Raw genomic sequence first — 111067 nt, forward strand, 5'->3', positions numbered from 1 at the left:
ATGTAGTGGATAGTCGGGGATGCTGGTAAACATCTTCCAATGCCATGACATCTTCCAATGTCCTCCACAACAACAAATTGTCTAACTCCAAACATCAATCAGGTCATTCATTCTTAAGACACCACACTATAGAGTTAACACTTTCCAGAAAGATGCCTCTTAACATTCATCACTTTCCTACATTGTTCATGGATTTTTGTATTTCAAATGAGATTGTGCTCTACTATGACATTTTATGGTATTAAATGTAGTCTTAAAAAAGAGCTAATCTTTAATCAGAAGTTTATAGTAAGATGTTATCACTGTTGTGACATAATTCTCCATGGGCTTTGTGTTTCTAGAGATCTTCTGAGCAAAAGGCATTGACAGTTTTGTTCAAAGATGTTTGCATAACAGCCAGTCTTGGAAAAACAAAGAGTGATTCTCTCAAGACACACTAGGGTGAGGAAGCTGGAGGCTTCCCCCTTCCTTCCCTGGAGAGGGTTTGCTCCCAGGCAATCAAACCTGGGAGGACTGCAGGTTTGTTAGTCCTCTTGCAAGATTAGGGGTTTCTGAGGTTCAGTTCCTCAGGCATGACACAGATCCACTATAAACCCAGGGTCCTCCTGGGCCTGCCTCCACATGGCCTCATGGGACTTGGAGGAATCTATGTGAACATGAAGCTCGTGCCACCTGCTGTGCTGTGAGTAATGCTATGTAAATCTGCCTGGGCTTATCATCTCCTTACTGCCCCAATCTACAGAAGTGAGGTACCTCTGGCAGCTGCAGGAACCTCTTGTCCTTAGGGATAACTTGATATTAACCAAGGTCAACCACCAGTGTATGAAGGAGAGGAGACACCACTTCGTGGTGTCTTTCTTTTTTTTGTTTTGTTTTGTTTTGTTTTTCAATTTTTATTTTATTCATATGTGCATACAATGTTTGGGTCATTTCTCCCCCCTTCCCCCCTTCCCCTCCTTTACTCCCTCTTCCCCTTACCCCCCCTTACCCCTCGCTACCCGGCAGAAACTGTTTTGCCCTTATTTCTAATTTTGTTGTAGAGAGAGTATAAGCAATAATAGGAAGGAACAAGGGTTTTTGCTGGTTGAGATAAGGACAGCTATACAGGGAGTTGACTCGCATTGATTTCCTGTGCATGTGTGTTACCTTCTAGGTTAATTCTTTTTGATCTAACCTTTTCTCTAGTTCCTGGTCCCGTTCTCCTATTGGCCTCAGTTGCTTTAAAGTATCTGCTTTAGTTTCTCTGCGTTGAGGGTAACAAATGCTATCTAGTTTTTTAGGTGTCTTACCCAAAATTGTCTTTCCCTTAAGGTTCCCTAAACCATTTAGGTAGATGTTTTGAGAGGCCGGGTCTGAGATTCATAGGTGCCAACAGCCACCATGTCCTCGTTTATATCAAACTTCATGACTCAGCTGCAACCACCAGTAGGCCTCCCTGGGTCTACCCGGATAAAGAAGGAAACAATGGAAGGTGAGGTTCAATCCCATCAGTATTTGAGACTTATTTCCTGGAGGCTGCTTCCTAGTTTATTCTGGGAGTCCTGGGTCACCTGTAATTACTGGGTCTTTGTTAGTCAAGTTCAGTGTGAGTGGTTCCTTTGCATGGTCTTATTCTCAGACCTCTGGTGCACTCTTGCAGCTTGCTACACCTACCAGGACTTGCCTGAACCTAGCAGTGGTCACAGTCATTCCAGCCAAAAGCCCCTCTGCAAAAAATAAATACTAAAAAGATGACTTACACAATTGTTCTCATCCTGGACTGTAGTGATCGCTAACTGAATAGCAGTCACTTCCCACCATCGGCATCCACCTGCAGTATTTGTGAAAACAAATGAGGCCATGCTTGTCCTAGGATCAGACTCATTTTCATAATGACACTTCCACTTGGAGAGGCTCATGTATGAGCTGCAGCACAGCAGTAGGAAAGGGCACCAGCTAGAGGGCTGCTGATCTTAAAAAGCCACCATGGTGCTGAGGATAGTGCTGTGATGGAGCACTTGCCTTGCCTGCCTGAAGCTCTAGGTTCCACCCCAGTAGCCTCAAAACAGTGGAGGAAAAATGCCATCCTTCCGGGATGCTGCTGACATGAAGATGGCAATCTGCAAATTCATTGTTATTTGATTAGGAAGCTATGCTGAATTACTGATGTAATGGAAATGATCAGCCTCTCTGTGGTCAAATAAGTCTTCTCTTTTTGTTGAGCTGTAGCATATCCAAAACAGTTTTTTTTTGGGGGGGGGTTGGCAGGGGGAAGAGAAGGGGAGTAGTTATTGCTCTTTAGAGGCAGGGAAAAGGAAAAAACTGGCAAAAAAGCCAGGCACTGGTGGCTCATGCCTATAGTCCTAGTTACTTGGGAGGCTAAGATTGAGAGGATCAGGTTTAAGGCCAGCCCAGGCAAATAGTTCAAGAGACCCCCATGTCCAAAATAACCAGAACAAAATGGACCAGAGGCATGGCTCAAGTGATAGAGTGCCTGCTTTGCAAGCCTGAAACACTGAGTTCAAAATCCCAGTCCCATCCCCCCTTCCCACACTGCTTATCCTTAGGTGTATCTTCTGGGTTCCATCCCCTCGTCGGTGGGAGGGGCATTGATGATAAGATGCATTTCCTGGAGAATATCATTAGACCACCTAGTGAGCCTCAGGGATTTCTGCTGTTTAGGGATCAGCCCTGAGGAATGGGACTGGGGGCATTGCTCTCTAAGTGTGTCCACCTGGCAAAGATGAAGCTCTGAGATCATGATACACAGAAGTGAGATAAAGTGAGTGCTTAATGGCAGGCAGGTCCTCCATGAGCTACCAGCCTGGGTTTAAGCTACCAAGGACCCATGCCAGTGAAGCAAGTGGGCACTCTATCCATCCATCCATAGAGGAACCAGGATCTGCTGGTTCCGATGTGAGGGGTGCAAAGCAGGGGGGAAGGCAGTAGAAGGGCAAAGTTTTATCCAACACTAAGCCCAGGGAGGGGATGTCCCAAAACAGAGCTGAAATCCCCTGTCTCCTCACAGTTCTTTCACTCAGGCTCAACTTAGCAGATTGGAAACAGAGTCGTTCTCACCCCCATCCATGGGAATGGGAGTGGTTCATTAAATGTTGAATTATCAAATTTATATTTTATTTAACGGTGGCTAGAAAAATAGCCAACACTAATATAGGGCTTAGAATGCACCAAATACTCCTCCAAAAGTCTTGCATATATTAAATCATCTGGTCTTCATAATGCAGTCCCCACTCACAGAGAGAAAACTTAGAGGGCCTCATGCCTGCTAGGCAGACATTCTACCACTTGAGCCTCACCCCAGCCCATTTTTACATTAATTATTTTTCAGACAGGGGCTCATGTATTTGCCTGGAGTTGGTCTCAGACAGGGATCTGAGACCCTGTCTCAACAACCTCCTGAGTAGCAGAGATGACAGGCCCACACCACCACTCCTGGCTTATTGGTGAGATGGGGTCCTGCTAACTTCTTTTGCCCTGGCTAGTCTGGAACTGTGATCCTCCCAGTCTCCACCTCCCAAGTAGCTGAGAACCACACTCTGTTAGTTAAAGGAGTGCTTTGTTTTTGTTTTTCTTTTTGGCAGTACAGGGGTTTGAACTCAGGGCCTCGCACTTGCTAGGCAATTGCCCTTACTACTTAAGTCATACCCCCTGCCCAAGATAAGTGACTTTCTTAAGGTTACCAATTAATAAATGGTGGAACTGGGATTCAAACTCCTATTTTTATTTTGGATCTCCACAGTGCTGGAGATCAAATTCAGGGCCTTACACATGCTAGGCAAGTGCTCCACCCTGAGCTACACCCCCAGCCCTATTTTGGAATTTAAGGAGGCTTTCTTTGTAAATTGTCATTTTTTTCAATGTTCAATAAATGATTCAGTAGAATATGCAGACTTGTCTAATTGATAACTATTCTACCTTATGAATAATACTATTCAGATTAGTCCTATATTTTTTGTCTATTTATCTATGCAAGATAAATAGCAGAGGCTGTTTAAAATTTATACTGCTTCATACATAAAACTCTAAGTTGTTTTTTCTACCTCTTAAATGTTTTATTTCCTATGTTCTAGAAATTTTTACAGCTCTATATTTTTTATGCCTACTCATTCTTGGAAGTTTTGTCCTTGCTTTGCATATGTTCTCAAACAGATGAGATAATTCTTTCTGGCTTCCTGCCTGTCTATGTGGATGTTGCTGGAATCTTCCTCTCATATCTTTGGCTACAGGTTTTGTTACTTTCCAGCCACCTGAGAGGATTATGGAGGGGAGAGGGAGCAGTCTGAAAATGAATGTCATCCCTGCAAGGTTTCTTCTAGCTGCTTTGCAAAGCCATCATCTCGTGGGGCCAAAGGATACCTGGCTTCCAGCTTACCTTCTTCCTGTTCAGTGGCCAGACTGGATGTGGCCCAGCCATTGGCATTGCCATCTCCAGTGTCAGAGACAAGACTTGTCACTTAGGTTAAAAATTCCCTCCCTTTGCATGCCTTGTGCTATTTCACTGACTTAGGAGAGATTCAGAAGTATAGGTTAAAATTCCACTTTTGTGTAGAAGTGTTCTGATTGTCTATTGCTCAAAAAAAAAGTTCCAGGTTTCATGTTGCAAAACTATAGTCATTGATTATTATTATTAATTTATTTGCAGTGCTAGTAATCAATCCCAGGGCCTTACACATGCGAGGCAAATGCCATATTTCTCAGCCAACAATCTCCCCCGGCCATGCACACATACAAAAGCTCTTTATTATGGCTCTTATGAGCCTGGTGTCTGACTGGGGTCAGCAAGGTGGCCCTCACTGGGTGCCTCCCCTGGGTGCAGTGAGACAGGGAGGATGGTGAAGTACTTTTGAAGGTGTCTTCATTCTCATGTCTGGCACTGGGACTGGGAAAATTCAAACAGCTGGGGACAGGGACAGCCTGTGCTCCTCTGAGTCTATCTTCCAGCTGTCCTTATGTCTCTGCAGAACAGTGGTTTCAGGGAAGAGCGGTGGACTACATGCTCCAAAATCTGAGTGGGAGAACTTGATGGACACTATCACTTCTTTTTGTTTATTATCATATGGGGGGTACATTATGACATTTATAAAAGTTCTTACAATATATCTTAGTTAAATTCACTCCCTCCATCATTCTCTTTGTCCCCCTTTCCCCCTTTCCTGGAATAGTTTCAATAGGTCTCACTTTTCCATTTTCATACATGAGTACATAATATTTTCACCATATTCACCTCCTACAGCCTTTCCTTATACCTAATTGCCTCCTCCCTCCTACTGGTGCCAACCCCTAGACAGGATCTGTTTTCCTTCCTGTTCTCCATTTTTGAAAAAAGGCATTTTTTGTTTGTTTGTTTGAGATTGCTATACAGGAAGTTTCACTGTGACTTTTCTATGTGTATATGTTTTCTAACCTGAATTGGTTCATGCCCTCTATTTTTCTCCTTTCTGCCTTAGGACACTGTATCACTTTTTTTTTAAATTTTTATTTTATTCATATGTGCATACAATGTTGGGGTCATTTCTCCCCCCCTCCCCCACCCCCTCCCTCTCCCCCATACCCCGGCCCTCTCCCCTATACCCCCTCCCTCTCGCTACCCGGCAGAAACTATTTTGCCCTTATCTCTAATTTTGTTGAAGAGAGAGTATGAGCAATAATAGGAAGGAACAAGGGTTTTTGCTGGTTGCTATACAGGGAGTTGACTCGCATTGATTTTCTGTGCATGTGTGTTACCTTCTGAGTTAATTCTTCTCGAACTAACCTCTTCTCTAGTTCCTGGTCCCCTTTTCCTATTGGCCTCAGTTGCTTTTAAGGTATCTGCTTTAGTTTCTCTGCGTTGAGGGCAACAAATGCTAGCTAATTTTTTAGGTGTCTTACCTATCCTCACCCCTCCCTTGTGTGCTCTCGCTTTTATCATGTGATCAAAGTCTAATCCCCTTGTTGTGTTTGCCCTTGATTTAATGTCCACATATGAGGGAGAACATATGATTTTTGGTCTTTTGGGCCAGACTAACCTCACTCAGAATGATGTTCTCCAATTCCATTCATTTACCAGCAAATGATAACATTTCGTTCTTCTTCATGGCTGCATAAAATTCCATTGTGTATAGATACCACATTTTCTTAATCCATTCGTCAGTGGTGGGGCATCTTGGCTGTTTCCATAACTTGGCAATTGTGAATAGGGACACTGGGTCACTTCTTAAGCCCCATCTTTGAAAGTCACATTATGTCACATTGGACTTGCAGTCATAGAAGCCCATCTGAGAAGTGTACCCAAGGTCAAGGGGAGAAGACACAAACGCCATCTCTTGATGAAGGTGTTAGGAAGAGATGCAGGACTGAACATATTACAGCACACTTAGAATTGTGACTGGTGCACAGTAAGAACTTACAAAAATGTTAGTTCCACTTGGCTCATACTCTAGCTATGGACTCGAATTTCACTTGGCCACTCTGCTAGTCACTTTTTCTTCTAAATGTTCTTGGTTCATTCCTTGTTGTGGAACACACCGTTAGAAAGCTTCTTAAGGAAAGGTACATAGGAGATAAATAGTTTGAAATTGAGCATGTCTGAAAATATGGTTATTTGACTGCTAGTTTGATGGCTGTGAGAATCTAGGCTGGAGATCATTCCCCTCAGAACGGCGAAGGCTTTCTACCAGTGTCTTCAGTTCTCTGTGTTGCTACTGAGAAGTCTGAAGCCATCTGGTTCTCGACCCTTGACGTGCAACCTCATGTTTCCCTCTGGGTGCTTGGAAGGCCTTCTCTATACCCCAGTCTTCTGAGATTTTATCATGGCGTGCTGGGTGCAGTTCTGCTTTGTCCATGTGCCAAACTCCACATGCACTTCCAATGGGGAAACTTGCACACTTTAGCTCAGAAGAAACACAATGGAATTATGTAATTATTTCTTCCCATTTCCAGATCCCGGTTTTCTAATTTTCTTATCTTTTCTTACCTCTTTCTTCTCTTTGCCTTTGGTCTGTGCACAGAGGCATACAGCCCTCTGTATGTGAGGACTGTATCCAACCAACCACAGATCTGGTGCTATGTAGTTAGGCCTCTGACCATGGCGTGGTCGAGTCTGTACTGAACGTGTGCACACATTTTCCTTGTCATCATTCCCTAAACAATACAGGAGAACAACTGTTGACAGAATTATAAATAATCCAGAGATGCTTCAAAGTGTACGGGAGGAAGTGCACAGATCCTATGCAGATAAGGGGTTTTTCTTTTACAAGGACTTTGAACATCTGCAGACTTTGGGATCCACAGTGGCCCTGAATCAATCCCCTGAAGCCTACCTGAGGGATGACTGTACGTTCTAGAACATTTCCTAACTATCTCCTTATCACTCTAGTGAGGTTTTTGCCTTTGCTGTCATATTTTTAATTAAAGAGATCTGTTTGGCTCTCTGCATATTCCTTTTTAAAATATGTATTCTATTTTTGTTCTAACTTTATTTTTCAAAGGAGACCGATAATACATTTTCAAAGTTTTCTCTCCAGGTAGTCTGTTTCTTCCACATTTCCTTTTTCCTGTTTCTATGTTTGGGCTCTTATCTTTCATGTTAGATCATTCCTGTAAGTTCTGATGACTTTGTGCTATCTGCTCTTAAATGTGCCTAGTTTAGAAAAACAAAATGAAGTATGACACCTAGTGAAATTTGAATTTTACATAAGTAATAATTTAATCTAAGTATGCCCTGTGCAATATTTAGGACACACTTACTTAAATATTTGATTCTTTAGGAAAAAATTATTGTTTGTCTGAAATTCAAATGTAACTAAATGTCCTGTATCTTATCTACCAACCCTAAGACTGTACTGCCAGGAAGCAATGTGTGCACATGAGTGAGGCTGAGTAAGGGTGAATTTACTAACAAGTTGCTCAGGTCTCACCAAGTAACTCATTTCAGTCTCTTTATGTCTTTGTTCTTAAATTTCCCAGAGCAGGGTACTCCAAATTTCCCATCCTAGTGAGTACAGTCCTGGCTGCCAGTGCTCTAGGAGCCAAGCGGAGGAAGAACACTGAAAGCTTATCATCTTAATTACCATCAATTTCAGTACAGTACCCTAGCTTTGAGTTAAGTCGATGCCCTAGGTTAAAGATGGATGCAAGGCCAGGCATGGTGACTCACAGCTATAATCCCAGCTACTCAAGAGGCAGAGGTAGGGGAAGATCTCAGTTTGAGGCCAGCTGAGGCAAAAAGCTAGTGAAAACCCATTTCAACCAATAAAACTGGGTGTGGTGGTGTATGTCTCTCATCTCAGCTATTCGGGAAGCATAAATAGGAGGATAGTGGGGCAGGCTGGCCCTGGGCAAAAATGGGAGAGCCTATCCCAAAAATAACTAAAGCCAAAAAGGGCTGGGGGAGTGGCTCAAGTGGCAGAGCGCCTGCCTAGCAAGCATGAGGCCTGAGTTCAAACCCCAGTACCACAAAATAAAATTATAAAAAAAGAAGATGGTTACAAAGTCTTTGCACACACACACACACACACTCACACACACACACACACACACACACACACACACTCAGGGAGGAGCCTAATTCTCCTTCCTTGAAACTGGGCTGAACTTAAAGGCTTTCATGACCTAGAGAATGTGACAGTGTTCAATAGCTTCCAAGCCTGGATAATAAGAAGTCTGGTAACTTATGCCTGGATCTCTGAGAGGATTCTTTCCGGAAACCCTGTGGTGAGGAGAGGGCATGTGCAGTGCGCTCAGTGAGGCTGAGATCAGCCTTCCACTTATCCTTGTCATAGTGTCAAATATGTGAGGGAATCCTTTAGATGGCTGAACACTGCCAGCCAACTACACAGAATGACCCACATCAACCCAGGCCCCATGGCTCATGTTTGTAATCCAAGCTACCTGGGAGACCGAGATTGGGAGGATCTAGGTTTGAGGCCAGCCCCAGCAAATAGTTCATGAGACTCCATTTCCAAAATAACCAGAGCAAAAATGGATGGGAGGTATGGCTTAACTGGTAGAGTGCCTGCTTTGCAAGCACAAAGCCCTGAGTTCACACCCTGGTCACACACACACACACACACCCCACACACCTTCTCACACACTTACTCTCACACACTCACACACACATACACACTCACACACTCTCACACTCAGATACATACACACTCTCACACACTCACACTCACACTCTCTCACACATACACACATATATGCAGTCTCACACATTCTCTCACACAAACACACTTACTCTCACTCACAGACACAAACACATACACTCACGCACCTTCACACATACTCTCACACACTCACACACATACACACAATCTCTCACACACTCACACACATACCCACATACACACTCACACACATATTCACACTCACACACATTCTCACACTCAATCACAAATACAGTCACGCAATACACACTCGTGCACACACTCACACACATACATGCTCACACTCACACAATACACTCTCACACACTCAAACACTATCACACTCACACACATACACACTTTCACACACATACACACTCTCACACGGACACACTCATACCCACACACACTCACCCACACTCACACACTCTCTCACACACTCACACATACTCACACACATACTCACACACATACACACTCTCACACACATACACACTCACACACTCACACACATACACACACACAATACACATTCTCACTCACACATACACACACTCACACACACACAGGTGACCCTCATTGATGCCTCATGGAACAGAATCACCCAGCTAAGCCCTGTTCCAATTCCCACACAAGCATGAATTGTAATACAATGGTGATACTAGTCATTTTTTTCATTCACCAATTGTTGGGTGGTTCATTAGGCAGCCTTTGATAACCAGAACGCCTTGACCACACCTGGTGCCCATTTCAGAGACCCTCGTCTTCATCCCTTCTGGAGAACACATGGTGGCGGCCATGTAGGAGGGGATGGAGGACACCAGCTGCTGCCTGGATAGGCTTACAAGGAATCCTCCCAGTCTCAGGCTTACCTGAAACCTTTTGCAGCACCTGGCACAGCAAACTCCTTGCTCTCCTGAGAAATCCTACACTCTTGTGGCTTCTTGCCTTTCCCTGCTCCTGGAGAGGAGCAGACTTTCTGAGTCAGTTGTCACCTGTCTCTCTGCTCTCCAGGTTCCAGAATTTTGTTATTACTTTTCTTCTGTTGTTCCCTTGTCCTTGAGATTTTTGACTTGTTTGCTTTTATGTGGCGTTAGTGATAGAACCCAGGCCTTGTGGATGGCTAGACACGCACTTTATCTCCAATCTACATCTTTACTCCATTGTGAGAGTTAAAAGCAAAAAATATTTTTGCTTAATTCGATTTCAAGAGGGATCTGAGGTAAATATATGTATTCACTATAGTGTGTTTTTGGTTTTTCAGTACTGGTGTTTGCACTCAGGGCTTCTCACTTGCATTGTACTTGAGCCATGCCTCCAGCCCTTTTTGCTCTGGTAATTTTGGAGACAGGGTCTTGCTTTTTGCCTAGGTCAGCCTGGATGGAGATCCCCTGATTTTAAGCTTCCTGCCGTCATATCACTAGGATGACAGGCACGCCACGATGCCCAGCTTTTTTCTGTTGAGATGGAGTCTCAAGAACTTTTGTGCACGACTAGCCTGGAACTGCTATCCTCTGGATCTCAGATCTCACTCTCTTGACTTGGGATGACTGGTGCCAATCAGCATGCCCAGCTATTGGTTGATTTGGGGGGTCTCACAAACTCCCCACTTGGGCTAGCCTCTAATTGCTATTGCCCCCACACCCCTCCTCCCTTTTTTGTTTTTTTCTCTGAGTACTGGGGTTTGAACTCAGGGCCTCACGCTTACAAGGCAGGCACTCCACTTGAGCAACTATGCCAGTCCTGACTTGCATTGGGTTTTTTCGAGATACTATCTCCTGAACTATTTGCCCAGGCTGGCCTTCAACCTCCACCCTCCTGATCTCTGCCTCCCAGAAGCTAGGATTACAGGTGTGAGCCACAGGTGCCCAGTTCACTCTGGTGTCCTTAATAAGGATTTTAGGGTCTTTAATTTTAACAATTCTATTAATGTTTAAAATGTCCTGTCTCAGATCAGGTTTTGTAGTCACAGAGGCCTTAATAGGTGTTCTTGTGCAAGTGCCTGAAGCAGGACATTCTCAGGACAGCCTGGTAGGGTCTGAGAGCAGGAAGTAGGAAGGGGCCTGGGAGACGCTGGCAAAGAAGTGTTCTTGCTGCAGTTTAACCTCAATACCACCTCAGAGACAGAGTGCGAGCACTGGCCACATTTAGTCCTGGCCTTTTGAACCCCATAAAAGCCTGTATTTGTGCACCTCTAGCCCTTTGAGAGAAGAGGCAGCAGGGGACTGGGTGCACCTACCTAGCCAAGATTACCTCTACTGGGTGCTAACAGCATCTGTTAGTTGTTCCTACCTTGATTTTTTTCTCTGTACCTAATTGTTGTTTTGTTGTTGTTGTTTTTTAAGAATTCAAGTCCTTCTACTCTTATAGAAGAAGCAAATTATCCTTATTGCATCCTTTTTCTCTTGTTTGCCCTGTTAATTTTGTTTCCTCAAGGTCAATTCCTAAACTGAAATTTAGAACCATTTAGGTTATCAAACATGAAGGGACAGAATCAGGACCAGATCCAACCTGATCTGTTCCTAAAACTCATGCCTGTTAGCCACATCAAACCTCCCCCAGCTACACCTTCACGATACAATCTAACGCTATCTCCTGGCTTTAAAGGTGCTAATAACCACTTGGATTTTGTTCTGCTGTATGGCAAGCATTATCCAAAGCTCCCTAGCCAATGTGTTCTTTGAAATCAAATATTGCCTGTGATGCAACAGCTTCATCCTTTAATCATTCAGGGGCACCTACTATGTGCCAGAAAAGGGCGTGGGTGCAAAGATGACCTAACCTAGTCAGTGGCTTGTGTCCAGCAGGGGAAGCAGATAAGAACACTCGAAAGCGCATTGCAAGGCGCGACCCCCGGGAGCCACCGACAGGCATGGGGCACCGCTCCCCAAGGGCTCCTGCCGGGGCCCCAGGAAGGGACGTGAGGAACCGCGGAGAAGGTTTTGGACTGCGTGTTTTAATGTGAAAGCAGGAAATGAAGGGTGTCGTGCAGATTTCTCTTTCTGCTCTTCCAGCCCTTGGTTGGGCCTGAGCCCGCGGTGACAGACAGTGCAGTTCGCGGGGGAGGAGGCTGGGGTTACTCTGGAGCTGGGCGCAGGGAGGAAGCGGCGAGGTCGCAGGGCCCGGCCCTCCGGGATGTGGGGACACCGAGGTTCCACTGCTTCCACTCTGCGGGGCAGGAGCCGGGCTGGCGGTGCGGGGCGGGTAGTGCGATTCCCGCAGGAGCGCGTAGCAGGGACCCCAGGACCCCGGGACCCCGGGACCGGCGGGCGCCAGGGGCGCGGGCACGTGCGGGACGCAGTCCATCGCTCCTGGAGCCACAGTCGCGGGCGGGGACTCCAGGTGCGCCTCTCCCTGGGAGGGACTTTCCAGTCCTGTGGGCAGAGGGACAACCAGGAACTCGGGCTCAGTCTCCACCCCGCAGTGGGGCGGATCCTCCGGGGATAAGACCCGCTGCCGGGCCTGGACAAGGGTGTGACCGCAGACGACGAGCGCAGCCCGGGCTCTGCACGAGAGGTAGGGGCTGGGGACCGGGGACCCCGGGCTCCGGGAACCGGCGACTGTCGGGGGTGGGGGTGTCGCCCAGTGCCCAGCAAGGGGCGCCCGCCCCTGCCCTGCGCCCGCCGGGAGGCCACTGGGTGGGACGCGGCCCGCGGGCCGGGACTCGCTCCTTGGGCAAGGGAAACACCGCCCATGACGCCCCAAAACGCAGGGTACGATCCAGGACACTCCGGATGCCAGGCAGAAACCTGGCAGTTATTTGAGTGCATGGGCTGGGCTTGGGGATTAGAAAAAGAAAGGATTGAGTTCCTACTCACCCGAGCTAACTCAGCCTCACAGCACTTTAGTTTTACTTTTTCATTCTAAGAAACTTACTTCTTTCTTCTAGTCTCTTATTTCTCTCCTCCTGCATGTGCCTGGCACATAGGAATCTTATTATTGTGAGCTCCATGACTTCTGTCTGCCAGTTGCACAGCCTCACACTTTCTTCCTGACTTTGACAAGCTGAGACTTTGGGGCCAAAGAGGATGACTTTTATTTAACACCCTGTTGGCCTGTGATTCCCCAGTTGGTTTCAAGCACTGTGAGTCCTGAGTAACCCCTTTTATGAAAGGTGGACATCTGTTTCCTCCAGCTGACAGAAGGATGGGTAAGGTGCCTGCCTCCCAATTATCCACCCCCTGCCCATCAACTCCAGGACATCCCACACCCTCTTACACTGCAAGTAACTCTATTAAGCCGTGTTTCTTTAATTGCCAGTGAATTCTCAGAGAATGGAGAAGCAAGCAGGAGGGGACAGGAATGAGAAAATGGTAAATACAGCCACCTAAATGACTGACTTCCCACTGCCCTATCTGGCCCAGGCCAAATCAGAACAGATTTCTGTTGATTTGGGGACACACACACACACACATTCACACACACCCCTATATACACAGACACACAATTGCTGGATCAAAGGCATATATGGCTATTCCCTAGACCTTCTTGCACTTGGGATACTTTTTCTCTGAAAGCAATTTAGAAAGTAGTGCACACAGTCCAGTTGGACCACACCAGCCCTCAGCACTTAAAAGATGAGCCTCAAGTCACCCCAGACCCATGTCCTGTGGTACCTTTCTTTATGTCCACCCACTCTTTCATTTTCCTGATTTCGCTTATCTGCCTATAGACTAAACCTGCTCTTCTATGGGGAAAACCAAGGTGAGTGGTGGGCACTGGGAAAGGTGGACCATGCGCCAAGGATGCTGTAGAATACACGAGGGATTTTCCTTGGGTGTCAATTTTGCTCAACTATTTCAGGATTAAAACACTTTTTATATTAAAATAATCGCAGTTAAATTTTGGAACACAATCCAAATGAATCTAAAACAAGAAACTTCAAAAAAAGATTGCTTGGGCTTTGGGCTGCAATTTTGTGCAAGCCTGTCCCTTAATGTTTTTTTCACTGCAGTTACGGCTACTTGCAGAGGCAATTGCCAGGACACTGCCATGTCCTCCCTGGAGCAACTCTGTGATGATGGTCATCCCAGGCCCTTTGCTTAATCTTCACTTCTGACCAAGATGTGTTATTTACTTTGTTTTACAGATAAGGACTCCAAGGCCCCAGGTCATGGTGCTTGGTCCAGGTTAGACCACTGGGGACTGAGGCTTAAATCTAGCTTTGAATACCAAAGCCTGTTCTCTTATCCTCTCTGCCCTACTATGACTTTGTTAGTGTTTGGTTCTTAAAGATTTGGGTTTGGATTTGTGGATCCTGGCTTATTAACTATGTGTTGATCAAATGTTTTTCTTTTCTTCAAGTTTCAGCTTGTTAAGGTGACATGTGACATGTTGTTGAAAGAACTAGACCTGCTTCCATAGAAAGGGAAGGCTACCATGTGGCTGGGTTGGGGGAGGGGTTGATGGATGTTAGTGGCCCTAACTTCTTGAGGGGCTTGCCATGTGGGCGATGCAATAAACTCACTCTTTGTGGCATTGGGGATTGCAGGGCAGGAGTTTTTGAATGGTGGGCTCTCGCTGAATTTGAAGAAGTGACTTTTGAAACCCATAGGCTGGGTGACCTTGGGGTTGGTTACAGCCCTCTCATGAGAAGTGTCTAGGCAGAGGCTCTGCTGCCTTTTTCTGATGGAGCTATGAAGGGCTCCTAAAACTTTACTTCCCTAACTTCAGGATGCACTCAAATACCCCAGCAAGTGTGTAAAATATGCAGATTCTTGCCACACTCTTTTTTGAGACAGGATCTCAGTATGTAGCCTAGATTGGCCTTGAATTCATGTTCCTCCTACCTCCGCCTTCCAAGTGCTGGGATTACAGATGTGCACCACTGCACACTACAGGTCATGCCCCAAAATTCTGATCCAGTTTACATATTGGGATCCAGGAATCTGTATGCTTACCAGGTTCCCAAGATGGTTGTGATACAGGTGTTAATAGGACCCTACTTCGAGAGGCTATACTTAAGAAACACTTCTATGAATGTGTACATATTTGATAAGTTGAATAAAGTATTAAAAAGTTATATGACCTTTCACTTAGAGCTGGTGTTTTTTGGTTTTTGGTGGTACTGAGGTTTGAATTCAAGGCCTCATGCTTGCTATGAGTTTCTGGCATTCTGCCAGAAACTTCGCCTATCACCCTGCTACAAACTCTAGGCAATTTGTCTATGCAATGACATGAATACTAAAGCCTTCTTGTTCTCAAGGATAGTTCTTTGTTATACTGGTCCATCTTCTTTCTGATATGACTAACAACAGATTTTTTTGTTCACTCTAAACTCAACCCCGTCTTACAGTGCCTAACACCTCTAGACCTTTAGCTGAAATTATAAGCTTGTTGTTGTTGTTTAGCCTAATTAAAACAGAAATGGATTAGTACATTCAGATTATTTTCCTTAGAAATTTAGGATACCTGGCAAAGGCCTGTTTTTTTTTTCTTTTTTAATTTTTATTTTATGAGACTTAGGATGGTATCTTCGTCCAGGATTTATTTATTTATTTATTTATTTATTTATTTATTTATTGTTGTGCTGGGGGTATATTGTGGCATTTACAAAAGTTGTTACAATATAACAAATATATCATAGTTGAATTCACCCCCTCCATCATTCTCCTTTATCACCCCTCCTCCCCATTGTTGGTTTTATGGGGAGAAATTTGTTAATGTTTGACTGTCTTTGAACTGGATTGAAAGATTTTGCTATGAAAACCTAAACCACCACCCTTGAAAAATTCTTCTTAAAGGTTCAAGTTGCTTGAGGTCAGTAAATTGCCATCTGGCTTCTTGGTCCCAACTGCCTGATGTAAAAACTAAAATGTTATATCCACAATCAGCAGGAGGGATGAAGGCAGCTAAAGGCCAGACTATAGATCCATATGTAAAAAATCTTCCATGTCGTACCACATCTAACCTTTTAGACGTAGCTACAACAGAGCATGTCACCCCTCCCTGTACCATACCCCACACTGTGAATCATTCCTCCAGGTCAAGGGATTCGTCCTCCTGGAGAGGTAGATTGCAGATCATTACCAGAAGCTAGCGTGGAGGGGCCCTGTGGTTGCTGGAGTGGGTTCTCCTGATTCATGTGTAATTGAACCCTTTCCCCTGGAGAACGGAGCAGGTCTTTACAGATACCAGCCCCTAGCATCTTCTCTCTGACTCCTCTCCAGGTTGCCAAGGAAAGCATTTTCTAGATTCTGCCTAGTGTCAGCTTCTGCAGTCACTTTGTTTCAATGCGGTACGAGGACCTATTGCCTCAATGGTTTTCATTCTTCTTAGAGCCACAGAACCCTGTAAGAATGAAATTGAAGCCATGGATCCCTCTTGAGAAAAATAAACACATACTTTACATTTTTTTTCATACACTTTTAAGGGGTTTAGAAACACCCTTCTAAACCCAATCAGGGATATCTAGAAAATACCCAGAGATTATGTTAAGAATTGCCCTGAAATTTGTCAAAGTAAAAAAGAAAAAATGCATTTCCTTTGTTCTAGTAGTTTCAATTCAGGGAGTTTATGGGCTGGTGAAGTGTCTCAAGTGGTAGAGCCTGCTTAGCAAACATGAGGCCCTGAGTTCAAACCCTACTACCACCAAAAAACAAAACAAACATGCTTATCAATGAAGGGAGTTTATCCTAAAGCTTTACTTGAATTTATGTGTAAAGACATGTGTATAAGGAGGGATACATTGCAGCCTTATTTTAGTAGCAAAAGATTGGAAAGGATATAAATATCTACCAGCAAAAGAAAGGTTAAATTATGGAACAGCGATGCAGTGCTGTTCTGTGCAGCTGTTAAAAATGGATACAGGTCGATAGGCACTGATAGAGAATGATAGAAGTACATTGCTTTTCCTGTTTTGAAAAGCAGAGTACAGCTTTGCTTACTACCATTTCTGTATACAAAAATGATGGAAGTTGCCTGTATTTTTCTATGCTTGCTAATACATTAAATACTTCTGGGAAGAGTCACAGGAAACTTGTAAAACTGGCTGCCTCAAACGAGTGTGAAAGAGTGACAAACTTATATACTTTTGTGTACTATTTAATTTGGTTAGATTCATGTAGTATCTATTATTATTATTGTTGGCAGTACTGAGGTTTGAACTCAGGGCCTCATGCTTGCTAGGCAGGCCCTCTACCACTCGAGCCACACCTCCAGTCCCTTTTGATTTAGTTATTTTTCAGGTAGGGTCTTGAGTGTTTTGCCCATGTAGCCTGGACTGTGATTCTCTTGCACGGTAACTGGGATTACAAGCCTGCAGCACCATGCCCATGTTGAGATGAAGGTCTGTCGAACTTTTTGGCCTCAAACCATGATCTTTCCTATCTCACTGTCTTGTGTAGCTAGGATTATAGGCTTGAGCACCTGTATCTGTTATTTTTTTTAAGTAGAGAATTACAAATATTATAAAGAGGGAGAATAACATGGATATGAGTAATATATGGAAAATATCAGATTTTCCAACCTCAAGATCTGATCCTATACTTCCTTATTTGTATACAAAGAGTTAACATGAATTACACTTCAGTTTCCAAGAGGCAGAGGCTCCACCCATTCTTCCCATACATCTCACTGGGTCGTTGATTTATTTGGTTGTACTTCAGATGATTCCAAAAAAGGTCAGGTACCTTGAATTGGATGGGGGGAAAGCTCTGTCTTTAAATACTCAGATGGGCTCTAGTGTGCCTTTAGCTACCGAAGCAGAGTGAGGAGGAAGACAGGTTAAGTCAGGGCTTGTAGTCTGGCTAGACCAGCCAAGAAAGAGATCATTCTTGCAGCAACACTTGTTAATGGGTATTGAGGGGCCTGACCTTGGCCTCAGAACCTGGACCTCCCTCTTTAGCCAGCCTGCCTCTGCATGCTGGAACCTTTGTGTTCCAAGTATAGCTAATGTTCACCAACCGTTTCCCATGGTCCTGACCCTGTGCCAAAACCTGCCATGTTATTTTATTACGTTTTCTCCCGTATTAGGTGGGTGTCAGTATTATTGCCAAAGTACTGATGAATAAACTGACACATAAAGGGGCTGAATAAATTGTTCTGGGCTTCATACTATGAAGTGGTAGAGCCAAGATTTGAATTTGGCAATCTGATACTATATTCTATGTTCCATCACTCTGATATACTGTATAATAGGTTCAAAGTGGAGAAATCAGCTGGAAAAGGCCAGACTGGGGGATCAAGCTGACAATGGGGGCGGAATTCTTTCAGAAGGGAAGAAGAAGGGTCCATGTCTAAACCACTTCTCCAAGATGAACTTGATGTTGACCTGGGTCATTCTAAGTATTCAGGGGGTCCCAGGTGATAACTAAGGATGAAGAACAGAGGTTGAACCTAAACAATGTGCTGCACCTTGACTCTTAGTCCGTTCTGTGGGACCAGGAGCTGGGCCTACATGTAAAGGTGGGAGAGGCAGCTCAGCACCTTGGGGAAGGGTCATGGGGAGGTAGGCAGGAAGCAAATGACTCATGCCAAGTGACAAAGGTACTTTTATAATATAATATGGTGGACACTAGGAAGTCAAGGATGAAACACATAGACCCCATCCTTAGGGAGATAAACAAGTATATAAACAATTCAAAACTCACAGGACAGTGCTGGACACAGTGGTGTGAGCCTGTAGTCCCAGCTACTCGGGAGGCTGAGGCTGGAGGATCACTTGAGCTCATTAAAGAGACTATCCTGGGAAACATACATGACCCTAGCTAAAACAAAACTCGCACAACTATATAATAAGTGATTTGATACATTATGTAACAGAGGAGGTGCACCTAACTGCATCCCAGTGGGGAGGTTAGAGGAGGCTTCCTGGAGGGGAAACCTTTTGGTTGAGGGTGGGATGAGGGAAAAAAGGCTATGCACCCATATAAGACAGTAAGGCTCTGGTGCTCCGGAGCTGCAACATGTTGACCAGACAGGCTGAAGCTAAAGTCCTTCTGAAGGCCTGTGGGAGGTGGGAACAGGTGCTAGATGGTCCGAGGTTTTCATAGTAAGAACTTCTGACCGGGATTGTAAATCTTTATTTTCCTTTACATGTGCTCCAATGCCTGACACAATCGTGTAATAAGTGTTTGGGTCAAGTAAAAGTGCTGGCTGGATACCAGGAAAGGTATCAAGGCAAAGACTCCACTTTGGGGAAACATGACTCTGATTCCCTGCCCTAAACCTGGCCAAGTCACCAGCGTTCATCTTGGACATAGTCTCTACCCTGGCTGACCTCATGTCCTTCAAGCTCTCGTCCCTCTCTGAGATTCCCCACCACAAGGGTGTTCACAGCGTTTTGTGTCTCACCACATGCCTGCCCCTTCCACTCAGCACCCAGCAAATCTGGGGGCAGGGACCAGGAAAGCCTACCACCGTGCTGAGCACATAGTGGGTGCTCACTAAAGATGAGCTGAATGAGTGCATGATTTCCCATGGCTTGGAAATTTTAGTCCAGCCCCTAAGCCTGGCCTGTGCAGTCTTTGTCTCCCACTCCTCTCTTCACGGTGTCCTTGAGTCCAGCCCAACTCCAAACTAAGTACTCTTTTTCCAAATAAGTATTACTCATGACCATAGCTCAAGCTCCATTTTTATGGTTCTCTGTTGATACCCTGAATTGTTCAAAACCCAAGTCAAATGAGAGCTCTGTCCTCCTCTACCTTGCAACTGTGATAATAGTTCTCACATGCTTCTTTGTCCTTAAGTTGTCATACACCTGCTTTTCTATTACTAGGTTCCTTGAGAGCAAGAGCATGTCTCCTCCATCCTGTTCTCCTGCAATGCCTAGTGCATGTAGGGGCAAAATAAATATTGGAGGGACTTTGAGCTCCCACACATATAGCGAGTGACCATTCTATGCCTGACATCTGAAGGCCACCTGGGTAAGAACCAGGGCCTGGATCACAGTGTTAGGAGAATAACCAGGGTACTTATTTAAATTGGATTAAAAAAGATCTCTGGGGCCCACCCAAGAACTATTGACAAGCTCTGGTGTTCAGGGTGCCCCCTATAATCTGTATTTCTAAATGCTCACCAGGTGATTTTTGTGCACTTTGACTCTGAGAATTTTCTCCAAATACCTTGCCAGGCACTTTACAGTCTATATTATTTAGAATCCATAGCTCCAGACATCATGTTCTGACATTGAAGGCCATAAGAAAGGGATTATTTGGCAGCCTGATTTTGTCTTTTTAGTTTGGGGAAGTTCTTTCCCAGAACACCGGGGGAAGGTTTGTCCTTACTTCACATTGCTCAGAAGTAGGTCACATGTCCACTCCTAAACCATTCATGGCTGTTGGAACGGCACTCCCTTGGACCAGTCATTATTTTCTTCTGGGATTAGCCCCACCTTCCTAACCAATGCCTAAAAAGAAAGGAGATTTTTCTAAAGAGGAAAGAGGGTGTAATGGACGTTGGCATTATTGCTAAGTCTCAAAGAAGTTCTGCGCAATAGCCTTTCCCATCCGGGCTTATGGCAGAATAAACCAGCTCTCAAAGGGCAAAGCAGGGATTGGAACTCAGTGTGTTCTGGATTTTCTGCCTGCTCCTCCCATAACAGCCTATTCCAGCACCATGGAGTGGGAAAAATAATTTAATTCAGGGTTTCACAGATATTCCAATAACAGATTGGGCTTGGATAATTTTAAGAACTCTACTGTTTAAATAACCTTTGCCAAACAAGTTTTATAGAGTCTTGTTTATATACTCCTGGTTAATGTAACCACTCCTTTATACTTGGTGTAAGATCATGAATGGCAACCCATATAGGACTTTTTAAGCATGAATAGTTGAAGTCTAGAATCATTATCATAGAATCCAGGTTCTCAAACTTGAGAATGCATCAGAATTACCTGGAGGGCCCTTAAAACCCAAACTGCTGAGCCCCACCCCCAGGGTTTTTGGATGCTGTAAGTCTGGGGTTGGACCCAAGAATTTGCACTTTGTAAAAGTTCCACGTAGCCAAGCACAGGTGGCTCATGCCTGTAATTCTAGCTATTTGGGAGGCTGAGATTTGGGAGGATCGTGGTTCAAGGTAAGTGGGAGCCAATAGTTTGCATTTCCAAAATAACCAGAGCAAAACTGGACTGGAGGTGTGGCTCAAGCAGTTGAAAGCCTGCTTTGCTAGTGTAAAGCCCCGAGTTCAACCCAATCCCACCACCAACAACAAAAAAGAGTGACAGAGAGAAAAAGGGTCCCTTGTGATGGCAGTGTGGTTGGTCAGGGATCTGTGCTCTCAGAACAGCTGCTTTATTTCCAGGATTTTGTGTGCTAGTTTTTGCAGTATTGGGGTTTGAACTCAGGGCCTCAGCTTGTTAGGCAGAACAACTGTTCTAGAGCATTCACTGAGTTGGGTGAACTTCTTTTAGATTGAAATACTGATCTGGATTTTTGTTTTGGTTTTGTTTTTGAAACAGGGTCTCAATATGTAGCCTAGGCTGGCTTCAGACTCACAATCCTTCTGCCTAAGCCCCCTGAGTGCTGTGATTACAGGTGTGCACCCAGGCCAGACTCCCAACTTTCTCTAATTAAATTATGGTCATTTCCAAATAGCCCGAACTTTGGGCATTTTTGCTGTGTTTAAAAAGAAGAGGTTGTAGCTAAGTTTAGTTGGTGGGGAAGGGAACAAGATAACTCATATAATAAGCAAGTTACTTTAGCCCTATTGGCAAGAGTTTCCTCAACTGAAAAATGAAAGGGATGGGCCAGGAGCATGGTAATCCTGGTTTATTTAGGAGGCTGAGATTGGGAGGATCTGGGCTTGAAGCCAGCAGGGGTCAAAAGGTTTCCAAACCCCATCTCAACCAGTGACTGAGTGTGGTGGTGTGTGCCTGTCATCCCAGCTACACAGGAAAACACAAACAGGAGGATCATGGTCCAGGCCAGCCTGGACATAAAGTAAGACCCTATCTTCAAAATAACCAGAGCAAAAAGGGCTGGCGGTGAGGTTCAAGTGGTAGGAAGCCTGCCTGGCAAGTATAAGGCCCTGAATTCAATTCTCAGTACTACCAAGCCAAAAAAAAAAAAAGAAAGAAAGAAATGAGAAAAAAATAGAAATAAAATACAATGATTATTCTAGCAATGGGGAAGTTTTTTTAAGGTTTTTATTTTGGACATTTTCCAAAATACACCCAAGTGACAGAATAGCAAAATGAACCCCAGTGTAACCACTCATCATTCAGTTCAGCAATTATCAAGTTCTCACCCAAACAAAAAGAGACTTTTGAAACTATTGAAGTCATAAATGAGAGGGTTACAAAAGAGAAGATGGACAATGACCTAAATTTTTTCTCCAAATCTTGACTGTACAAAGCTAAAAGAATATAAAATTGGAAAAATAATTATAGATATAAAATGTCAAATTTTACAATATATTAATAATTTATATTGATATGTTAATAAAGCACTAACATCCTAAAAATGAGCAACAAATGCAAATTGGTAACTCACAAAGAAGAATACAAGTGGGAAAAAGATTAAATACTACATCTGCTAATTTTAAAGGGCCAATTACTAGTAAGTTTCAATTTTACACCTAAAGATTAAATTATCAATAAATCAAGTAAGGGAGCTAATTTATGGCTGGCTAGGCTTTGTATATTCTCGTAAATTTGTAGGACAACTGGAAATATTCTACTTATACCTCACAAGAAATGGGTCAAAAGAAGAAGAAATGATTTACAAACTAATTATAAAGATGGTAGCGATGATATTAAAAAACCTGACCAACCAATAGCAGGCAGATTTGGGCAAACTGTAATATACCGATATGAGGGAAGGTTATTAACTCTGTAAGATAATAAATATGGTGATTGCTTAGAATATGAAAAGTGAAGTGGAAAGAAAACGTTAATACGCATACTATGATCCCAGCTATAGCAAAAGAATGGAACAGGCAGAAAATAAAAGTGATGGTAAGTTTACATTGTTTTAAAATGTCCTTTTCAGTGTTTAAGGCTGATTTAATAATTTATGAAGTAAAATGAAAGGGAAAGTAGATTAGGAAAGGCCTTCCAGTCTCTAAACTTCTATGAGAGTTCATCTTTTCCATTTCTAGGCACAGGGAAAATCTTCTCTTTTCAGCATTGCTGAAAATTCTGCCTCTATCTACGTTCTGTAGGGTTTGGGAGGCAAGTTTATTAGATCACACAGGAAACTGAAATGCTAAAGCTGAAGGGAAGGAGAGGTTAGTGGTGACAGAATTACAACTAATGGTCCAGGAGCCATTGCCTCGTTAACGACCCCGAAATCCCAAGTTTGCTAAAACAGAAGCCAAATAATTGTTCTACCATGTATGCATATTGTCTTTAAAAACAAGCCAGGCCCTGGTGGCTCATGCCTGTCATCCTAGCTACGCAGGAGGCAGAGATCGGGAGGATCACGGTTTGAAGCCAGCCACAGGCAAATAGTTCGAGAGATCCTATCACAAAAAAAAAAAATCACAAAAAAGGGCTGGTGGAGTGCTCGAGGTGAAGGCCCTGAGTTCAAGCCCCAGAACAACAGAAAAACAAAACAAAAAAAAAAAAAAAGAGAGAGAAAGAAGGAAAACTCAAAACTAATAAAAATAAAAGCTGGCTGGTATTTTCTGTGATTCCTTCACATGACCTCTGCAGAACTCTTCATTTCTTTCAAAAAGATTCAGTTTTTATTTAAGAAAAAGCAGTTTAGTTAATCCAAATTGTAGTGAAAAGGATAATATTTATAAATGATTTGATAAGCCCTTTTAAATATACGTGTATTTTAAAAATCTGAAACTTCTTGTTGCTTGATTAAATCGAAGGGAAAAAAGGATGATCATAGAAAATTAAGCTTGGCCTTGATGTGCTGAGTAGGGGATATTTAAGTCAGAACTCTTAGTCTCAAAGGACTTATTGGTAATGTTATGGTCAGTTTTCATCTCCTGTTTAGACTGGTATGATATTCTTAGATCTAGGGAAACAAGCATGTTCAAATACCTACTGAAGTATTTAAAATACATAATTATACAGCAGGTGCTTTGCTAGTCACTGAAGGAGAGTGGTAAATTGGTAAATAAGATAAATTTGTGAAACCCTTTATCAAGCCGACTTCCCATAAACCAAGAAGAAATCTGAATGCATGTATTTTCATGCATCTTTTTCTTTCCTGTGTGAACTCACCTACTCTGACACTTCAACTACCTGTGCTGATGTCGTTTAGACTTTTAGTTCTGTCTTAGACCTTTCTTTTCAGCTTTATTTTTTATTTTTAAGAGACATCCTTATTTATTTATTTAAAACAGACATTTCTTTCTTTTCTTTTTTTCCTTCCTCCTTTTCTTTCTTTCTTTTTTTTTTTTTTTTTGGCAATACTGGGGTTTAAACCCAGGGCCTCATCCATGCTAGGCCCTTGAAGCATGCTCCAACCCTTATTTATTTTTATTCCTTTTTTAAAATTAATCTTTAACTGATATATAAACACATAAAAAGCACACATATTACTAGAGCTCCATGTGATGTTTTAATGTATGTATGCATTCCATAATGTTTAAAGCAGATTAAACATTTCTTTATGTGAAAACTTTCTAAATCCTTCCAGCTTTTTGAAGTGTACAGAACACTGTTGTTATCTGCTGTCACCCTATGGTGCTCCTGTCCCCTCCCTTCTTCCCACCCCACTCTCCTGGCCTCTGGTAACCACCGTTCTACTCCACGACATCAAGGTTTTTATTGAGATCCTGCAGAACTTGTCTTTCTGTGCCTGCCTTACTTTACTGAACACAACAATCTCCAGTTCCATCCATGTCGCTGCAAATGTCAGGAGTTCATTTGTTGGTATGGGTCACTGGTACTCCACGTGTATGTGTACCACACCATCTTATCTGTCTATCAGTGGATGGACACTTAGGTTTTCCCATTTCTTGGCTATTGTGCATAGTGTCCTCAACATACTGATTTAATTTCCTCCGGATTATACCCAGTAGTGGGATCGCTGGATCATATGGTAGCTCTGTAGCTAGGTTTTGAGGTGCCTTCATACTGTTTTTCTAACGGCTGCACTAACAGCACTCAGTGTTTCTCATTCCTTCACATCCCCAGCACTGGTTAGCTTTAGTCTTTTTGATACTGGCTTTTCTTCTTGGGGTAAGGTAATATCTCATTGTGGTTTTGATTTGCATTTCCCTGATGATTAGTGATTTTCAAACATTTTTTCATATACCTGTTGGTCATTCTTTTGAGAAATGTCTATTTAGATCTATTGCCTTGTTTTATTGAGGGTTTTTATTTTTGTTTTGTTTTGTTGTGGTGCTGGGGATTGAACCCAAGGCCTCTCACATGCTAGGCAAGTGCTCTACCTTCAAACTACATCCCTAACACCAATCTTTCTTATTAAAGTTAATTTTCCTGTCTCTCTTATTGTTTAATGTTACTACCAGAAATTTAAACCTACATTTGTGGCTCACTTTATATTCAGTTGCACAGCATTGTTCTAGAACTAGCTTTCCTTCTTCAATAACTTCAAGCGCTCATCAAACTTAGAAGGTGCAAAGTCCTAGGTTCGATTCCCAGCACCCTCCAAAAAAAGGTTTTACCCAGCCTATCCAAAGTATGACCATTTCAAATATGTAATCAGTATGAAATTTTTCATGTGCTATTTTAGTCTTCTTTTTTATGTTAATGTTAATCTAGTTTACATTTTACACTGATAGCACATCTAAACTTTAATGCCAGTTTATCATCAGAAAGACTCGCTCTGTATTGAGATTTCATAATATTCAGTTTTCACACACATTCACATGTGTGAATTAACTAAATTAAGTACCAAAAACCATTTTTTCTTTTAATAATTGCATCCACATTGAAAACACTGGTTCTCGTTTTAGAAGAATTTGACTTTGAAATGGGGCATGATGGCTCACATCTATATTCCCAGCTGCTTGAGAGGCAGAGATCAGGAGAATCTTGGTTTGAGACCAACCTGGGCAAAAGCTTAGTGAGACCCCATCGCAACCAATAAGCCAGGCGTGGTGGTAAGTGCCTGTCACCTCAACCAACTATGAAGGGACATAAATGGGAGGATCACCATGCAGGCCAGCCCTGGCAAAAAGTGAGACCCAATGTGAAAAACAACTAAAGCAAAAAGCGCTAGGGGTGTGGCTCAAGTGGTAGAGAGCCTACCTGGCAAACTGAGGTCCTTTATTCAAAGCCAGTATTGCCAAATACATATATATATTTAAAAATTTGACTTTGAAGTGAAAATTTTAAAACTGTGCTTTTGTCCAAGTTAAGTGAATCACTAACTCCTTTGTTAGTTAGGTCCCTTTGTGTTTACTGTGCCAATTATAAAACCACTCCACTCATTTCTACATAGGGAACAAGCCTTTGTTTTAAATTTTAAAATTTGTTTTTTAAGCTAGAAAATACTTTTATTATGCTATAATTAAAATAATAAGCAAATTGAATTACAAATTTCATAGTTATCATTGTAACTTGTGCTGTCTGGAAATCATATTCAAATGAACATATGAAAATATTGCACCACATTCAAAGTGGAGAGAGCTGCTGGAACCACGTACATCAGTGGTTGCCTGTAATGCCAGAAAATGTGGTCGCCTCCTGCGCTATCTGCCTAAATTAGCTTCAGTTCCTCCCAGCTTCAGACTTTTGCCTTGAGAATCCTTTTGTTCCCCATGGCTTGAACAGGCTTTGAACAGAAACTGGAGGGGCATCATCAGAAGTAGCGAGTCCTCTTGAGATCAGAAATCCACTGGGAAGAAGCTTAGCAGCTGTTTTTGTGTTTTTTCTGCCATAGTCAGCTTGAATTTTGGGAGATGTGGGAGGGAGTGGCTGAGGCAGGGGTCAGGCTGGAACTGGATGGTCCCAGGGCGGGGCGCCAAGACTGCAGAACAAACGGGACCATGGAGAGAGCAGTGTTACTGTCACCTCGCCTTCTGCTAAATCTGGAGGAAAACCATGCTGCCTTTCTGTTTCCCTGAAAAAGCGTTTTCCTCTCTGTGGGCAAACAAGTGGTGGTGCCTTTGGAGCCAGGACAAAAGGCCTGTCTGGGCTGCCAAGGCCTATCTGCCCACCCATGGGCAGAGGAAACCCAATAGGACCAGAAGTCTAGCAGGATTGACTCACTTACTAGTCCCTCCCTCCTGTACTCGCTCTTTTTTTAGCTTTTTTTTTTTTTTTTTTGTTACAGGGTATTGCTATATATCCCAAGCTGACCTCAAACTCATGATCCTCCCTGCACTCCTGTCAAGTGCTGAGATTATAGGCGTACACCACCACACCCAGCCCTTTTATTTTTAAGATTGTATGTAAATGGGCAAATTATAGTTGTATACATCTACAAGGTACAAAGTACTGGTATGGTTTTCAAATACAATGCAGAATAATCAAATCAAGCCAATTAACATATCCATCTCCTCAAATACTTATATTTGTTTTCTTCTGTGGCAGTACTGGGGCTTGAATTCAGGACATCACACTTGCTAGGCAGGCACTTTACCACATGAGTGAGAACATTTGAAATGTGCTCTCAGTGACTAGAAATGTCCAATGTGCTATTATTTACTTTATTCACCCTGGTATGCTATCTCTCAAAGAAGAAAGAAAACCCTGTTCCTCCAGTCCTTATACCTCTCTCCATTCTCATTCCAGTAACCACCATTCTACTCTGTGGTTCTGAGTTTAATTGTTTTAGATTCCACATATAGATGGGAATATGTGATATTTGTCTTTCTCTGCTTGGTTTATTTCATTTAGCGTAATATTCTCTGCTTTAACCAAAGGTCATTGGTTGCCACAAATGACCAAACTTGACCAGGAGAGGCCACACACACCTGCCATCCCAGCACTCAGAAGGCTGAGGCAGAAGAATCTCAAGTTGAGGCCAGGACCTCAGTCCCTTTGTCAGGGAAGGCGGATGGTGTGTGCAGGAAAGGAGACATTTCCTCATGTCTGAATGGCCATAATTTGAAGTTATCAAATAAGCAGGGAAGTTGACCAAACCATCCTTACATCTGACCCTTCCATTGCTGTTTCCCATCAAAAGGATGACACAGGCTCTCCTGTTCTGGTGCCCCTGCATTGCCCAGGATGCCAGCACCTTCCAGATCTTGGGACAGCAGAGAACACCAAACACGTTATCACCATGCGAATTGCTCAGAGGTGTACCCGTCACTCGTCGCTCACCCGTAGGCAGTGCTGTTTCCTATTTACAAAATGAAGGGGTGGCTGGCTGCTCTACACTTTTCTCTGGGCTGGCAGAAGGGCACTAGCCTCCCGCATTTCTACTCCTGCCTTGGCTACTTCCATCTCAGTCCTGGAAGTGCTTTCAGCTGTGGTTTGCTTGACTGATCTGAGCTAGGGGAAAAGCAGCTCAGAGTGATCAAAGGAAGAGTTGGTGGTTAAATCTGGAGAGGTGCTGTCTCCAACAGCCTAAGCAATGGGGCTTGAAAACACGTCAAGGTCATGCCAACCTCATTTGAGCCTCTGAATGGAAGCCTGTAATGTTTCCAGTTCACAGCAAGAGCCAGAAGAGCTATTTCTAGCGTTCCTTTCTCTCCCTGCTGGTGTATACTGGATAGTCTTCCTATTAGGAAGGATCACCCTTCGTATTAGGGTGATCATAGCCAAGTGAGCTCATTGCATCTAGCCTCTGGCACTGGATTCAGACTAAGTCAAGGGCACAATACAACAGTCAGTCTCTGAAGCAGGTTGCATCTCCTCCCCGATTTTTTAGCTCAGGTCTCACTCTGTCTCCCAGGCTGACCTCAAACTCGTGATCCTAATGCCTCAGCCTCCCAAGTGCTGGAATTACAGGCATGTGCACCATGCCTGGTCAGGCTGCACTTTTAAGTTGTGGTTGGAATAGCCACAACTGATCCCACCTATATTCACAGGATGCTGGGCCTTGGTCCGTTTTAAGGCAGGGCACAGAATGTCCTGGTTGGAATCCTTATTTCCTCTCAGCTGGAGATGACACACCTCCAACCATGTGTCTGCTCAAAGGGACACTGTGGCAGAGCTGTCAGGTCCTCTGTTAGAAAGGCTAGCTGGCTGAAGTCGGGCAGGGGCCTGTGCTCTCTTTAAATGGCCACTAGCTTTCACTTTTAACTGGGAACTGGCACTTGCCTAAAGTATGGTCCAGTTTCATCAGAATAATCTAGAAAAGGAGCATTTTTCTAGTTGTTTTGGTTTTTGCATCTACTACGTTAAAGATACGAAGAAAATGAAAGCATTTAACTCAGCAAGAAATGTGACAAGTTAAAGTATTTATTCCATTATTATTCTGAGAGCTTCTAGAATTCTCATCTGCCCTTATACTTAATTGTACATGTAGCACACACACACGTACTTGGTGTGGTACAATATAAAGGGTACTAGCCTGCATGAAACACATAGTCACCACTTGTATGAGTGACCTGGGACCCCAGTTTAGTGTCTCCAAAATGTATTTCATCACCCCAGATCCATGGTCAAAATGATATAATATTGATAAAACACCTGGTCTTCAGTACAAACTGGTCAATTTTCATTTAACTATAAAGTCTACAGCCAGGTGCTGGTGGCTCACACCTGTAGTCCTAGCTACTCAGAAGACTGAGACTGGGAGGACCGTCATTCAAAGTCAGCCCTGGAAGGGGTGAGGATAGGTAAGACACCTAAAAAACTAGCTAGCATTTGTTGCCCTTAACGCAGAGAAACTAAAGCAGATATCTTAAAGCAACTGAGGCCAATAGGAAAAGGGGAACAGGTACTAGAGAAAAGGTTAGATCAAAAAGAATTAACCTAGAAGGTAACACCCACGCACAGGAAATCAATGTGAGTCAATGCCCTGTATAGCTATCTTTATCTCAACCAGCAAAAACCCTTGTTCCTTCCTATTATAGCTTATACTCTCTCTACAACAAAATTAAAAAATAAGGGCAAAATAGTTTCTGCTGGGTATTGAGGGGGGGGGAGAGGGAGGGGGTGGGGGCAGGGGAGAGAAATGAACCAAGCCTTGTATGCACATATGAATAATAAAAGAAAAATGAAAAAAAAAAAAACAAAGTCAGCCTTGGCAGATAGTTCATGAGACTCCCATCTCCAAAATAACCAGAGCAAAATGGACTAGATGTGTGGCTCAAGTGGCAGAGGGCCTGCTTTGCAAGCACAAAGTCCTGAGTTCAAGCCTCAGTCCCACCTAAAAATTTTAAAAATAAAGCCTCTGTAGCTCCAAAGGACAGAACATGGAAAGTGAGGATAGCTTTTCTGATGCTTGGAGCCACTTAGCAGTGAAAAAGCTACTATGGAAGAGAGCGACCCATAACCAGAGGGACAGACAATGACTAGAAGCTGGGAGGTGATTGTTGAGAAAGGTAATAGGGACAGAGGTGGAAGTGAAAGTGTCCCTTTTAGCACCTAAGGTAGTACAGGGCATGGAGCAGCCATTCTGGTGATGTTGATTAAATGAATGAACATGAACCATCAGTGAAACTATCTTATCTGTCCCATGATGGTGAGCAATACTCAGTGTTGCCAATACACCAACTTCTTGTTTCTATGGTCACTGGCCAGAGAGGAGGGGAATCCACTTTGTCTGCAATTAAAAGGCGGAACAGTTTTGAAAAATATCACCACCAACAAAAAATCCAGCCAAGCAGAATTCCAGAGAGCTCTAGTCCATAGGTGGTGCTAGGAGCTGCTCAGATACCCCCCGCCCCCACCAAAAAAAAAATACTTAGCAAAATCTGAAGCACTATCCAATGCAAACTGAATACAGTGTCCAGAGAAACAAGGTAGATAGCTGTGCATTTATAAAAGCTATTATGACGTGCTTTTATTTAAGTCCTGCTTGAAGCTTGAGCCTAGGGAAACTGAGGCAAGACATTTAACAAAGCAAGACATCTAACAACATAAGGATTGGACATGCTTTCTTGGCAATAATTCAGGCCATATTAGCTCTCTTTTCATTTTGAAAAAATGTAAGTATTTGAGCCTGCCTCTTCATATAGTATAGAACTCATCACAGTTAGTTTTGTTATTATATCATTCAGGTGGCTTTCAAATTGGACAAACTGGGTGTTTTAGCCCACTCTGGCCACATGTGACCTCAGGAAAATTACAACTTTTCTATGACTCCGTTTTTGACTTATAAAATGGAACAATAGCCAGACTCCAAAGGTTATTGGATACGTTAGTTACATAATGTAGAAGAGGTGGGTAAGGTGACTCACACCTATGAGCCTAGCTACTCAGGAGGCAGCAATCAGGAGGATCATGGTTTGAGGCAAAAAGTTAGCCAGACCCCATCTCAACAAACATGGTGAGCATGGTGGTCTGGGCCTGTCATCCCAGCTACATGGGAGGTGAAGGTGGGAGGGTCATGGTGTAGAATAATATTTAATAAATGTCCCTTGCTTCCTCCCCCTGCCTTTTAGCCAAAGGAGTAACTGAAATAGAGTAAAGACCTTCACAGACTTTGACGAGATGTGGGAAGATTGAAGGAGTGGGGATATTTTACACCATATGTAAAATTCATGTTTTTGAACTTAAGTGTTGAAAGTGTTATTGTCTTCCACAACACTGTAAACAAGAGGCTAAATTTTGAACAAAAGCTTGTCAATAAGTTACTCGTGGTGTTGGATTGAAATAGATTCTTATCTAAGATTGCTTAGCAGGCAGGTGTTAAGAACAAAATTTCAACAAATTTAGTTTTAGGGACTGAATTAGTTTTTATGAGTGATTCACAAGTTAGGCTGCATCACAAATTAGAGGCAGATGCAGGGGACAAGGTAGAGGGAGCTCACTGGATCACCTAACAGCTGGCTTTTGTAAGGTAGCCTGAGCAGGCACAAGGAGCATAGGCATAATACCAAAAAAGGAAAAGAAGTTACTGGCCACTGGTGACTTTGTGTTACTTTCCTTGTAAGGGTGAAAGCAGAGGTCTTCCTTGTCATGTGGGCTCAGGTTGAGTGGGCCTTTTCTTGCCCACTCTTGCTGTGCATCTTGTGGGCGGTTTTTTTGTTTTGTTTTTAGACTGGGCTGTTTGGGGATTTTTCTTGTTTTTACAGTTTAAATTTGATTACATGTACTTAACAGATGTGACTCCATTTTGGTCTGTCTGTTGGGACTTAGTGAATAAGCTCAGTCTAAAACAATGTCCTGTCATAAATTTTTTTTAAACACAGCTTTCCAAATTTGCATTTATTTAGCTTACAACTTATGCCTTTGAATAAAGCTTTCAAAATGTCCATGGCCCCTGACTCAAACCCCATCACTACGACAAAACTTCCTTTTATCTTCAGAAGGATCTAAGTTCAAAGAAAAAAAAAAAAGAGGAAAAGTATGTTGTTTTTATTTTCCTATTTCATAGGCAGTTTTGAAAGACTTTAGCACTTGGGTGGGGCTCAATCACATCCTCCACAAATCCACAGACCAGAAGTTGAAATTTGTCATCTTTGTGGGATGTAAAATGAAACCATGTACCAAAGAAAAATAGTGAATGATTAAAGCACATGTGATCTTCCAGGGAAGTGAGGATGCGCCACGGACAGCAAATCCTCTTGTGAAGAAGGCTTGGGTTGTGGGGTGGGAGTCACTGTTAGGGGTCTGAATGGAGGCTGCCGAGTTAAGCTGGGGTGTAAGGTCAGCATCCTTTTCACAGGTGAATTCACTGTAGTGCACCTGGTGGGTGCAGAGAGATTGTATTAGCACACTAAGGAGGGGTTCTACCCTGAAAGACGGGCACACACTCACACACTCACACTGCTGATGCCTTTATTTACATTAGGAAGAAGATTATTACTTACACGAAAATCCTCATGGTCCAGTATTAGTAGATAGGTCCACTTGGGAAGCCAAACTCTAGTCTCAAGGTTGCTTGGCAACCACGGAATCAGAACAAAGAGCATTAAATGGATAAAATCCATCTTCACAGAGGGGACATATCTGGCTCCTTGACACTAGAATATCCTTTCTTTAGGACATGGCTTTGATGACTACTTTAAAAAATGTCACTGTCCTCGTTTCAAGTGGAGCTCGCTTTGCTGGTGGACACAGTTTTTCTTTAAATATGCTAACTAACCTTTCACCAGACTTGCTCAGCCTGGGTGCCATTTTTTTCTCATTGACTTGAGTTTGCATAGTTTTATTTTGTTGGCTGTTTGCTGATTTTACTAGTCTAATGCTCAGGGAAAAATCTACTTCGCCTACTTTTTAAATTCTAAGTAAAAGAGGAGAAAGTACCACACTGCTGTCTCTACACATGGTCTACTAAATAGTACTTGAAATCCAAGTTCCTTATTGCACATAGGTACAATCTGTCCTATGGACATAAGAAACTTTTCCACTTAAGTCAGCGCCTGGCTTGATGCACGGATGGAGTGCGCCCATGGTAACACAATATACAATAGTCTATAATGATCCTTTTAGACAGTCACCTGAATTCATCAGAAGTTATTTTTGTAGTCTTACCTGAAATAAGTTGAACTTATTTGTAACTTGTTTTTCCCTGAGTAGCTGTTATTGGCGTAGATTCCAGGTTTAATTCCCAGCTTTTCTTCAGTTGTTCTAGTATGCGTGCTGTCAAGATTATTCTAAAAAAGAATGTCTTTAAAACTTCCCTGTCCCAAGCCCTGGTTATAGCATTCTGATCCTGTTAAGAAGATGCAGTTCCTCCACCCACGTGTAACATGACCCTTAGGGGTTTTTCAGACCTCATTAAGAAAGTGTCACCTTCAGTCTTCATCCTTCCATCTGAAAGAGTACTGATTTTTAGGGTCATTTGAGTCACTCCTGAAATGTAAGCATGTTTGCATTTTACAGATGGCAACAATCACACTGTGGTTGCTTAGTATTTTCCCCACTCTGTAAGCAGCAAAGCTTGGAAACACCCCCAAAACATCAGTCATTGCAAACGTGGTCGTTCTGTTCATTTTATGAAATTGTAGGAAGGCCTTCTGAGAGAAAGAACACAGAAGTCAAGGAAGCTGAGCTAGTGAAGAGTTTCCTTCAGGGAATCTGCCAGGGCAGGTGGAAAGTGCTGGAGGCTTTTGTAGGCTAAGGGAAGCTTCTGGAAACAGGGCCTTTCATCCCTTGGGGCCCAGCATTGTGCAGCCTATACAATGCCTACAGCAGTTCTGTATTGAGGAATGCAGTTCTTTCCTCTCTCTGCTCCTCTTCCTTCTTGCCAAGAATCGTTTCTACCTTACTAGGAGCCAGACACTGCTAGAAAACAGTTGGGTGGACTAACTTTGAGTGTTATCTGATATCCCATGTAAGAATCGAGGACTGTCACTTTCTGCATTCACTTCTACAGTCTAGCTAGAAACTTGTTTGGCACCAGGAAAACCTAAATATAAACGAGCAACAGCTATCTCTCTGTAAATGGACTTATGCTGTGTGCTGTCTGCGTTTCAAAATGAATCGTCTAAAAGAACCCAGTGTTCAAGTGTGGAACATTTTTTTCCCTTTTGGTAAACTATTTCTAGGTTCTTGAATAATGACTCTCAGTATTTCCAGAAGGCTTTGCTCAAGCAGTCTTTCCACTTTGTGGGAGTAAAAAGGTGTGGAGCTGTTCACATTAAATTAAAGGTTGTCTTTTTGAGAGAGGTTTCCCTTCCCTGCCTCCTCACTTGTCATTTATTGCAAAGCTGCAGGAAAGCAAAGGGAGGCCCTGGCTCAGAAAAGCTGTGTCTGCCAGAGTTGCCAGCCAATCGGCAGGAGCTGAAGTCAACTCACAGAAATTATACTTATGGAGGAGGGGAGGAGGGTGGAACAGGCTTCAAGATGACGGTGTGACTGAAGTTCATGCAAGACCCAAAGATTCTGCTTATGACTTTTTTGTTTTATTCCTATTGGAATTTGTTTCATTCACCTGATTTTTAACAACCATTTTTTAAATGCCCATAAAGATAGTAAAAGTGTCATGTCATTATTTTAATAAGTAAATAAATAAAAATGCCCAACAGGGTGCCTGTGACTCACGCCTGTAATCCTAGCTACTCAGGAGGCAGAGATCAGGAGGATCTCGGTTCAAAGCCAGCCCAGGGCAAACAGTTTGTGAGACCCTATGTAGGAAAAAAAAAAACAACAACAAACAGGGCTGGGGGTATAGCTCAAGTAGTAAGAGTGCCTGCCTAGCAAGCATGAGGCCCTAAGTTCAAACCCCAGTACCACCTAAATAAATAAAATTTAGAAAAATAAATAAAAATGTCCAACCTAAGTGCAGAGTCTCTGTGCCTTTTCCCTTTCTCATGTTAATGAGAATTTACCCATAACCTGGTAATGGGCATATTCAGCAGATGAATATCTTAATTGTTATCAAGCCCGTCCCACACGGCTTCATCAAAGCATAGCAAATGCTTCATCTGTGGGGTTCCACTGGCATTTATATGGAGAGAGGGACAGTCTGCCTTCTCAGGGTAGTCAGACCTTACAGCCATTCTTACCTAGTTCATCAGGCTGGTGTTTCCTCAGGAACATCCTGTGTGTCTGGATCACGGACGTCTGCCTGTGATATTTCCAGTGAGCAGTGGTCTTGCATCCACTCAAACATATTCTTTTACTCTGTAGCATTCAAAACCAAAACTCTGCCCCTAAATTAGTCACTGTTAAAGTCCATTTTAGCGAAGGCTCCTCAGGAAGCTGATGACACTTGTGTACAAAAGAAGACAGTTCCTTCCAACTGTCATCCTTGATTTCAGCAGTCTCTTGGTTTTGCCCTCTTCCCACATGTACTATCTTGTTGGTAGCCAGAGTTCTTCATGGTATTTGCTGTAGTTCCAGAATGATTTTTCCTTTGGGGATGGCTCTGAGGTTAGTGCCCAAAGCCTCGGACTCACTGAAATCTGAGGTTGGTCAACCCAGGGCTCTCTTTTAATTTCATGTCAGCTATTAACAGGTAACAATAACCAAGGGATGTTCTGCTTTTCTCATTAGTTTGCATTTCCTTATGCATCCAGTGAGCTAATTAATCCAACTTCCTCGGATTAGTTCGAGGTTCCAGAGGTAGCTTTACCTCCGGTAACTGATCTCAGCACAGCCGCTCTTCCAGGAACCAAAGGTTCTTCACACCCCACCCCACCCCCCATCCATTCATCCTTTCTCTTCCCATGCCACATGCTTCTATGAGACATGGGCATTTTAGCAAATCTCACTTCTAATGCCAGCTGTATAGGAAAAATAAACTGTTTTTCTCTTTATAGAAGGCCATCCATATTTTCATGCTCTGCATTCATGCAACTAACTGCAGATTGAAACAAAAATCCCGTCTATGTATAGACTTTCTTCTTTGTTATTATTACCTAAACAATATGCTATAACAACATTTCTATAACACTAACATTGTATTAGGAATTATAACTAATCTACAGGTGATTTAAAGTAGAAGAGGATGTGTACACTCTATGCAGATAGCATACTATTGTATATAAGGAAATGCAGCATCCAAGGAATTTATTATCTGAAGGGGTCCTGGAACCAATCCCATTCAGATACTGAAGGACAACTGTCCTCTTAACACTTCACTCCTGGCACCATGTGGGGATGGAAAGATATGACACCTTTCCTCACCCATCATAAATTTCATGGCCAACACTCTTATAAGAAAAAGACAGGTTAACAAGAGTTAACCTGCATTCAATCAGAGTTTTATGTGACCCTGGAGTCTTCATAAATGAAGACATCCCCCCAACAGCCAAGGAAAATCCTATCTTTATGCATAGGTTTGATGAAGAATGAACAGCTGTGTAGAACTGTGATTGGACAAAGGGTTTGATGTAATCTAAGGGAGGAAAGCCAGCCAGACCTGTCCAGATTCTTCTTGGACTCTGAGTAGCATTCCTTTCTCCTGAGTATGGGGCAAGACCCCTCTTGAATAAGTGTCTTATGACCTGCTGTTAGACAAGGTAAGTGAAAGAATTTCTTTCTTTCTTTCTTTCTTTCTTTCTTTCTTTCTTTCTTTCTTTCTTTCTTTCTTTCTTTCTTTCTTTCTTTTTTAACCACCTCTTAAGTCTTGTTGATTCTTTTATTGTTTTCTGGTTTCCATTTCCTTTTTTGTGTGTGCATGTGGTACTGGGGTTTGAACTCAGGGCCTTACACTTGCTAGGAAGGTGCTCTACCACCTGAGCCACTCCACCAGCCTATAAAAGAATTTCTTGATGGCCAGGTCCTACTCAGAAATGTGGACAATAGAGTAATATTTCTGGGCCTTATGGCTGGCTTTGAGGGGTTCCTGCATCTTAGTTTGGAGAAGAGGAATTCTGCTCCTATGACTAACTTTGGGAGAGTCAAAGATAGTGAGAGACAAGAGAACAGGAAAAAGTCCAAGGAGACTTTGGTTCTGAACTGCCTGTAAGACCTCCCATTCTCTTTGGTTCAACACACTCTCAGCACATTAAAGTACTATACTTTGGGATATTTTGATCTTGTGATTTGAGCTCCAGAAACCTGTGGTAGTGGCAGGGTTCCCACACCAAGCAATTCACAGTTCACTGTGAACACCACGTGGGTGTCCTATAATTTAACTATCCACCTGGAGTTAGTGTCCCACCTCACAGGTGCTGGACTCAGTTCTACAAGACTGTCCCTCTTCAGGTGGCAATCTCAAGTCCAGGTGGTGCTTCTGACTGCCAGCTATAAACCAGAGGTTCCCACAAAACCCTGTATTTAATTGCTTGCTAGAATGATTTGCAGAACTGGATTATAAATTTGTTAGGAACAGGAATAGGCAGATGGAAGAGGTGCCTAGGACAAGGTGTGTGGGAGGGGACAAGGAGCTTTCATGCTGTCCCCACTTTGGGGTTTTTATGGTTGCTTTATTATGACTGATTAAATCATTGGCCATTGGTGATTAAGCCAGTCTCCAGCTCTCTTCTCCTCTATGAGGTGGGGAAGTGAAAGTGCCAACCCTCTAATCACATGGTTGGTTCCCCTGGCAACCAGTCCCCATTTTGTAGTTATGCTGGGGCCTCATTGCAAATCCTTCATTAACACAAACTCGCGGTGGTTGAGAGCAGCTTGTTTTGAATAATGGAGCTGTTCAGTTTACTCTTAGTGGGTTAAACATTTTTAAAAAATCCCGGGGTTTTAGGGATTCTGTACCAGCAACAGGATCCGATCATATATTATTTCTTATTTTAAGTCACTACAGCACTCTACTTTCCTCCCTCTTCATCGTGTGCCGCTCTTATCCCTGCTCAGGAGACTCCTTCTTCTCTCAACACAGTAAGCTTTTGCCTGCCTCAGGATCTTTGCACTAACTTCTCCCTCCGCCTGAAAGAGCTGTCTTGCAGAACTTTGAGTTGCCAGTCTTTATTTAGGATTTCACTCAGTCTAGATGCTATCTCCCTGAGATACCTTCCCGATCACCTTATCCAAGAACACCCTGTCCAGGCCAGCTCATTCCTGGTCATACCTGACCATGTCGTCCTCCATATCAAGAGTCAGCAAACGTTTTCTGTAAAGAGCCAGATAGTAAATATTTTCATTTTTGCTGACCCTGTGGTTTCTGTCACAGCTATTCATTTCTGTTCTTATAGCATAAACGCATCCCCAGACAAAGAACAAACAAATGGATGTGTGTGTGCCCCAACAAGTCTCTATGTATGGAAACTGTTAGAAAACAAAAATCATGACAAATCTAGTTTTGCAGATCTTAATTGGCTTTAGTTATGATCCTGGAAACAGGTAGCAACCCAGATAAAAAATGGTTCAGGATATCCCACTCTACATAGTCAGGTTTCATTAATAACGGGAGAAAAAGAAGTCACATACAGAAAACAGAAGTGAGGTACAAAAGACAGCTGATTGGTTATAGCTCTCATCTTCTGTCTTATTTGAAGATGGTTTGAGCAGTTGACTGCCTGTGATTGGCTGAGACTTACCCTTGTTACAAGAGCAGGTTACAGTTCCTCTGCACGTGGAGTCAGGTTACAGTTCGCTGTGTGTGAAGAAACCTTTAAGCCAAACCTAAAATGAATGGAGCCAGCTTTAAAATGAACAACAACACTGAAGTTTGAGTTTCATAGAATTTTCACATATTGTGATATATTCTTTTATTTCTCTTCTTTTGTCAATTTGAGAATGTGAAAGTTGTTCTTAGCTTGTAGACTACAAAGGCAGAAGTTGACCCATGAACTATATGTACTGATCCCTGCTCTGAACCATGCTTACAGTTTCACCTTACCAGTGTCTGAAATTGTACGTTTTTGTTTATCTCTCCTGACTGACTATAAGCTCTTTGAAGGCAGGTTCTTCGTCTTACCTACTATGTTCTATCAACAAGAGCAGTACCTGGAATACAGAGGAGCTTTAGAAATATTTGGCTATTTCTGTAAATAAGCTGTTTCTGTAGCTGTCCCTCAATGTCCTTCATTCAGTCTCACTCACTCCAGTCTATCCTGCAGTATACCTTGCTAAGCATTTCTTTTATTTCAGCATTTCTCTGCAAATAACATCTAGCTTCCTACTATTTCCTTCCTTACTTGGGTGCACAAGGCCCTTGCTAGTCACAATTTCTACTCTTCCAACCTCATCGCTGGGCCTTCTCTGGAATGAGCCCTCTGCTCCTGCTTCCTCTTCTCGCTGTCCCCAAACCCACTGCTCACTCCCACCTCTGACCTTTGCTCAAGCAGTGCCCCAAACCAGTTGGCTAATCCCCTAGAAAGGGTCTGAAGCCCTATATAATTGGAGGTCAGTCTGCAATGAGTGGTGGGAAAGCAGGAAGAATGGAGTTGGGCCTGAGGAAAACTGAAGATGAGCAGTGAGCATGACCAGACATGACGTAGTTATCACTGAAAGGTCGGGTTTGTCTAGACCAGTGTTTTTCAAACTACTGGGCAGACAAATGGTTGGGAAATCTTGTTAAAATGAAGATTCTAGCAGTAGGTCTGGGTGAGACTTGAGATTCTGCTTTGTGGTTGTTGTTATGTTGTTTATTTTGTTTTATATTTTGAGACATGGTCTCACTATGTAGCCTAGGCTGACCTTGAACTCCCAATCCTTCTGCCTTAGCCTCCTGAGTGCTGGGCTTACAGGTAAGCACCACCATGCCTGATATGATTCTTCATTTTTAATAAGATCCCAGGATGCCTAAACCTCTGGTTCTAGGATGAGTCTTTGAGTGTCAAAGAGCCAACTATATGCTTAGAAAAAGTGCCTGTTTGCATGACTTAGATACGGGAATGGGAAGCAACTGTCCTGTCCCTTGGGGCTTACTATATGTCAAGAAAAGAGTCCTAACCTATAATGAAGACTTTTTTTTTTGCATTTTGAACAACTGAAAAAACAAGGAAGGAGGACAGGGTGTTGGAAAGGACAAAGCTGAACACGTGAGGCTGCAATAAAGGGAAGAATCATCTTTGATCCTGAGATGGAGGCAGTGACAATAGCCATCGTAGGATGGACGGATGCTTATGTTGGCTGGGCTGCTGGCCTGTCGTCTCTCTCACACACACTCACACTCGCACATGCACTTTCACACATACACATGCACAGACTGTTGTATGGGATGTTCTTCTTTTTCCTGATATAGATGGGTCATCTCCTCTCTCCAAGGGGACACCTCTCCTGATCCACCACAGCACACAGTTCAAAATCTACATGTGGCTTGAGTACCAGTTATGGTACTTTACCTTAATAAAAGTACAGAAATCGTTCTGTACTGTATATCTCCAAACAGAAGAGCAAGTAGGAAAGTATTTTGTTGGCATAATAAACCTCACAGCTCTGCCAGTTTCTCTTTAATGATTAGCCTGACTCTGGTATCTTTGGCTAAACTATAATGAACTTTTGATGGAGTTGTGTGTTGTTTCCCCTTGGCTTAATTCCATGCAAATAACAAAGTATCCTGACTAATGGCTTTATTCCACTTCCTTTTACTTTTTTTTTTTTTTTAAACAGAGGAGCTTCTGCCAGGGTGACTGAACTCTGATCCTAACCATGGCCATGGTAAGTTGTGAAGTGCCTCACCCACTGGGTACCAGTCACCAGCAGGTACAGGATGTGAACTCAGGGACAGTTGGCTTAAGTAAAGCATTATTTGCTCAGCAGAAGGGAGGGAGGAGGACATGGGAAGGCCATTTTTTCCCCTTTACTTTGAATACCTTTCAGAGATTCTTTAAGGGATGATGAGTAACTTGACCCTGAAAACTAATTCAAAGAAATGTGGGGAATAGAGTAATATTTCCTTTGACTTCTTCTAACAGCCTGAGAATATGGTTTTCTCTCTGCAGAAGCACCACATGTTCATTTTGCAATGCTTAGGCAAATCAAAAGGAAAACATGTTCTACCACCAGGAGATGGCCACTACTGACATTTTGGCATCTCTCCATCATTTCAGGCACACTGGGAGCCATGCTTCTTAGCAGCAAGTGGTTGTCATCTGCCCCCTGCTTTCACCTGGACTTGGTTATTTGATCTTTGAGACAGGCATGGAATCGTATCCCCTTGAGAGTTCTGTAAAGTTAAACACCCAGGTGAAAGCTGAACCTCTTAGCTGCAAACATGGCTCTGCCTAGGGCTGGCCATCTGCTGTCCTCCCACCCAAGGACTGTTCCTGATTGGATGGATGGTTCTGATCCCTGGTTTTCTGGGAACAAATAATAGGATTAGAATCTTACACCTGGAGAGGAACAGGAGACACCACCAGCTCTAGATGCCTTTCTTTAGGAAGATGGATTTGTATATTATCCTGAGCACATATGAATACACTCTTAAACTTTTTTTTACATCAGACATTCTAGAATTTTCTTCATGACCCCTGACAAAGGCTTATTCCTGACTTCTCCAAATCTGTCATGCTTTAACTTGACATTCATTTCTTTTTGTTTGATTTTCTCTGAACATGGAGAACATTAATTCGAAAATGTTTGTGGTGTCCTTTCTGTGTGCTAGATGTGGTACTAGGATTCCATATTAGTTCTGGAAACTCAAAATTAATGACCTTCCATTCCTACCTTCAATGAACTCACGGCTTTCTTGCATGTGAAGACTGTAAGCAAGTGACCTTACAATGGGTGCTAAAGAATTACTTCAGTTCTCTTATCCTTTCTCCTAGAACCTGTTTGTCCATACCATGACTGTCATTTTACTAGAAAAATACAGGTCATTTTTTAAAGAAAACCATGATACAGTCAAGATATTGAAATTCCCTTGGTGGGGGGAAGAGTCACTTAGATTGCTGATAGAGAAACTGAACCACCCTTGCAAATTCCCCTATCAATTCATCTTGTTAGATATTAATTTTAATCCCATAACAGTGTCCCTCCCAATGCAGTTTGCTTTAAACTTGAATGCAATACTTGAGTACCACTCAAAAATTTTTAAGTACCCAAGTTCCAAAAAAACCTGTGAAACACTGTCTCTGGCTGGGGTGTAGCCTAGTGATACAGTGCTGCTTACCTAGCCTGTGTGAGGCCCTGCATTCAATCCCCAACACTCATCTCTCTCTCTCTACACACACACACACAAGCTGTCTCATGGTAGGGTCAAAGGCTAAGTTAGACCCTGTTGGAATTTTAACAGCAAATCCCTAATTTGCTTATTACTGAGGTATGCTAGAAGAAAAGAAGTAAGTATTACTTTCTTAAGGCCACTGTTACCAAGTACACAAACCAGGCAGTTTAAAATAGTAGGAAATCGTTGCCTCATAGTTCTAGAGGCCAAAACCCCAAATCAAGGGGTCAACATGGCCCATGAGGTCTCTGAGCCCAATGGGGGTCCTTCTTGCCCCTTCCTAGCTTACTGTGGTTTGCTGGTCATCTTGGGTGTTCCTTGGCTCTCTGCTGTGCTCCTCCAGTCTTTGCTTTTGTCATTATATGGAATTTGACTTGTGTATCTCTGTCTTTGTGTAGCTGTCTTCTTATAAGGACACCAGTCACAATGATTCCATCCTAAAACAATATGACCTCATCTTAACTAATCATGTTTGTCTCAACCTTATTTCCAACTAAGGTCATATTCTGAGGTCCTGAGGGTTGGAACTTCAGCATGTCTTTTTTAAGGGATATAATTTAACTGGTAAGAGTATCCAAGGATGTCAATGTCATAGATCTCTACTGTCCTCTATCAAGTAAGTAGAAGGTGACGACTAAGCGCTGAGTGCTGACTGTAAACAGAACATGAAAGCCTGGCATTTCAGCAAAGGAGGCCCAGTGTCCTGTGTACCTGAGGACTTGGATGGGCTGGATTTGGCCACAGTGGGTCTAAGGGGTCCGGGCCAAGACAGTTTAGCTATAGAACTCAAGTCTGGTTTGCTAGAGAATTGCCCTAAGTGTAGAAAAACTCTGTGTTCCTTGAATGCACATATTATCCTTGGGTCACATCAAATCATCAGAAAGCGTTAGCTCTGTCTCCACTAGGTTCGCTACCTTGTACAAATGCTCTATCTAGTCCCTTCTGGGTATTATCCCACAGGCTTGCATTGAAGACCATTATAAGAAAGAGATAAAGAGTCTCACTTTTATATTTATTATAGCAATGTGGTTGAAGTCATATTTAAGTAATGATGATGAAGAGGATGATGGTGCCCCACTAGCTGGGGTTTCTGTTTTACTAGTTACTCTTTCCTCAACTCAGTGCTATGTGCTTCTCTGTGTTATCCTGTTTCATTATTACAACTACCCTGTGAACTGGCATAATTATTTCTAGTATACAGGTGAAATTTCTCACTGTAGCCAGTGCTGCCAGCTACCTCCATTCTCAACCTCTGGACAGCACCCTCTCCTGAGTTCCCTTCTCCCTCCGGGACTGCTCCTTCTCGGTCACCCATGATGGGCTGGACTTGTACTGTCCCTGCAGTCCCAAGACAACTGTCCTAGGACCTCTGTCCTTCTCATTCTTCCTTTTCTCCCTGAGTCGTCTCCTCAAATACCATCTAAATGCTAATGCATCCTGAATGTATTACTTTAGACTTAGCCTCTATATAGACTTGGTTATCTTCTATAACCAGTTGTCCTACTGACAAATCCACATGGATGCTTAATGGATAGCCCAAATGACATTTTGAACATAGAAATCACTGCCACCCCAAATGTGGTGGTCCTTCCCCAGTTCTCTGCATCTAGATAAACAATACCCCTCTGCACACAGCTGCTCAGAGAAAGTGACTGAGTTATACTTGACTCTCTTCTTCCCTCACCTCCCACATCAGTCCATCAGCAAGTTCTGTCGCCTTTGCTCAAAAATAGGTGCAGAATCAGTTTATTTCTATCTTAGCTATTCCACCCTAGTCTAGCATCTCTTCCCACGGGAATCTTGATCCAGACTCTCCCTACAGCAAATCAGATCATATGCCCCGCCCCCCCACACACACACTTTGGCTTAAAACTTGTCAGTGGCGTCCTTCTGCAGTTAGAATAAATACAAGTTCCTTACTAGCTTGGAAGGGCTGCCTGCCCAGGCTCCAGTCCACTTCTCTGATATTCTTTCCTTTCTTTTACCTTTAACTTTTATTGACATTTTTGTGGTACTGTGTCTTTCATTCTTATTAGGGAAAAGTTTAAACATATGCAAAAGTGAACAGTATGATAAGGACTCTTGTATTTCTATCAGTAATTATTAACGCATCGTCAATTTTATTTCTTCTTTATCTTTAAAACTTCCTCCCACTTGGGTTATTTTGAAAAAGATCCAAGATATCATTTCACCTGAAAGCTATTTCAATTGCATGAGTAAACCTTTTAAAAAATAAAATGTAATCATAATACTATCACACCTATGAATCTTGAGACTAACTCCTTAATATCATAAAATGTAAGTCAGTGTTCAAATTTCCAGTTGTCTCATGGCTTTTTTTCTTATTGTGTGTTTGAGTCAAGATCTGAATACAATTCAAACATCATGATTGACACGTCTTTTTGTTTGTATGTTTGCTTAACATGCCTTTTTGATCTCTTAAACTGTAGCTCCCTTCCATCTCTCTCTTTTAATTCCCTTTGCAATTTGTTTGTTGAAGAAACAAGATCATTTGTTTTAACATTTCCCTCTCTGTTCTATTTACTATAAAGTGGGTTTTGGAACCAGGTACCAGTGGCTCACGCCTGTAATTCTAGCTACTTGGGAGGCTAAGATCAGAGGATGATGGTGTGAGGCCAGCCCAGGCAAATAGTTCTCCAGATGCCATCTCCAAAATAACAAGAACAAATGGACTGGAGGTGTGAGCGGCAGAGCATCTGCTTTGCAAGTGCAAAGCCCTAAGTTCAAACCCCTGTCCCACCAAAAAAAAAAAAGGTTTTGGCTCCAGAGGCTTGACTAGATTCAGAGTTGATTTTTTTCCTGTTTTTTGGAAGGGACAAGCTTACTTCATAGTTGGCAGTACAACTTATATTACCACTCTCCCCTTCTCAACTTGAGCCACACTGACCTCTGGCTTCTCCTTAGAAGCAAGTTCCAGCCTCAGAGCTACTGCAGTAGCTGTTTCCTCTGCCTGTGACACTTTTCCTCCATCTTTGGCCAGCTGCTGTTACTCAGCTCTCAGCCTAAATGTCATTCCTCTGAGCAGTCCCATCCAGGACCTCTCTTTCTGTGCTGTAGCACTTCTCACCATTAGGCAAATTTTAGAATATTTATTTACTTGTTTACTGTCTGGCTGCCCCTCAACTAGAGCTTCAGCTCCATAGAGGCAAGAGCCTCATCCCTCTAGCTAGGTGCTGTGATTCATGCCTGTAATCCCAGCTACTTGGAAGGAGGATCGAAGGGGAAGTTCAAGACCAGTCCAGGCAAAAAGTTAGCGCTAGTAATCCCATCTACTCTGGAGGATTTAGATAGGTGGATTGCAATCCACTTTTTCCCAGGGGGAAATACAGTAATACTCTCTGGGGAGAGTCCATGCTATGGGAGGTGCCTAGCCAATGTCTGCTGAGTGAGATGCTGCCTCTCAGTCACGCCACTCTCTGCACTCAGGCAACCAAAGGAGGTACCATCAAGGCTGCTTCAGGATTCAGCGCCACCGAGCATGCCCAGAGCCTGAGGAAGGCCATGAAAGGACTTGGTGAGTCTCTGGCTAGAGGTGAACCCTCTCTTGTGCTCTGGCAATAGTGAGTAGGTATTCTTTTAAGAAAAAACAAGAAGAACTAGTTGACTTTTCCAGACAAATTGAAGACTTGGGGCTCAAGGAGTAGAGTACTTGCCTAACATGTGCAAGGCAATGGGTTCAATTCCTAGTACTGAAAAAAAAAAAAAGTTGGGAGAGTGTATTCTTCGATGTTCTGTTACTACAACAAAATGCTTGAGATAATCATCTTTAAAAGAGGAAAGGTTTATTTTGGCTCAATTTTGGAGGTTTCAGTCCAGGGTTGGTTGGTCTGTTCTCAAGAGCTTTCTCAAGCTCTGTTCCTCCTGACCTAACCAGGGGCAACTGGAGATACAGAAAGGACAAAAGATAGAGACAAAGCTGGGGCAAGGTGTGCCGGGCACTCGGATGGAGACGCATAGCATCCTTGTTACTTCTTTTCTCTATTAACTCTTCTTTTACTTAGCTTCTTTTCTCTATTCTTTAAAACTTTACTTCTAAAGTCTTTCTTCTTTTCTGTTCTTTAAAGTCTCTTTCCTTGGACACACTCTGTCCCATGTTTTCTTTAATCTCTCTTAAATTATTGGCCCTCAGACTTGCAGACAAACAGTAGCCGTGTCTAAAAACTGCATTAGCATAACTCTTAAAACCTCGGTGCTTAGACTTGCACTGTCCCATGTTTCCTCTAGTCTCCAGCATAACTCAGCAGGAGCAGCAGCAGCCAGCTGCGTCATTCAGTGGCAGTCCCCTTGCAAGCCGCCCTGGCAATAGCTTCCACTTCTTGCAAGCAGCCAACCAATCAATCCCCTGCCCTTCTTCAGTGAGTCTTTTATATACAGTAGTAAACAAGGAGGTGGAACAACAGTTCTCAGGGAGGGCCATGACTTGGCAGTGCCTGGTCTCCAGTCAGGCCTTGCTACAGGTCTGAGTCCATGTCCCTCTCTGGTTCGGGCTGTGGTGATGGGTAGGTTCGGCTATAGCAGGTCTGGGATGCAGAGGAAGGAATTTTGTGTGAGGAGGCAGGTGGCATCTTCCAGGGCACAACTCTTTAGTTTCTTCCAGAAGATGGGCATAGTCATATGGGGTTCACTTCAGCCTACCCTGGCCTAGTTCCTGCCTCCAAGACTGGGTGGACTTTTGTCCAGAGAAATATCCCCTGGTTCTTAGCTGCCACTTATTCTCTCATTGAGATTTGGGTATATGCACTTGGCCACAATTGCTTATTTCTCAATCTTTCTATTCAAAAAGAGTTCATTTTACTTAGCCTTAATGCTACTGCTAGGAACAACAGTAAACAATAATATCCAGTGTTTATTAAGCTGCACTATGTGTCAGGCATAAAGACAGAATGTAGGAGAATTTGGTTTTACCCTGATAGCAGCTTGCTTTACTGATGAGAAGCTGAGGTATAGAGCTTAGCTAACCTTTCCTTGGGAAACAGCACAAACATGGACCACACAGCATTCAGAATTTGCAAACCAAGAATCATTTGGCACAATTGATCATTTTCCAATGCCTGCTATGTGTGGACCAATATGAGGTAGATTGTTGGAGGAGACAAGGACATATCATTCTATGTGGATATTCATAATAGAAAATGGTAGATCATAGAGAGCCAAAGCCAGACTACAGCCCCACCAGACCATAGGAACCATTGTATATTTCTGGGCAGGAAGGGACATGGTGACAGTTTCTCTGTTTTAGAGAAATGAACCTAGCAAGACCCTGAGAAGACTAACGAGAAGGTAAGAAATAGTAGTAGTTGGCAGACTTTATAGTTGTCTAAGAAGAAACCTGAAACCCTGAATTGGTATGGTAGCACAAAGAGTTAAACATGCATGCAAAAATGATTGGAGAGCAAAATTTTGCATGATTTGGAGGAAATTTGAATGTGGAAGAAAGAAGAGCATAAAAAAAAAAAAAAAAAAGCTATTTTGAGGGTTTCAAACTTGGCCAAGGGAGGGTGGTAGGTGAGCAAAAAAATAATAACCCTTATCCCCCAGTTGAAAGTTCTGAAGGACCAAATGATGCTGATATCTATTATCTTTTTTTTTTAAGAACAGTAAAAGGTCCCTATGCATGGAAACTTAAAGTTCTATAGATTTCTCCCTATACCTCACATTTTTCTGAATCTCTAATCTTCAAAGAATAACTATGTAGAATATTTTTTTCATTTCCTTCTGAGATATTTCAGTAGAACCATTTCCATAACTCTTTATCACTTCCCATCCCACTTAAACAGTGAGGAAACTGAAAACTCACCACCTATGCATGAATGTCCAGCTGTCACAAAGATGAGCAACCAATTTGAAACATCCCGGCATCGAGTCCCCCAACAGGGGACAAGTTTAAATTGTTTCAAAATTCCAAGAAAATGGTAGAGAAAAGGCAAAAAAGCACAAAAGACAGGAGATCCAAAAGACATGAAAAGAATCCAGAGGATAGGAAGGATAATTATCTCAGTTAACCTTCCCTGCATGTTTAGTAGAAGATGACTATTTTGCTAATTAAAGGAGAAACTAAGACTCAAATATACATCTTCTTTTGAGATAGGGTCTTGCTGTTTAGCCTAGGCTGGCCTCTAACTTGAGATCCTCTGGCCTCAGCTTCCCCAGTGCTGAAATTACAAGTGTGTTCCACCATCCAGGACTTCTTTTCTCAGCAAGATCTTAGCATTTGTTTGAATTACTCCAGTGTCCCCAGGGAAACCACTTTCTCATTCCTGTCTCAAATCAGTCCCTTACTGTCTCTACCTCGCCCCCAGGCACTGACGAAGATGCCATTATCAGAGTCTTGGCCTACTGCAACACTGCCCAGCGCCAGGAAATCAGGACGGCCTACAAGAGCAGCATCGGCAGGGTATGCAGTCTCTTCCACTCTGTGTGGAGGACCAGGGACTTATCAGGCAACATGGGCTGGATGCCTGAAGTAGCCCTGTGTTTTAAAAGATAGGTCCTTTGTCTTATTTAGAGCCATTCTTGGAAATAAACGTGGTTACTAGAGCCTGGGAAGAGCTTGGGGGAGGGAGGGAAGCTTCGGAAAAAGGGAAGAAGGAGAGGGGAGGGAGGGAAGAAGGAGAGGGGAGGGAGAAAGCATGGTTAATGGGCACTGGGGAGCAACTGAATAGAAAGAGTGATTTCTGATATTCTGTAGCACAGTAGAGTAACTATGGTTGACAACAATTAATTGTTGTACAAAATAGCTGTAGAGAGGATTTTGCATGGTCCCAACATAAAGAAATGATACATCTTAGGTGATAGATATGTCATCAATTCTCCTGATCTAATCATTGCATATTTTATACGTGTATTGAAATGTTACACTATACCCGCAAATATGCACAATTACTATGAATCAATTAAGAATAAAGAAGTTTTAAATAGAATTTTAAAAAAGATATTCTTTATACTTACTCAGAAGTGACTTGGGGGAGCTCTTGATCCACAACCTCAAGGCCAATTTTGACCCTTTCCTGCTGAAGTCCCCTCAGGGCTGTACTTGCAGGTGCTCAACCACTGCCCTTCTGAGCAATGGGCATGGCTGAACTTGCAGAGCTGCTTCCCTGGTCCTATGGACCAAGACTCCAAACTGACTAAAATGTCTACAGCCAGTTTAAGTAGCTTTCCTAGGATTTAGTGTCTCCACATAAACTTGTGGCATATATTCATTCCCTTGAGGGACAGCCCTTATGTTAGTCAGCTAGTCATCACTGTGACCCACCACCTGAGATACCAATTTAAAGGGAAGGAATTATTTATTTTGACTTATTTCAGAGGTTTCAGTCTGGCATGGCAGAGAGAGCATGGCAGAGCATAGTAGCTCACATCATAGCAGCCAGAAAGCAAAGAGAGAGAGAGAGAGAGAGAGAGAGAGAAAGCCCCTGAGCTAATGGTGCCACCCACATTCAGAGCAGGTCTTCCCTCCTAGTTGAGTATGTAGTGCTTATCACTCTGTGCTTTCCCCTTTGACTTGAATCTCACACTCATCCCAAACTTCTATTTCCAACGACTCATTAACCAGCATCATTCTACTCAGTCTTTCCACATCCCCAAGGAAACTTTATCTGCGTAGTGGTGGTGAGGGAGAACCTTTTTTATTGAGGAAACATTATCAATAAATATCTCTGACCTCAGAGTACAGTGGCTTTGGGACAAGTGTGTCTGTCCTGGAGAGACTTCCCAGCCAGGGAGACTGTTGCTGCATCTCACTGGCAGCACCATGCTGCTGGATAGGGCAAGCTGGCCCAGCTGCTCTGCTGAGTTTCTGCGTGCACACGCCGAGTGTCCTGTAGGGAATGAGATGTCAGCGATCAGTGGTGCTGATGCTCTTCAGAACATTTTAAACTTCTTCATCCCCAAAGAAACTGAATAAGCATTAATAGGCATGACATGTGAACTGGGGACCTAGGTGGTGTTGCCACACATAGTGACTAGAAAATAGCCTCTCGACATAATTGAAGGTCTGTAGGTGTGTCAGGGAACCATAGAAAAATTCCTTTGTTCAATTGTGAGGATGACAGTGAAAAGGTAAATATTGCCTTAGTGTTGTGAGGAGAGTTTTGACCTTGCCTGCTCCCTGAAAGGCCTTGGAGACCCCAGACATCCCCAGATCACCCTTGGTGAGTGGCTGATGTAAACTACTGTAGTAGTTAAGCTTTCTTCTGTTGCAGGACCTGATGGATGACTTGAAGTCAGAACTGAGCGGGAACTTTGAGCAGGTGATCATAGGGATGATGACGCCCACCCTGCTGTATGACGTGCAGGAACTGAGAAAGGCCATGAAGGTTTGTGCTTCTCTCCTCACACTCTTGGTGCTGGTGGTGCAAGCAGTGACACGTTGTCTCGAGAAACTGTGTAAAAGCCCATCTGAGAGTGGGAGGATAAAGTATACAAGGAAAGTTTTCCTTTTTCATGACAACTTGAAAACTGTACAGCAGTTGTAACTAAAAAACTGTTTTCCAAAAGGTTATGGAATCATCTAGTCCTTCCTGTGGCTAAGTGAGCAGCGGTTACAGTTGTCATTTGTGTGGTGCTGGGGATGGAACCCAGGACCTCTGACACATAAAGCACAGCTGTTCTGTCAAGCCACACCCCCAGCAGGAGTGATTAGAGTTGTGATTTCGGTGCAGTTAGACATGTTGGTGTTTAGCTCCTTTCAGTCATGGAACTTTACGGCTCACCCTGAGGCCTCTGCATCTGCTTTGGCTTTGAACTGGCAGAAGAGTCCTTGGCCTCCCTAGCACCAAGCCATCCACTGCCCAGCTGGGGTCTGCTGATTTGCAATGACAAATACAATTGCCCTCCTCTGCCATGTCAATAAATACTTGACCTTTTTTTTCAAATGAAATGATATTTATTTATTTTGCAGTACTGACTTCAATAACTCAGGGCCTCAAGCTTGCTACGCAAGCACTCTACCACTTGAGCCATGCCCCCGGCTCAATGCTTGACCTGAGGAAGATTCTGGGTTAGGCTCTGAGAAAGTAAAGAGATTACAAAATCTTTGCCAGAAGATTCTACCCTTCAAAGAAAGAGAAAAGAGATCAGGAAAAGATTAAACCCTTAGAGGGCAGAAAGTGTACCTAACCTAGTACAGTAAGCAACCCATGGTTTATAATGTAATAATAAGCTTTTAGTATTACTAATAATAGTTGTGGTGAACATGGTAGGCTTCGGGCAGGACAGTTAAAAGTTCACAAGTCCTGTTGCTGATCCCAGTGGGTTGTCTTTAATGTCTGAATTTATGGCTATATTCCTTCCGTGCTGGGACTCAAAATTTTTAAATTTTATTTAATTAAAAACATAAAAATTGTATACTTTATACACTGGCTCATACAATCTTCTCCTTGGGTCTTGTGTTTAGGGAGCTGGCACAGACGAGGGCTGCCTGATTGAGATCCTGGCCTCCCGGACCCCCGAGGAGATCCGACTTATCAACCAGACCTACCAGCAGCGTATGTAGAATCTAGTGGCCCTAGCCGAGGTTTTGCTGTGATTTAAGAATGAGAATAGCACAGTAGTTATCCACCAATTAGACTTTCCTCATAGACACACTGACATCCGTGGGGATCCTTAGTGCTAAGCACTGCTCGAGGCAAAGCCCTGTCTAGACAAGTGACTGTCTGCTGGCTTCTTAAAATTTCCTAGGGGAAGGTACCACTCTGCTCAGCTACCAGGGCAGTGTTTTGTTACACTGAAAGCTGGAAAGTTGTTCCTTAAAACTAAGCAAAGAAGCAAAGTCTTGGCATCCCCGTCATGGTGGTACATGCCTATAACCCTAGTACTTGGAGGCTAAGGTGGGAGGAGTGCAAGTTTGAGGTCAGCCTGGGCTATATTTGGAGACCTTGTCTCAAGAAAAAAAGGCCTGGCACCAACGAGTCTTAGTATTCCAAGCAGTGGCCTGGAGGGGCTGGCTGGCCCAATTTCTGACCTTTAGATTATCACAAAATTTATTCCCCTCTTAGGAACCTCTGAGGATGATATGTATAAAGAGCCTTTTAAAAAAATGGATGCCTTTTTGCTCTGAGTAAAATAAACAAACAAAAAAACAAGCATGAAGTGTTAGCTCCTGCAGTGTGTATTCAGTATTATTTAGATTAGCTAAAAATATCCAGCAGTGGTAGATTGTATGGTCTGCTCACACAAAGGGATATTATACAGTCATCAAAACATATATTAAAATATTATCAAATTACATAGTGTGGTATATAGACAGGTGAAAAAAGACAAGTCGAAAAATAGTATGCTAGTATCCTTTTCCTTTGAGAAAATACATGTTTGTAGAGCAAAATAAGGGAAAGATATTCACCAAAAAGTTATGGGATTATTATTCCTAAGCGATTTGATTATGGCAGAGTTTTATTCCCTTCATTTTACTTATTTTTCTGCCATATTTATTTATCACCCCCCCCCAGGAGCTGGGGATTAAACACACCAAGCTCAAATGTCAGTTTCCCCTAAATTTTCCATAGTCGGCATGTATTCCATTTGTAGAAAGAAAAGAACACAAATCAGAGCAAGAGATTCTAAACGTTGGGAGCTTGGATTATCATCCTGACTGTACACCACCCCATGCAGGTTTCTTCCCTCAGGGCAGTGGAGCTAGAGATTCTCGGTGACACCTCTCAGAACCTCCTCAGGGAAGCACTGCCACGGTCACCTCCCTCGGTGACGCTGTGGTGGTCATTCAACAGCTACCATCCAACTGCTTTCAAAAGAGAGCCCTGAACAATAGGAACAAGAGGGCAGATTTCAGCCCCGCCTTCTTGACCTTCCCACCCCCATCTTAAGGCTCAAGAATATCTCAATTCTACTATAATGACAAGAGAAGACTATTTTATCAGAGTTTAGTTTTTGAAAAACTCTGTGCAGAGAAATGCTTCAGATGAACTGTCTGCATACACAGGTGCTCTTAGAGGACCAGAACTCACTGTCAGGTGACAGCATTTGGGCAGGATTATTTATTCTGATGCACTGAATTCCACTATCTTGCTAGAATACGGACGGAGCCTTGAAGATGACATTCGCTCTGACACATCATTCATGTTCCAGCGGGTGCTGGTGTCTCTGTCAGCTGTGAGTTGCTTCCTCTGTCACTTGCTTCTGGTGGGGGATGGGTTTTATTGAATGCTTCCTCTCCATCTTTTTAGCGGTCATTCTCATCCTTTCAGCCCTCAACTGTGGATATTCTGCAGGTGTTGCTCTTGGGCCTCTCTTGTTTGTTTGTTTTTTGTTTTTCGTTTTATTTCTCCCTCATTGACCCAGGCCCCTCATGTGTGCCCATTTATTGTACTCTAATTGAGTATTCACAAGTATCTAATCACAAGTGCCCTTGTTGCAAAGTGCACTGAGAGCTCTGAAGATGATTACAAGGTAGTTCCTGTGTTTATCAGTTTATATTGTCACAGGGACATATTGTCATCAGGACCACAAATTGCTATAAGGCAAGAAAAGATGAAGTACCAAAGGAGAGGCAGATAGCAAAAGGAAGATTCAAGGAGAGACTGTGGTTGCAGAAGTGAAGATGAGGCTTCATGGCAGATGCTGGTTCAGGGAGGACTGGGGGAACACTAGGATTCCAAGAGGCAGAGATGGGGGTGGGCACATTCCAGAAAGGAAGAACAGCAAGAACAAGGTGAGAAGGGAAGAAGCACTTCCCAGGGAACAACTGGCAGAACAGAAGGGCTGTTTATTCTAGAAGCAAGCTGGAGGAATGGGCTGAGATTCTATGCTGGGAGGAGTTTACATTTTATTTGAAGACTAGTAGGGAACCACCAAGGTTTGGGGACAGTGGGTGATGTGATGATGATGAAGATGACCAGGTGAGAAGTTACAGTAGTGATCCACTTGAGAAATAAAACAGGACGGGACTAGTGGGGCACAGAGCAGCGCTGCCAGAAGAGACACTTAACGATACTTCCATGACCTCCATCTTCATCCCTGACCTCCTTCCTGGGCGTGAGAAGTGTGTTTCTCACTGCTTTTTAGACATTTCCTTATGAATATTCTACCACCACCTCAAATCGCTTTAGTTTCCTAGATCTGAGCTCATTTTCCTCTTCTCCCTGACTTGCCTCTGTCTGTTAGACTGTTGCTATTGCGTGTCCTACACCTGAAGCAGAACCTTGGAGCTCAGCTCTTCCACCTCACCCTAGCTTCTGATGTTACTTAAATAATGCCTGCCTGTTTCTCTTACTTCCTTCTCATTTTCCCCTTTCCTCCCTTATTCACTTCCCTGATGAGCCATGCTTAGACCATAGAATATTAAGGCAGCACAATAATAAAAATGGTCTGACCAGAGGAAAATGGTCTATGTTGTCACTCTTTAGCATTCTCTGAGACATCACCATGGCCCTCCCATGGACTTGGACTGGTATGTTTGAGGGGGTTGCTTTGCATCAGTTCCTCAGTCCCTCCTCAGGTCCTGGATTCTCTTAACTCTCCACTGTTCTCAGCCCTTTCTGGTACAAGTTGATGAACACAGATTGGCTAATTAGGAAGGCTGAGTCAGCTGGAAAGTCAGACACAGCAGTGGGAAGGTGGAGAGAGGGGAAGGGGAGGTGAAGGGAGTATTCTCTTCCCTTCAACTGCAAGAGACCCTTCTGCAATATTGGCAGCCACAGTGGGGCTCACATTTCTGTTGGGAACCTTCTCTGTGCACAGATTAGAGCAACTGTGCAAGAACACTCAGAGTCCCACCCCTTATGGCGTTTTGTCTCGTTGCCGTGTCCTTGGATTCCCAGGTGTTCTGTCTTAACAGTGCCCCTCAATGTTCATGGATGCTCTCATTCTCTCTGGTTTGTTTTTCTCATCCTCAGGGTGGCAGGGATGAAGGGAATTACCTGGATGACGCTCTCATGAGACAGGATGCCCAGGTTGGTAGAACTGCTTGTTCCTTTTCCAACTTTCTTCTCAGAAATAGGCATTTTCTGTTGCAAGGTATACTAGCCAGGTTGAGGTGTGTTATAAATAAAAGACTCTCACAGGTTATCTTTAACACAGAGATCATTGCAGGGGTTCCTAGGATTTGACAATGTGACTGGACATCATTATTTCTGCACTCCTGGGCCCCAGACTTCTTAACACCAGGTCCCTTGTGTGCTGATTCCAAAGAATCACTGACTGACTGCTTTTTGTTTTACAGTGCTGGGGATGGAACCCAGGGCCTGGTCCATGCTATTCAAGTGCTCTGCCACTGGGCTACATCCCCATCCCTTACTTCTGAATCACTTGGAGGTGAAAGAAACTGCCTTTGCTCTGTTCACTTCCATTCAATAGGACCTGCATAAAACAACTTGGCACAGCATATACTCTGGGGTAAAATTAATACCAAACCTTAAGAGGCACTTGCTTCCTTGACACCCAGCCCACTGATGGCTGTCCCGGCACCAAACCCAGTGGCCAGAAGACACTAATAATAATAATAGCTCATAAAAACAGTTCCTTACCAGGCACCAAACATTGTCCTAAGACTTTATATTAAATTCTTACAGTAACCCTAGGATTGTGATCTGCATTTTACAAAGAAATTGAGACTCAATGAAAAGGTCCTTGCCCTAGATCAGGTACAATAAATGGAACAACTGAGATTTGCGCCCAGATCCTACATTCTTAACTAATACCCAACCATAGTGAGGGGCTGGTTCCACTTCCTGTGTGGGTGTGAACCTTTGTGGCTTATGCAGAAAAGAAAGGAAGAAGTGTTATATAGCTTGGGCTTCTCAGCACAAGCCTGCTGGGTTCCAAGAGGGAGCGCCACGAAAGCAAGCATTGCTATAGAACCAGTGGAAGCTGCATGGCTGCTTGAGCTCTGCCTTTGGAAATCAATGCCATCCGTTATTAATTGAAGAAGTGTATTAGTTGTATTAGTCATGGATTTCCAAGAAACAGAATTACCAGGATGTGTATACATGCTCGAGGATGCTCTTCAACTTATAATGATTGGATTATGTCCCAATGAACCCACTGTAAATGGAAAACGTTGTAAACTGAAAATGCTCCTAGTGCACTGAGCTTACTGAACACCCTAGCTTAGCCACACAGCGCACTCAGAGTATCAATTGATAAGCCTTCCGATTTTGTGGCTGACTGTTCTGTCCACATTTTGAAAAAGTAGCATACTGCATATGGCTAGCCTGGGAAAAGACCAGAATTCACTCCTGAATGTGTATCACTTTCTCACCATTAGAAAGTTGAAAATCATAGGCGAACCCTTGTGAGGGACCATCTGTTGTAAGTGTGTGCGTTTTCCTCTCCAACCAACAAAGTAAAACTAATCCAGCTTGGCGCTTTGAAGTTTTGGAAATACTTGCAAATGTCCTGGCACATTCTCTCTGGTATTTTTAACTCATGCTTTCTTTGGCTTCAGGAACTATATGAAGCTGGAGAGAAGAAATGGGGGACAGACGAGGTGAAATTTCTGAGCATACTGTGTTCCCGAAATCGCAATCATCTCTTGCATGGTAGGAACTTCCTCACTTCCCAAAGGAATTATTTAAAACACAGTAAAAACTATATCGCACATAATTAAGTGACCTTTTCCCCTGCAGTTGGTGCAGACATTGACTAGACTGAACTCTCTTAGACTCTTACTTTGGAAACATGTGAGTCCAATAATGTGAATGAGGACCAATTTCTGAAAAATTAATTAGGAATAACTAGCAGGTTTATCATGTACTCACCTGTTTCCAGGAAACCAACCTTCATCGTCAGTCCTTTCTCTAAAGCAGCTCTAAGACTTTCATTTTCCCTTAGTTATGTAAGAAAATAATCTTTAGTACATCAGGAAGCAATAAAAGAGAAATATTGGCTGAAATTTATTCCTAGTTAACATCCAAGCTGTGAAGCTAATAGAAGTGATTTCTTTAGGGGTTATGTTGCATAAGATGAACAGAGGATAATTTCAAATTTTATTTCCTATGTGTGAGACTTCTAATGTGCTTATGATAATTCTAAAGTTTGTAATGTACTTTTAAACTTCTCTGGGGGAAATATACCATAGAATTATGGAATATTTATTGTTAGGCTTATATTCTTCTTGTACACAGCAATAAGGATTTTACAGGGAAATTTCACCTTTTATATAAGCTCGTCAGTAGTTTGTGTCCTTACATCCTTACCACGCACACAGATTTACAAAGCTTGTGGGAAACTTGAGAAGAATGAGTTTACTAAATTGAAAACATAAAGTAATGGAAAAGTACAATATATTTTGAAGTTGTAAGTATTTCCGATATTCCACAGTAACAAACGAAAGAGCCATTACTCCTGTCATCAGGGACTTGGGGCTCAGCTGCTCATTTGTTGCCTTCCCTTGTTGATTACAACAGTACAAATCTCCCCCTGGTGGTAGCTTCTCAGAACTGCAGGTCCTCAGAAGCTAATGGGGTGCATTGAAGAATTTTCACTTCCAGGCACAAGTCCGTAGCTCGGCAGTTATAAAATAATCTGCTTGTAAGCTGCCGAAAGGAAATATATTAAGCACTTTTTGGATAAAGAAAATGTCATAATTTTCTTACCAACTAACAATAATGACCAAAACTGAGGTTTTGTTAGTAATGTTCTATCTTCTGGGTGCAATGCTAAGCAGACAAGCATTGTGCCTTGCAATATGGCGATGTAGTAGTCGTTATTTTCCCCAATTTACTGTGGAGAAAACTAGGCTTAGAGAGCGTGTCAATTACATTCTTTGATTCTAAGCAAACATACAGTGGCCCTAACTTAAGAAAAGAGGAAATACAGTGGAATGGACAAGAGGGAAAATGGAAAATGCTGGGGACTCACACAACTGAAGGGAGAGCTGAACAAGTTCAGGAAGAACAGGGGATCTCCTGAGGAGCTAGCTGTGTATCTTGTAAGGCACTCTTGGCCGATGTTTGCTCTCTGTTCAAAACTCTCATTTTTATTTATTTTTTAAAGCAGTGTGGGACTTTGAACTCAGGGCTTTGCATTTGTTAGGCAGGCATTCCACTGCATGACCCGTGCCTCCAGCCCTAAAAAGGTTCACTTTTTAGCTCATGCTTGAAAATCCCAGCTACTTGGGAGGAAGAGTTTGGGAGGATCATGGTTCAAGGTCAACCTGGGCAACACAGAAGCCGGATGTGGGTAGTGCATGCCTGTTATCCTGACTATGCAGAAGGCACAGGCAAGAGCATCATGGTTTGAGGCTGGCCCTGGGCAAAAACATGTGGCCCTATCCAAAATCTAAGTAAAGCTAAAGTAGGCTGGGGGCTGTGACCTAGCAAGTGTGAGGCCCTGAGTTCAAAACCCAGTATCACCCAAAAAAAAAAAAAGTTATTTTTTGAACCCCTACTTCAGACTGGCTAACTTAGAATCTCTGGAAATGACACCCAGAAGTTCGACAAGTTTCCCAGGGGATTCTTAAGTTCTTTAAGGGTAAAGGTGACCCAGTGCTTTTGGTTGTCTCCATGATCTGCTCAACTTAAAACTTCCCAGGAGGGCAGATCTGGGATCTTGACTGAGTGAACTGATTACTTGTTGGATAGAGGTTATGGTGTATATGGTTGGATTCAGGTGTCCCTTGATCAACAGAATCTATCTCATTGATAGGGGCAAGACAGTTCACCAAAGGAGGTGATTAAGGAGATAAACAAAACAGATATCTTCTGTAAGAAGGCTCCAGAAGAAAAGAAAGGAAAGCAAATATAACACATTCAAAAATACTTGGCGAAAAAGAAAAAAAAATTAATTATGCTAAAAATCTATTAAAAGATGAAACTGGCTGTTATCAAGCGTGACTCAATCTGAATTGCTCTAGTTTTAATGAGCCAAAAGGAAGATGAACACATAGGTGACTGCCAAGGCCAAAATTACAAAAAAAGACACATTCTGTTATGTCTCCAGAAGTTGTCTCCCCTTCATGCGTGGAGAGGAAGGATTGCCGATGTCCAGCACTCCTCTCTCCTTGCCTTGGGTCGTATGGTTCTCATCCACTTTACTAATTAGTTTCTGCTTGAAATATGTCAAAGAATGAATGGTGTATGCTCATTAAAAGATGCCAATTCACTCAATAAATTTCAGTTTCTTCTTTATTATCAATAATGCCATTTCATTATCGTTTGTAGTGTTTGATGAATACAAGAGGATATCGCAGAAGGATATTGAACAGAGCATTAAATCTGAAACATCTGGTAGCTTTGAAGATGCTCTGCTGGCTATAGGTATGTGTGTAGGAAATGAGGAGCAGGAAACAAGCGTCTACCAGTTGTCTTCCTTGCTATCTATTGGTTTGTTGTCGTGGGGATATAGAATTTTGTTTTTTAGATGTCAGTGTTGTTGAAATCACAGTATGTGCCAGAATTTTTCTTTTTTTTGAAATGGGGTCTTGCTAAGTTACCCAAGCTAGTCAGGAACTCCTGGGCTCAAGAGGGTTGCTGTAAGTATCAAAGTAAACAAGTGACCAGGTATGGTAATACATGCCTGTAATCTCAGCTACTTACAGAGCAGAGGTAGAAAGATCACAGCCCAAAGCAGACCTGGGCAAAGTTATCAAGAGATCCTATCTGAAAAACAAACTAAAAGCAAAAGGATTGGAGGCATGGCCAGGTGGTAAGGTGCTTGTCCAGCAATCAAGAGGCGCAAGTCAATTCATCAATACTGGAAAAAAAAAAGTGATCCTCCCACTCAGCCCCAGAGTAGCTGGGACTACAGGCACATGCCACCAAGCCCAGCTAACATACTAAAGTTTCAAACAAGAACTGTTATATGCAGCCTGATTGCTATTGCACCATGTATGGAAAAGATAATACTTTGCTAGCTGCCTCTTGCAGTCTGCAAGCAGATGGAAGCAACAGCTCCCTCATGTGCACATGTGGCAATCACTGAAACTACATGCTGCCCTTCACTCTGATGGTCTTCATTAATTACTTCTCCAGAAACGTGATGATAATAAAGGAGCTTTCCATCAAGAAAATGCCTGCAGTATAGACCATATTCATGGGACGGTGTTTGGCTAAAACTTCTCTAGCAAAGCAAACAGATATTTCTTGATACTTTGTAGAAGCAGAGGGGAAACAACTGTCACTTTTCTTTTTTCTTAAATTTTATTTGTAATCTTTTCATTTCTTTTGTTTGTTTGTTTGCTTTTCTCTTGACAGTAAAGTGCATGAGGAACAAACCTGCATATTTTGCTGAAAGGCTTTATAAATCTATGAAGGTAATGACCTCGGTTTTAGCCTCTGAATGGCTTTGGTGTATCTCGTGTGCACCTTCTTAGGTTTCCTTATGTCCCCACCTAACCTTTCAGCTTGAAGTATCCAACTCACATCTAATCTATTGGCCGTTGGCTATGGTGGTGCGTGCTCATAATCCCAGAACTTGGGAGGCAGAGGCAGGACTGTCAGTTCAAGACCAGCCTTGAACTGGACTATATATCAAGATCCTGTCTCAGCCTTCCCCATCCCCTCAAAAAATTCATCATATACCTCACCATAGTGCTGCTGCTAATAACAATACTGAGTGCTATTTATTGATTACTTACGATATTCTCACTGCCTTATACATGTGGGTTAATTTTATTGTCACAGCAGCTCTATGGGCCAGGTTCACCCCCATTTTACAGATGTAGAAACTGAGGCGAGGGAAGGACATGCAATTTTCCCAAGGTCCTCAGTGAGGCAGCAGTGAACCAAGAATGCAAACACTGGCAGTCTAACTTCAGAGCCCATTGTCCTAACCCCACATTGTAGTCTGTGCAAGCACCTAAGCCCTTGCCTGTGCCGGGGACCATGAGAGGTGCAATAAAGATGAAAATGTAGTTCTTGCTCTCAAGGAATGTCTAACCTTGTAGGGAAAGCAAGTATGTGCAAAACATCAATAACACAATGGAATGTGAGCAAGAGGTTGAGGATTCAAATATTATATGAACATAGAGGAAAGAGTGTGTTTTTTTCAATGCTTATTTTTGGGGGGAATTTAAAAGTTGGAATATTTGAGCAGGACATTCAAGGAAGTTTTATGTTGGGGGAAGGAATTGTGGGTTGAGCAGCCTGGACGAATGGAGTATGTGATGTCCTCTGGTTGGAACATGGAGTGTTAGAAACGTATGCCATGGAGAACCCTGAATCCCATGGTAAGGAGAGTGGCTGTTCCTTGGGCCTCCAAGGTCACGGAGCAAAGGACAATACCAGGAGAGTCATCCATCATTTTGCCTTGCTAGATTGGGGAAGAACATTATCTGGAAACGAGCTGCTTTTCCCACATGGGATCCCATTTTCTTCTTTAGGGTTTGGGCACTGATGACAGCACCCTCATTAGAGTGATGGTTTCCAGAGCAGAGATTGACATGCTGGACATCCGGGCTAACTTCAAGAGGCTCTATGGAAAGTCTCTGTACTCTTTCATCAAGGTAGGTCACATAGCAGCCTCACCTGGGCCCAGGGGGAAAGCACCAGTGAAAGGACAGGGCCCTGACCTCAGCATTCAGCACTTCTAGTCTTCTTCTTCTTGGCTTCTATCATTCCCAGGAAAAATGGTGTTCTACTTCAGCTGTTTCCACTCTTATCTCCTTCTGCACAGACCTCCAAGCTTTTTCAGGTTATAAGCTGAAGTGTTTGCCTTATAAACACAGTAATTAATTCATGTTGGCCCCAGACAAAGATTACATTTTAACATATGCTTTTAGGAGTACAATTGCCATGTCTAGTTAATAACATAAAAGCAGCAATGTATGCAGAATGCTGCAGGAATTTTCAGCTGAGGTCTGTTAGAAATGTGGGAAGACATTTTAGTTTTCCTAGATTGGTGTTTTTCATCTGGTACCAGACATCTGGGAGTCTGAAGATGGCAGAGGAGTGATGAGAATGATTCATATCTCTCCAAACCCTTCATTAGTGGAATTTTGCTTCTTGAGGAAGCCACAGAAGTCGTAAACATGAAGCTGAAATCAATTTCCCTAGAAGCTGGGGTTTCCTGCACAATTAACTTCATTTCAGGATTCAATCTGTAAATTAAATACTATGAAAAATGAGGAATACATTGCCCATTCAATAACTGTAGTCAAAAGAAACAAAAGCAGCCAGGCGCCAGTAGCTCACATCTATAATCCTAGTTACACATGAGGCAGAGATTGGAAGGACCGTGGCTCAAAGCCAGTCTGGGCAAATAGTTCCTCAAGACCCTATCTCAAAAAAACCCATCACAAAAAAGGGCTGGTGGAGTGGCTTATGATGTATGCCCTGAGTTCAAGCCCCAGTGCCACAAAAAAAGAAAAAGAAAGAAGAAACAAAAGCAGAATTGAAGTATAAAATATACAAATAATAGAAAAAAATGACAAAAGATAAAAATTTAAGTTAAAAACAGAAATAATTTCAGGTTAGGTAAAAACATAAAAATCCAACTTCATGTTGTTCATTTAAAAAAAAAAAACTAAAATACAGCTTAAAAAAAGACCAGGGAAAAGAACATTTGACAAATACAAAAAAGACAGCAGATCACCCTATAAGTAAAGAAGATTTAAGGAGGAAAAATAAAAACATTAGAAGGTGGACCACTTTATATTGATACAGGCAACAATTCATAACAAAAATTAAATTGTCATGAAACTCTTAGGGTCCAAAAGAAGTAATTGATGAAATACTATGCCATGTGTGAAACATTAACACATTCTTTTTCTTTGGCAGATCAAAGCATAAAGATATATTAAGACTGATTGTAACAGATGTTATTAAATTTTGAACTGTATAAACAGAGTCCACCTTTTTTAATGACCATAGAGGGCAACAAAAATTGATTATTGGGCTAGGAGTGTATGACCAAGATCCTGCGTTCAATCCCTAACACCAATTTTTTTTTATCTATTATTAGGCCATAAAAAATTTCACACAGGAATTATAGAACTTTTCTGGAAGGCCATTCTGCAACTCATGTCAAAAGACTTAAGAAAATGTATGATTTCTAGTAATTTTCACTTGTGAAAATTTATTCAGAATAAATCATGAATAATACTCATGAAAAATTTAGCTGCAGTGTGCTTATTGCAGCAGCATTTAGTATATTAAAAAACTGGAAACCATATTAATAGTCAACAATGAGAGAGGGAGGGTCAAATAAATCATTTTTCCCTATGTACAATGAATACTCTGTAATCACTAAGTATTACTGTAGAATAATATATAATAAAATAGTGAAGTATTTAAGCCAAGTTATTAAATAAAACAAGTTATAGAAGCTGGGAGTGTGGATCAATAGATTAGTTTGTTTGAGGTTCTGGGTTCCATCTTCAGCATCACCAAAAACAAAAACAAAAACAAAAAAAGCTGGACAAAGAAAAATACCATAGTCCCACCACATAGGTATCTATATGCTTAGAAAAAAGCCTGGAAGGACATGCACCCTCCAAAATGTTAACAAGAGTTATCTGTAGATGGTGGACTGTGGGTGATTCTTGCGTTCTTTTATGTCTTTATTTTCAACACTGAACAAGTATTAATTACTTTTGTAATAAATACCACCAAGTTTTTTTAAAGAGCTGAGGAAGATCCAGCTAAGCTTGAATAAGTTAACTGAGATTGGCTTTGAATGTGATAGTCCATCTAAAACCCCCTTGTGTGACTGTAACTTTGCTTCCTTTTCCCCAGGGTGACACCTCTGGAGACTACAGGAAAGTACTGCTCATTCTCTGTGGAGGAGATGATTAAAATAGAATCCCAGAAGGTCGGAAGGATTCTCAACACTCAATTGTTTTTTAAACTTCAGTTTTTCTACACTGCTATTAGCATTATCTGAGGATGCTTATTTCCAATTAAAACGCCTACAGTTGCCTCCTAGGATATAGACTGTATTATTATCATCTATAATTAGTCATTTTGATGTTTTAGAGCTGTACTTGCATTTTAAAGCTTATAAGCCCTAAATGGAGATTTAAAATTAGAAATTAAAATGTGTCCCAGGTTTTCAGCAGATTATTCCTCATTTGTGTTTCACATAAATTGAAAAAATTACATTGTTTCCTATTTTCCTTTTGGTAAGAATCTTTTTAAATGGAAGAGTGAGAGACTGTTCTACAATCACTTTCTTCCCTAATCCTTTTGAAGTAGCTAGTAGTTTCATTTGCCATCGTGAGCATCCAGTTAGTAAGAACACCCATCCAGTTTTCTAGTTTACATAGTTGTACATTGACAGGATCCATAAATCTTTTGGTTTTGTTTATAGCATTAGTTGATCTTTACTAAATGTAGCATGAGAGACTTCATCTCATCCTGTGTTGAGATTTTTCACCAGGTAGAAGTGGACCAAAATCACCAACTCATCTAAGCAAACTAAAATTTAAGTGTGGTTATACGGATCATCTATGTCTAGTTATCAAGCAGAGATGCTGAACATCCCACCACGTTATGGCTAATGTCTTAATCTAGCTTACAAGTGGAAGGAAAAATAAGCTTTGAATAAGATAATTCTAGTAATAGAGTATTTAGTTTGAATTTAGTTTGACCTAAAAAAATTGGGGGGGGCACTAAAAATAATTTTAAAAATCTTTCTTGATTTTGTTAATTTGTAATCATTCACATTTCCATTGTGCCTTTTCAACCTTACAATCATTCTGAAAGTATATTGGATTTAATTAAAAAGTTCAGTTTATGTACAGCATGGAAAAATAATTTTAATAAAAAAATTATGACTTGAAAATGACTTTTCTACCTCTGAGATTTTTTTCATCGTAGACCACAAGAGGAGTTACTTTTGAAGGAATTGTGATACTCAGTTTCTATTTGGAATTAACAGCATTAAAAAAAATAAACAAACATGGTCTTATGTTTGCCTGTTGCTACAAAACTAATATCTACATACACTAAGCACTACTCAATGATATTATATAGTGATTAGCTTATTCTCTGTAAATGTTATGTATCAGATTCGAGAACATAGCTTAGCCTGTGTTAGGCCAAGTTTTGATCCCTGGCCCCAAAACAGAAGTCAAAAAGTTATAGTTGCATGAAGAACATAGGGGTTTGAGGTGTAGCTCAGTAGTAGAGTACTTGCCTAGCAAGCTCAAGGCCCTGAATTCAAACCCCAATACTGCCCAAAGTGGATATATATGTATATATCCACTATCTATACATAGATATAGATATAGATAGATAGATCTTATAATCACAATATTTGCCTTCTTTATTCATTCTACATCAACTGCACTTTGGTGAAATAATAAGCACTGGCTTTTTAGTTCTGTTCTTCTTGTCTATTGTACGTGAATAAGCTATTGATGAAAACTACTTATTTTTCCAGCTTGTGAAGCAGCTCTACCATTTGAGCCACACCTCCCATCCAACTTACATAAATAGTCATTCCATTTAACTATAAGAAATCATACTGCCACTTCAATATCTACCCAGAAGACTGTGGGATCTCCCAGTTAATTTTATTTGGTTTTGGAAGCACTGTTTTTTATTATGAGAAGGTTTATCTTGAAATGACATAGCTTAGCCAAAAATTTAAAACACAAATTGCATTTATTAAAACCCCCATAAACATTCTAGAAAACAGGATAAAGCCACCTGGAGGAGTGCTTGCTGTTATGTTAATCAAATGTGACCTTGAGGTATAATTATGAAGCAACTTTTTCTCTCCCATTGTCCATTTGCACTTATTCAGTGGGCCTAGTTTTTCTCTGGACTTTATTATTTATTTATTTGCAGTACTGGGCTTTGAACTCAGGGCCTACACCTTGAGCCACTCCACCAACCCTTTTTTGTATTGGATATTTTTGAGATGGGGTCTTGTCAACTATTTGCCTGGGCTGGCTTTGGACCAGGATCCTCCTGATCTCTGCCTCCTGAGTATCGATTATAGGCATGAGCCACTGGTGCCCACCTTATATTCCTGGCTTTAGATGTAAATTCAGACAGGTACCGTCATTACTTTTCTGCTCACTCTTAAGTTTGAAGAAGTACCACCGTGTATCCCTTAGTATGAAAAACTTGTGTCATTTCAGCAATTAATAGATCCTGTCAAAATTCCAAATGTGACTAACAGTTGAGGCTTTTTCCTTCATTCAGCCCTGGCTACTGCCAGTGTGAAGCTGGCTTTTTGGGAAGGGGAGACCATGGGCTTCCCTTTCTCCATCTAGACTTCCTTCCACCCACAGCCTCAACCTACCTTGTCTGGGTTGTAGCAACAGGAAGGAGTGTCAAGCAGAACATGGAAGCTCTTACCTGTTACTGTTCTGGAGGTAGAGAAAAAGTTCTGTGTGACCTTGGCAGATGTTTAAAGCAGATTCTTGTGGGTTTCCTTGGCAATCCCATCATCAGGGCACCATTTACCTGGTTCCTTTGGCAAGGCCATTGTAGCTTATTCTAGTCACTTAAGAATTTGGTGATGCCTTCAGGTTCTCTGTACTGAAGTCACTTTACCCTTGCACCCAGGTCTTTTGAACAGGATCTACAATGATCCCATGCTGGTGATCTCATGGTGGCCCACATCTGCTCCATAGAAACACCCTTGTGGTGATAAATTCTATGCATGCAAGCTGATTCTCTCACAGCCGTCATTCTCCACCTCCTACCTCTACTTCAAGCTGCCCCAGCTAAGTTTTCTCAGTTGAGATTTCTCAGGAATGAATCAGACAACTGTCCACTGGGGCCCCCAAACTACATATATCCTGGGAGTGTAAATTGGTGCACTGATGCAATGAATTCAAGGAGCAATAGCTAATAAAGTTGAAAATGCTCAGAAAATCCACTGCAGGGGATCTGCTTGATGACTCTCCTGCACACAATGTTCATTTCTGCTGGTAACAGCATTAATGTAGAAATAACCTAACTCCCTTAGTAAGGGAGTGGAGAAACAAATAATGGCTCTCAGTCTTAACAATGAACAGTGAAAATCAACTAGAGATTTAATCAAAAGTTTAATTTTGAGAGAAAGGTTCAGAGTGATGATAGGTATGGTATGATTCCATTTAATTACAGGTCTAACTGTGCAAAAGGAATACACTGTTTATGGGTATGTATATAAGGACAGGTATGGCAATAAGGAGATACACTGTTCTCGAGACCATGATCACCACTGGGGAGGGAGACAGCTGGAGATGGAGGGTGGGAACACAGATAGTGGGTACACCTGGGGCTTCTTCTTTTTATTATACTATTTAAAAAGCATGAATCATCAATTATACCTTAATAAAGCTGGGGGGGAGGGGAAGGGATGAATCAAAACGAGCATGACAAAATTTCAAGCCAGCAGTGAGCTCACAGGTGTTTTTATTACTCTTTGAAGCATTTCATTATAAGCACTTTACTTAGAAAGTAGCAGAAGGGAGACAAGGACTAAAAGGTGGTTGTCCAGAGTCTGTAACAAGGTCTGCTGGCCCAGATTCTTGTTAGCATTGCTAGGGCTTTGCAGAGGTACTTTTAAGCCCTGACAGTCCTAATTTCAGACGTGCGGCTGGTGCTGGGCAGAAGGAAAAGAGTTCGCCAGAACCCAAAGAGTCCGTTTCATTTCTGCAGCAAAGGAGGGCTGAAGAAACCCAGGCGTCGGAAGAGTGGCTCCTCTTTCTAGGTCCTCTTGTCACAGGGAGCCACACCCTAGCCCAAGCACGGGGACGCTCCTCCAAAAAATGCCCTTCCCAAGCACAGGGCTCAGTAGGAAACTGGAGGTCAAGAAACTTTTGCACGCTGGAGTATGGCTCAAGTGGTAGAATGCCTATCTTGCAAGCACGGGGCCCTGAGTTCAAGCCCCCCTACTGGAATAAGAAAAAAAGAAACTTTTTTTTCCTAAAGAATGAATGACCTAGCCGGGCGCCGGTAGCTCATGCCCGTAATCCTTAGCTACTCGGGAGGCAGAGATCAGAAGGATCGCGGTTGTCAGCCTGGGCAACAAGAGAGACCCTATCTCGAAAATACCAAACGAACACACACACACACACACGAGACCCTATCTCGAAAATACCGAACACACACACACAAAGGGCTGGTGAAGTGGTTTAAGTGGTAGATGCGCCTGCCTAGCAAGCATGAAGACCCTGAGTTCAAACCCCAGCACCGCCAAAAACAAAAGCAAAAAAAAAAAAACAAAAAAACACAAAAAGCCAGCAAATGACCCGAAGTTCCAGATCATGCCCAACACAAAAGCAATGTGAATTACCGCTAACGATTAGGATGGCCCCTGTGCTCAGAGTAGCTTGCTTACAGCCCCCCATGCCGGCTCGCGGCCGCGCGCCTCGTTCTGCGCAGGCTCCACCTGCCACTCCACCGCCTTTCCCCGCCCCTTCCGGAGGCTCGGCGCGCGCATGCGTCCGACGGCGCCCGCTTTGTTGCGAAAGCCAGGGGGCGAGGTTCTGCGGTCCCCACGCGCGGCGTGCCTAGACGCAGAGGGCGGGGCGGAAGATGGAGGCGGTAGCGTCCGCTGCAACGGTTGGGGTTGTGCGAGAGGAGGTGGTCGTGTAGACACCTGGGCTGGGAGCAGCGTGGCGGCGGTCAGGCCATGGCGTGTGACCCTCTCCTCTGGGCTCCCTGAAGTGTGCTCCCGGGGAACCGGGTCCCATGGGCTCTCTGAGTAGCCGAGTGCTGCGCCACCCTGGGCGAGCCCGAGCCCAGGAGGAGACCGGTCCTGGGGTGGGGGGCTCGGCTCGGAGACCCGAGACTGGCGGCGATGCGGCCGGCCACGGCTTCTGTTACTGCCCCGGCAGTCGCAAGCGCAAGCGTAGTAGCGGGGCCTTCTGCTACTGTCACCCCGACTCCGAGACAGAGGAGGAGGAGGAGGGAGACGAGCAGCAGCGGCTCCTCAACACCCCTCGAAGGTACGTGAGGGGATGCTCGCAGGTGGACCCGCACCTGCACCTGTTGGGCCTGGGGACCTGTCTGGTGCCACTGCTGGTGGGGTGTGGGTTCCCTAGCTTGTTAAGAGGGGACGTGTCCTTGACAGGGTAAATGGGGGAGCTGGTCCCATGCAGGGCAGATCCGGGAGACGCTTGGTGTTGTGCATCATAAAGCACAGACGCTGGGGGTGTCGTTATTACTGTGAAACGCCAAGCTGGAGCTGCGTCTGTCTCTTTCTGCCCTGGTCACGACCGAGCGGCTGGTCTTCCCCGTACACCTCTGCCCTCTCTGAGTGGGTAACCGTAGAATAAGTTGTGCATCCGTTGCCTTAAATAGATAGCACGGAGACGGAAATCGTGTTCGCGATGGGTACCTTTCTTGTCCAGAGCCACACACTTATTCACCATAAAGGTGGAGTTGATCAATAGTATGCATTTGTTCCTAATTAGATGCAAAGCCTTTTCAAAATCTGTAGTAGTTGGAGTTGACCGTGGATCTGTGTAGCTTGCTTAAAGCTTTATTTTGGGGGAGGGGTCGGGGAAAGGCGAGGGGAAAGTTGAAAAACAAAATAACAAAATAATTGCTTCTAAAGTTGAAGTAGTTTATAGTAGAATATATTTTGCATAAACAATGTAGTCACTCTGCTTACTTTTAAAGGTCAGTGGTGGAGTCACATAGATATAATTTTTTAAATGAAACTTAAGTCACTCAGATTTTTCTACACAAGTATTACATATTACTTTAAAAAAAAAAAGTATCATAGGCACTGGAGGTGTAGCCCAGTGGTAAAGCTAGTACTTAAGTAGCATAGATAAAAATAATTTGATTTATAAAACCTCTGACATGAGCTTTTGTGTGAATGTTTGTAGTTACAAAATGGACCCCCTACTGTGAATACTTTCCAGTTAACCTTTTCTAAGAGCTAATGTAGCATAGTCTGAGCTCAGATTGAGTTCTTACCTGCATTCTACACTCAATATCCTTACTTTCTTCATATGTAAAAATGGAGGTAGTAACCCCACCATATAGAGTTCCGAAGATTTAAGAAGAAACACTGCACAGTGGCTGGCATGTACACACTCAGTAAATTTATGTCTCCTTTTTATCATTATAAAATGTTCATCCCCCTTTAATTCCAGAATATAGCCTTTCCCACTTTCTTAGTTGTTTGAATGGCATATTTTTTTCCATCCTTTCACTTTTTACCTATTTGTGTCTTTAAAGTAGAAATCATGTATATAGAATATTGTTGGATCTTGCTTTTTTTAAAATCCAGTAGGACAATCTATGACTTTTGATTAGTATTTAGACTACATATATTAAGTGTAATTATTGAAATATATGCCAGGACCCACTTAAAAACCACACAATAATTAAAACAGAAAATTTAATATAAAACTTATTAACAAAGAACAGGAAATTAACTATTAAGGGGAAAACACTAAAGTAAAACCCCAGTTCCACCAATACAAACAAACAGAAAACACTAAAGAGACCTCCAAAAAAAAAAAAAATGTACAGGAATAGGCCAGGCATGGTGGTACACACTTGTAATTCAGGAGGCTGAGGCATAAAGATCAAGAGTCCGGCCTGGACTGCATAATAAGACCCCACTCAGAAAACCAAAAAGTTAAAATAAAAAGAAATAGAAATATGGGGATAGAAAATATGGGGAGTAGTCACCACTTCTAGGGCTGGGACAGAACACCCCAGGAGCAAATTAGGAATAGGGCCCAGCTACCCTAGCTAAGATTCACTTCTTTGTGGAGGAGGTATGGCTCTCCTACTGGGTAGTGGAAAGATTTGCTAAGGCTGAGTGAGGCTGGCAAGCAGGAAATTGCCCATTGGGGTTCCAACAAAATTATTTGGAGGTCATCTGGGCCACACCCCTGCAGATTTACTATCTAGTCATTCACAGAAAAGTTTGCCTTCCCCTGGTGTACAGGGGTGGACTGGAATGGAAAGTTTTAAAGCAAGTCTTTAACAGAAAATGCATATCAGAGTGCAGTATGTGTGTATTATCAGGAGATGCCTGACTGATTTCAGCCCTGCATAGCTGAAGGGGGTAAGAAAATATTAGAGTCTGTATTTTGTGTGTTGGCACCTATAAACTTCCTGAGGCAGCCTGTTGTGCTCCTGCCCCAGCAAACTACCTCATGAGAAAAGCTTTAGCTTCTGAGCCTGCCTTCTGGCTCATACCTGTTGTTAAGTGCATGTCTTTTACATTAACAGGACTAACAGGACTGTTGAAATTTATACTGTCCTAGGGGAGAGACAATGGGAGAAATGTAAATAATGTACAATATAAGCCTGCTTGGAATTGTCACTTTGAATCCCCCCCATAATGAATATATTCTAATAAAAATTTTATTTAAAAAATTTGTTATCTTGCAACCAAATCTTCAGTGTTTTATCTATAGAGTGTCTCTAAAATTTGAAATCTAGTGAACAGTGTTTATAACTATGTAAAGATTGTTCACTGAAGAATCAAGTAGTGAATTAGAATTATGAATCATACTTCCTGGGCCCAGTATCATCATCACAATTATTTGTTCAAAGGGAAAAATTTTCTAACATCATAGTTAAGTGGAGTCTTCTTAACATCTCATCAAATGCTGAAAGTCAGGCAGTTTTTGTTTGTATCTTATTTGGACAGTGGTTTTACTTTATATTTTAATTGCTTTTTTTTTTTTTTAATTATCTCAGAATTTCTGTCTTTTCCTCCCCCACTGACAAAAGAATAGTATTCCTGGTTGGCAGAGTGGCTCAAGTGGTAGAGCACTTGCCTAGCAAGCATGAGGCCCTAAGTTCAAACACCAGTACTACAAAAAAGAAGAAAAAAACAAAAAAAGAATAGTAGTCCTTCATCCTGTCTTCAGCTCTTTCTGTCTTTTGCATCTTTCCAGTAAGCGTCTGTGAGTAAAAAGACTGAATTGAATATGGGTGGGGTTGTTTTAGAGCAGATTCCCAAACTCCCTTGGTTCACAGCACCAAGAAATGCCTCAGTCATTTTTTTTTTTTTATGGCATCTCTGGTTCCCAAACAACAACAACAACAAAAATCTCATGGTTAGGTCCAAATAACTCAGTGGTGAACTACATGTCTGAAAGATACTGCTGTGTTGCTTTCAAATTTAAAATATTCCACATGCTTCTGGAGTTTGCTTGGGCTCTAGGTATTTTGGCTCACAGTTTGGGAATCATGAGTGAGGGTGAGTGGGTTGGTAGCTAACAGGCTTACACATCCTCAAATGCTGGAATAGAGATTGCTTTGTCTGGAACCCCAACACCCACACTAAAGCCTTAGCTCTTCTTGGTAAGTTTGTCTTGATTCTTTCTAGAAAAATCTTGGAATCTTTTTACCTGGGTATATTTATTCTGTCTGTGTTCAAAGAAGGTGGAGGAGACCATTAGGAGAGCAAGTCCTATCCCACTTCTGCATCTGCCTTTTGTTTCCCTGAGACCCCATTATTTTACCCCCACCACAAGTACTGAGAGGCAGATAGCCCTAACTTCCATCTGAGCCCTTTAACTTTTATTCATTAATGAGATTTGGGAGAGGTGGGGAGCAAGCATGCTCATTCTTCTCTCAGGAACCAGAAACTACTTTGACTCACTTGTTTTTCACAATAGTTCACTCAAGTGGATACTGTTCATATCCTCTTTTTACAGTTGGGTAAACCTGGGACTCAAACTCAAGTCTGAAGAATGAGCTATTTTTGACTCCCCTCCGCCCCCACACCCTTGCTATGTAGTTCAGGCTGGCCTCAAACACACAATCCTTTTGCCTCAGCCTCCCAAGTGTTGGGATTACAGGTATGATCCACCACACCTGGTTTCTTGTTTTCTTTTTGATATTGTCTCACTGTGTTGCACAGTCTGGCCTCTAGGCTCAGCCTTCCAAGTAGCGGGACCATAGGCACAGACCACCATACCCACCTTGCATGTGCTAATTTTGTTTGTGAGAAGAGTTTATATACACTGATTCCAGACACCTTCTATAACAAGTACTTCATTTTTAAAAAGATATTTATAATTTTTAAGTACTAGAAGAGCTATCCGAATTGGTCAAGAATTTAAAATTGATCAGCCTGTGCCTGTCCTTTTTCTTATTTACTGTATCATCTCAAGCAGTGATTCCCAGTTTAAATCAAGTCTTTATTTAAATTACATCTTGTACAGAAAACCAGTATGTTTACAACTGTAGTAGGTAGTAGGTGGCGCTACTCCGGTGAAGTTAGACTGGCTGACCAGAGTTCGCTGCCCCGCTCTCCTTGGTGGCCTTTAAAGATACTTTTCCCTTGAGCATAGTTGTGAAGTCCTTTGATCTAAGGCTGCCAGCCATTTGTCCAGTGGGGAAAAAAACAATTTAATTAGTTAAACTAGTCTTAACTAGTTTAGTTTGGCACTGGAATAAGCTTAAATGTAAATTATTTTTAAAATGACAGGGGAATTTTGATTCAGTCTCCATTTTGTAGTTGCATAGCAGATAATTGCAGTCATGTTGAGATCCTCAATAGTGCTGGTTTCTAAATAGGGAAATAAGCAAAAATGGACTGCTGATTTATATCATTTTTTGACTGTAATTAGTTCAAAAATCAAAAAATCATAAAAGGTGTACAGAGTCAGGTCCCCCTCCTGTGCTGCTCCTCTCATCAACTATTGTCCTTCCTGTGGATTAGAGTACTCCAAAGATAGCACTGTTAGCTTGTGTGCTCTTCCAGACATGATCAAATTTAGTAGGTAGTATCCCCATCCTTTTACACAGTGGATAAACTGACACTAACAGAAATTGAACAAAAGGAGTATTTGAAATTTATGCAAAATCAGTAAAGCATTTAGTTTGTTTTTGTAGTGGTGTGGGTTGAACCCAGGGCCTCCAGCCTGCTATGTGAGCACTCATCATTGAGCTACACCCCCAGCCCAAAACACTGACTTTTTAAATGTATATGTAACTTTTGCATTTTTTCTTAACAGGAAAAAATTAAAGAGTACATCCAAATATATTTATCAAACATTATTTTTGAATGGTGAAAACAGTGACATTAAAATATGTGCTCTAGGAGAAGAGTGGAGCTTACACAAAATATATTTATGTCAGGTAAGTATCTTATTTTTCTATTTGAGTAGCCAGGGTAGTTACTTTAAAAAACCCAAACTTTTAAGCCCTGTTTTCCTCATTGCATTTCACATTAATGTATTGCATGGACAGTGGTAAAGTCCTGTCATCTGATAAGGCCTCTTTTATTAAGAAACATGGTGAACAATGTTAGCAAATACTTAGTTTGACCTAGAAGACACATCTTGGTTTTTTGGTTTTTGGTTTTTGTTTTTTTGGGTTTTTTTTTTTTTTTTTGATCATACTGGGGTTTAAATACAGGGCCTCACGCTCATGCTTGCTAGTCAGGCACTCTATCACTTGAGGCACTCCACCAGCCCCAGAATACTGGTCTCTAAGGAGAAAAAAAAATCTCAGTATTATGAACTTGAGGATGAGAATGCCTCTGTTAAAACTTTACCTCTTAGCCAGGTATTGATGGCTCATACTTCTGATCCTAGCTACTTGAGAGACTAAGATTGGGAGAATCACAGTTCGAGGCCAGCCTGGACAAATAGTTCATGAGGCTGCATCTCCAAAATAACCAAAACAAAATGGACTGGAGGTGTGGCTCAAGCAGTAGAGTTCCTGCTTTCCAGGCATAAAAAGTTGAATTCTAACCCCCTAAGTTCAAACCCCAATCCTGCCAAAAAACTTTACCTTTTAAGAAAATTGCTGCTTGCTGCTGAATTCATGTGCCTTCAGTGTACAGTCAGCCCTCTCTGTCTATAGGTTCCACATCTGCAGATGCAACCAACTGTGGATTAAAAATTCTTGGAAAACAGAAAACTGCATATGTACTATACATATACACATTTTTTTCTTGTCATTATTCCTAAAAAAATAGTATAACAACTATTTACATTGTATTAGGTACTGTAAGTAAGCTACAGATGATTTAAAGTACACAAGAGGATATGTATAGGTTATATCAAATGTAAGGGACTTGAGCATCTGTGGACTTTGGTATCTGCAAAGAGTCATGGAGCCAATCCTCTCGCAAATACAAAGGGATGACTAAAATGAGTACTCAGTAAATTTTTAAAAATAAATTAGTTAATAGTTGATCCATTCTCACTTGCTATAATTCTAATTATGAGGAATGCTATGTGAAGATTTCACTCATCCAAATACCTTTCTTCGAATTCAGGTCCATTCTGGATTTTTCCTATTAGATAAAACTGAACTTTAGATTTTCCCTGATTTCTCTAGGAGGCAGACTTAAGAGTGGTCTGGACCATTTATAGCAACTGGGGCACAGTAAGAATTCAGCAGTTTGAGGACATTTAATTTTCTCTTTTCTTCTCAATACATTGTTATGTATCCATTTTGTATGTTATGTTTGTGGGAAATATTTAAATAGATGATATAGTTTCTACACTTGGATTTAGAACTTAATTGGGAAAGAAAATGTGTAATATGCTCAGAAATTGTTTTAATTGAGTAAAAAGCTAATCAGGTTCAAACAGTAATATAGGAATTGAATTCAGATAGTTATATGAGAATTTAGGGGCTGGGATGTAGCTCAGTGGTAGAGCACTTGCCTAGCATGCATGAGGCCCTGGGTTTGATCCCTAGCACCAAAAAAGAAAAGAATTTGGTTTTTGTTAAGACTATACTAGACTGAACATGTATTTCAATGTTAATTTCTTAGTTTCTTAATTTCATATAGACATTTGACAATTTTTGTCTTTTGAAATAATATGGTAGATTAGTTTTAATAGAATAGTTGGTTGGAGTTAGATATGGAAAAATAATTTGGAAAGCAAAGTATTGGATAACCACTGACTTTCCTTTTTTTTTTTTTTTTTTTGAAGTCTGGCTATTTTTCTAGCATGTTCAGTGGTTCTTGGAAAGAATCCAGCATGAATATTATTGAACTGGAAATTCCTGACCAGAATATTGATATAGAAGGTACTACCTCCATAATTACTATTATAAAAATCATAAAAACATAACCTTTTTATTCTTCTGGTGTAAAATAAATATTCTCACCTTGTAGGTTAGGGAAAAAAGTTCATTTTAGCAATAATAATTCTGTCCTTCCTGTCCTTAGTCACGTGAGCCTTATTGTTGTGTTTACATGTCTTTGTGACTATGTCAGCCTGGGATATGGAGGATGTAGAGAAGGAAGGAAAGAGTATAACTACTTTAAAAAATTATATGTTAAGGGCTGAGGATGTCCCTCAGTGGTAGAAGGACATCATGCATCCTACCATGCATAAGGCCCTAGGTTCTATCCCTAGCACTAAAAAAAAAAAAAAAAAATTAGTTAAAAAATTAAAAATCACTGGGCTGTTGGAGTGGGTCAAACTGGTAGAGCACCCACCTAGCAAACATGAGGCTCAAAGGTCCAACCCCAGCACCACAAAAAAAATAAAAAAAATAAAAAATCATATATGAAGATCTTTTTTGGGAAAAGATCATGTAATTGATGTCATTTTATAGCTGTACAAATCCTTAGTTGAGGAAACGAGGGTTAGAAGAGCTACGGGGACTTGTTTGGCTCTCAGCAGTTTAGTGAGCCTACAGTTAGACTGTAGCTCTCCCTATGCCTTTTCCAGTGCTGTTCTGCTCTCTTCACTGATAGTGGAGTAACCACTACTCACTGCACAGGCAAACCCATGGAACACTTTTGACAGGGCACTGGAGAATAGGATGAGCACAGCATGGACAGGATCACTGCAGTGCAAAGGCCTGAAGAGGCAGAGTGGAGAGCATCATTCAATCTGTGCACTTATACTTAGTAATATAAGTACCACTCAGGAGTATCTTTTAAAACCTCTTTAAGGGTATTGCAATTCTGACCACTAACTACTGTCAAGATTAGATAGAGAAGAATGCAGCTAGATTTGGTAGAATAAACAAGTTTACAGTATTGTTCTTAACACCATCAGTCAGTAACCATTTTAACTAGTGATACTTCTCTTATCCTTTTATGTACATAAGAAGTTTAGACAAATGTCTGTGTGCATGAAGACAGTTGCGGTGGTTTTGCATCCTCTTATGCATGTAACAGTTGACATGTGTTGTTGCTTCTAGCACTGCAGGTTGCATTCGGATCGCTGTATCGAGATGACGTCTTAATAAAGCCCAGCCGAGTAGTGGCCATTTTGGCAGCAGCTTGCATGCTGCAGTTGGTGAGTGTGCATATCACTCAAAGCAAGCCCACCTGCCCACCCACTGTATCCCTTTCAAAACAAAACAAAGCTTAGCTTTTACAGTTTTTAAATAAAAATGAAATGTACAAGCATGCCATCTAAAATTCTTAATCGAAATCAATTTATTACCTCTATAAAATGAATGCAAGCTATTTCTATGTAGTTGTCTTAAAACTAATGTGGAAAAAATTTACTTGTCTAAGTTTATTTGCAGATTTCTATTCATAAAAGATTTACTTGATTATTAGGGAGATGGCTTATGATTGATAATTAATATAATCCTTGGATTCAAGGAACATTGAATGCTACTATGTAAACTTTTTCTTAATTGTGAAATAATTATGTGAAAGCCACATCTATGTATTTTAATTTGCTGGTAGAATGATATTTATTCATTCAACATGAGTGTATTGAGCAATGTGTCAAACTCAGTATAAAGATCCAAAAGTAAATTAAGATGTAGTCCCTAAATATATACAGTTTGTATAATTAAAACAAAAAAGATGTAGTCCCACCTCCAAGGAACTCATACTATACTCAGACAGTAAATATAGAGAGAGTGTGTGTGTGTAAAGGGTGGAAGGGGTGGGAGGATTGGTCTACAACAAACTCAAAGGTAAAATAAGTGCTGTCCAATACTATAGGTATTGTAATAAACATTTTGTAGGATTTAGTAGATACATAAAGAGGAGAGTGAGTGGTCACTTCCATCTAGTGGTATCATAGAAGGAAGTTATGTTTCCAAATTGAGTCTTGAAAGTTGAAAATGTGTTTGTCTTACAAAGTACAAAGAGAGAGAAAGGAAGAGCACTTCACTAACTAGAGATGTGAAATGATGAATGATTAGAGAGTTAAATTTAAGAGGACCTGACTCTACTGTGATGTAAGAATAGTTGGAGATAAAGACAGGTAGAAACCAGATCATGAAAGTCTCTCTAAAGGGAATAAAGGAAGCGAACTTGTTCATATCTATGGTGTTATCATAATGAAACCCCATTGTACTATTAATGTATGCTAATTTTTTTAAAAGTTCCTCTATACATTGCTAAAAAGTTTAGCCTTTACATATAAATACTTTTGGCAGATTTTAATTAGGAGAAAGACAGTTACATTTTAGAAAGAATACTTCAGGACTAATGTGTGAAGGATGGATTGAAGGAGAGATGAGTGCAGCATTGGAGACTAAAGCCTATTGAGCTGTCCAAGTGATACTTAGGTTAAAATGGTAGTGACAGGCATGGAGAGGAAAAATGGAGCCCAAGAGATTGAGCAGGGATAATCCACTGGATGTGGTGACAGTCCAGATGTTAGGAGGAAAGAATGACTTCCAGGTAAGTTTAAAAACAAAGTCATCAATGTTTCGTTTTAATCTTTCTTTAAAAACTTAGTTTCTTTTAATATTCCGATTTATTTGAAGTATTAATCGCTTTCTAAGTATTCTTGGCTGAGATCATTTTGATTTTTAAAATATTTTCGATTCTTTCAATGCTTATTTCCTTTAAATGTGCTTTATTTTCTAACTTTTGCCCTGTTGGTTTTGTTTTAAATCCACTTTCTGCCTTACTATAATTTACTAACTCTAACTTAATAATATACTTGCATGATGAATATATTTCAGAAACTCAAACGAAAAGTGACATTATTCTTCCCATACATTCAAGTTAGCTCATTTGAAACCCACATAAACATTTTAGGTTAAAATTTTAATGTAAATTTAAAACTATAGCATACTTATGTTAGGGGCATCTCTTAGGTATTGCTAGGTGTTTATAGCTTTAACAAGTGCTCTGTTAATTCATACTGTTTACTTGTCTAGCCATTACGTGGTTTAACTGACTAGACAGAGAGTTCATAATTTTAAAAGAACAGACAAAAGAGACAAAATGCTGTGAAAGAAATATCCAGAGGTCTCAGAGGTGGTAAAAGCAGAGACAAAGAGTAGTAATGTTCATCTGCACTTTACTGCTCTTCCCCCACTTCCATTTTTCAATTCCAAGAATTTAGTTGAATATTTGCTGGATTTTTTTTTTCAGTATTTTTATTGGACTTATGAAAAAGTTAGGCTTGCTGCACTTAATGAGTTTTCTTTCTTTCTTCCTTTTTTTTATTTTTTAATATGTAAAAGCACATATCAGAACTAATTTTTCCCACGTGAAATGGGCCTTTCCAGTGCTTATTTATATTTACAGGATGGTTTAATACAGCAGTGTGGTGAGACAATGAAGGAAACAATTAATGTGAAAACTGTGTGTGGCTATTACACATCAGCAGGGACCTATGGATTAGATTCTGTAAAGAAAAAGTGAGTTATTTCTCTTGTTTTTCCTCCTCCCACCCCACTTCTGGGAATTTGGTTGCTTCAGTTTCTTAAGCAAATGTAATAAAGAAAGGAAGAATTAAGAAAAAACAAAAGGACTTTTGAACTAATTAGGAAATTCCTCAAAAGTATTGCCTTTGTAAGTGACCATGGGTGGATTATACATGGTTATAAAACTAGGATCACTCTTTACAATATATTTTCTGTTAGAATCATTTAAAGAGTAAGCATAATAGACATTATATTAGTGCAACTACTGGAAATTTTTTTAACTCTTGACAATTGCAGAACTCATTTTCAGATTGTAAAGGTCATAGAAATATGTAAGCCCCTTTATAAACTGTTAACACAAATGCAAAATGAAGTTTTTTTAATTAGAAGCAATCTTATTAATATAAAGGGAACAGTCCCTTAATAACTACTGACAAAAGCAATACTAAATTTCAGAATTATTAAGCTAAAAATTTTAAGCATGGCCTAGCAAGATTAATCTGTTTTTATTTTAACTGTAAGGACCTACTCAGTAAATTGTTAATAGGTGACATATACTATAATAATGACATGTTTTAACTTTAGGTGCCTTGAATGGCTTCTAAACAATTTGATGACTCACCAGAATGTTGAACTTTTCAAAGAACTCAGGTATTTGATTTTTAAATAACTTTATAAGTAATCATTGTAAAATAATGTTTTTCATTTGTAAAAGTATGTAAAATATTTATGCAGACCACAAAGTATATTACTTAGTGAAAAAATAACCAATATAATGGAAACTATCTTGATTATAACCATGAACTGAAGAAATGCTACAGAAATTTCTTTGTTGTACATGATAAAAAAAAAAAGTATGTCTTTTTTTAACCAATTTTAACAGAAAAATGCATCGTGTAGAAAAGTTTTCGGTGTTATGTTACTTTTACCAGGCTCTTGGAGAATCTAAAAGTTAAGTTTTAACAACCATCTTTAGCCACATACAGTAGTTTACACTTGTAATCCTAGCACTCAGGAGGCTGAGGCAGGAGGATCAAAAGTTTGAGGCCAGCATGGACTACATAGTGAGAACCTGTCTCAAAACAACCACTAAAATAAATAAATAAACTAGAAAAGAAATTACATTTGAGGAATGTTATTTTATAATGTTTGTTAAGCTTGATGAAATTAAATTCATGATTAGTTTGGCCTTTTAAATTAAGTGTGCTTATTCATTCTTTCTTTTCTTCTTTCAATGAGTACTTCCTGAAGGTCTATTAGTATTAAAGATACTTTGTCCTGGGCTATGAGGACACAGATGGTTGGGTCATCTTTTCTGCTGTCCAGGGGGCTTTTTGTAGTAGCAAGGCTCAGATACCTGCATTAGGTTTGACAAACTCAGGGTGAAAATGAACATTTAGAGTTTTGGGGTACAAATGTCAAGTGTGTGTGGCATTCTGCTGGAAATGTAGAAAAGACAACATTGTGTAGCTTCCTGAGGTATTGATTTTATTGATACTTGGGGGAGAGGACAGTGTGAAAGGTAAACATTTTATGTTTACATATATGATGGATTAACTAAAACTCCATTTCTTGAATTTTCAATATAAAACACATCTTGGAGAGATTTTTAGTGGCTGGACCACTGATCTTGGATTCTTTTTTTTCTCTGCTGTTGTGAGGTGCTTTGGTGGAAAAGTCTAAAAAGTGTTCATCACCTAGTGATGTCAAGGTGTATACAAATCTGCAGCACATTTGATTTGAAAATCATGAGGAGCACTGTAGTGTTTTCTTTCATAATTTCCCACTGAGATTTTTCAAAAAGAAGCTGAGTCACAGAAACCCAGAAGCTCTTCTGGCTTTTTCTGACTTGAAGGGGATAGGGAGGAGGGAGAAAACAAACAACCTGTTGTGATATTCTTTCCACTCTAAATTTAAATCAGTACACATTTCTTGAACTTACTTTCTTTAATAGTAATAAAACTGTATTTTAATGACTGAACAATTCTTTTAAGCCTAGAGATTAAAGATGATTTTGAATGAATGTGGTGCATGCCTGTAATCCCAGTATTCATAAGGCTGAGGCAAGAGGATCACAAGTTTCAGTCCAGCCTGGGATATGTAGCAATACCCTGTCTCAAAAATAAATAAATAAATGAATGAATGAATGAATAAAGATTACTTTGAGGATATAGTGGTTGGAGTGAATTTTGACAAGTCTTTGTTATCTGAACAACAGAAGGCTGCCACTTTATCAGAGCATCCTGAAAGTTACCTTGTTTTAACTGAATTAAGAGATTTTAGTGTGAAGAAAGACCTTCCATAGCACACTTTGTGAATTAAAAGTATTGTTGTGTTCAGAGAGATTTGTAAGTCAGATTCTTTGTCTTGAGCAAAAAGATTAATGTAGTTTTTTTGTTGTTGTTGTTGTACTGAAGTTTAAACTCAGGGCCTACACCTTGAGCCACTCCACCAGCCCTTTTTTTGTGATGGGATTTTTCGAGACAGGGTCTCATGAACTATTTGCCCAGGCCGGCTTCAAACCGTGATCCTCCTAATCTCCGCCTCCTGAGTAGCTAGGATTATAGGTGTGAGTCCCTGACGTCCACCCTGCTGTAGTTTTTGATTCCACATTTTCATTTGATATAGACTTAAAGTTTTTAATGTCACCAGGGTCCGTCAACCTGTGCAGGAAGATAAGCTCACTCTGCTGTTTTACCTTTTCCAGCATAAATGTCATGAAACAGCTCATTGGCTCATCTAACTTATTTGTGATGCAAGTGGAGATGGATGTATATACCGCTCTAAAAAAGGTACTGATATGATATGTATACAGGATATCGCCTCAGTTTTGCTTCTAATAATAAAAAACTAGAAATAGTTAGTGCCCAGTGATAAAAGGATGGTTATAAATGTTAGAAAAGGTAAAGGAACTATGGATACTCCTTGACTTACAAGGGTAAGTTTATATCTTAGTAAAGACATCATAAACAAAAGATTGTCAAAAATGCCTTGAATAAGCCTAGTGCTTGTGGCTTTAATTTCTTTTATAGTCTTACATAGTATTTAATGAGATTTGAGTTGTGAGTAGAATAAATTAATACAAATTACTAATTTAACATCTATGTTAAAGCTTTACCTTTCTAATACAGTAATGTAAGATGTTTTTGTACCATAAGTACCTTTCAGTAATTAGCTTACTTCTTGGCATTCATACACAGTTTTTATTATTGGGCCATGACTAATGCCATAATTATAAGCACGCCATATAATAGTTCTTTCTTTCAATGCTTGTAATACAGAAATGGAAAAAATTTAGGTATTATCTTTAAATGGAGAGCTATTCGAAAATATCATAAATTGATGGAGCTTTATAATGTTTTTTTCTTATTTAACTTTTTTTAACCTAGTGGATGTTCCTTCAACTGGTGCCTTCTTGGAACGGATCTTTAAAACAGCTTTTGACAGAAACAGATGTTTGGTTTTCTAAGCGGAAAAAAGGTATGCCTGAAATTTTTGAGAATGTCTTTTTTTAATGAAATGTATTAAAATCAGTCCCTGACTTATTCATAAACTTTAATTTTAAAAAAGGAGAGGACCTTGGCAATTATCTAACCAGCTCTTATTTATAATGAGAAAATCAAAGCCTGACAAGAAAAATGTCTTACCTAGGATTATCTGAATTACTGCTCTTTGAATAATAATGTACCCTGATTCCCCAAAACAGCTTTTTCTTTTTTTTCCCATTTTATCACCAAAGGGTCTTGCTGATTGCATTTGTCTTTTATTTAAGCACATTGAATTTTCCCTAAAAAAATCCCATACTTTATCTATAAAGCAACAGTTCTTAACGTGGGGACCTATGGACAGGCCTCTGTATCACTAACCCTGAAAGTAGATACGGAATTTGAATGTAGGTGTGTGCTGCATGCAGTTTTGTGGAGAGAGCTTCCACATTTTTAATCAAATTCCTTTTTTATTTTTATTTTTTGTGATACTGGGACTTGAACAAAGGGCCTACACCTTGAGACACTCCACTAGCCCTTTTGCCCGGGCTGGCTTTGAAACCACAATCCTCCTGATCTCTGCCTCCTGAATGGCTAGGATTGTAGGTGTGAGCCACTGGCGCCCAGCTCTTCATCAGGTTCTTGATGGAGACTAAAATTGGTTAAGATCAACTTTTTTTATAAGGTCTTATCAGACTAAAAGGATGTATATAATATAATTTTTACTTTGCTAAAACAAATTTTGCAAAAACTTAAAATGGCCATCAGGTGCAAAGAAGTGAATAAATGGTAACCCTTAGTTCATGATTTTCATAGTTTGCTGTCATTTTTGGCCAATGCCTGGCCACCTTTTTATTTTTAATAATATTTTGAACCTCCGTGAACAGATTTCACTGCTTGACTCCAGTCTACTTGTGTGCTTCTTTCCTACTAAGTCCCTGACTTTCCCCAACCACTATCTTGAATTTGTGTTTATTATAATTTCGCTTTAAACAAAAATAGTGTCATCCCATTATGCCTGTATGTCTTAACACGTATAATAAGCTGACTCTGAAAAAACAGGCCCTGATTTGTAGCATTTGTTCCCACACTTTAACATGGCCAACCAGCTGTCGACATGACATAACTGAGTGCAGAGTTGGGAAGAGGAGCACAGAGTGAGCTCCCCTGAGCCAGCAGAGCCCAGCCAGTGGAGCACACAACTGAACACACACTGTTTTATTTTTGTTGTTCAGACCACATTGTGGTCATAATTTTTATTTCCTTGATAATCAAAGAGATTAAATGGCTGTTATATGTTTATCAATCATACATTTATTAATCATATGTTTCTGCTTAGAAATGTCCAAATCTTTTTCCTATTTTAAGATCAGATTTGCTTAATGATTTGTAAGCATCCTGGTTTTATTTTGGTTTTTTTAATGATACTGGGGTTTGAACTCAGGGCCTCACATTTGCTAGGCAGGTGCTCTACCACTTGAGCCACCCCCCAGTCGTATAGGCAGTCTTCATGTATTCTTGATAACCAGTCCTTTGTCACAAACATGTCTTAAAGATGTTTTTTGATAAACAGAAGTTCTTAATTTTAAAATTCGGTGCTTTGCATCTTGTTTTAAAATATTTTGTAGAATTACTTTATATAGTCATAGTTCCTAGTTCAGAGCCAGATAAATTGTTTTTCTATCAAGTTTTCTATATATAGAACCATCTCAATGAAATCTACCTTGATTGATTTACAAGCAATATACTCAGCTTAGATCTTAAATTATACTTTAATGTTACATTATGGCAATCAAAGAAAGATTAGGAAAAAGTGGAAGGGAGAATTTAAATAAAGATACAGAGAAATATGAAAGAGATGAGGAGGGTGGAGAAATTAAAAAGACAAAAGAACTCAGAACACACTGCAGATGCCAGGTGATGTCGTCATAACCTCAGGTTTGCTTATGCTCCAGGTGAGTGAACCACAACACAAGGGGGAGTAGGAAGCCATGGTTCTCTTCTGGTTTCCACCCTGTGGATCTTCATCTCAGCCTCAGTGTGTAACAGAGTACAGTTTAAGATAACTCTTCAGGGACATAGTTATCACATAAAGCAAAGTGTATGTCTAAGGTCCTGCTTTTCTGTGAGGACTTTATAGGGTCATTTCACATAATTTTAAAATTACAGAAGTGATGCATACTCAAGAAGTAGAAGAGAAAAATCACTGCAGTCCCCATTATCTATGGGTAATTCTCTTAGATTTTCTTTATTATTTGACTTCTCAGATACATGTGGATCAGGATAAAACAGAAGCTTATAAAATTTTCTACACGATTATTCCTACAGATTGCTATTGATGCAATTAATATTGCTGTGTTGGCAAGCAAGAAAATTTACAATATATTTTTGGATTCCATGAATTCTTTCAAAAGAAAATGAGCCAGGCTCTTCAACTGCGTGGAAAAAGGCTCCGTGAGATGACTGTCAGTTTTAGGAGAATCTGGAATTCGATTTTTATAACTTTCATATGTGACAGAGCACCTGTAAGAACATAATGGTATTCTCAGTCCACCCACGAAATTGGCATGTTTAATTCAATACATGAACTCTAACTACTACCATTATTTTTTTTAAAAAGGCAAGAGATGTAAATCCAATCACATACATGTTGTATAAACAAAGTTAACAATTTTTTTAAATGGGTATACTACTTATTTGCTTTGCTTGACTCTTGAAGGGTACCAAAGCAATACAAAAATATGTTATCAAATAAAAATTAGAGATCCAGGTACGGTGGTGCATACCTGTAATTCCAGCACTAAGGAAAGAGGATTAAGAGTTGGAGACCAGCCTGGGCTATTTTAGCAGAGAAGACCTTTCTAGTCTACAGGAAACTTGGGTTCCATGGTTTGAGAGAAAACCATCTATAATGGTAACTCTCATCTTTTTTTCCTTATTCTTAGTAGCATCATGGCTGAATATACTCCCATGAGTATAATTTTTTTACAGGAAACGTAGATTAAGGCTTATGCACAAATTCCTCTTTGATAGCAATAATGCTAGACCTTTCCTTTCCACTCATGAGTGTACATTGGAATGCAATTTTTAATTTTTAGAACTCACATTAAACTTTCCCTAAAAGAGCTAGGTACAGTGACTTACATCTATAATCCCAGCTACTCAGGAGACAGAGATTGGGGAAGATTACATTTCAAGGGCAATCCAGGCAAAAAGTTAGTGAGATCTCATCTCAACAAACAAGTTGAGCATGGTGGTTCATAACTGTAATCCAAGCTACATGGGAGGTATAGGTAGGAGGCTTGCCATCTATGCCAGTCCAGGTAAAAACACAAGACTTATCTGAAAATTAACCTAGAGCAAAAAGTGATGAAGATGTGGCTCAAATGGTAGAACACTTGCTTAGCAAGTAGAACACCCTGAATTCAAACTCCAGTACTGCAAAAAAATGAAAAATAAAAAAAGAAAGAAAAGAAAAAGAAAATCCACTAAAAGAAAAAATTATTCATATACTTCACAAATTTGAATTACTTTTTTTTGGATGGTACTGGGGTTTGAACTCAGGGCCTCACACTTGCTAAGTACTTGAAGAAAAAATTATTCATATACTTCACAAATTTGAATTACTTTTACTATGTTTTTTTGAATGGTACGGAGGTTTGAACTCAGGGCCCCACACCTGCTAAGCACTTGAGCCACTACCACTTGAGTCAGTCCACCAGCCCTGTTTTTTGTGATGGGTGTTTTCAAGATAGGGTCTACTGAACTATTTGCCCATGTTGGCTTCGAACCACAATCCTCCTGACTTCTGCCTCTTGAGTAGCTAGGATTATAGGTGTGAGCCACTGGCACCCAGCTTTTGAATTACTTTAGTAATAAGTTAATACTACTCATGTATTATAGATTATGGTGATAATGTCTTTTGTATTTTAATAGAGCATTAGTATGTTAACTAGTGTTCATCCTGTGTGGCTGAAGCATAAGTTAGAAGAATCTCAAGAGCCCTGTGTATCTTGTGATGACCCTCAGATGAGACATCTGGGATCCCTAGATTGACTGGAGTGTCCAGTCTTTGGAAAGGGGTTCTGGAGAGAGTCCAAACTTGAGAACTCTTGTCAAGCCTGCTTTTCTTACCTTGCTGCACTGTGAACTTAAACCACCAAAAAATGTACAGCTGAGTTCCCAGCCAACAGGTTAAATCATGACCAGTTAATTTTCTGGGGCTTTTTCTCGATCGTCTTAAGTTTTTATCCTTATATCTTAGGTTTATAAAATTCTTGAAGTCCTTGAAATGAGCTCATTTGTATTTCAGTGGACTCCGTGTGTATTCTCTATCCTCAAAAACATTTAGGAATAAAATAATTGATTTAGAAAGAATGCTATTTAATTGGAAATTTTTTTTAATAGATTTTGAAAGTATGACCTTCCTTGAAACTGAGCAAGGAAAACCATTCATGTCAGTGTTCAGACATTTAAGGTTACAGTATATTATTAGTGATCTGGCTTCTGCAAGGATTATTGAACAGGATTCTCTAATACCTTCAGGTAAGAGAGCATGGTGAATTTATGATTTTAACTAAAGCTTTCTTCATTATAACAGTAATATGTATCTTGGAAAAGAGGAGATTATCCTTAATCCCAAATGGTATACCTTTTTATGCCCAAGTGGAATCGTACTATCTAAATAATTTTCTGTGCTCACATTGTATATCATGGGCATTTTCCCATAACATATTTCACTAAAATACTCTCCAGAATATTTTAATGGCTAAATAGTATTCTGTAGTATGAATGTTGTTTTTTCTTTTCTCTGTGGTGCTGGAGATGGAACCCAGGGCCTTGCACATGCTTGGCAAGCACTCTACCACTGAGCTGCATCCCAGCCTTTGCTTTTTTGAACAGGATGTAGTTATATCACCCAGGTTGGCCATGAACTCTTGATCTGCCTCCCTCTGCCTCCCAAATGCTGGGACTACAGGTATGTGCCACCACACCTAGCTGTGGATAATCTTTCATTTGATTAGCCAGTAGACAATTTTGGATCTGACTTTTAAAAATGACTTTTGATGTATTTAAAAGTCCTAATTGTGTTTTCTATTAGTATTCCTAAATTTGCTTATTTTGTGGCTTTTCCTCAAAGTCTTAGACATCATATTGATTAAATGAAGTATAATATCTTAATTATAACTTAAATATTTTAAAACAACTGATTTTCTAAGTAAAATCTGTGGTGTTTATGAAAGCCTCGGGTTAGTAATATATAACCATATTAAAGCACTTGCCTAGCATGCACAAGGTCCTTGGTTCCATTCCCCAGCACTGAAAAAAAAGGCCTACTACTCTATAAGAAATAGAAATGTAGGGCTGGTGGAGTGGCTCAAGTGTTAAGAGAGCACCTACCTAGCAAGCATTAGGCCCTGAGTTCAAACCCCAGTACCACCACCAAAGGAAGGAAAGAGGAAGGAGGGAGGTAAAAAGGGAGGGAGGGAGGGAAAGAGAAATAGAAATAAGCAGTCCTGTAATAGTTTTAGTATGGTTAAACCCTTGATCCTAGCAAACATATAATATTAATAATAGATCCCAAGACAAATTACATGTGCCCATTCCTTTTAAGGTTCTTCAGAAATAAATTTGCAAAGATACTGAAAAGTGTTCTAAAATATTTTTGGAATTCAAGATGGGTATAAGATTTCTAGTCTGAAATATTTTATTCAGCATAAAACTAAAAAGAATTTAGATCTTATATTCTGGCCAGATTTCAAGTATTTTTTTCTGATTTGAAATTGTTAGGAGAAGGCTATTTAAAATTTAGAGTTTTAAAAGCAGGATAGAAATTAAAGTTACATATCACATTGTTTGTGAAGGGGCAAAAAGTGGCCACGTAGCTCACATAACTGATGTAGATGGATATATCCTCTCAGTAGGGAAGTTTCTTAAATTTGAAATAAATTGAGAACTGGGGTAGGGTACCTGCACAAGACCATGGATTTGTACTGCAGCACCGTAAGAGAGAGAGAGAGAGAGAGAGAGAGCGATCAAAAAATTTTAGGCACAGTTGAGTTCCATTATTTCATGAAGTTAGATTTATCTCAAGTCAGCTCATTGAATGTCTTATTCCATATTCTCATTGTCATACTACCCTCCACTTTTATGTCTCTATCTTACTATCTTTCCTCTCAAACATTTCTCTTATTTGCTCTGGAATCAGGGTCAACAAAATCGCAAAATCTTCCTTCCTTCCCTCCATGTATTTTAGCTCTTCAGAAGATGCTGTTGTCTCTCTGTGTCTCTCACCCTGCTAACATAGGGCCAGGAGGTCAGATAGTCACAGTTCTAGTACCTCATGCCCTTCCCAAAGCAGTATTGCATGTAAGCTGACCCTTCATTTCTCCACGTTCATTTAAGATTTGGGACGCTTGATTTACTGTCTATTTTGCCAATCCAGTCACAATAATTTGTGCATATGAACAATCCATTTAATCCTCTACCTTCTAGTTATTTGACTTGAACTACAATGATGTTTATTTTTGCAGAACATTAGGCACTTGCCACCATGGAAACACCATGAACCTTGTTGTAACCCAAAATTGCTCAGCATCAGAAATCTAGTAGTTTTCAAGCTATTGTATAACCAGCTATTGTTATAGCCTCATGCCCTTTTACAGTGTTCCAAACCTTGTAAGCCCTCCACTTTCTTACCAGTTTTTCAAATCTCTCCTGCCTTTTCTTCTTTCCTGGTGGCCTTGAATTTCATGGGCGATCATGATTGGTCACTGTCATGATTGCCTTCATTTCCGTGTTCCTTACACGAGGTAAAATCCTAAAACTTAATTAAACCTTTGTTCCTATACCCTTATCTTTGTGCAGAATACTAAGCAGAGTATTCTATAACTCTTGTGTGGGTGCCACTGCAAATTCACGTTCCTGTTAATTTAGAGATTGCATGTTTCCCAAAATCATTAATTGTTATTTTTAGATAATTTAATAAAAGTCCAGTATTCAGTTTCCTAGAAGACTTTTTATAAAAATTGAAAATATAGTTATTCACAAATGAAAATTAATACAAACTGAAAAGAAAATTGTTAAATGCATGCACATGCTTTTAACTGAGGATTAAATCATAATTTAAGTAGAGTCTGGTCTGAGGCAAAACTGGATGATTTTTACCTCTTTAAAGAGCATACTGTTACAGCACATTTGTAAAGTAGAAGCTCCTGCTTTTTTTGTTTGTTCGTTTTTGAGGCAGGGTCTTACTATGTAGCCCAGGCTAGCCTTGGATTCACACAATCCTGAGTGCTGGGATTGCAGATGCACACTACCACACCCTGCTAGGTACATGCTTTTTAAATTGGTATTTTAAACTTGAATTTAGAAATAATAACAATTGGATGTGAGTACTAGGATTTGAACTCAGAGCTTTATGCTTGGCACTCCACCATTTGAGCCATGCTCCCAGCCCAGAAATGATAATAATTTTATCAATTACTTAAAATGTTCTTTCATTTTTGTATATTGTTTACTAATTAATGTTTACACTTTAGAATGGCTATCTTCTGTGTATAAACAGCAGTGGTTTGCTATGCTCCGGGCAGAACAAGACAGTGAAGTGGGGTAAGTATTTATGCCATATTACTGTTCATTTAAAATTTTAATTTTTTTTTTTAGTGGCAATGTTTGGGGTTAAACCCAGGGCCTGGTACATCTTAGGCAAGTGCTGTAGTACTGACCTACATACCCAGTCCAAAAAAAAAAAAAAATCCTCTTGCTATGAATTTTTAAATGTATTCATTATATTGAAAAAATCAGTATTATTTTGGAAACTCAAACTGGTGGGGTAGAGAAAAGATCACATAATCAACTTTCATTCTTACATTTTTATAACATCAAACTTACAAATATCTTTCTGCCAACTAGGCTGTATAACAAAATGTTTGAATTGTTGCTTTCTATATTCATAAAATGAATAGTTCATATAATTTGTTTCATCTAATATTGTATTATAATTTTCTTTTGGAATAATACTTTCATAAGACATGATTTTTATACTTTTGTATAGATAAAACTAATTTTCATATTGGGGTATAGTGTCAAATTCTAATCAATAAAGAGATTTTTGAAGATCCTTGAATCAAATGAATTTTTTTTTCTTTTATTATTCATATGTGCATACAAGGCTTGGTTCATTTCTCCCCCCTGCCCCCACCCCCTCCCTTACCACCCACTCCGCCCCCTCTCTCTCCCCCCCCAATACCCAGCAGAAACTACTTTGCCCTTATTTCTAATTTTGTTGTAGCTCTTGCTCTCGCTTTTAGCATGTGCTCATAGTCCAATCCCCTTGTTGTGTTTGTCCTTGATCTAATGTCCGCATATGAGGGAGAACATACGATTTTTGGTCTTTTGGGCCAGGCTAACCTCACTCAGAATGATGTTCTCCAATTCCATCCATTTACCAGCGAATGATAACATTTCGTTCTTCTTCATGGCTGCATAAAATTCCATTGTGTATAGATACCACATTTTCTTAATCCATTCGTCAGTGGTGGGGCATCTTGGCTATTTCCATAACTTGGCTATTGTAAATAAAAACATGGGTGTGCAGGTGCCTCTGGAGTAACCTGTGTCACAGTCTTTTTTTTTTTTTTTTTTCATTTTTCTTTTATTATTCATATGTGCATACAAGGCTTGGTTTATTTCTCCCCCCTGCCCCCACCCCCTCCCTTACCACCCACTCCACCCCCTCCCGCTCCCCCCCTCAATACCCAGCAGAAACTATTTTGCCCTTATCTCTAATTTTGTTGTAGAGAGAGTATAAGCAATAATAGGAAGGAACAAGGGGTTTTGCTGGTTGAGATAAGGATAGCTATACAGGGCATTGACTCACATTGATTTCCTGTGCATGGGTGTTACCTTCTAGGTTAATTCTTTTTAATCTAACCTTTTCTCTAGTTCCTGGTCCCCTTTTCCTATTGGCCTCAGTTGCTTTAAGGTATCTGCTTTAGTTTCTCTGCATTAAGGGCAACAAATGCTAGCTAGTTTTTTAGGTGTCTTACCTATCCTCACCCCTCCCTTGTGTGCTCTCGCTTTTATCATGTGCTCATAGTCCAATCCCCTTGTTGTGTTTGCCCTTGATCTAATGTCCGCATATGAGGGAGAACATACGATTTTTGGTCTTTTGGGCCAGGCTAACCTCACTCAGAATGATGTTCTCCAATTCCATCCATTTACCAGCGAATGATAACATTTCGTTCTTCTTCATGGCTGCATAAAATTCCATTGTGTATAGATACCACATTTTCTTAATCCATTCGTCAGTGGTGGGGCATCTTGGCTATTTCCATAACTTGGCTATTGTAAATAAAAACATGGGTGTGCAGGTGCCTCTGGAGTAACCTGTGTCACAGTCTTTTGGGTATATCCCCAAGAGTGGTATTGCTGGATCAAATGGTAGATCGATGTCTAGCTTTTTAAGTAGCCTCCAAATTTTTTTCCAGAGTGGTTGTACTAGTCTACATTCCCACCAACAGTGTAAGAGGGTTCCTTTTTCCCGGCATCCTCGCCAACACCTGTTGTTGGTGGTGGTGCTGATTTTTTTTTTTTTTTCATATGTGCATACAAGGCTTGGGTCATTTCTCCCCCCTGCCCCCACCCCCTCCCTTACCACCCACTCCGCCCCCTCCCTCTCCCCCCCTCCCCCTCAATACCCAGCAGAAACTATTTTGCCCTTATTTCCAATTTTGTTGTAGAGAGAGTATAAGCCATAATAGGAAGGAACAAGGGTTTTTGCTGGTTGAGATAAGGATAGCTATACAGGGAGTTGACTCACATTAATTTCCTGTGTGTGTGTGTTGCCTTCTAGGTTAATTCTTTTTGATCTCACCTTTTCTGTAGTTCCTGGTCCCCTTGAATCAAATGAATTAAAACCATCTAGTTATAAATGCCCTCCCCATCAGCAGATGAGTCCTAACAAAATATTTATGTACTTTCTTTGTTTTAAAGGAAAGAAAACAATCTATTTCAATGTATTATGTTTTGCAATTCACAGAATTTCTTTCACATTTATTATTTGATCCTTAATGCTAGCATCTTGAAAGCGGTACTATGAAGAGCTGCTGCCTTCTGTCTCTGAGTATATAGAAGAGGCCTTAAGAAATGTGATCTTTTGTCTCCAATCTCTTTTAACTCATTTTGATGCACCAAGAAGTTTCATAAAATAGTGACCTAGTTATAAGTTTATATCCAAACAGTATATGAAAGTGTTAGATAAATTCATGATTAGGAGGTATAATTATTCCAGAGAGATTATTTTATTTATAATCTCCCATAGAAAAATTGTTGAAGTAGAAAAAATCAGAAACCAAAGAGTTAATTATTTAATGGAATTCAGATGTAATGCATTTTGTAACATATGAAACAATACATGTCATCCCCCTCCAATGTCTTTTGTGTATTCGGCTTTAAATTTGGGGATTTTTTTGTTTTTTTTTTTTTTTTGGTTTTGTTTTTGATTTTCACAGCACTGGGGTTTGAACTCAGGGCTTCATGCTTGCTTTTGGAGATTCTTTATTTTTCAAGATTTTTGTCACCTTTGTCCTTGTTGAGATTAATACAGAGTCTACCTAAGAGACTGAACTAGAATAATGTCTTTCTTGACCCCAGAAGTATATATTGCCTGCAGGTGTAGCTCAGTGGTAATGCTTGCCAACCTCCAGGCATGAGGCCTTAGATTTGATCCTCAGCACTGCAAAAATAAATAAATAAAGTATATGATTATATTGCACTGATGAAATGTTCTATTCCATGGATACTAAGCACCTTCTCACAGTTGCAGGACTGTTGAGGTGAGGAAGACAGTGTAATCCCTAGGCCCTAGGTTATACTCTAGAAAAGCCTCTCTGCAGGGTTCTCCTTGCCCAAGTTCTCTTCCACATTGTCAGGAGGTTTGTTTTTATAAAACAGAAAACAGTCATGTCACTTTCCTGCTTAAATATGTCCAAAGATTTGTGATAAAGAATTGTGTCGGATGCCGACAGCTTACACCTATAATCCTAGCTACTCAGAGGCAGAGATCAGGAGGATCACGGTTCGAAGCCAGCCCAGGCAAATAGTTTGCAAGACCCTATCTCAAGAAAAACCCATCACAAAAATAGGACTGTTGGAGTGGCTCAAGGTGCAGGCCCTGAGTTCAAGCCCCAGTACCGCAGAAAAAAAAAAAAAGAATTATTGCTAAGATTATTGAGGCTAGATGATGAGAAAATTTGGCTCATTATACTATTTTCTCTACTTTCATGTGTTTATAATTTTTCATAATAAATGTTTAATAGTAATAGAACAAATGTCTGGGAATCTACTATCTACAGGACAAGTAGAAGCTTACTAGCGTGGCCTATGGGAACCCTCCATCCCAAATGCCTTTAGCGTCATCGCCTCTCATGTTCATCTTATGGTTCTTTGTCTATTCAGTAAGTAAAATAGAGATAGTGGACTGTTCCTGTTCAGAATGCACAGCCTGCCTCCACCCCAGCAAGCTCAATACCTTGTACTCGCTAGGCAGGTACTCTACCACTGAGTGCCTTTTTGCTTTAGTTATTTTTCAGGTGGGGTCTCACATTTTTGCCTAGTGCTGACCTGAACCATGGTGGTCCCACCTGTGACCTCCTTCACGTAACTGGGATGCAGGCATGCACTACCGTGCCTGGCTTATTGATTGAGAATGAAGTCTACTGACAGCAGTCCTCCTGATCGCTGCCTCCTGAATAGCCAGGGCTATGGCATGAGCCACTGCACTTGGCCGATTTTAATTTATTTTACTAAGTAATTGATCATTTAAGTATTTTTTTTCTGCTAAGCAGAATTTCTCAAAGATTTTTTTTTCCCTCTTCTCTGGTTTAGCTGAGTTATAATACAAGTAATGTAGAAGTTAGGAAAATAAGAGAAACATTAAAGGTTTTGAATTTTTGTGTAACAAAAGTAATGGTCTAGATTCCATCAATTTTCTTTTTCTTTTTACTTTTTTACTTTTGCAGTGCAGGAGACTGAACCCAGGGCCTGGTGCATCCTGGGCAAGCTGTTAACCACTGAGCTAGACCTGCAACTCAGTACATACTTATTTTTATATGTAACACAAGAAATTATTTTTAAATCTAGTAGCAAAGTTTTCTGTTCTCTTTAATTCACAGTTCATTTTCAGTTACTCGTTGCCTTTTCTCTATGAAAGCTCATGTCTTATATATAATTTTAGGCCTCAAGAAATCAATAAAGAAGAACTAGAGGAAAATAGCATGAGATGTGGTAGAAAGCTTGCCAAAGACGGTGAAGTAAGTATGGGTTGTGATAACAATTCTCAAATTGCAGAGAAAATTTGACTCATTACCCTGTTGCTTGTACCCTCATTTGTTTGCAGTTTTTCATCATAAAAAGTTTAAAAGTAACAGAACCAATGTCTGGGAATCCCCAGACACTTTGCTTAACCATCATGAACCCATCATACTTCACAAGAACTTACTTGATAGTTTCTGTAGCCTGAGGTCCTAGACAAAGAGTCACAGCCACCATGCTCAGTGATGTGTTACTCAGCTTTGCATAAGCCTATTGAACTTAAATTTGGGGTCCAGATAAGATATTTGAGAAGAGGATTCCTCAGCAATCTAGAAATTAGGTGATTCTGATTTCCAGTTACCCTAAATCAATGACATTCAAACCCTTTGATTGTTACTTACATTAAGAATTACCTTGGGGTTACTGCACTAATTACCAGAGCTGATTCAGCTGATTTACCTGGCTAGACAGATCCTCCCTCACTGTTCTTTGTTCATCCGTCCTAAAGCTGCCCACTCAGTCAAAGAGGACGACCTTCCCCAATAGGTCTATGAGAAACTGTGCTCCCCTAGTAGAACCTCTAAACAAGCTCCCAAGTTGGTCAGGCATGGTGGCCCATGCCTGTAATCCCAGCCACTTGGGTGGCTGAGGCAGGAGGAACTCAAGTTCAAGGCTATCCTGAGCTACATAGCATGACCCTGTCTCAAAACAAACAAAGATTACATTTATTCTTTATTCCTTACCACCTAATATGCATGTCTGTAAGTAAAAGAAAAATATTTAAAATAGTGCTTACCTCTGCTGTATGATGAATCTGCTTAATTTAATTTTTAAAGCTGATCATGATCCATTACATTGATTTTGCAACCTAACTAATCATAATTCTCATCTTGAAACAAGTATTCATTTTTTTTGTTAACTCACTTCTTATTAAAAGTATTCTCCAATTCACTTCCAGGACAGCGTACTTGTTGCTTTTTTCCCTATGTCATTGGCTACTCCTTCTAAAGTCTTTCCTAGATCCTTCTCTTCCTCAACAAATGTTACTGTGACTAGAGTCTCAGTTCCTGGACTTTATTCCTATCTATGCTCATCCCTTAGCCATCTCATCAAGTCCCATGACATCTGTACACTGTCTGTACACTAAGGACGCCTAATTCTGAATTCATATATGTAACTACTCGGCATGTTTCTCGGATACATAAGTAGCATGTCAAATAAAACAGTCCAAGCAGAGCTCTCCAGTTTCATCCTTAAACATCCTCCTTTCCAAGTATTCTCCAACCCATTTTCCATTTACCTATTACACAGGCTCCAAACTGCAGATTCACTCATTCTTTTTTCATACCACTTTTGGTATCAGAAAGAAATTCCTCGCCAGGCATGGTGGTTCATGTCTATAATTTCAGATGCTTAGGAGGTAAAAATAGAAGGATCATGGCCTGAGGCCAGGACTGGGCAAAATCAAGAGACCCTATCTGAAAAATAAACTAAAAAGTAAAAAGGCCTGGAGATGATGCTGAAGTGGTAGAATGCTTACTAGGCAAGTGCAGGATGCTGAGTTCAAACTCCAGTACCATCGAAAAGAAATTCCTCAAGGGTCAGTACCTAAAATTTATTCTTAGCATGTCTACCACTAACTCCCAAGGTTACCATATTCTCTTCCCTGGGCTAGTTAAGTAGTCTCATAACTGCTCCGTTGTACTCTTGGTTTTTTACTTTCTGTTTTCCACAAAGTGATTTTTTGTTGTTGTTGTTTTGATTTAGTTTTTTGGGTTTTTTTTTGCAGCACTCAAGGCTTCACACTTGTGAGACAGGCACTTTTACTACCTGAGCCCCACCTCCAACCCCATAGTGATCTTTTAAAAATGCAAGTTAGATTTCATCACTTCCTTCCCTCATATCTTCCATTGGCCTCCAACACACTTAGACGAAATCCAGACTCTTCTCACTATGGACTACTAGGCCCTGCCTACCTGTTATGGCCTGAGTGCCTCTGTGAACTCATCTCCAGCTTCTTTCCATGCCAGTCACTGCCCCAATCCATATCGCCCTTCCAGCTGTTCCTGGTTGGACAAGTATGTTTTTACCTCTGGGGCTTTGTACTTAATATTCTTTCTATCTATGACACACTTCTCTGGATCTCCTTTTTCCTGATCTGCTCCTTCACCTAGCCTTTTTAGAGAGACCCCTGAGCACCTGTGTACATCCCTAGGCTCCCCAACTCTAAGCCTCTATATCCATCTTTCTCTCGTGATGTTCTCTTCTCTTCTCTCCATTGCATGCATATTGTTACCCTCTTTCCCACTATACAAACATTGACATAGTAGAATATAAATTGTACTAAAACAGGAACTTTATTCTATTCACTGCTATTTCTCCTCTGCCTTGAGCAGTGCCTGGCATATAACACATGCTCAATACATATTACTTAAATATTGAATTAGTGTTATAATTCAGGATGTCAATCAAACCTTTGAAGCCCCACACTACCTTATCTAATATTCTCCCATTAATTTAGTTGATAGAATTAAAGAGCAAATTTGGAACCTCATGATGGCATTGAAAATAACCCAGCTGTGTGTATTGGTTATTTTAGAGTGTTTTTAAAGTAAGGTGAATTATTGTAGGGTACCTGTGTTGTACTTACTTACAGTTGCAATGGAATCCTTATTATTTATGATAGAATTACAGTGTGGAGAGCACAAAGAAGTAGTACCAAGAAAGTAGCTTAAGGAATTATTCTAAAGACTGTGTTTCTGGCTTAGGTATAGTTGTGTGTGAGAATCCCTAAGGGAGAGGCACTGACATAAAGGTGGGGGACCCATGGGAGAAATGCTTGTAATGAGTTAGGGGAAAAATTTTTTTTGAAGTTTTTATTTTCAACTTGCTAATGTGATAAACTGAAATAAATCTGTCTCTTATGTCTCTTAGTACTGCTGGCGATGGACAGGTTTTAACTTCGGCTTTGATCTACTTGTAACTTACACCAATCGGTACATCATTTTCAAACGCAATACACTGAATCAGCCATGTAGTGGATCTGTCAGTTTACAGCCTCGAAGGAGCATAGCGTTCAGGTAGGATGAGATTTCCCTAACCTCCTTGTCACTCCACAGAAAAGACAAAAGAAAACTTTGGTAATTTACACCAATGATACATAGAAGATGTGAAAGTGCTAGCAACTAATAAGGCTCCATTCCTGTGAACGATATTATTAGTAAACTTGAAGCTATCACCTGGCCTTGTTGCTTTTCCCAGCAAATACAATACGCAAACTAGAAACATAGCAAGGTGGTTTTTCTAGGAAAGAATGTCTGCTCTTATCTTTAACTTTCTATAGGTTTCATTTGGGTTTTTGAGACAGGGTCTCACTACATAGTTCAGCTAGCCTTGAACTCTCTCCCCAAGTGCACTCAGTTTCTGTAGGATTTGCTTGGTAGCTGAGCTCTGCTATTCTCTTCCTGGAGAGGATGCTGTAGAGTGACAAATGGGAAAGTAGCTTATTGAATCGAATCAATTATTTTAAAATCATATTTTTATACTCACCTCTTGCCATATGTGAAAACTGTGGATTAAACATTTGATACAAGAGCTAGAACTGTGATACTCTTGGAAGAAGGCATAGGGTAAAGTCTTCATAACAATTGATTTGGCAGTAATTTCTTTGATATAACACCAAAAACATAGGAAATAAGGAAAAAATAAGTTAGACCTCATCAAAATTGAAAACTTTTAGTATCAAAGGATGCTGTCAGCAGTGAAAGGCAGCCCATGGAATGGGAGAAAATATTGGCAAACCATATCTCTGATACTGAAGATCCAGAATACATAGAAAACTCCTAAAAGTCTATAATTTTAAAAAGCCAGGCATGGTGGTATATGCATGTAAGTCACACATGTTTGGGAGGCTGAGGCAGAAGGTTAATTGCGTTCACAACTTTGAGACTAGCAACATAGTGAAACCTGTCTGAAAAATAAATAAATAAATAAATAAAAGAACACCCAGATAAAAAATGAGAAAAGGCAGTGGAAGTGCAGTCGCGTGGTATGCACAAAGCTTTGTTCAAGCCCAGCACTGAGGAAAAAAAAGGAAAAGGACTTGCTTGAACTTTCTCCAGAGAAGACACACAGATAGATAATGAGCACAGGAAAAGATATTTGACGTCAGTGATCATTAGGGAAATGCAAGTCAAAACCACAGTGAGAGAGTACCTCGTGCATATTAGGATGCTGTTACTCAAAATGGTAACAAGTGTTGACCAGTCTGTGAAACAATCAGAGCCTTTATACACTGCTGCAGCACTCTAGAAGACATGACCCTTTCAAAGTAATTAAGCGTAGAACTGCTGTATGGTCCAACAATTCCTCTTCTGGGCATTTTAATGTAGGGACTTAAACAGATATTTGTTGTAAACTCATGTTCGTAGCAGCAGTATTTATAGTAGCCAAAGGGTAGAAGCAACCTATGTGTCCATTGACAGACAAATGGGTGAGCAAAATGTAGTAACACACATACAATGGGACATTATTCCTTAAAAAGGAAGCCAGGCATGGTGGTACATGCCTGTAATCCCAGCACTTTGGTAGACTAGGGCAGGAGAATCGTAAGCTACATAGTGAGACCCTGTCTTAAAAAACAAAAAAGAAGGAAATGCCAGCATATACTAAACTTGAATGAACTTGAAGATACTGTTAGGTAAAATAAGCATGTCACAAAAGGACAAATAATTGTATGATTTTACTCATATTACCTACCTAGAGGAGACATATTTATAGGGACAGGAAGTAGGTTGGTGGCTGCCAGGCTGGTCAGTGGGGAGTTAATGTTTAATGGGTATAGAATTTCAGCTGGAAAATGGAAGTGTTGTGGAGATGGGTGACATGATGATTGCAGAGCACTGTGAATATGTTCAGTGCCACAGACTAGATACGAAAGTAATCAAAATGGTAAGGTTTATGGCATGTATGTTGTATATGTTTTAACACAGTAAAAAGTTCATTTATAAATTTTTTTTCTTTATTCGTTTATTCATATGTGCATACATTGTTTGGGCCATTTCTCCCCTCTACCCCCCACTGCCTCCCTCTCCCCCCCATATTAATTATTATACTTCAGAATAGCTGGCTTGTCAATCTGAATAGGATCTGTTTACAGTTGAAAAGACTAAAAGTCTTTTGTAAGATAAAAGACTATGGAAGAAAAAAATAAATATTAAAGTGAGAAGAGGGTATATTTAGCCTAATCTGTGTTTTAAAAAATCATGTGTTCTTTTTTTTTTTTTTTTTTTTTTCAATCCTAGATTGCGGTTGGCTTCTTTTGATAGTAGTGGAAAACTAATATGTAGTAGAACAACTGGCTATCAAATACTCACACTTGAAAAGGATCAGGTATGTGTAGTTACTTTTCTGTTACATCACTATAATATTTGTGTCTTGAATTTTCTTGAAAATTCTTAAGTGAAATTGACATTAAAATAATACTTCAATTTAAAGATTTGATTTTTTTTTTTTTTTTTGCGGTACCGGGACTTGAACCCTGGACCTTCACTTTGAGCCACTTCCACCAGTCCTATTTTTGTGAAGTTCTCTCGAACTGTTTGCCTGGGCTGGCTTCGAACTGCGATCTTCCTGATCTCTGCCTCCTGAGTAGCTAGGATTACAGGCGTGAGCCACCAGCACTGGCTTGTTGAACTTTCTTAAAAGTAAAGACGAAAGTACCATGTTCACTTCTGCATAACTCAGCTGATGCCACTTCAGTTCCTCAAGTCTGTGTATAAAGCATATATGAAACAGTATGAGTTTGTGTTTACACTTGGGTCCCATCCTCAAGATGCCTCATTATATAAAAGCAGATATTCCAAAATCTGAAAAACTCCCAGATTGAAACACAGACAAGGACACTGTGTCTACAGAAATGTAACTGAGATGATGAACAATTTGAAGGGCAGGGAAAAGCTGGTAATGAGGAAATAATGGTTTATATCAAAGAATATCTCTTTGAAAATGTTTAAAAAGTTATGATCCTTCAGTGTTTGATCCACTGTGTAGTTAAGTGTTTATTTGTACATTAATGGCAGACCTCTTAAAGCCAACCAGGTCTGTCTCCATAGCTCCTAAGTATTGAGAGAACATTTTTCTCTAGGACATTAAGGTTATAAGATGACAAACATTTGTAATGTTCTCCAAATTATTTGTAAAGCCATTTGTTTCTTCATACACCACTTGCATGTAGAAGTTTCAAAATGTTACAGTGAGAAAATAAGCTATTTTCAGAAAGTAGAATTAGAATATTGAACTATAGAGGAAGTTTGTTTCTGTTAAAAACTAACCAGCATTCCAAAGGGCATGTTGTTTTAATAAAGGATTCAGAGCCTAGATGGTTCACACTCAATTGAGAAGAGACTATCGTAGGTCATCCTCAGCATTTCGAGGAGCCTTAACGTGATAGGTGTCACCTCGTAGGCCTGAGCAAGACCTCCTCCACAGCATCCTTACCAGAGGTCCTTCTGCCAGTGTGGGGACTCTGCTGGGTAGAGTTCCGGTTCTGTGAGAATGTCCATTATAAGGTGGATACAAGATGAGAAGGTTCAACTCTTCCTCCACTGGACTTCTCTGTCGATCCAATGGAACTGAATGGACAATAACTATCTTTACCTTCTACCTGGAGATATATGTATACATATGGCTCAAAACAGCTGGAAAGTTAAAAGCACAAGGCCAGCCTGGGCATGGAGTTGCATGCCTACAATAGCAGCACTTGGGAGGCTAAGACAAGAGGATCATGAGTTTGATATCAGCCTGGGTTGTGTAGTGAAGTCCTATCTCAAAAAACATTAAAAGAAAAATACCTTGGTGCAGTGCCTCACACCTGTAATCCCAAGTGCAATACATGGAGATCAGGAGGATCCAGGTTCAAGGCCAGTTCAGATAAAAAAGTAACAAGACCTCATGTTACTTTTAACAAACAAGCTGGGTGCCATGTACATTCACAGCTACACAGAAGGACTAAGTTGGAGGATTGAGGTCCAAGGCCATCCCTGGGGAAAAATGCAAGACCCTACCTTAAGAATAACTAAAGCAAAAAAGGGTTGGTAACCCAGGTGCCAGTAATCCTAGCTACTCTGGAGGCAGAGATCAGGAGGATTGCAGTTCAAAGCCAGCCCAAGCAAATAGTTTGTGAGATCCTATCTCAAAAAGTCACAAAAAGGGACTGGTAGAGTGGCTCAAGGTGTAGGCCCTGAGTTTAAGCCCCAGTACTGCAAACAAACAAAAAGAACTGGAAGCATTATTCTCCCAGTGGTAAAGCACCTACCTAGGAAGTGTGAGGCCCTGAATTAAAACACCAGTACTGCCAAAAACCCCTAAAAACACTGGGCCAACATGATGATTGTACTCCAGATGTTGCTGTGTTGCTTGATTTGTTCATTCAGCAGACATTTGTGTCCCTCTTGTCTGCTAGGTTTTATGTTAGGAGGAAATAAAGCACAAACTTGTGTTAATATCACCTAGTGTTTCTGTCTGCCAGAGAAACAGTCCAAGGCGCTGTGGCTCCCTTGACCTGTCAGGGGTGATGCAGTTGCCTGGGAACACAGTGTGAAAAGAAAAAAAAAAAGAAGTATCTCCTAGTGTAAGTAGCATGATGGAACCTGCTCAGAGTGCAATGCTGAGGGAGAGCCCCAACTCTGGGGTGAGGGGGGAAAGTGTGTGCACACCTGAGCTAAGCCTCAGATAAGTGAGGCAGTGTAACACAGGGGCTCTTCCCAGAACCAAGAGAGCCAGGGCATGAGGGGCTGCGCATGGAGTTCAGAAGGATTTTAGTCCGCGAGTTGCATGTGTGTTTTGCACAGGTTACAGATGTTTGTTGTGGGAAAAAATAGGAAATATAAATAGAAACAAAAATCACACATCAGAGATACATGCTAACATTTTTTTCTTCTAGCTTTTCTCCAAAATTGTATCTTACTATTAACTGCTTTGTAACCTGACTTTTTTTATGGAGAAAAAAACCGTATAGTTGCAATAAACCAGCTGATGTGAATTTATCTGATTTTGTGGAAGCATCCTAGTCAGGAGCCAGTCGAACATGCCTTCTCTTCATCAGGCCTGATCAGGGTGTTGACCTTAGCCCTGCAGTGTCGTAGAGCTTCTACACAGCCTGTTTGATCTGGTGCTTGTGTTGCCATCCACAACGTACACAAGTGTGTTGTCTTCTGTTGTCTACGTGGCTGACTCAATGATCAGAGGAATTTGACAGTCACATAGTGTTTAGGCCTGGGGGTAGACAAAATTGGGTCACCTGCCTGGCCCTACATAGAAGAAAGATGAGTCCGCTTTCAGAGCCCAAGGCCAGGAGATCCTAGTGCAGTAGGTTATCAGTTGTAACTTTTTTTTTCAGTTTGTTATTCAAGGCTTTTCTCTCTCTCTCTCTCTCTCTCTCTCTCTCTCTCTCTCTCTGTTTGTGTGTGTGTGTGTGTGTGTGTGTGTGTGTGTGGCCTTATGCTCACTAGGCTGTTATTCTACCACTTGAGCTGTGACCCCAGCCCTTTTTACTTTTATTTTTCAAATAGGGTTTTCTGGTTTTGCCCAGATCTGCCTGAACTGTGGTCCTCTTATTTATTCCTTTCATGTAGCTGAGGTGACAGATATCTGGTACCATGTCCAGCTTATTGGTTGAGATGGGGTCTCGCTAAGTTTTTTGCCTGGACTGACCTTGAGCTTCCATTCTTCTAATCCCACTTCCCAAGTGGCTGGGATTGCAGGCCTGAGCCTCCGCACCCAGCGTCCAGCTTTTCCTATCAGTAAATATGTGCCTGCAATATCATGCTTGGTTTTATTAACTGCATAATATTAGTAGCTTTTGCTATACCGTCATTTAGATAGCTCCTCTTTATTGGCAAAGTTGTTTCTCATTTTTCATTATGATAAGACATACACATGTGTGCTTATACTCTTTTTTGACTTTTTTTAAGACAGGTTCCAAAAAGTAGAATTCATGTTAAGTGGTGCGTGCATTTTCTAATGCCAAATTGCACTCCAAATTCTGTGTCTCTTCTCACTCTGAGGAGCACAGGCAAGCACACCAGAGGAGCTGTTGTCACTCTGTACTCTCCTCCCTCAGACTGTTTACAAATTACTGGGTTTCATTTCCATTTCTTTGGTTGCTGCTATAGTTAGGTTTCCGTATGTTTGACACATTGTCTTGTATAAATTGACAGTTTATATTGTTTCTGTTTAATTTTTTATTAAGGTATCCATTTTTTCTTGCTAATTTTAATAGCTTTTATATATTAACAATATTTTGTGATATATTACAGTTTTTCCTTTAATGAGTTGTTCCTTTGGTGTGGGCCTTTGGCTTCCTTGTTTTATGTTTTTTTCTACAGTTTTTATGTTTATGGTTTTTCAGTGGAGTCCTTGATGTCCCTGAGTTGTATTAGGTGTGTCAAGTGTATTTGAAGCACCTTATGTACCAAATTCTCATTAACTTAGCTTCATTTTTAGAACTTTCTATATAACTGATTTGTTATGAAGACAATGCATTTCTTTTAATTAGGCTAACTTTAAAGTGCATTTAATACCTAGTAATGCAGACCCACTTTTATTCTTTTTTCAAAAGTGCTTAGATTCTTTGTTCTTCTATATTAGATATACAATTATTTTGCTGAATTTCCATTAAAAATTCCCATGGGAATTTTGATTTATGAAGTATACAGAATAATCTGTGGGAGATCAATGGGATATGATATTTTCTATAATGGGATCTTCTGTATGTCTTTTCTAAATTTAATAATTTTCACCATATTGTTCCTAAACGTTTCCCGGAAGTGTAATGCTAAGAATTTTATATTTAGTTGCTAACATGAAAGAATCTTTTTTCTAATACCTTGGATAGCATGAGAAAGCTAGTGAGTTTTGTATGTTTATTTTATAACTATTCCATCTTGTAAAACTATGTTGACTCTACTTGCATTGTAGAAGGTTCCTCGGCAGCAGTGTACAGGAATGACTAGAGACATAAGGGCAGCAAGTGCTTACATTGTGATAGTTCAGATGAAATACTGATGTGAACCTTCACATCAGTAGCAGTGAGATGAAGAAATGTTGGTGGCTTCTAGAATTAAAGTGGTGAATTTGACAGAATTTCTGTGGGGGTGAGAAAAAGTAGTCAAAGATGTTTCCTGATTTTCTGATTTGGACAACTTCACCTGAGCTTTGAATTATAGGAAGAAAAGCGAACGTGACTTTAAGTGTGGTAATAAGAGATGATGAATTCGGCTTATTTAATTTGAGGGCATTGAGGTAAGATAGGCTGGTGGAGAAATGGACATGGGGCTCACAAGCACTCCCTGGCTAGAAATAATAATTGTGTGAGATAAGTGTGGGAAACATGTAGAAAGTGACAGGGCGGAGGCCTAGCAAAAAAATAACCTGATGACACCTTTAAGAGCTCGGATGGACCTCCCTGCCAGCTGATACCAAAATTGGAAGGTGTTGAAGTTCTTCATACCAAATGACATAAGGGATGTAGGGGTATAGCTCAGTGGGATAGTGTGTGTATTTGGCCTTGGGTTGGATCCTCAGCACCAAAATAATAAAGTTTAAAATGGCATGGTATGTGGCTTTAACCTAAGTCAAAGCCAAATTGCAAGGGTGAAAGTGTAGATGGCTCAGAAAAAAGGAAGGAGTAGTCAGTAACCAGTAGTTGAGGGTTTGAATTTGACTTGCTTTATATGTAAGTTTTCTAGTAGCAAGTTGGATATATATACTTTTTTTTTTTTTTTTTTACAGATGCTTTGCCACTTGAGCCATGCACAGCTGCTTTTGCTTTCATTTGTTTTTAGATGGGGTCTTGTGCTTTTGCCCCACCAGCCTCAGACCACAGTTCTCCTACCTCCATCTCCCATATAGCTTGGGCCATAGATGTATACCACCACTCTTGGCTTGTTTGGTAGTCTCACTAACTTTTTGCCCAGGCTGAACTTAAATCTTGATCCTCCAGTCTTCGCCACCCAAGCAACTGGGTTTATAGGCATGGATCACCATGCCCATTTGCAAGCTGCATTTATGATCCTTGAATTTAGACCTATAAGACAGAACATGGGGGAATGTCATAGAAATAGAGTATACAAAAGATAGCGTGAGCCTCAGAAAAGAAGGGATTTATATATGGAGGTGAAAATGGAGGTAGAAATGGGGACAGAGGAAGATGCTGTTGCTCTGTCTGCTGCTTGATGCATGAGATCCACAGCTTCCATGTCCATAATGCAGCAAGGGAAATGAAAGATACTTCAGTGCAAATGTAGGTGTATGTCGAGCCCTCAGGGGGACTTAAGGTTGGATGAAACTACAACTAGATCTGTCTTGTATCTAGTTGTAGATACAAGATCTCTAGATGGAGAGTGGGGACACATGCAACTTAATAGTCAGAAATTAGGACTGGGCATGGTAGTTTGTGTCTATAATCCCAGCTACTTGGGAGGTGAAGATTGGGAGGATCACCATTTGAGGCCAGCCTGGGCAAAAAATTAGCAAAACCACATCTCAATGAGAAAGCCAGGCGTGCTAGTATGTTCCTGTAATCCAAGCTACACTGAGACAGGTAGGAGTAGGAACCATGCTTGATGGTGATAATAATGACTCCCTACCTTAGTCCCAATGATTTACTGTACATAAGAGCCATAGAAACTGAAGCCAGGTGAGAGGTTCGCTGTACCTGTTCATGATCTTTATTTTTATTTTTGTGGCATTGGGGATTGAACCTAGGACCTTGCGCATGCTAGTAAGCACTCTCACTCTGAGTTATATCTTCAGTCTCTGTTCACTCTGTTCATAAAATATGTAGGAATTGAACCAGGTACAGTGGCTCATGCCTGTAATCATAGCTAGTTGGGAGCCTGGAATCAGGAGGATTGCAGTTTGAGGCCAGCTCTGGCAAAAAGTTAACAAGACCCCATCTCAACCAATAGCTGGATGTGGTGGCGTACACCTGTCATCCCAAGCTATGCAGGCGACTGTAATTGGGAGGATCCTGGCTCCAGGCCACCTGGGGCAAAAATGTTTGTGAGATGCCTTCTCAACAGAAAAGAAGTGGGCATGGTGGTGCACAGAGTGTCTGTCATCCCAGCACAGCAAGTAGCTTAAAACAGGAGGATTGAGGTCCAGACCATGCTAAAAGCAAGACCCTATCTCCAAATAACCAGAGCAAAAAGCACTGGAGGACTGGCTCAAATGAGTGCCTGCCTAACAAGCGCAAAGCCCAATCCTGCCAGAAAAAGTGTGTGTGTGTGTGTGTGTGTGTGTGTGTGTAGGAACCTGGTAGAAATTTTTGCAAGAATGAAAGTAGCTACCACTATTGAGTAATGTGTGTGTGTGTGTGTGTGTGTGTGTGTGTGTGTGTGTGTGTGTGTGTGTGTGTAGGAACCTGGTAGAAATTTTTGCAAGAATGAAAGTAGCTACCACTATTGAGTAATGTGTGTGTGTGTGTGTGTGTGTGTGTGTGTGTGTGTGTGTGTGTGTGTGTGTGTGTAGGAACCTGGTAGAAATTTTTGCAAGAATGAAAGTAGCTACCACTATTGAGTAATATACACCTGACTTTGCAAAACCGGTTCATTGCCTCATTTTGTCCCCAGTGTAATCCTGTATGGTAGGTACTATTTTCTGTCCCCATGTTACAGTAAGGAAGCTACAGGTGTCATGGCCACACCGCCAGTGGGCTGGAATTTTGAGACCAGGCTGTGGCTCTCAGGCTTGAGGAGCAAGTTCTTGATCCCATTCCCTCCTTTGGTTCACTGAATTCAGCAGCTTGGTTCACTCAATTAGTTTTATTTTATTTTAAAATACTGCTATCTAGGGCTGGCAGAGTGCTGCAAGTGGTAGCATGCCTGCCTAACAAGCACAAAGCCCTAAATTCAATCCCTAGTACTACCAAAAAAAAAAATAGTCTATAGCCATACCACCTTGAGTGCCCCTGAGCCCCTGATCTTGTCTAGTCTTGGAAGCTAAACAGAGTCCAGCCTGGTTAGTACTTGGATGGGAGACCACCTGGGTCTACTGGGTGCTATAAACTTTAAAAAAACAAATTGCTACCTTGTTGTCATTAAACCAATAAATGTGTCTTATAGGAGCAAGTGGTGATGAACCTGGACAGCAGGCTTCTGGTCTTCCCTTTGTATATCTGCTGTAACTTCTTGTATATATCGCCAGAAAAAAGAACCGAAAATATTCGTCACCCAGAAAATCCGGAAAATTGAGGATCTCATCCATTGGAAACAGTAGCACTTTGAAAACTTTTTGAGCCAGCTTTAATTTAACAGCCCTACTGGTTAAAAAAAAAAAAAAAAAACAGCCCTACTGGTATTCACACCTAAGGTGACTAACAATGACAAAGGCCTTATGAACTGTACAGACAACAGAGAAGATGATTTTTTACCCTCATTACATTTCTATGCATATATGAAACATTTTAAAACCAAGAATATATCTGTCAAACCATGTGTGTTATAAAGATGTCAACCCTTGCTTTTAATTTAGCATTAGTAGAAAATTTCTGGAAGTAAATTTCACATTTCTTTGTAATAAAATATAGATTTAATATTTAGCTTAAACTTTGATCCTGTCTAGTGTTAGTGAAGTCATTTGCCCATCCGTAAATTTATTTTGCTAAAAGAATGCTAAAGGAGTAATTTGAATGCCTACTCAGATTATAATTGCTCTTTCAATTGGTGCCTTTCAAGCTATCCTTTACCTTCTTCAACTACTCATTTAATTCCTTTGCAGTCTATATTTGTTTTTAATCATCAAAACTTTTTTTGTGGTTTTGGGAAACTAAACTGAGGAAATTTTTTAAGCATAAGCATTTTCATACTTTTTTTTTTTAATTCAGCTTTCCTAGGATTTTAACAAGAATAACGAATATCAGCTTCAGTTATTCAAATAAACTTGAATGAGGGAAAAATCAGTTTGATTCTGAGGATATTCCTTTGCCTTACATAGTCTTGTCTTTGACATTCTGTATACTTTTATTATTGGGTTGTGAATTACTTATGTACCAGATACTACACCTTTCAACATTTTCATGTACTCTGATCTTTAGAATTATTTATGTTCAATTTTAGTTGGGAATCTTGTTTCCTACCTAAGCTCAGGACTTTATAAGCTCTGAATTGAGTGCCTTTGAGTTCCACGTGTAGCAGACATCTCATAGTCAATGCACATGAGGTTAGAGGATGTAACATAGAAGCTGGTAATAGAGCATTAATGTAAAAATAGAACTTATTTTTGTCAAAAACAAGGTGTGTACTTGTCATGATTTATGTATGTTGGCTTCTTGTGTTTATTGCTATTTTGAAAACAGCCATGCTCATTTTCCTTCCATTGAGACAGAACAAGTACTTTTGTGGTTGGTGCATATTTTTTAAAATAGTAATCATTTTTATGTATCTGTGCAAATAATAAATGCCCAGTTGGAAAAAAGAATAAATAAACTCCTATTTAAAATGGAACAAAAGGCTAAAAAAACTTAATTGAAACCAGGATTCTGTTTTTTTGCTTTCTAGTTACATTTTTACCAACTACTTTTAAGTTTTTGAATTTACTGAAGTTTTCTTTCCCCGTACTAAGTTGATAGATTGACAAATTGCTTTTGTCCTTGCAAAATTCCTCCACATAGTTAACATGCAGGAAACTTGTAAATGCCTCTTCTTCCCAGACTAGAACTGTAATGTATGTGTTTCTGAAACAGTGATTTGGCTATATGAAGACACAATGTTTCTTAATTTTTTATTGGCTATAATATCTCCTTTGTTTTGTTTGTTTTGTGGTACCTGGGTTTGAACTCAGGGCCTACACCTTGAGCCACTCTACCAGCCCTTTTTGTGTTAGGTATTTTCAAGGTAGGGTCTCTTGAACTTACTTGCCCGGGCTGGCTTCGAATCACAATCCTCCTGCTCTCTGCCTCCTTAATAGCTAGGATTACAGGTGTGAGCCACTGGCACCTGGCTTTTTTTTCTTTCTTTCTTTCTTTCTTTCTTATAACAGCATAAGAGGTTCTTTACTCTTTATACCTTAAAACAAAGAAACAAAAAACATATAAAACTGGGCATGATGGTGCACACCTGCAGTCCCAGCACTTGGGAAGCTAAAATGGGAGGATCAGGAGTTTGACACAAGTCCAGACCACATAACAAGACCCTATCACATACATACATACATACATACATAAACAAATAAATAAACCAAACTTCAGCTGAATTATTTGAATAAATTTTTATAAATCTTGAAAGTAAAGATAATTAAAGCTTGAATATATTAATGAGGAAAATTAGCTATTTCACTTACATCAATAACTGGCTAAATT

The 111067-nt window shown here is 40.7% G+C and overlaps 2 protein-coding genes and 1 non-coding gene across 5 annotated transcripts; all 3 read left to right on the forward strand.

Annotated features, from left to right (window-relative positions):
- Nucleotides 1-12538: 12538 nt before the first annotated feature.
- On the forward strand, nucleotides 12539-65216 carry Anxa4 (annexin A4). 2 transcript variants are annotated; one of them, XM_074049891.1, is made up of 14 exons: nucleotides 12539-12641; nucleotides 36784-36966; nucleotides 40961-41008; nucleotides 45963-46050; nucleotides 48836-48930; nucleotides 50741-50854; nucleotides 51934-52024; nucleotides 53566-53645; nucleotides 55388-55444; nucleotides 56938-57031; nucleotides 59654-59749; nucleotides 60686-60744; nucleotides 61813-61935; nucleotides 64166-65216. In XM_074049891.1, exons 3-14 carry the CDS (start codon nucleotides 41000-41002, stop codon nucleotides 64223-64225), a joined length of 966 nt encoding a protein of 321 aa, XP_073905992.1. In that variant the 5' UTR covers nucleotides 12539-12641; nucleotides 36784-36966; nucleotides 40961-40999; the 3' UTR covers nucleotides 64226-65216. The 2 variants fall into 2 exon arrangements, with proteins under 2 accessions (XP_073905992.1, XP_020008308.1); XM_020152719.2 differs by lacking the exon at nucleotides 36784-36966 and having other exon boundaries at nucleotides 12541-12641.
- Nucleotides 65217-68834: 3618 nt separating this feature from the next.
- On the forward strand, nucleotides 68835-109470 carry Gmcl1 (germ cell-less 1, spermatogenesis associated). Of its 2 annotated transcripts, XM_020152730.2 has the most exons (14): nucleotides 68835-69324; nucleotides 74320-74443; nucleotides 76258-76354; nucleotides 77483-77580; nucleotides 79791-79903; nucleotides 80495-80560; nucleotides 82617-82701; nucleotides 83299-83389; nucleotides 87802-87939; nucleotides 90936-91005; nucleotides 95633-95708; nucleotides 98644-98789; nucleotides 101013-101100; nucleotides 108834-109470. In XM_020152730.2, exons 1-14 carry the CDS (start codon nucleotides 69068-69070, stop codon nucleotides 108960-108962), a joined length of 1578 nt encoding a protein of 525 aa, XP_020008319.1. In that variant the 5' UTR covers nucleotides 68835-69067; the 3' UTR covers nucleotides 108963-109470. The 2 variants fall into 2 exon arrangements, with proteins under 2 accessions (XP_020008319.1, XP_073905993.1); XM_074049892.1 differs by lacking the exon at nucleotides 87802-87939.
- LOC141415332 (small nucleolar RNA SNORA77) lies at nucleotides 103195-103306 on the forward strand. The gene has a single exon (XR_012440306.1). It is a non-coding gene; the product is annotated as a small nucleolar RNA SNORA77 (small nucleolar RNA).
- Nucleotides 109471-111067: the final 1597 nt, after the last annotated feature.

The sequence above is a fragment of the Castor canadensis genome, chromosome 12, assembly GCF_047511655.1.
Source record: "Castor canadensis chromosome 12, mCasCan1.hap1v2, whole genome shotgun sequence".
In the NCBI taxonomy this organism is placed as follows: Eukaryota; Metazoa; Chordata; class Mammalia; order Rodentia; family Castoridae; genus Castor; species Castor canadensis.

Coding starts and splice junctions, on each gene's coding strand:
- Gmcl1 (XM_020152730.2), top strand. CDS start 69,068: ATGGGCTCTCTGAGTAGCCGAGTGCTGCGCCACCCTGGGCGAGCCCGA. Junction 79,904..80,494: donor TTAGATTCTGTAAAGAAAAA/GTGAGTTATTTC, acceptor TTTTAACTTTAG/GTGCCTTGAATGGCTTCTAA. Junction 80,561..82,616: donor GAACTTTTCAAAGAACTCAG/GTATTTGATTTT, acceptor TACCTTTTCCAG/CATAAATGTCATGAAACAGC.
- Anxa4 (XM_074049891.1), top strand. Junction 48,931..50,740: donor ACAAGAGCAGCATCGGCAGG/GTATGCAGTCTC, acceptor CTTCTGTTGCAG/GACCTGATGGATGACTTGAA. Junction 57,032..59,653: donor TCGCAATCATCTCTTGCATG/GTAGGAACTTCC, acceptor TATCGTTTGTAG/TGTTTGATGAATACAAGAGG.